The sequence below is a fragment of the Leptodactylus fuscus genome, chromosome 4 (genome assembly GCF_031893055.1).
Source record: "Leptodactylus fuscus isolate aLepFus1 chromosome 4, aLepFus1.hap2, whole genome shotgun sequence".
Classification (NCBI taxonomy): Eukaryota; Metazoa; Chordata; class Amphibia; order Anura; family Leptodactylidae; genus Leptodactylus; species Leptodactylus fuscus.
Genome location: NC_134268.1, coordinates 177,064,499 through 177,206,299, shown reverse-complemented (window position 1 = coordinate 177,206,299; position 141,801 = coordinate 177,064,499). Strand labels below are relative to the sequence as shown.

The 141,801-nt window shown below is 43.8% G+C and overlaps 1 protein-coding gene across 1 annotated transcript; it reads left to right on the top strand.

Annotated features, from left to right (window-relative positions):
• The first annotated feature begins 31,348 nt into the window (after positions 1-31,348).
• On the top strand, positions 31,349-140,067 carry TAX1BP1 (Tax1 binding protein 1). Its single transcript, XM_075271423.1, has 18 exons — positions 31,349-31,514; positions 38,411-38,594; positions 54,293-54,395; positions 63,638-63,825; positions 77,255-77,413; positions 93,911-94,059; positions 96,928-97,018; positions 100,887-101,072; positions 103,669-103,917; positions 105,248-105,397; positions 106,224-106,311; positions 106,694-106,812; positions 107,783-107,908; positions 131,971-132,066; positions 132,489-132,675; positions 133,246-133,397; positions 137,574-137,659; positions 138,350-140,067. Exons 2-18 carry the CDS (start codon positions 38,418-38,420, stop codon positions 138,552-138,554), a joined length of 2,511 nt encoding a protein of 836 aa, XP_075127524.1. The 5' UTR covers positions 31,349-31,514; positions 38,411-38,417; the 3' UTR covers positions 138,555-140,067.
• Positions 140,068-141,801: the final 1,734 nt, after the last annotated feature.

The window sequence follows — 141,801 nt, the reverse complement described above, 5'->3', positions numbered from 1 at the left end:
CACCATAATCTGCCCTCTATTTGCCTGTGTGAACAAGCCCTTGGAGTATGCTTGAAATACTGTATAAGCCCTACTCCAAAAATAAGTCCTAGGTAAAGTTCATTAAAAAAAAGTGTCCAGGCAGCTGCACATGTAAAAAACTAAGTAGAATACAGCAGAACCGATACAGTAGACCCTTCATCAAGGAAAGCAGAGACCCCCAAAAGAAAGCAGACACCCCAAAAGAATTGAAGCCCCAAAAGAATAAGACATTGACTTTAAGTGAGCTAATTGTACAAGAGTCTCACTAGTGAGATAGTTCTTCACAACAATAAGGTTTGACTACCCCAGTGCTGGGCTCTCACAGATCAGCTAGTCCTGCTGGCATCACTCTGTTGTGCCTACTTCTAGTCACTAGGGGCAGCCAACAGCTACACTTGGCTGCTGTGGAACACTGATACAATGGAAAGGGGCCTGACAGTGAGATGCCTTTGACAAGATTGACACAGTGTCATGACCTGATTGTTTGTTGGTGTACTGTTCTGTCGGGGATTTGATCTGGGCTTCTGTGATCGGCTGCTGGGTTCCCTGCCATGGAGCCATCAGTGTGCACATAGTGTTCTGGACTTCTGAACACACTTGAGGTTATACGAGTCTAACCTCAGGTGTTATGGGTCGCCATCATCCTATGGGAGGATCTGGGGGCCTTTATTAGGAAGAGGGCTGGCTCCACCAGTTGCCGGTTTTTGTGGTCCCAACCTAGAATTCTTGGCTTTAGGAGGAAGAGGAGTGATTTGCTTGTGCTTACTGACTAAAAGGAGTTTGAGTGTTGTTTGTGTGTGAGTTGGTTTTCCCTCCACACTTCTACTCTGCCCTTCCCTTCACGTCTGTTTGCTTGGCACTATCCGGTTGTTTGAGGTGGGTTCCAGTTTATTTTACCCCAGTCTCGTGTTTGCCCTTTCCTCACCTCTCCACTGTCCCTCTCCTCATTCCTCTTGTTTTGTACTTTGTTGTGCTGCGTGTCAGTTGTCCAAACACCTCCCGTCCTGTTTGTTTGTCTGCAGCTGCACCTTTATTTCTGTAGGGGTCACCACCCTAGAATCCCCAGTCCCTAGCTTTCTTGCAGCTCTTGCCCTGTCTGTCTGTCTGTCAGGTCTTCGTGCTAGAGAGCCAGGAGTCGTCGGGGCCAAGGTTAGCTTGGAGACAGCTGACCACCACCCGTAGGCAGGGCCTAGCTAGCCACCGTAGTGTCAGGGATAGTCTCCTTCCCCTGTCTCCTTAGTGGTGCTATCTGCAGCCTGGAATCTGTGTCTGGACTCTGACACGAACGTGACAGTAAAACCGGCCCAAAATACCCATCGGTCCGTTGTATCATGGCCTCCCTGGAAGATGTGGTGGCACAGATGCAGAGACTAACTATGAAGGTCGTCGAAATGGACAAGCGTATGGAAGCTATGCCTGTAGCCATTCCTCGGACAACGGACCCTAAGGTGGGCCTGCCGGAACCTTTTACCGGGGACCGGCAGGATTTTTTTCGTTTCGAAAATGCATGTAAATTGTATTTCAGGCTCAGGCCTCAGTCCTCTGGTGATGAATCACAGCAGGTTGGCATTATCATGTCTCTGCTTAGGGGGTCTCCACAGACGTGGGCATTCTCGTTGCCAGCCTCTGCTCCTTGCCTACAGTCTGTGGAGAAATTTTTCAGGGCTCTTGGTCTTTTATATGAGGACCCTGATCGGGAATCTACTGCTGAATCAATGCTGTGGTCCTTGCGTCAGGGAAAAAAAGACGCTGAGACCTACTGTGCGGAGTTCCGTAGGTGGGCAGCAGACACCACTTGGAACTCTTCAGCATTAAAAAGTTTTTTTTCTGACTGGGTTGAATGCTAAGATTAAGGATCTTATGGTCGCTTTCCCCAAGCCTAAATCTCTCGAGGATGCCATGCTGTCGGCGATAAGGGCTGACAGACGTCTCAGGGAGAGGCAGGCTGAGGATACTGACTGGCGCTTCAGGGCGTCTGAGCTTTCCCGCCCAGCTGAATTTTCTGATGAGCCCATGCAGCTGGGTGGTATGGTCAATCGCAATGGAGAGCGAGAGAGGCGTCGTCAGACTGGTCGGTGCTTCTACTGTGGAGAATTGGGCCACTTTATTGAATATTGTGAGAAACGTCCTAATCGCAGACCTGGTGGGGATGTAAAAAGGAGAAAATCTCCCTCTCCCAATGATATTTCTGTATCTAGTCCGGTTAGATTGGGGTTTATAAAATCGTCTGGGGTTCTTTTTCAGGCCAAATCTTCTCTGTACAGTAACAGGGAGGAGATTGATGTCCTTATTGATTGTGGTTCAGCGCTGAACCTTATTGACGCTAAGTTTGCGCAAGACAACTCTTTGAAGTTAAAGGAGTTGTCTCTTCCTATCCCAGTATCCGCAATTGACAATTCTCCATTGGGCCTTAATGCCATTACCCATTCTGTTGCTGATTTTGATTTATGTTTTAAACCTGATCATAAAGAAATGATTGAATTATTTGTTTTGCCTAATTTGCCGGCCAGTATTGTGTTGGGGCTTCCCTGGCTGAGGAAGCACAATCCTGTAATAGATTGGCCCAATAATGTTATTTTGTCCTGGGGCAAAGAATGTGTTAAAAGGTGTGGTGACGCCATGATTGCCACAATAACTGATTGTTCTTTACCTGCGGAAATATCTGATTTTCAGGATGTCTTTAGTGAATCTGAGTCTAAGACCTTACCGCCTCATCGGGAGTATGACTGTGCCATAGAATTTGTCCCGGGGGCGGCGATGCCCAAAAGTCGCCTCTTCAACCTGTCTATACCTGAACGTGAGGCATTAAAAGAATATTTAACCAAGAGTTTGGAGGCTGGTCATATCAGACCCTCGAAATCTCCCGTAGCGGTAGGGTTCTTCTTTGTAAAGAAAAAGGACGGAGGTCTACGTCCTTGTTTGGATTTTCGTGAGATCAATAAGATCACTGTGAGAAACCCTTATCCTTTGCCGTTGATACCGGACCTGTTTAATCAGATAGTGGGGGCCAAATGGTTCTCTAAGATTGACTTGAGAGGGGCCTATAATCTCCTGAGGATTAAAGAAGGTGATGAATGGAAAACTGCCTTTAATACCCCTGAGGGGCATTTTGAGAATCTTGTCATGCCGTTTGGTCTTACTAATGCTCCAGCTTTTTTCCAGAATTTCATTAATGATGTTTTAGGTCCGGTTCTAGGTAGGGGAGTTCTGGTTTATCTGGATGACATTTTGATTTACTCCAAGGATATTTCATCCCATTGGGCAAAAGTAAGAGAGGTCTTACAAATCCTTAGGGAAAATGCCTTATATGCTAAACCAGAGAAATGTTTATTTGCAGTTCAAGAATTGTCATTTTTGGGGTATATTTTATCATCTGAGGGTTTTAAGATGGACCCAGAGAAGGTTAAAGCTGTGTTGGAGTGGCCAAGGCCTGAGACCTTGAAAGCATTACAGAGGTTTCTGGGTTTTGCCAATTATTATAGGAAGTTCATCAAGAATTTCTCTGTGCTTGCTAAACCCATAACTGACTTGACTAAAAAGGGAGCCAATCTTAAGCAGTGGCCCTTGAAAGCAGTGGAGGCTTTTGAAGCTCTGAAAGTTAGGTTTAGCTCTGCTCCAGTGCTTATCCAACCAGATGAGGATCTGCCTTTTACGGTTGAGGTGGATGCTTCGTCTGTAGGAGTGGGTGCAGTATTGTCACAGGAGAAGGAGGGGCGACTGCATCCGTGTGCCTTCTTCTCAAAAAAGTTTTGCCCGGCAGAATCCAATTATGACATTGGCGATCGAGAGCTGTTAGCTATTAAACTGGCCTTACAGCACTGGCGTCATTTTTTGGAGGGTGCTAGACATCCAGTTAAGATTCTTACTGATCATAAAAATTTGGATGCTGCAAAACGTTTAAATGCCAGACAAGCTCGGTGGGCGCTTTTCTTCGCCCGTTTCAACTTTTCAGTGACCTATGTTCCCGGTACTAAGAACGTCAGGGCTGACGCTCTGTCAAGAAGTTTAACCCCCAGTCATGAATCCGACAAACCTGAATTTTTGCTGAAAAGGGGAGTTGTGTTGGCAGCCCTAGATACTCTATTGGAGGCTCAGATTTTGAAGGCTCAGGACAGGGCTCCTAGGGGGACCCCACGGGGTAAGTTGTTCGTACCAAAGGTCCTGCGGGGTCAGTTGTTACAGGAATGTCATGACTCCAGACTGGCAGGGCATCCAGGGGTGGCAGAAACTAAGAGACTAGTTACTAGGAATTTTTGGTGGCCAGGTTGTAGAGCGGAGGTGGCGGTACATGTGGCTAAATGTGCGGTCTGTGCCAGATCTAAAGCCTCTCATGCGCAGACAGCAGGGTTACTACATCCTTTGCCTATTCCTAGTAGTCCTTGGACACATTTGGCCATGGACTTCATTACGGACTTGCCACGATCTGAAGGTAACACGGTTATTTGGGTCATAGTTGACCGGTTTAGTAAGATGTGTCATCTGATTCCTTTTCCTAAGTTATCCTCAGCCAAAATTTTGGCAAAGGAATTTGTTAAAAATGTGGTACGTCTGCATGGAGTTCCGGAGGATATTGTCTCTGACAGGGGTTCTCAGTTTGTAGCTCGTTTCTGGAGGGCATTTTGTGGCAGACTGGGTATAAAATTGTCCTTCTCCTCCGGGTACCATCCTGAGTCCAACGGGCAGACTGAGAGAAAAAATCAAGATATTGAGCAGTTCCTTCGTTGTTTTGTCTCTGATAATCAGGATGATTGGGCAGATTTTTTACCTTTGGCCGAATTTGCTCTTAACAACCATGATTCCTCTGCGGCAGGCTGCTCTCCATTTTTCTGCTGTAATGGTAAACACCCTATTTTTGGGCCCTTTTCGGGAGCTAAGTCTCTGGTGCCAGAGGAGGAGTCCTTCTCTCTTAAGATGGAGGATGTTTGGGTCAGGGTAAAGAGAAATCTGGTGTCTTGTTCACGGAGAAATAAAATGGTGGCGGACAAGAAAAGGAGAAAAGTTGATTTTGTGGTGGGTGACCGGGTGTGGCTACTAGCCAAAAACTTGAAATTGAAGGTCCCCTCTAAGAAGTTGGGTCCTAAGTTTGTGGGTCCTTTTTCTGTGACAGAACTTATTAATGAAGTTTCGGTCAGGTTAGACATTCCCCCTTCATGGAAAATAAACTCTGTGTTCCATGTCTCTCTGTTAAAAAAGGTGAGTTCGGTGGAGACTGCACCTACAGTTGTGCCTCCCCTGGACTCAGACGGAGAGTATGAGGTCTCCCGGATTGTGGATTCCAGATTTTTGAGGGGAACCCTTCAGTATTTGGTGGCTTGGAAAGGGTATGGTGTGGAGGACAACTCATGGGTTCGGGCTTCTGAGGTGTCTGCGCCCAGACTGGTGGCTGCCTTCCACCGGAGATATCCAGATAGGGCTCGGCCCAGGAATCCGGGGGATTCCCGTTGAAGGGGGGGGTACTGTCATGACCTGATTGTTTGTTGGTGTACTGTTCTGTCGGGGATTTGATCTGGGCTTCTGTGATCGGCTGCTGGGTTCCCTACCATTGAGCCATCAGTGTGCACATAGTGTTCTGGACTTCTGAACATACTTGAGGTTATACGAGTCTAACCTCAGGTGTTATGGGTCGCCATCATCCTATGGGAGGATCTGGGGGCCTTTATTAGGAAGAGGGCTGGCTCCACCAGTTGCCGGTTTTTGTGGTCCCAACCTAGAATTCTTGGCCTTAGGAGGAAGAGGAGTGATTTGCTTGTGCTTACTGACTAAAAGGAGTTTGAGTGTTGTTTGTGTGTGAGTTGGTTTTCCCTCCACACTTCTACTCTGCCCTTCCCTTCACGTCTGTTTGCTTGGCACTATCCGGTTGTTTGAGGTGGGTTCCAGTTTATTTTACCCCAGTCTCGTGTTTGCCCTTTCCTCACCTCTCCACTGTCCCTCTCCTCATTCCTCTTGTTTTGTACTTTGTTGTGCTGCGTGTCAGTTGTCCAACACCTCCCGTCCTGTTTGTTTGTCTGCAGCTGCACCTTTATTTCAGTAGGGGTCACCACCCTAGAATCCCCAGTCCCTAGCTTTCTTGCAGCTCTTGCCCTGTCTGTCTGTCAGGTCTTCGTGCTAGAGAGCCAGGAGTCGTCGGGGCCAAGGTTAGCTTGGAGACAGCTGACCACCACCCGTAGGCAGGGCCTAGCTAGCCACCGTAGTGCCAGGGATAGTCTCCTTAGTGGTGCTATCTGCAGCCTGCAATCTGTGTCTGGACTCTGACACGAACGTGACACACAGGTCTTTGTGTGATAGCCCGTCCACCATTGTTACTTGGGGTCTGGTGAGTGGATTGTGGTTCATGGAAAAAAAATAAGATATCTCCTGAAAATAAGCCCTAACCCATCTTTCAGAGCAAAACATAATATAAGGCCCTATCTTATTTTTGGAGAAACACAGTATTTAAGGATAAAAATTATGGGACATCCAGGTTATGTTTTACATAAAAAAAATAGAAAGCCGTACCCGAACCACCAACACCAGAATGGCAACAAGATTGTGAAGAGGCGCTTAGTGGGCTACAAAGTATCATCCATTGGTGTGTTCCCATTTTCTTGCATTTCCTGTTCACACTGTGCTCATAATACCGTTGTTAATATCCATTGCTGACTTCCATCATAGGATGACAGCAATGGATATAGACTATTTCTGTGTCTATTCCCATTGACCCTAATGTAACCAAGATGACGGATGCTATCTTCCATGGTGTTTGTTTACTTTTGTAACTAAAGATAGTCGTGCATGTACCATGGTCAATTGGCGATAAATGTGCAGGCCAAGCCTAGGATGTATTGCAGTCTGGGAGAAATATTTGTTGGAAACCCTTACTGCAAATGGGTGACCATTTTCCTGCTGAAAAAATACTAGTTGGAAGCCCTACTATAAGAGGTAACATGTGCAGGATGTCCTGCAGATACAGCAGGCCAGATTTCTTGTTCATGACAACATTGAAAACAAAAGTAAGGTAGGCTGTCAATGGCAGGACCTGTAATAGGTGCAGTGGTACCAACCTTGCCTTTACCAAGTTTCTGTAAATGGTTTGTATAGAGACAGGGGTGTGTAATGAAGAAACTTGTGTCTAGTTGGTAGGCAACTTAACTGTGAGAGCTTCTATTGGTCGGCAGATCAAATGATCCTCTCTACTGGAGGTCTGCACCATCAAGAAGCTATTTGCCATGTATGTTCCTTCCCATAAGCAATTCTTCCACAACCAAAATACGGGTAGCTGTGACTGGACGCTAGTGCACCGTATCGGCATCCAGTCGTGCACTCCGCTCCAGATTAGGCCCAAATGAATGGGCCTAGTCGGGAGGGAGTGTCTTCAGGCGGATGTCACAAGGCGACCCTACCTGAAAGAATGAGCATGTCACTTCTTTTTTCCGGGAGCCGGAACAATTGGCTTCCGGAAAAAAAGAACTGACCGGCTTGATTTCAGTGGGAGCCGTCTTTTTGGTCAGGATTTTGAGGCGGATACGGCTGTGAACTTACCCTAACAGCTATGCCTAGACCAGGGGTCTCAAACTCGCGGGCCGCATGCGGCCCCCCGAACAATTTTGTGCGGCCCGCACAAGCCTAGGGACGCCGGATCCAAGTTGAATCCGAACGTTTCACCATTTTGCCCACAGGCAGTTCTATATACTGAGTTCAGCACACTGTCGGCTTTCCCGATGTGGGCCCAGTGTGAAGAGCTTACGGTCTGGTACCGTAGCTCTTCTATGGTCAGAATGGCGTTTCTGACACTCAGTCAGAGACGTCCTTCTTCACAGCACAGCCAATCGCGCTGTGCTGTGAGAGCCGGGAGGAACGCCCCCTCCCTCTGCTCGCAGTACTCGTCCATAGACGAGCATTATCAGGGAGGGAGGGGGGCGTTCCTCCCGGCTCTCACAGCACAGCGCGATTGGCTGTGCTGTGAAGAAGGACGTCTCTGACTGTCAGACGCTCTTCTGACCATAGAAGAGCTACGGTACCGGACCGTAAGCTCTTCACACTGGGCCCACATCGGGAAAGCCGACAGTGCGCTGAACTCAGCGCACTGTCAGCTTTCCGGCAGTATATAGAACTGCCTGTGGGCAAAATGGTGGAAGGTCCTCTTTAAACATTGAGGTGGAATGAAGGGGCTCATGACACTGGGGGCAGATGAAGGGAGGGGGGAGAACGGCATGACACTGGGGCAGAAATGGAGGGACATGAATCTGGGGGCAGAGATGGGGGGGGACATGAAACTGGGGGCAGAGATGGGGGGGACATGAATCTGGGGGCAGAGATGGGGGGACATGAATCTGGGGGCAGATGAAGGGTGTATATGTAACTGGGGGAAAGATGGAGGGGACATATAGTTTACGGGTGACTGTAGGAGGATTATACAGTGTGGGGGCACATGAAAAATGAATGGGCGGAGTCAACATAAAAGTGGGTGGAGCTAAATTTGCCGCGGTGCGGCCCGCCGACTGGCTGGGTTCTTGCTCTGCGGCCCACATGCTGAGTTGAGTTTGAGACCCCTGGCCTAGACATTGGACAATGAATTGAAACAACCATCGTGCTTCTATCAGTCCAGTGATGCGCCCCTTTTTAAAGCATGTCAACTTGGCAGAATGTCTTTATGTGTGTCATTGTGGCATCTAGCAGTCAGCAATCTGTCATCAAGAGGTACACTACCCAAAAGCAACCTCTAAGAGCCTTTTTATATGGCAGTGGGAAAATCACTTGTATGCCTTCTTCTGGCAAGACCCAGTGTCTAATCAAACCACACACACGCTGTATGAGTACAGTATCTCATATCTGTAGTGTAGCGGCTACATACTGTATAACTGTAACAGGATTGAATCAGTTCTTATGGGACTGTGATCTCCTGCGCAGGCTGCTCCTACAGTGCACAGTGTACGCTCTCGGTCTCCGGAGTGCTTGTTAGCTTTAAGCTTTATGGTCTTTGTGCACAATATGCTTGTCCTGACTTCCGCTCCTGGAATAGTTAAACCCAAACATTCTCATCAGTCTGAGGAGGGCAATAACATGTGACAGACTTATGAGCAGTTTATGGCCCTAGTTTAACTGGACAAAAAGCAGTACAGAAACATCATTTATTTTCTGGGATTGAAGCAGGTGTCATTCTTATGCTGGAAGCTATTTCTAACAGGTTCCTTCTGTAGACATTGTGAAGCAGAGCCCCATGGCATAGTATAGACTGGTCGCTGCACAAGACCACCTCATTGAGTTTAGAAACATATAGAAAAACAAAAACATTAACCAAAAAAATAATCAATTTTAATGTAATGTATAGTTATTTTAAGAAATGTCATACTTTAGTTCAGATTTTTGTAAGGAAAAATCCAGTATGTATTTGTTGAGGGTTACAATCATGAGTTAAAAAATATGACTGGACCTTGCGGGGCAGCATCCTATCTGATCTGTATATATGGATGTATACATTGTTCTTGTTCAACTGTAGTACATAGAAAATGACTTTTTCCTGTTGTATATGTTGTTTTTATTGCTTAGACTAAATAAAATGAATTAATCATATGAAACTTGTTTGACGTGTCATGGTGCTGCATACGGATTAGGCCACTTCTTGCAGAATCCATGGCAACAAAGTAAAATGTCATTATTTTTTTGAGATGAGGGTATCAAATATGGGAATAAAAGTTTGCAAACGTATCAACCCACACATAGGTTAAGGTCAATTGACCTATCTATCAAACAGTGGTTTTTATTTTTTTCTTACGATATGCAAATTAGCTCTATGGCACAACAAGAGCACTGTCATTTACCTCTTTGGAGCAACGGCAACACCCTCATTGCTCGAAAGGGACCATGGTCCATTTTCATATTGATTAAAAATGCGATATCTCGGCACTGGAGACAGCGGTTCACAAGGGGAAAATACTGCTTTATTCAGGTGACCCGTAGGGGGCATTCACAATGGGAGGCTTTTTATCTCATTGATTTCAATGGGTTCCGCGTGGAAAATGGAACCCATTGAAGTCAATGGGAGTCTTTTTTTTTTTTAGCGCTGATTCTGCTGCGAGTTATCATGCCAGAATCAGCGCTAACTTCCTCCGTGTAAATGCTTCCTAACCTAGCTATATGCAGGGCTGGGTTCTGGTGACAGACTCCTGAATAATCGCAGCTGTTCTGGATTTCTCTGTTTTGTTCTATTACCATTTACATTCACATATAATAATACTCTTGGTGTCATTTTGTTTTTTAGAATAAATAATAATAATAAAACCCTTTGTGAAACTCATTGAAATGCAAATGGAATTTGATAGGACAGGACAGTGTTCCTGCTAGACTGTTCAGTCCTCAGTTTCAGTTTCCAGACATTTCACCTACTTTTCACCAGGAAAAGAGAGTTCATGGGTCTCCAGATTAAGTGGCAGTAAAAGTGTGACAGTCATAAATTAGAGTGGCAAAAATAATGTGTGTGTTATGACACATGATCAAGTGCACTGTGCTCTGTGCTCTTGTTCATTCCTGTATTACGGCTACCTATTAGTTACCAAGTTTCTTTCTAATTCACATGTAATTATAATTCCAGCTCATAGACGCTCATTCACTGCTAGGGATGTGTGAGATACAACCACTCGTTCAAAACCTTGTAAAAATAAATTCTTCTAAGTCGCATGATTCTGTTACAGAAAAAGATACAATTGCAAGCAGTTGATCAAAAACTCATCAGGTATTCTATAAAAACTGCGACCATGTGAATCACAAGATCAAGGTAACTGAGCATTCGAAGCTTAAAGAAACACAAAGTCCGTGTTTCTTAAACTGAGTCCTATGGTAACTGGCCAGGTGTATCACAACCTCATTACTGTGTGATCTGTCACCTAAATATGTTGTATTCTTTACTAGTAGCTGAAAAGACAAAAAATGTGAATGCAGTAGAACCAAAGTCCTGTTCTTATGGAAAGATGGCTTACCTACCTCCCCTTGCCCACTCTCACAGGGACTGACAGTCCAGCAATCACTACTTACAGGGGTGGGATAGTGCGACCATCACATTTGCAGTTGAATTATAACTGTGAATCAGCTGGATTCTTTACAGCAAAAGATCACCATATTTGTTACAGTGGCACATGCTCTTCGATGGATTTGGCATCTTGATAGATATGTTAAAGAGGATCTTTCATGTCCTCGGGCAAATGCAGTTTTATATACCACTAGAAAGCTGACAGTGTGCTGAATTCAGCGCACTGTCTGCTCTCAGGTTATGTGTCTGGGGGCAAGAGATATCGATGCCATTACCGATGTCTCTTCACTGTCAGAAGGGCGTTCCTGACAGTCTAGCTGGGCTGTGAGGAACTCCTCCCCTGACTGTACTGTCAGCTTAGCGTCATGGCTGGGCGGTAAGGAACGCTCCATCTGACAGTACAGGGCTATGGATGAGTACTGTTAGGGAAGCATTCATCACAGACCAACTAGACTGTCAGGAACGCCCTTCTGACCGTGAAGAGATATCAGTAACGGCACCGATATCTCCAGTCCCGGGGCACATAATGGGAAAGCCGATAATATGCTGAATTCAGTGCACTGTTGGCTTCTTAGTAGTATATAAAACAAGATACCTCATATAATTAAAAAAAAAAAAAGTCTCATATACCAAACCAAAAAAATTGAGACAACAACAAAATACTTACAAAAATAATTTATTAAGCATCAATCAATACAAAAACATATATAACACAGAAACAACAAAAGGAGGTGTATCACACAGTGGCAAACAAATACCAGAGCCCTCTCACTGAAGAAAGAGAGCAGAGGATCCCCCCAGGTGATTCCACAATATACAGTCCTATGAAAAAGTTTGGGCACCCCTATTAATCTTAATCATTTTTAGTTCTAAATATTTTGGTGTTTATAACAGCCATTTCAGTTTGATATATCTAATAACTGATGGACACAGTAATATTTCAGGATTGAAATGAGGTTTATTGTACTAACAGAAAATGCGCAATATGCATTAAACCAAAATTTGACCGGTGCAAAAATATGGGCACCTCAACAGAAAAGTGACATTAATATTTAGTACATCCTCCTTTTGCAAAGATAACAGCCTCTAGTCGCTTCCTGTAGCTTTTAATCAGTTCCTGGATCCTGGATGAAGGTATTTTGGACCATTTCTTTCTACAAAACAATTCAAGTTCAGTTAAGTTTGATGGTCGCCGAACATGGACAGCCCGCTCTCAAATGATCTGAAAACAAAGATTGTTCAACATAGTTGTTCAGGGGAAGGATACAAAACGTTGTCTCAGAGATTTAACCTGTCAGTTTCCACTGTGAGGAACATAGTAAGGAAATGGAAGACCACAGGGACAGTTCTTGTTAAGCCCAGAAGTGGCAGGCCAAGAAAAATATCAGAAAGGCAGAGAAGAAGAATGGTGAGAACAGTCAAGGACAATCCACAGACCACCTCCAAAGAGCTGCAGCATCATCTTGCTGCAGATGGTGTCACTGTGCATCGGTCAACTATACCGCGCACTTTGCACAAATAGAAGCTGTATGGGAGAGTGATGAGAAAGAAGCCGTTTCTGCACGTACGCCACAAATAGAGTTGCCTGAGGTATGAAAAAGCACATTTGGACAAGGCAGCTTCATTTTGGAAACAAAAATTGAGTTGTTTGGTTATAAAAAAAGGCGTTATGCATGGCGTCCAAAAAGAAACAGCATTCCAAGAAAAACACATGCTACCCATTGTAAAATTTGGTGGAGGTTCCATCATGCTTTGGGGCTGTGTGGCCAATGCCGGCATCGGGAATCTTGTTAAAGTTGAGAGTCGCATGGATTCCACTCAGTATCAGCAGATTCTTGAGAATAATGTTCAAGAATCAGTGACGAAGTTGAAGTTACGCCGGGGATGGATATTTCAGCAAGACAATGATCCAAAACACCGCTCCAAATCCTCAGGCATTCATGCAGAGGAACAATTACAATGTTCTGGAATGGCCATCCCAGTCCCCAGACCTGAATATCATTGAACATCTGTGGGATGATTTGAAGCGGGCTGTCCATGCTCGGCGACCATCTAACTTAACTGAACTTGAATTGTTTGTCCAAAATACCTTTATCCAGGATCAAGGAAATGATTAAAAGCTACAGGAAGCGACTAGAGGCTGTTATCTTTGCAAAAGGAGGATCTACTAAATATTAATGTCACTTTTCTGTTGAGGTGCCCATACTTTTGCACCGGTCAAATTTTGGTTTAATGCATATTGCGCATTTTCTGTTAGTACAATAAACCTCATTTCAATCCTGAAATATTACTGTCCATCAGTTATTAGGTATATCAAACTGAAATGGCTGTTGCAAATACCAAAATATTTAGAACTAAAAATGATTAAGATTAATAGGGGTGCCCAAACTTTTTCATAGGACTGTAAATAGGGAAGTACCAAACAAAAACCAAAAATACATAAACAATAATGAGTATAATAAAGCATAAATATCAGTATAAATTTAGTAGTACGTACCCACAGACATGTTGAAATATGAATGGTCACCAAAAATTGGGGGGGGGGGGGGACCACCGCACACTAGGAGTTAGACTAGAGTCAGAACGCCTGACGCACGTTTTGCCTAGATGGCTTCACCTCCTGATGAAGCCATCTAGGCAAAACGTGCGTCAGGCATTCTGACTCTAGTCTCACTCCTAATGTGCAGTGTCCCCCCCCCCCCCCCCCCCATTTTTTGGTGACCATATTTCAACATGTCTGTGGGTATGTACTACTAAATTTATACTGATATTTATGCTTTATTATACTTATTATTTTTGATGTATTTTTGGTTTTTGTTTGGTACTTCCCTGTTTATATTGTGGAATCACCTGGGGGATCCCCAGTTATGTAAGCAGCCATTTTCTTGTGGCTTGTGGGCATGCGCAGTCGGCACTGTCCGAGGCCTAGAACATTGAAACCCAGGACGGAAGAAGACACAGGGAGCAGCCATTCCAGAAGAAGACAGAGGCGTCGCTGGAGATTTCTCTCGCAGGATTGGGTATGCCCCCAGTGCTGTTTGAGTCCTGGGGACTGCCCCCAGTGCTGCAAGAGAACTCATTTGCATACCAAAGAAAACCGGGATTTCACCCGAACGGTGGTACGGTGAAGACATCTAAGGGTAGAGGAAGAATAGCCTTTCTTAAGGCTATTCCTACGTGTTAGGGACAAAAAATGTCATTTTAATAATAGAATCCCTTTAAGGGGTTATCTTGCCCCAAATTGATTTTTCACATTGATAACATATCCTCAAGATAAGTTATCAGTGTGTAAACAAGAAAGCTATAGCAGTGAACAGGGAGTATGAGTAGGATCTGCTATTCAAGGTAATAGGACCAGTTCAGTAGCCCACTGCTATAGCTTCCGGTGCCCAGAAGCTGCAAGAACAGCTGATCTATGCAAGGTCTTGGTGTCAGACCTCCACAGATGAAATACTGATCACGTATCTTGTGGCTAGGTCATCATGTATGAAAAATTAATTTGAGGCGGAAAATCCCCTTTAAATGTATGACTATTGTTGTTTGTTGTTGTTTTTAGACCAGTGCTTCCCAAACTTTCTGACCCATTCAGAGTCCTGCCATCCTACTGTTTCTTGCCTCTTTTTTCCTGTATTCTTTCTCTATTTTCCTGTCTCCTATCACATGACCATGGACTGTCCATCACATGACCATAGACTATCTATCACATGGACTGCTTTTTTCCACTGATAGTAAACAATACCATTTATTTGCTGAAACTGGGCAACCCCTTTAACCCCTTAAGGACCAGGCCATTTTTTTGGTTTCGCATTTTCGTTTTTCCCTCCTCACATTTCAAGAGCCATAACTTTTTCATTTTTCAGTTCAGAGTCACATGATAGCTTATTGTTTGCGGGACAAATTGTACTTTGTAATGGCACCATTCAATATGCTGTGCAATGTACTGGGAAGCTGGAAAAAAATTCAGAATGAGGCATAATTGGAGAAAAAATGCATTTGCGCCATTTTCTTATGGGTTTAATTTTTACAGCGTTCACTGTTTGGTACAAATGACATGTTACCTGTGTTCTACGTGTCAGTACAAACGCGGTGATACCAAATTTATATAGTATTTGAAATTTTTTGATACTTTTAAAAAAAATGATAAACTTTGCAAAATAGAAAAAAAAAATTGTGTCATCATGTTCTAACACCTGTAACTTTTTCATATTTCCATGTATGGAGCTGGTTGTGGTGTCTTTTTATGCGGGACAAGATGACGTTTCTATTGATACCATTTGGGGAAAGATCCGATGGTTTGATCACTTTTTATTCAATTTTTTATAGGAGGCAAAGTGTTGAAAAAAACGCTTTTTGGCTGTTTTTATTTTTTTTTGCCGCTACGCCGTTCGCAGTACGGGATAAATGTTTTAATATTCTAATAGTTCGGGCATTTTGGAGCGCAGGGATACCTAATATGTTTATGTTTAATGTTCTTTAATTACTTTTATAGCTGATCTAGGGAAAGGGGGTTGATTTGAACTTTTATATTTTTTTTTATTTTTTTAATACTTTTAAAAACTTTTTTTTTTTTCTTCTGTTACATTTATGATCAGACCCCTTAGATACCTTGAAACCTAGGGAGTCTGATCGCTCATACTATTCACTGCAATACTACAGTACTGCAGTGAATAGCAGAATCCCAGCACTTCTATTAGAGGCTGCCTCTGGCATCGTCTAATAGATCTCATGCAGAGACAAGCCTGGAAGCCTTCAATAGGCTTCCGGCTGTCATAGCAACCGATCACCGCCCTCATGTGACGTTCAGGAGGGCGGCGATCGGGGAAACATGGCGGCGCCCATGCCGCCGGCGCCGTTTACACACCGGTCACGTTTGACCGCAGTGTGTAAAGGGTTAACAGCAGCGATCGGCTCGGGCACCGACCGCTGCTGTTAGTGGCAGGTCCTGGTTGTATTATACAGCCGGCATCTGCCGTGTATGGAGCGAGCTCAGCGTGTGAGCTCGCTCCATACATCCCCATGCGACCCATGACGTACAGTTACGTCAAGGGTCGCTAAGGGGTTAAGCAGGTATCATTTTAATTTTATTTGGGATTCCAAGTTTGTTTTTTTTTCTTTCTGTTAGCATGGGTTTTTTGGGGGGAGTTGGAAACCCCTGCAGAAACCATTATACAATCTACAAGATTTATATATAGCTGTTGATGTCATTCCGAAATGTTTCTGGTTCTCAGATTCTCAAACTTGAAGATATTTACTAAAACATGCAATTCATTTTTTCTGTATTTTTCTTTTTAATTTTAATGTTTCCCTACGATTACCAAGAATTAAAAAGGGATTTACCAGGACTTTCCAGTACAGAAATATAAACCACCTTACAAAAGTGTACAAAGTTGTTTCGCTGTGCCACAATGTGTTTTTGGCAAGGGTCCATTCACACGGAGGAAAATAGCACTTTATTTGGCGCTGAATTTTCCACACTGAAAAAAACGCTTCCCATTGAATTCAATGGATTCTGCTAGCTTTTTTTCCACTAGCGGAATATTCTGCTAGCGGAAAATTCCACTAGTGGAAAAAAAAAGCTAGTGGCACCCATTGAAATCAATGGGAGGCTTTTTTTTCAGCACTGAAGATTCAGCGCTAAATAAAGCACCATTTTCCTCCATATGAATGAACACTAAAGTAGGAGTCAGTCATAAAGGTCTAATTTTTGGTGGAGACAGAGTTGGGGTCAGAATAAAGTTACCAACTCTGACTCCAGCTTCAAAATAAAATTATTACATACGGTATATACATATAGTATTAAGGGCTATAGAGAGGTTTAGTATTCAAAATACCTATCTATTTGTTGTTACTCAGCTTTCCAAAGCCACTGAAAGATAAACATATATAATTTTTCAGGGATATAAGAAAGAGGGGAATTAGACATATGTGCCATTATCCCTGGGTAGCTGTACTGGGTTGTACTGATGTCACTGTGAGTTGGTGAAGTACTGCCTGGTGTCACTGTGTGTAAGCTACTGCGGGCTCCGTTACTGCTGGTACTAATGGTACTGCTGTTCATATCTATTTCATACTTGGGGAAATCAGTTACTTGGGGGATTCCTTCCAACAAAAATTGTGCAGCCCAAACCCTGTCCACTCCCCCTTAACCCTTTCCCAACATCTGCCATAATAGTACGGCAGATGCCGGGTCTTTAAAGATGGTGGCAGCTCTGCTGCTGCGTGGCCTCCCTAGCAGCGGTAGAAAGCTTATGAAGGATCCCAGGCTTGTCATTTCATTATAGCTAATGAGGCTGGTCTATGACCAGATAAGCCCTTTAATATTATTGACTGCTCTTTGACCATTTGAAGGATCAGATATGGATGACAATGGATTGGAGGAACAGCAGTAACCCTGTTTTACATAATTCTGCATTGTGCAGCTGTTCTGAAAAGTGCAATTTTATTCTTAATCACTTGAAATTGTTTCCCAGAAGACATGAAATAAAATAAATGTGGGGCACGATCTGGTCTGGTTTAAACCAAGACTTTTTTTGTTTCAGATTATGACTAAAATTGGTTCCAAAACTAGGAAGAGAATCTTTTTACAGCTGGTAATGTACAGGGGGCTTTCTAAGTTTATAATAGTTTGACTACAGGGACAGCCCGTTCTGCTTATATTCACACATACATGTGGACAGGTAAGCATAAAGTGTCATACTACAATAGTTACAGGAATTTATCAGGGGAATTTTTAGAGCTAGCTTTGCTGGCGAACGTATTGGCTTAAAGGGGTTATCCAGCTTCCAAAAATTATCTACATATACATCCCCAACAGTGCTAAATACTCACTATTCCCATGTGCAGCCTTTGCTTGACTTTATTTTCATCGCTGCTCCTGTTAGTAGGGGATTGTAGGGTTATAGGTTGGACTTGATGGACTGATGTCTTCATCCAACCTCATCTACTATGTAACTATAATTACATGCAGTGAATCTGTTGAGAATCTACATTTCCCATGATTCCTCTGTCTGCTCTTACTCTTTTTGCAATCTTCCCTTCTCCAATCTCCCCTGCAATGAAATCACAGGTAACAAATCACTCCCACATCCAATGTTACATGCTGCTGGGATGTTTCTTGATCCTTGAATTGATCACAGGGACATGGCAAGAATATGCAAATCTGACTTCCATAATGTAATTAGGAAGCCAGTGCCTCAAGGATGCACACCAATAGAGGGCGCTGACTGAGAATGTGCAAGTCTATCTTCCATGATGTAATTAGGAAGACAGAGTCTCAGTCAAGCAAACCAATAGAGGGCGCTCCCTTTAACATCATGCCGACCTTCTCAGAGGCCTTTGTTTGCAATGATGCTGGGATTATACCAGGTACAGTCTTCTCAGCCAAGGACAGCTGTTTCGATGTGTTGCATCTCATCAGCTTGGCGCAGAGACTACTGACCTGGCAGAGGTGAGAGGCTTAAACAGGGTTGCGGGGATATCATCACTCCATAGGGAGAGAACCACCATTTAGGTATGTGGAGTCTTATTAAGTCATGAGTGCTCCTAATTACATCATGGAAGTCAGATTTGCATATTCTTCCCATGTTCCTTTGCACAGTGGAGCGCTCATGGCTTAATAAGCTGATGAGATGCAATACATCGAAACAGCTGTCCTTGGCTGAGAAGACTGTGCCTGGTATAATCCCAACATCATTGCAAACAAAGGCCTCTGAGAAGGTCGGCATGATGTTAAAGGGAGCACCCTCTAATGGTTTTGTAAGGATTGGAGTCAGGGTCAGGCAGTGCAAAGTGACACAGCTGGAAAGCGACACTGTGCAACTAATGACAAAAGGGGTCGCAGGCCCTGCAGCTATAACTATGCTGTAATATCTGAGATGAGGCAGACCAATGCACTTCCTAATTGAAGTGCGCCTACCACGACTCCTTACGCTTCTGTCCCGGCGGCTAGGATAAGGGGAGAGGAGGCCCTGAAAGTCCTAGGGACTGGAGTCACGGGGCCACACCTAAACAGAAAGCAGTGTCAATGCAATGAAAAACAAAAGACTAAACTGCATGGAACCAGGGAGGACCACAAGTCCCAGCAAGACACAGAAGAGAAGGCGAGGTCAGACGAGCAAGAGGTCAAGCCAGGAGATATAATAAAAGGTACCAAATCAAAAGACAAGGGATAGTCAAAAATACAACCCGGGTCTAAAAACCAAGAAACATATGGAAAACAGACAGGGAAACAGACTGAGCAGGGGGACCAGGAAACACAAAGTGAATGGCTGGCAAGGATCCATGCCTGGGTGGGGATTAAATAGCAGCAGAGAACATACCTGATGGCTAATGGCATGGAGACTGAAGGCAAGGAAAAGATTAACCCTTAATGACCTAAGCACACCCAATAGAACTCCTAACACGTCTCCCAGGGAGACGCCGCGCAGCAAGGAGACCGCGGCGACTCCGTATCCTGACAGGTTTGCTTGACTGAGACTCTGTCTTCCTAATTACATCATGGAAGATAGACTTGCACATTCTCGGTCAGCGCCCTCTATTGGTGTGTATACTTGAGGCACTGGCTTCCTAATTACATCATGGAAGTCAGATTTGCATATTCTTCTGTGCATTCATGAGGCTAATACTTCCATTTTGAGTTGTTCCTCCAAGTTCTACACCACCCCTTACTGGAGTGAGATTGTGACAATTTTTGTGACTTTTTAAAAAGTTGTATTTGATAAATCACAGACCAAGCAGGTTAAACACAACCATTGCAAAAGGGGAGCAAGTTGGTACATCTTCATGGCGAAAAAGTCACGAACACTCTACTTTGCACCTTTTTTATGCCGGAATTCTGGTGTGTAGGGCTTGGAAATTACCCCCAATGTATTTCTTCTGATGATAATTTAATAATTTTCCAATATTTTATATGGTGTAGGAAAATAATCCTCAGAATTACATTAATCTTTTTAAAGTTCAGTGACTGCCTTTGTCACTTTCAGTCTTGTAAATTTTTTTAGTAATATGTTCATGTTTTCCCTGCCATAAGGAAGGCTGCATGGGTAATATTTTAAGACCCCGTTCACACAGGGCAAGAGGGGGCAGATTTTAGCGCGGAATCCACGTCATATTCCACCCCCTCACAATAGTGGTCTATGTAGACCGCTAGCGTTCTTTTTTCTGAATCAGCCGCGGTGTCCGCCTCACGACAGCACCCTCCAGACTAGGCTCATCCATTTGGGCCTAATCCGGAGCGGAAAGCCGCAACGGAATATGACAAACGGAATCCCCGTGTGAACGCAGCCTAAGGAGTTTTCTAGCAAAGAAAGCAGTGGCAAATCACTAGGATATTCCATTACTCATTAGCAGTTCCTTGGTCAACAAGTGGCCGGGAGTGTTGCTCTGCAGAACTGCAAAAGGAACGGTTTCTCCAACTCATTAGGGGCCCTGAAAGTCACAACCCCACTAATCATGATATTTTGGTACAATATAGTAATATGCCATAACATCAAGTGATGGCAATAAGTCTGCTTTTTTATATATGTAGTAGAGTTCAATACTTGAGAAAACATTCAATCAGTGTAATATCCTTGTCCATTCAGACTTGATAGAGCATGGTACGGCGCAGGAGGTGTGTCCAATTACGGTCCCCTGCTTCTGGGCCTCTTGTATTCTGTTTTAGCACAGCTGAGAGTTTGTTTCAGTGTATCAGTCTAGCCAGTACTCCCTGAGTTCTCTTTGGTTCGCTAAAAGTTAACAATAGTTGCTCTATGATTGACATACCTTCCAATCTGAGGTGGATACCGGGGTTGCCATATACAGCCCATTAGTCCACACATGGGTGCTTGCTATTAGCCTCTTTAGAGCATGCTAGCGTATTAATTTTTCTCTGATATTCTGTATTCTGACCTTTGCTTTGATCTTGTGACTATTCGGGCCCCTTCACACGGTTTAAGCGCTCGGCTCATTCTGAGCCGTACACGCGAGCGCTTCTAAACACTTCCCATTCACTTCAACATCAGTCAGGGTCAGATGATCCGACATACACAACCATATTATGAGGACCTACTGTAGTTCCTGCAATATCTAGGAAAAGAACCAATGCAGACGGCACATGGCTTGCCACATGTACCAAACTGGTGATACTCAACATCCCTACCGTCATACTTAGTGTGGCAGTGACTGGGAGGAGAGGGTTGCATTGTTGAAACCCATATTAAATATATTCTTCATTACATACACTTAATGGCTACTTTATTAGAGACAATCATCTAGTGGTACATTGGATTTCCTTTGGCCTTCAGACCGGCTGTGTTGTATTGTGGCACACGCAGATATCACCCATAGCTGTCAGGGGACACAACGCCTTTGCTCCTCTTCCACCAGCCTGCTATTTGGTAATACTTGACAAAAAGAGTTCATTGATTCATGCTGCGTACACCGTTATGATAGAACAACATAGTGCAACAAAAATCTGGATTCATCTGACAAGGCTATGTCTTTGCACTGCTCATTGATCTCATTTTGGCGCTCTTTGCTTAGTGGAGTCTTGCCTTTTTTTCTTTTTATACAGTAAATAGTTCTTGAACTGTGTCTGCTAGTATATTTCAGGCGTGCTAAGGAAAGATGAGTTGTGCGATTGGACACATTAGCTGGAGCACCAGTGTTATATTTGGCGGACGGTGACAGTGTGCTGCCAGTTCATCAGAATGATTCCTCTTATGACCCCTTTCGTCAATGAGTTGTTTATATCCCCAGGATTCCCTTTTACTAGATGTATTTCCTCGATCACACCATTCTCAGTACACTCTCCACATCATTACACATGAAAACCCTGCAAAGGTTGCAGTTTCTGAAATCCCAGCCCTGGCTAGTCTAGCCCTGATTGACCATGCTTGCTCAGGTTACATGAGTTTCTAATTCTAATGTGAAATCACACTAAACTTTCTCTTTTGATTTTATGCTGCAGTTAAGGGTCATGTGTCTAACTTTCATATAAAGAAGCCTCAATCATGAACAGGTATGCAAACTACTAAAACTTTTTAGAAAAGGTAACCCTGATATATGGCCTTGGAATCACTGTACTTTTCATATATTATTATAAGGCATCCCATTGATTTCACTTTAAGGGAACCATTCTGGGTGATTTGGGACACTAAACCACCCACTAGTCCTTACGGACTCAGTAGCCTTGTTGTAAAGCTGTCCATGCCAGTACTGTATAAAAAAAAAACAAAAAAAGAACTGCTTAGTTCCTGCGCAGTGGTTCAGTGAAGTTAGGAAAGTCTGAATCGGCTTCATTGCACATGTACCCGAGACCTGACGCATGCACAATGTTGCTGAGATGTGCCTCTAAGTTTGACTAAACCATAGTGCAGGTGCCTGGAGTACAAACCTTAAGTATGAGGGTCCATTCACACGGAGGAAAATGGTGAGGAATTTGGTGTGGAATTTCAGCGCTGCAAAAAAAGCCTCCCATTGAATTCAGTGGGTTCCTTTTTCCGCTAATGCACCCTAAAAAATTTTTTCTTCAATACTGGTAAAGACAGCTTTACACTATGGGACACAAAGATCAGGTATATAAGGACCTATGGATGGTTTAGTGCCACAAATCACTCTGGCAGGTTCCATTTAACTCCAAACACCTATATATGTTTACAGTGTCATATTTATAGGCAACAATAGTTTGCAACGAAAACAAAGGCCCAGGGCACCCTCACATATTAATATTCTTGTTCAGACACCAGATGTTACCATGTATCAGGTCAGTGATCCATATTCAAAGAACAGAAAACTGAAAGTCTCCTTAAAAGCTGCATGTTTTCTTTGTGCCACTGTATAGCGCGCTTGCCAAGTCTAACACCTAGAGAGCGTTGTATGCCTGTGTCTCACACACACACACACACACACACAATGTCTCATCTCACCTATGGCCTGAGACATTCCATTGAAAAGCCTCGAATTCCATCAATCTCCTTCACAGAGGCTTAGAAGACTTGGCAGCTATGTCAGCCACTGAGCAGCTTTCCTCATCATTTATAATTAAGTGTTGCAATTGAGATCCAAAGATCACATACAAAGACATATTTTCTGGTAGGCAATCTTGCAGACATGCTTCCTAACATCATCTTATATGACCCATCAAGAAACTTTATAAAGTGTTGGAAGACTCAGCAGCAATTTCCATCAAAAGTTAAAATTATTATTGTTCAAAATATCCTCAGGATTTTTTTTTTCTGACATTATGCACCCCAACCAGCGCCGCACCTCCCATGAGGCGACCTGAAGTGATCGCTTCAGGCGGCGCTATGCCAGGACCCTGGGGAGGGCAGCATTTTTGCTTACCTAAGCCAGTACAGGACAAGCTTAGGACAATAGTACTCACTCATCTCTAATTGTCAAACACTCTTATTCACTTCTTTCCCATTTTTTAAGAATCATTCACACTACTGATACGCTGCCTGATTCTGAACGTTAAAACACGTTCAGAATCAGCGCGTATAAAGCAGTTCCCATTCATTTCAATGGGAGCCGGCATACGAGTGCTCTCCATTGAAATTAATGGGCTGTTTTTTTCACTACGAGCGCTCCCATTGAAGTGAATGGGAAGTGCTCACATGTACGGCTCGGAATGAGCTGAGCTAGCCGTACATGCGAGCACTTCCCATTCACTTCAATGGGAGCGCTCGTAGTGAAAAAAGCAGCCCATTCATTTCAATGGGGAGCGCTCGTATGCCGGCTCCCATTGAAATGAATGGGAACTGCATTATACGCGCTGATTCTGAACGTGTTTTAACTTTCAAAATCAGGCAGCGTATCCGTAGCGTGAATGCACCCTTAATCTGTATGCAATTAAATAGTTTGAGGCACCTGGGGTGTGGCTGCATCCATCGAGCACCCCTTTTGTCTATAGTCATCACTAGAGATGAGCGAATATACTCGATCAAATACCTCCGCCTCATAGCTCCCGGTGCAAAAACACTTCCAGGGCATCAAATGTTTACTGCCCCTCCCACCTTCCCTGGTGCCGGGAGCTATGCGTCGGAGGTATTTGATCGAGTATATTCGATCATCTCTAGTCATCACACATCCCTCCCTTTCAATGTTCATGTTAGGAGGTGGTGAACACAAGTGCTCTAGGCAGTCACACCCAGGAGCAAAGAACAGCTTATTTGCATACAAACTAAAAGTTTGTTTTCCTGGCAGCAAGACTGTATGTTGTAGGGAATCTGTCATGCTTGGGCCACACGGGACAGAAACTCCGCGATTTGTCATCAGTGTTTCCCCCAGGGGCAAAATTGCATTGTTTTACAGTAAGGCCAAAATGGATGGATTCTAGTGCATCCCATGCCCAACTTGTGGTAAAAACTGGGGTGCAGACACAGTGCAATTGCCAAACCCGGCGTGGTTTTGAAAATCTCAGCATGTCAATTATACCTATGGAAACTCTGGAGGTTTCCCCATAGGTATAATTGTAATAAATAGTCTGCGGAGGAAAACTCTGCAAACTTTTTGTCTAAAGCTCTGTGGGAAGAACTGCGATGTGTTGCCACAGCGCTTTTTTGCTGTGGGACGTCCCATGGGGCCTTAGCCTCGGGGAATCTTTGGTCCACAAGGATCTGTAGTTAGCTTAGTGTCCCAAATCACCTTTTTTCAATGTCATAGGTGTCCTTGTTCACATCAGCCTTTGGATTCCGTCCGGGGGAGTCCCTGAACGGAATACAAATGCAACTGCAAGCGCTGTGCTGTAAAAGCACACAAACCCCATAGACTATAATGGGGTCCATGTGCTTGCCACGTGCTGCCTGCACGAACCATATGGACAGGAATGTAGACTGTTTACTACTTTCCTGTTTGCAAAATCTGTGCGTAGATCTGGCAGTAAGCACACGGACCCCATTATAATCTACTTTTACTGCACCAGCACTTGCACCTGCGTTTGGTATTTCGTTTGGGGGGGTCCTCATGCTGACTCCCCCGGACGGAATCCAAATGCTGATGTGAACGAGGGGTAACATAAAAAAACGTTTATACTTACCCACCTTCCGTACTCCCGATGCTAGCACAGTTCTTCAGTGAACCCAGAGGATTACACTTCGCTTCAATGACGGCACTGATGGCATTGCCAAAGGTTTAGATGAGAAACTAATAAGAACCTGTGGGTGGTTTAGTGTCCCATATTGACTTGACAGATTGCCCTTAACATAAAAAAGGTATGTCACTATCATCTCCTACAACAGTATAAGGCTGAGGCCCCACGTTGCTTTTTTTGTTGTAGATTTTGCTGCATTTTTTTTAGCCAAGGTCAGTACTGGATTGAGCAGAAGGTAGATGTATCTGAGCTTCCTATATAAACTTATTTCCCATTCCTTTTGGCTGAAAAAAACCTGCAAAATCTGCAACAAAAAAAGCTATGTTTCTACAACGTGGGGCCTCAGCCTAAAAGTGGTTTACAAGCAATTTTGGTGGCATCAGACTCCCTTGAAAGTCATTACATACTGTATTACATACATACTTAATAGTGAAAGCGTTAGCAGGGAAGTGGGACGAAAGGAATTGTATAAAGATACTTGGCCGACTGTATTCCCATTGTTATTCAAAAGTAGAATTTATTTGAACGTGTAATAAGAATTAGCCTGAAAATCATCTGCTGTAGTTTAATGTTTTTATGTGCAGGCACTGAAAATAGTTAGCCTCACTAAATGATGAGGGCAGGGGGAAAAAAAGATTTAAAAGGTTGTATTAATAGAATACTGCAGACACATAAGGGGAAAATACATTAAAAGAGCATTAAAAGCTTAGAGCTAGACCGTTATGTTTTATTCTAGAGGATATTGAGCGCCAGTGAAGAGATTTGCAGAGCAGCCCAGCAGATGTGGAGAGGTATGTTAAGTAGGTTACACTAAACCGGGGAATAATGGGTAACAGACAGAAGATAACCCGAGCTGCAGCCCTTACAGTTTGTTTGGTTACTACTGTAAAGTATAAAGACGGCAACATATTTACTAGGCTGTTTGTGAAACATGAAGGTAAAAGGATGGACAATAAGCGCTCCAAAGGAATACAGAGGTTTATTGCTTGTACTTTCTCCAGCTGTTGTAGAAGGCAGAGACAGTAAATGATGTTTTTCTACAAAAGTTATTCCCATTCACACTGCATTTTGGTTATATAGCCGAGACAAATCTGTCATGGTAATTTGGGATACTAAACCACCCACGGGTCCTTATAGACGGCCCAGTTGTAACACCATCTGTGCCCACATTCTTTTATAAGTACCCAGCAGGCTGTACTCCTGGCACTTGCACAGTTCTTCAGTGAAGCCAGAGAAGTGTACCTCAGCGTCATTGCACAAGCAGAAAATACCAGGTGCTCGCGCAGTGGAACCGGTCCATTGAGACTCATCCACAGGTAAGTACAAAATGTGTTTGTTTTTGTTTTTTTAAGTGTGGGTGTAGACATTAGTGCCTGTGTAAGGAAATTGCTAGTTGTACAATTCCCTAGTGCTGCTGCTGGAACAAAGGAATAAGGTAAAGACAGAGACAGTAAGCCCTAAACTCCACCCAGTCCCTGTCCCTACCTAATTGCCACAACTGTCCTAATGACAGGAGCAACTGGGCGACGATCCCTTCTCTAAATAAGTGTACACAGAACAAGACAAGACATAAAACACAGAAGAGGAATCAGCAAGCCAAGGGTCAAAGCCAGAGAGACAAGCAGGACAAAATCGTAATCCGAAAGAGTAGTCACAAGGGAAGCCAAAGGTCAGTAATACAATAGAAAGAGCAAATAGGAAGCTAGCGAAGACAAAGTCATGGGATAGAGTCAAAATAGCCAACAAACCTGATGACCTGTATTGGTAGACAGGCTGTCAATCACACAGGCAAGGCTAAAATTAACTATTTGATGGACAGAGGGAAACAAGGTGCAGGAGACGGGTGTGGTAGAAATTCAATTACAGAGGAGAAGTAATAGAGTAATGTTCAAGGGTGAACCTAGCCTCTCTGCTGCCTGAGGTGGAGGATCAAAAGACGCTCAAAGCCTGCTAGGAGTAAAACCGGATCGAGGCGAAGTGAGCAACACTGTTTATTATGTTCCCTCACCTCCCCTGGGGCTCCGATTATTATACTTTGGGTCTGAAATTGGAAGTTTGCCAATTTTAAACATGCCGGGAAAAAGAAAATCTAATTTGTCGCAAACAACAAGAGCTATATAGCACTGCAGCCTTGCAGCGCTTGAGTCCTGGGTTTGAATCCCCCCAGGAGCAACATCTGCAAGGAGGTTGTATGTTCTCCCCATGTTTGCGTGGATTTCCTCCCATTCTACAAAGACATACTTAAATGAAAAAAAGATTAAGAAAAAAAAAAAAGTACCTATATGGGGCTCACAATCTACATTTAAAAAACCCCAAAAACAACGAGAGCTATGAAGGTAGCCAGAAGTCAACAGAGTTCTCCTCAAGCGGAGCTGAGAGGAATCATCGATGCCAACAACACACTAATTATATGGCGTCCCAGCAAGTTGCTGAGATACCGGAACAATCACGGGCACGGCGCGAGGAACGAGTTCAGTGGCAGGCCAGCTTGAGAGCTGCCAAAATGCCAGAGCATGTGGATCATCAACGCCAACAACACGCTCATTATATGGCTTCTCAGCATGCTTCTGAGATGCCGGAACAATCACGGGCACAGTGTGAGGAACGAGCTCAGCAGCAGGCCAGCTTGACAGTTGTCGAAACACTGGAGCAGGCGAATCATCAACACCAACAACACGCTCATTATATGGCGTCCCTGCATGTTGCTGACATGCCAGAACAATCACAGGCATGGCGTGAGGAACAAGTTCAGCAGCAGAATAGCTTGAGAGCTGCTGAAATGCTGGAGCAGGCAAACCATTGACGGCAGCTGAATATAGGCGGATCATCGACTCCAAACAACCCACAGACGAAGTCGCGGGCAGAGGCTAGTGAGTATATAAATGAACATGATAGGGAGAAAAATATATATATATATATATATATATATATATATATGTATATATATATTTGATGCATAAATAATGCTCGGATGTGTATAAGGTAATAAGATGTCAAAAGACAATACTCAGATGCAAAAAAATGTGAGAAAAAAATTTAAAAGGAAAAAAAATTGATGATAAATACCAAAAATGTGTACAAGTAAGATGTATAAATAATACAAGGGTGTGCATAAAGTGGTAAGATGTCGAAAGAAAATACAAAAAAAAAATACAATATATATATATTTTAAATAAAAAATTGGTGATTCCGGGCCATGACATAGGACGTAGACAAGGACTAAGCAAACCTACAAGTAAAACAAGAATTAGTACCACATCAGGATAAAACAGAAAAACAATGAATAAAATTTGCGCAAAATTTACAAAAAGCAAATGAATGGGTTTTAAAGCTGACCACCAGGAAGTCGTCCTCTGTCCAGTGTCTCGGGGCTGAGGATGGAAACCTGGTGGAGTGGCACAAGGCGGACACTGGGCACAAATGTGAACGCCCCCCGGAGCGGTGTTAGGCTGAAGTGGACATATAGAGACTGCCTACCCGATAATAGATGGCATAATTGTGCTGACTCTAACTGCTGGAATCAGAGGAGTGGCACATAATGAAGGTTACAAAGAGAGCTCATGGACCTCCTGAAAGGTCTTCTTTAACCCCTTCCCTCCAGTGACATTTTGCGATTTTTGTGTTTGACTCCCCGCCTTCAAAACCCAATAACTTTTTTATTTTTCCATTCACATACACAGCCATATGAGGGCTTAAAGTGGTTGTCCCAGCACAAGTATCCTATCTATACTGCTTGTTAATGTGAATGTAAGACTTTTCCTAAATACACTGCTTCAGCAAAACTGCTTTGTTTGTCCACTATCTTACTTTATTCATTTCTTTGTTGACACAGCCCTGACCTAGCTGCTCCTGAGTCAAGTGATGTATCTGCTGCTCTCAGGGGGGAGGGAGGAGGGGCTAAGTGTACGGGAGCGAGCCTGGAGGGGGGGGTGTCGTTTACACTTTGGGGGAAGGGGCCGTCAATACAGACCCGGCATCCGCTGTAATAGAGAGGCGGATGCTGGGGAGGGTTAGACGCCGGCACAGGTGACTGCAACATCGCTATGCTCCTGCCCTGCATGAAGCCAGTAGCGGCAGGAGCGATGCTGCTATTCCGGAGGGGAGGGGGGCGGAAGAGCGGAATAGCAGCATCGCCACTGCCGCTGCTGGCTTCATGCAGGGCAGGAGCATAGCGATGTCGCAGGTTTTATGTTTGTGTAATGACAGTCACCTCTATTACAAAATTGTCTGACCCCTGTATAAGCAATGCCACCCCTGCTACCTCTTGTGTCACCCCCTCTACCTCATAGATTGTAAGCTCTTGCGAGCAGGGCCCTCAGTCCCATTGTGTGAAATGACTTTCTTTGTAATGTATCTTTCTGTCTGTATTCGAACCCTACAAATTGTACAGTGCTGCGGAATATGTTGGCGCTATATAAATAAAATGTTTTTTGGGTTTTTTTAAATGGAGATTGTGAGCCCCATATAGGGAACCACACAATTACGGGGAGAACATACAAATTAATTGCATAGGTTTTTCCTGGCAGGATTCAAACCCAGGACGCCAGCGCTGTAAGGCTGCAGTGCTAACCACTGAGCCACTGTGTTGCTCTGAATTTATTATTATTATATGCCAGACAAGCCTTGGATCCTTCAATAGGCTCCTGGCTGTCATGACAACCCTGCAAGCACTTTTCTTTCCACGTTTCGTGCGGACACTGAGCAGAAGCCACACCGATCGCATTATAGTCTATGGGGTCCACGTCTGAAGGTAACCATTTTTTCATGTATGTATAGGTTTCCATTTGGTGGTCTCCAAGCGGACTCCCCGAAGGCTGATGTGAACTGGGCCTAAGTGCAATGACTTAGCCCCCCTCTGTCTGAGTGCCTGCTTCAGTCAATGTCTTTCACCAAGAGTTAGGGTAAGTTCACAGAGAGTATTTTGGTCCGGAATCTGAGGCGGCCTCAGGTTCCAGGCCAAAATATGGGTAGCTGCGACTAGCCGGGAGGGAGTGTCTTCAGGTGGATGTCGCGAGGCGAATCCGCCTGAAAGAATGAGCATGTCGCTTCTTTTTTCCAGGAGCCGGAACAAACGGCTCCCGAAAAAAAGAACTGACCGGCTCCCATTGATTTCAATCACTCCGTGTCAAGGCCCCCTAAGGCTGAGTTCAGACGGGGTATTTTGGTCCGGAATTTGACGCAGAGGCCGCCTCAGATTCTGAACCAAAAAACAGGTAGCCATGACTACCTGTTTCAATGGGAGACTTTTTTTTAGGTCAGGATTTTGAGGCGGATATGACCTCAGAATCCTGACCAAAATACCCCGTGTGAACTTACCCTTACGCTACCCAAAAGTAGCCTCTGAAAGCCTTTGTGGAGAGCAGAGAGGGAAGTAGTTTTACAACCTCTTGTTCTGTAATTTCCCATCTCCCTGAGATATCACTGAATGTAATCTGGGAGTGAGCTTTCTTTTGTTAATCATAAATGCTGAGCAATACTATATAACATATACAATGCTATATACCACATAACATATACAATGATATATAACACATGACATATACAATGCTATATACCACATGACATATACAATGCTATATAACACATGACATATACAATGCTATATAACACATGACATATACAATGCTATATAACACATGACATATACAATGCTATATAACACATGACATATACAATGCTATATACCACATAACATATACAATGATATATTACATGACATATACAATGCTATATACCACATGACATATACAATGCTATATGACATATACAATGCTATATGACATATACAATGCTATATGACATATACAATGCTATATGACATATACAATGCTATATGACATATACAATGCTATATGACATATACAATGCTATATGACATATACAATGCTATATGACATATACAATGCTATATGACATATACAATGCTATATGACATATGACATATACAATTATATATACCATATATATATATATATATATATATATATATATATATATATATATATATACACACCACCACTGTGCCATATTGTTTATGGCTTTTGATGAGGATTCTGGCGATACCATTAGGATTACTCATACGAGTCTCCATGTGACACCAGTGCCCAGCGCATGACGTCGCCATAACCAGTGTGAGTGGTTGTTGTTCCGTGGCCATGGCAGCCTCTCCCCGCTGAGGTCAGCGCTACAGCCGCCTCTGCCTCACACACATTCCTCAGTCAGCTGACACCCCCCCCCCATCGTCATCATGGGAACCGGAAGTGACGCAGTCTGACGAGAAGGAGAACGAAAACAAGCAGTGGAGCTGACACGCGGAAGCGCCAGGGTCCTGCCTCCTGCACAGCACCCGCTGATCCGGGCTGCGCTCCTCCGGGCTCCCGGTGTCCGCACAGACGTCCCACAAGCCCTCTCCCGGTATAGGTAGGACGCGTCTATCGGTGCGAATGTTTGTTTCATACGGTGTGAACATGGGGTCGGGTGCAGGGGTGGCAGCAGGTAACACACGGACGGGCTCATAGCGCTGGCCGGTAGGTGTACGAGCCGTCGGGCCCGTTATATAGAGGTCGCCGCACATACAGGCCTCTCTGGCGTAGTTAGGACAGTTTGGGGGCGTGGCTATCACTGCGTCACTCTAGGCCCCGCCTCAGTTTTCTGAACTTGCTTTGTGAAGGGGCGGGGTTTATACTGCAGGTGTTTACTGAGGTGATGACCCGAGGACAGGTGAGGGATGGCTGCTGTGACGTCATACTGTGTCTCCCCCCCCCCCCCCTCTAAGTGGTGGACAATGGGATAATCTGCTGACGAGGCATCCTAGCCTTAAAGGGGCAGTACATTTAAAGCCATGTGTATGAGTGGGTGTGGTGACACTGGAGAGGGGTTTCTGTCCAGATCTTATTGTTTTGCTTTTGGATTCCTCTTGTTGCTGGGAGGAGAAGCCCTTTCAGTGGTTTTTGAGTCTGACTGTATATTAGTATTTGGAGGGGATGTCCAGCAGGGAAATAACTTGATAAATCTCTGAGAATAGGTTATAACGGTGACGTTTGTGATATTTACCGCACAATCCCCATTCTGACATTGTCCAGGTTCTCGCTGGGCTGCTTCATGTTCTCCCTTCTAACCTAGAAAATGGCGGGCGTGGGACTGGCAGGACCCTGGACAGTGTCAGGAATAGGAATTGAGGTGAATATTGTAGCCTTGGTATTTTTAACCCATTCTGAGCCCTAGCAAACGTATATGGTCCCCTAACATAAAACATAACCTTTATTTAGACATAAAAATCTGTATAATACTGAAAACCAGTGCACACTTGGATTCTTTCCTAATACGTCTTAATAAAGGTTATGTTTTATATTAGGGGACTATATAAGATTGTCTGTCTGTCATCAGGGTCCTTCCACCATCAGTGACGGCCATTCTGAACCCTGTATCAAAACCCATTTCAAAGGGTTATGTAGGAAAGCAGTACATACAGTAGCTTCAAGGTGGGGGCAATACAGTGGCTCAGTGGATAGCACTGCAGCCTTGCAGCGCTGGAGTCCTGGGTTCGAATCTTGTCAGGAACAACATCTGCAAGGAGTTTGTATGTTCTCCCCGTGTTTGTGTGGATTTCCTCCCATTCTAAAAAGACATACGGATAGGGGGAAAAAAATGTACATTGTGATCTCTATATGGGGCTCACAATCTGCATAAAAAAAAATACAGAGGTTCAAGGCTGTGTTCACATTACCTATATGAACATAACAGAGACTGATGTAGCCACCCTTTGTCGGTTCCCATTGATTCTAATGTAAACAACATGGCAGACACATTCTCCTGTCAGGTTTGTTTACTTTTGAAATATTAGAAAAGGTGCAGCATGCAGGACTTTTTCTTCCATTAGAAAAGTGAAAGCTTCCATCATCTCTTTACATGGTAGTGAATGCAGATGGGTGTCCTGTCACTTAACCCCCTGCGTTCCGGCTGCGTCCACTCATTCCTATGGGTGCGTGCTATTCGAAACTGCTGTTTCGAATTTTACTCGCTCATCTCTAATATTAGTGAATCCACCCTAACATGAGATTTCTGGGCCCCAATGCAAAATCTGTGCCAGGCTCCGCAGCTATAATGTATCATTTATAGTACTGGTCTCCTTATATTGGGAAGAGACATCTTATCTTATCCCCCCCCCCCCCCAAGGCTTGTGGCCCAGCTGTGATTGCATACCATCAGGTTACGCCTCTAAGGGCTAGTTCACACGGGGGCAATGAGGCAGATTTTGACAGCGGATTTTGCCTCAAAATCTGCCTCCATACAATGGTGGTCTATGGAGACCGCTAGCTTTCGTTTTTCTGTAGCAGTTTTTTGCTGCTAGCAGAAATAAGAAGCGACATGACCTTTCTTCAGGCGGATTCCGCCTGAGGAAAGCAATAGAAGTGAACGGGAGGCGAAAGATGCATTGTGTTGCTGCATGTTTGACAAGACATGGTTATAAATTGTTTCTGACGCTGGGTTCACACCAGCATTCGGCAGTCCGTTCTCAGAAGACGGAAACCTGTCATGCCGTGAACGCCGGTTAGCGTTTTATGCTCTCCGTGGTGAAACCAGTTTTTTTAAACCGGACATGGAGTACTGCATGTCCAACTGTGTGTCAGTTTAAAAGTAAAAAAAAAAAACAGTTTTGTTGCGGACAGCATAAAATGCTCACAGGCGCTCATGGCCAGACACCTTTCAAACCCATTCAAATGAATGGGATTGAAAGAGTCCTGCAGCTTTCCGTCTCCTGCTCTGTTTTGTGCCAGAAACGGAAACCTGCAAAACGGACTCCCGGGTGCAGATGTGAACGAGCCCTAAGTGGCAACCTTTCTTGTGTTGTTTTTCCAGGGTCCATTAACAGGCTTCATCCTATTCTGCTACTGCCCTGGAGCCACAGTACAGAGGATAGTGGTGAAGAGTCTGCAGTGCTCATATACACTATATTATGACGGGGATCTTGTCAGGTCACCACAGACAGGGAATTGCCCAGACAGCTGAGATAGGAAAGTGATGAGGTCACTTGTTGGAGCGGTGGCATCCTCTGACCTTCAGTATGACTCCTACATGTTATGGTGTCCATACAGAGTGCTATGTACCCGTGCATGTGTCTGCCTACAGACTTTACATAATGGTTTTCTGGTGTCCCTCAATACATTTACAACGGGGAGTAACACACTGAGCCCCCTTCTTCTGTGTTCATTGACTATAATGTAAAAAAACACGATAGACCCGTTTTTCTGTCAGAAAAGTAAACAACATGACAGAAGAAAGCGTCCATGATGTTTTTTTTTTACATTGGGGCGACTTCATACAGACACCTGACTGCGGGGTGTTTTATAACTTTTTAATTGCTGACCTGTCCTCGGGATAGGTCATCTATTGGATGATCTATGGGTGTCTAATACCTGGGTCCCCTGTGGATTAGCTGTTTGCAGTGGCACTCCCATAGCACCGCTTCTACTTCACAGGCCATATGATGTCACATTCATCGGTCACATGACCTGTTTGCAGCTCAGTCCCATTCAAGTGAATGGGCTGAGCTGCCATACCAAGCACAACTGAAGTGTTTGCAGTATTCAGCTATTTTAGCTATCCACTTTACATGTGGTATGAAGGATGCATACACGTGGGGTGTTAGAGGATGTGTTAACTGTTGTAGAAGTAGGGAGCAGGTTGTTACAGGGATATTCCCATCATACACATTCATGGCTGATAAATGCAGCTTCTTTCTCTAGATCTGTTGACTGTGATCACCGTCCAGGACTAGGATAGTCCAATAGTGTCAGGTCAGCAGGGTCTGACCCCTATCACCTTGTTTGATACATAAGTGTTCAATGAATGTTTGCTGATCTTATTGATTTTGTCAGGAGTGGCCAACTATCTAATGTGTATGGGGTTTATTCAACTCTCCGCTGACAGATTGGATTTCAATAAGCTTGTGAGATAAGCCGGGTCTGGCACCACCTTACAAGAGAGGAATAGCCGTCAGCTGACTGGGGGGACATCTTTAGTAACAGGATTTCATACTGGCCCCCACCTCCTTATTGTGTTCAGACACTATATATCTAGTGTGGTTGGATCTGTATGGGATGGTTGCTGATCTATCTGAATCGCTGATGCAGGGTTGATGTGAGACTCGCTCTGTTCTTGTGAGATAAGTATTTGGGAGAGTTCAGGCACAAAGTTCAAAGTGCACCTCCTGGTTTATCTACACTCTAAATGTATGCAGCCCTCATATAGACAAGAACAGATCAGTAGGTGCCTCAGCCCGCATTTACTGCAGTCAGGGGGATTGGTGTTTTTTTTAAAGAAACATCAGACGCTGTACTTTAAAGAAACTTTTTGTAAGTGAAAAATGACATAAAGATGTTTTGTAGCATTTCATGCCTCATGAATATTGATCACCCAATGATGTTGTACTGATGGTCCAAAACACCTTTCATATCTGCACATACCCTGCATGCCCGTGACTGTCACAACTCAAGCCAGGTAAATTGGGAATATAATGTAGATGGCGATTTGGAGTGGCACATATGATATTTATTTTACGGAAAAGTCAGCATTGCACATAACAGCCAATCAGATTCCAGCAATCATTTTACCTAGAACTTAAAGAAGACCTTTCACCTTCTGGGGTACATGCAGTTTAATACACTGCTAGAAAGCCGACAGAGTGCTGAATTCAGCGCACTATCGGCTTTCCCGTTCTGTGCCCCCGGTGAAGAGCTATCAGTACCGGTACCGTAGCTCTGCACTGTCAGAAGGGCGTTTCTGACAGTCAGTCAGAAATGCCCTTCCTCACAGTAACGTCTATTGCGCTGTACTATGATACCAGGGAGGAACGCCCCCTCCCCTCCTGATAGTACTCGTCCTCACTGCTCAGTGTCATCGCTGGGCGGTAAGCAACGACCCCTCTCACAGTACAGCGCAATAGACACTGCTGTGAGGAAGGGTGTTCCTGACTGACTGTCAGAAACGTCCTTCTGACAGTGAAGAGCTTTGCTATTGGCATGGGCGACACTGACACTTCATAAGGACTCTTCTATTCTACTGGGTGTAGTGTCAAAAGGCTGGACAAGGCCAAACACAGGTAGAAATAGTTGTCACGAGAACACAGCAGTACAGCCGAGATATTTTTTTTTTCAATGAAGAGCCTTTCTATGTATTAATTTTGTTTTCTTCTAAATGCACACTTCAGTTGTAGTAAAATTTTTGGTTGTTCCAAGTCCCCCAGAGTGAGAGTCGCTCTTCACAGCAGCCCAGCACTATGGCTGACAGAAGTACGAGGAGCCCATCTCTGTGACATACACCCACCCTATATAAAAAGGAGTTGGGTGATAGTCATTCATTCTTTTTTTTTTTTTTTTTTTTTTTATAATGAAACTATGAGGGAATACACATGAGCAAAACAAAAAATTATTAAGGGCTCGTTCACATCTGTGTCTGGGGTCTTCGTTATACAGGTTTCTGTTTCCTGCCTGAAAATGGGCAGGAAACAGAAACCTGCAGGCATTTTTCAAATTGTCCGGCTGTGAGCGCCGGTGAGCGTTTTATGCTCTCGGTGGCAAAACCGTTTTTTTTTTTTCAACCGGACACAAAGTCGGACATGCAGGACTTTGTGTCTGGTTTAAAAAACCCGATTTTGCCGCAGAGAGCACAAAACGCTCACTGGCGCTCACGGCTGGACATGGTCTGACAGGTTTCCATCTTCTGCCAGCAGAAGATGGAAACCTGAGTACGGAGACCGGACGCTGGTGTGAACCCAGCGTAAGCAGAATATTTTATTTTTTGGATTCTTCAAAGTAGCCCCCTTTGATGGCAGCTTTGCACACTCTTTCTATTCTTTCAGTTAGCTTTATGAGGTAGTCACCTGTAATGGTTTGTAGTTTATATATGCCTTGTCAAGACTTCATTTGTGGATTTTCATGCCTTCACAATGTGTTTGAGACCATCAGTTGTGTTTGTGCACATGTAGGATTGGCACACAGTTACATACAGTGTTTAGCCTTAGGCCTCACACACAGCAGACTTTGCAGGCCAAGACTCTGTTCTGTCCTATAGAGCAGGTCCTATTCAGAGCTCCCATTGAAGTCATTGGGAGAAGAAAGGCACTCAGATGTCGCCTGAGCACAGACCGTTAGATAATTGTGTGCATGTGGCCTTATTAAAGAGGTTTTTTAGGATATAAAAAAATTAGGTCGGGCAAGATGAAAAAAGTAGAACCCCCCTCCCCCACACACACACATTTCTCCTGTCCCCAGATACCCCGGTGCCTCCCGGCAGGTCAGGTCCTGCTGCTCCGCTGTCTTCTTTTCCTGAAAGTCTTTGCGTCAGTAGCTCAGCGTCTACTTTTGGCTCCCAAATAGTGGTGAAAATGACTGTCTGGAATACTGCTGTCTCAGTGCAGCCTATAGCACACGTACATTCATGGTTCAGCCAAGTAGACATATTAGATGTTAGGGATATATTGGTGATAAACTCGGCATCTCTAAAGTTTGAAGCCTTTTAAAACCTTGTCCGATGTCTGCTGTGCTACCCTGTCAGTCTCCTATGCAGCACAGTATAGAAGGGGATGTGCTGAGACCAAGGATATATAGTTTCAATAAGATAATATACAACGTGTGTCCCTGTGTGCAGCATTTACCTTGTTTATGTTGCTATCACATATAATCGTCCACAAGACCTGACAAGTCTGCCTGGAAAACAGATGATATCTCATGCTTCAAAACAAAAACAAAAAACCCCAAACCCTAGCGTACTATGTAGTCACTGTTTTAGACCCTTTATGTGCTGCCTCCAAAAAGGGGGTGTGGCTTACTGAGACAGGGGCGTGGTTTGACACCATATGACAAAATTATGGCACTTTTTTGGTGTTAACTAAGGCACATTCATAAGATGGCAAAAATCATCAGAGGAAAAAGTCCTGCACGGAAGGTTTTTTACTCCACTGGTTTCCTCCTGACGGACCCAATGTAACTGCTGTTTTATTCGTCCACCTCTCCGTTGTTCAGGTCCCCTGATGGACCCGTACAACGGAGAGGTAACTCTAATGTGAGCCTATAACAAATAAGCGGTGTAAAGTTTGTCTAAAGCTGCACCAGATTTATCATCTTGTCACTTTTCTTAAATCTGGTTTATTGTAATGCTGTCTAGTCTTAAGTTTGCACCATGTAAATATGAGATGTTATTAGTAAATCTGAGTATAAACTGCTTTTAACGTGCAATCCAACCGTATTCTTTGTAGTCTTTATCTCTGCGTGTGTATATATGTATATAATTATTTATCATATGTTCCCCAAATACAGGTTAAATATGTCGGCTTTACAAGACCTCCCGTCTCCATGTGGCACCATGCAGACGTCCAACTTCGCCCATGTGATCTTTCAGAATGTGGCTAAGAGTTACCTTCCAAGCGCTCCTCTGGAATGTCACTACACATTGACTCAGTATATCCATCCACATCCTAAAGACTGGGTTGGCATTTTTAAGGTATGTCTGTGTGATTTCTTGTTGGCTGTATAAATTCCCTATAGAACTTCTGAGAATTTAAAGGGGATGTACTGGGGCTTTTAAGGGGTTTAAAGAAATAAAAGAAAGAACATTTACCTCATTCTTTCTTTACTACTAATGTTTTTTTGCTTCCTAGTATTAGTATTACTTCATTCTGAACCTTTTCTAAAAAGAGCTTAACCTGTTGCACAACCCCCTTAAGGAGTTTCTTGTTCTTTGATATTGGCCTTAGTTTTGGCAATGATATCACTCCTCTATGTCATCACTGGACTGTGAGGAACGCCCCCCCGATAATTGATGTAGGGAAGGTAGCTCGGTAGCAGCAATCGTGCGGTCCCAACCAGTCAGAGGCAGGCTCACAAAATGTGGTGCAAGCAGGTTTATTTAGAAAATACGACAAAATAAAGAAACCTTCATGACAGATAGAAAAATAGGCAAATCTATTCTCCAGGACGTAATTAGGAGAACAGTGCTCTCTGTACGCCGCCCTCTAGAGGGCAGCATCCTTAACATCATGCATGACTCAGTTAAAAAGTCTAATCCTATCCTATTAATATTATAAATTTGAAAGTTTGTGAGTTTGGATGTTTGTGGGTTTGTGTGTTTGGATGTTTGTTCCTCAATCACGCAAAACCCGCTCGACCGATTTGGCTGAAAGTTTCCACAAACATAGTCACTACACTGGATTGCGCAATAGGCTACTTTTCGTCACAATAGCGCACATACGTTTGTGCCAGGACCCTCACAAAACCCAAACTCAAACCACCATCTCTGCAATCTCACACAGTTTGGACCATAGCAAGCCACAAAATTCCTATTGCCCTCTACAGCCTCGCCCCTAACCCCACACAATCTCATATACATAGACTTTACCACTTTGCCCCTCACCTTAACGATACTCCAGGAGGCGCTCTATAACGCTCTGGAGCAGCCATGTTTGCCGACCCCCACTGCTCTGACAATTCGCAACACCGCCCACCCATGTCAATACCCCTAGGAAGTCTAATAAATGCAAAAACAAAAGTTTAAAAAAAAGGAAAAAAAATATAAAAACAAATAAAAAGGATTAAAAATTCAAATCACCCCCCTTTCCCTAGAACACATATAAAAGTAGTTAAAAACTGTGAAATACATACATGTTAGGTATCCCTGTGTCCGAAATCGCCCGCTCTACAAAGCTATACAAATATTTTTCCTGTTCGGTAAACGCCGTAGCGGAAAAAATGGTCAAAAGTGCCAAACCGCCGTTTTTTCACTGTTTTGATTCTGATAAAAATTTGAATAAAAAGTGATCAAAGCAATAACATTTCCCGAAAATGGTAGAACTACAAAGTACACTCGGTCCCGCAAAAAAGACGCCCTATACATCCCCGTACATGGACGTATAAAAAAGTTACGGCTGTCGGAATATGACGACTTTTCCCCAAAAAATTTTTTTAAACACAGTTTTGGATTTTTTTAAGGGGTCAAAATGTAAATAAAACCATATAAATTTGGTATCCCCGGAATCGTAACGAAACACAGAATACAGGGGACAGGTCATTTTGGTTGCACAGTGAACGCCGTAAAACCAAAACACGTAAGAAAGTCGCAGAAATGCATTTTTTCGTCAAATCCACCCCATTCTGATTTTTTTCCCTGCTTCCCAGTACATTATATACAATAAATAATGGTGGCATCATGAAGAAAAATTTGTCCCAGGAAAAATTAAGACCTCATATGGCTCTGGGAGCGGAGAAATAAAAAAGTTCTGGGGTTTAGAAGGAGGGGAGTCAAAAACGAAAATCAAAAAATGCCATCGACGGGAAAGGGTTAACTTCAAATACTTCTGTCCCAAAGTCACTATGTAAAGTTTCTCACAACACCGTATATATAGCAGCTCAAATACAAAGTAACTTCAACACAAAAGTCTCACGTACTCTCTGAATTATAGCGAAAACAAGATACAAAGTTACATTTCATATCCCATACCTTATACACACTACAAAAACCTTACCCGCGCCTGTATATACCCACTTCTACAATCACCGCAGACAAAGTCGCGGGTACCAGCTAGTTAATCATGATGCGGATTTAATTGCCAAATTAGTATTTCTATTCCAAAAGGAACAGATTCCCAGCTAGATAGAAAAATAGGCAAAGTAAAATACATCTTTAACTTCAGGCAAAAGGGAAAACAAAACTCCTGCTTGTCCGAGCTCTAACTAGTACAGAATAAGGGCTCGTTCATATCTGCGCCCGGGAGTCCGTTCTGCAGGTTTCCGTTTCCTGCACAAAACAGGGCAGGAGACGGAAACCTGCCGGCATCTTTTCAAACCCATTCATTCGAATGGGATTGAAAAGTGACCGTCCGTGAGCGCCGTTGAGTGTTTTATGCTCTCCGCGGCGAAACCTTTTTTTTTTTTAAACCGGACACAGAGTTGGACATGCAGTACTCTGTGTCCGGTTAAAAATAAAAACGGTTTCACCGCGGAGAGCATAAAATGCTCACCGGCGCTCACAGCCGGACTCTGCATGACAGGTTTTCATCTTTTGCATGCAGAAGACAGAAACCTGAGAACGGAGTGCCGAATGCTGGTGTGAACCCAGCGTCAGGCTAACTGTACGTGTAGCTTACTTCTGGCCACACAATCAAACAAAACATAACAAGTCCTAGTTTGGTTCCACCCAAACTAAGCTCTCCAGGACAGACCCAGGCACCTTCTTTCACTTCTAGGATCTGCCCTGAAGTGCAGGCTCTGTAGTATTTCATGGCCTAGTAAAGAGCCCAGGACCCACACCTGGGTGGAGATATACCGTGACTCCAGCACTCTGCCTGTCACCTTCTCACATTGGATATACTGTAAATTCATATGACCCTATCATGAGTAAATAAGATAACCCACCTCTCCTAAAGTGTCTGTTTTGGTAAAAAATGAAGTTTCAGGAAGAGCAACAGTGGAATGGCTAGATGTTACAATGCAGTGTGTTTCTACAGCGCTGGCTCCCATATTGAGCATAGGAGGCTATGTACAGTACAGACCAAAAGTTTGGACACACGTCATTCAAAGAGTTTTCTGTATTTTCATGACTATGAAAATTGTAGATTCGCACTGAAGGCATCAAAACTATGAATTACCATATGTGGAATTATATACTTAACAAAAAAGTGTGAAACAATTGAAAATGTGTCTTATATTCTAGGTTCTTCAAAGTAGCCACCTTTTGCTTTGATTACTGCTTTGCACACTCTTGGCGTTCTCTTGATGAGCTTCAAGAGGTAGTCACCGGAAATGGTCTTCCAACAGTCTCGAAGGAGTTCCCAGAGATGCTTAGCACTTGTTGGCCCTTTTGCCTTCACTCTGCGGTCCAGCTCACCCCAAACCATCTGGATTGGGTTCAGGTCTGGTGACTGTGGAGGCCAGGTCATCTGGCGTAGCTCCCCATCACTCTCCTTCTTGGTCTAATAGCCCTTACACAGTCTGGAGATGTGTTTGAGGTCATTGTCCTGTTGAAAAATAAATGATGGTCCAACTAAACGCAAACCGGATGGAATAGCATGCCGCTGCAAGATGTTGTGGTCGCCATGCTGGTTCAGTATGCCTTCAATTTTGAATAAATCCCCAAAAATGTCACCAGCAAAGCACCCCCACACCATCACATCTCCTCCACCATGCATCACGATGGGAACCAGGCATGTAGAGTCCATCTGTTCAACTTTTCTGCGTCTCACAAAGACACAGTGGTTGAAACCAAAGAGCTCAAATTTGGACTCATCAGACCAAAGCACACATTTCCACTGGTCTAATGTCCATTCCTTGTGTTCTTTAGCCCAAACAAGTCTCTTCTGCTTGTTGCTTGTCCTTAGCAGTGGTTTTCTAGCAGCTATTTTACCATGAAGGCCTGCTGCTGCACAAAGTCTCCTCTTAACAGTTGTTGTAGAGATGTGTCTGCGGCTAGAACTCTGTGTGGCATTGACCTGGTCTCTAATCTGAGCTGCTGTTAACCTGCGATTTCTGAGGCTGGTGACTCGGATGAACTTATCCTCCGCAGCAGAGGTGACTCTTGGTCTTCCTTTCCTGGGGCGGTCCTCATGTGAGCCAGTTTCTTTGTAGTGCTTGATGGTTTTTGCAACTGCATTTGGGGACACTTTCAAAGTTTTCCCAATTTTTCAGACGGACTGGCCTTTATTTCTTATAGTAATGATGGCCACTCGTTTTTCTTTACTTAGCTGCTTTTTTCTTGCCATAATACAATTTCTACCAGTCTATTCAGTAGGACTATCAGCTGTGTATCCGCCTGACTTCTGCACAACACAACTGATGGTCCCAACCCCAATTATAAGGCAAGAAATCCCACTTATTAAACCTGACAGGGCACACCTGTGAAGTGAAAACCATTTCAGGTGACTACCTCTTGAAGCTCATCAAGAGAATGCCAAGAGTGTGCAAAGCAGTAATCAAAGAAAAGGTGGCTACTTTGAAGAACCGAGAATATAAGACACATTTTCAGTTGTTTCACGCTTTTTTTGTTAAATATATAATTCCACATGTGTTAATTCATAGTTTTGATGCCTTCAGTGTGAATCTACAATATTCATAGTCATGAAAATACAGAAAACTCTTTGAATGAGAAGGTGTGTCCAAACTTTTGGTCTGTACTGTAGATCCAAAATCTCCTATGTAATTTTTTTCTATATCATTGTTCATACTGAAGTACTGTGCTTATTTTCTGTGCACCGTAATTCGAGGGACTTTGTAATATATAGGTTCATATGAATTGGAACACCATTTCTGAGTGAAAAGCAGAATAAATCCTGACAGGACTCCTAGGGGAGACAGCGAGAGTCCTGCTTACCCTGTCTGCACCCAGTGATTTGACAACCTTCTAAGTACGCACACATTTACTATGAAAGCTGTCAATCACCGTCGTTTTTGTTGTTGTTCTTGTTGTTTTGTCTTTCTCTGGCATGTGAAAGAAGGTTTCTGATCCCTGTTCCCATACATTGCACTGTACATTGTTGTGGACGCCTTGCTGAAATCCACACCATGTAAAAGGGATCTCCGCACTGCCTTAGACTAGTCTGACTGTACATATTAGGAATGTTTTCTAATGTAACTGTAGTAGAGATGCATATGACTATTTTATATGGTGTAGGATCGCCCCTAGTTTAAGTTGCTGTAATATTTTTACCTTATTAAAGCGCTCAGTTTTGTAGACCTGGTTCTTGTGCAGGGTTTCCCATGCCAGAGCGGCAGCCTGGTTTATTGTGATTCTTTTTTTCACTAGTATCGATGGAGTTATATAGCAGGGCCTGCCAAAGAAAGGAGCTATGTGTTCGTTTAGGTGGGAGATGGCCCAAGGGGAACAATAAATTACAGGAAGAAAGGCTACTGTTAGCTTGTACTGTAAGGCAAATGAGTTGCATGGCTGGAAATATCTTGTAATTAGTAGTACGCCGCTCCCTCTGCAGCTCTCGTTTTCGAATATTAATTAAAATGGCTCAGTCCTGGAAAAAATCACCCCAGCTCGGCAGGCCATGTTTTTTCTTCTCTTTGGGGCTGGTGGTTGGTGGTCGTGGCTGTCTGTTCATTGGTGGTACCGAGACGCTGGTTCGTATATAGTCCTAGTTATTGTGCTGTACACTGGGTCGTATATAGTCCTAGTTATTGTGCTGTACGCTGGTTCGTATATAGTCCTAGTTATTGTACTATATGCTGGTTCGTATATAGTCGTAGTTATTGTTCTACACGCTGGTTCGTATATAGTCCTAGTTATTGTGCTATACACTGGTTCGTACAGTCCTATGAAAAAGTTTGGGCACCCCTATTAATCTTAATCATTTTTAGTTCTAAATATTTTGGTGTTTGCAGCAGCCATTTCAGTTTGATATATCTAATAACTGATGGACACAGTAATATTTCAGGATTGAAATGAGGTTTATTGTACTAACAGAAAATGTGCAATATGCATTAAACCAAAATTTGACCGGTGCAAAAGTATGGGCACCTCAATAGAAAAGTGACATTAATATTTAGTAGATCCTCCTTTTGCAAAGATAACAGCCTCTAGTCGCTTCCTGTAGCTTTTAATCAGTTCCTGGATCCTGGATGAAGGTATTTTGGACAAACAATTCAAGTTCAGTTAAGTTAGATGGTCGCCGAGCATGGACAGCCCGCTTCAAATCATCCCACAGATGTTCAATGATATTCAGGTCTGGGGACTGGGATGGCCATTCCAGAACATTGTAATTGTTCCTCTGCATGAATGCCTGAGTCGATTTAGAGCGGTGTTTTGGATCATTGTCTTGCTGAAGTATCCATCCCCGGCGTAACTTCAACTTCGTCACTGATTCTTGAACATTATTCTCAAGAATCTGCTGATACTGAGTGGAATCCATGCGACTCTCAACTTTAACAAGATTCCCGATGCCGGCATTGGCCACACAGCCCCAAAGCATGATGGAACCTCCACCAAATTTTACAGTGGGTAGCATGTGTTTTTCTTGGAATGCTGTTTCTTTTTGGACGCCATGCATAACGCCTTTTTTTATAACCAAACAACTCAATTTTTGTTTCCAAAATGAAGCTGCCTTGTCCAAATGTGCTTTTTCATACCTCAGGCAACTCTATTTGTGGCGTACGTGCAGAAACGGCTTCTTTCTCATCACTCTCCCATACAGCTTCTATTTGTGCAAAGTGCGCTGTATAGTTGACCGATGCACAGTGACACCATCTGCAGCAAGATGATGCTGCAGCTCTTTGGAGGTGGTCTGTGGATTGTCCTTGACTGTTCTGAAATTTCCCCAAGGTGGGACTATTAAAGGATTATCTTATCTTATCTTATCTTATCTCACCATTCTTCTTCTCTGCCTTTCTGATATTTTTCTTGGCCTGCCACTTCTGGGCTTAACAAGAACTGTCCCTGTGGTCTTCCATTTCCTTACTATGTTCCTCACAGTGGAAACTGACAGCTTAAATCTCTGAGACAACTTTTTGTATCCTTCCCCTGAACAACTACAGTCCTATGAAAAAGTTTGGGCACCCCTATTAATCTTAATCATTTTTAGTTCTAAATATTTTGGTGTTTGCAGCAGCCATTTCAGTTTGATATATCTAATAACTGATGGACACAGTAATATTTCAGGATTGAAATGAGGTTTATTGTACTAACAGAAAATGTGCAATATGCATTAAACCAAAATTTGACCGGTGCAAAAGTATGGGCACCTCAACAGAAAAGTGACATTAATATTTAGTAGATCCTCCTTTTGCAAAGATAACAGCCTCTAGTCGCTTCCTGTAGCTTGTAATCAGTTCCTGGATCCTGGATGAAGGTATTTTGGACAAACAATTCAAGTTCAGTTAAGTTAGATGGTCGCCGAGCATGGACAGCCCGCTTCAAATCATCCCACAGATGTTCAATGATATTCAGGTCTGGGGACTGGGATGGCCATTCCAGAACATTGTAATTGTTCCTCTGCATGAATGCCTGAGTCGATTTAGAGCGGTGTTTTGGATCATTGTCTTGCTGAAATATCCATCCCCGGCGTAACTTCAACTTCGTCACTGATTCTTGAACATTATTCTCAAGAATCTGCTGATACTGAGTGGAATCCATGCGACCCTCAACTTTAACAAGATTCCCGATGCCGGCATTGGCCACACAGCCCCAAAGCATGATGGAAAGTGCGCTGTATAGTTGACCGATGCACAGTGACACCATCTGCAGCAAGATGATGCTGCAGCTCTTTGGAGGTGGTCTGTGGATTGTCCTTGACTGTTCTCACCATTCTTCTTCTCTGCCTTTCTGATATTTTTCTTGGCCTGCCACTTCTGGGCTTAACAAGAACTGTCCCTGTGGTCTTCCATTTCCTTACTATGTTCCTCACAGTGGAAACTGACAGCTTAAATCTCTGAGACAACGTTTTGTATCCTTCCCCTGAACAACTATGTTGAACAATCTTTGTTTTCAGATCATTTGAGAGTTGTTTTGAGTAGCCCATGATGCCACTCTTCAGAGGAGATTCAAATAGGAGATCAACTTGCAATTGGCCACCTTAAATACCTTTTCTCATGATTGGATACACCTGGCTATGAAGTTCAAAGCTCACTGAGGTTACAAAACCAATTTTGTGCTTCAGTAAGTCAGTAAAAAGTAGTTAGGGGAATTCAAATCAATAAAATGATAAGGGTGCCCATACTTTTGCACCGGTCAAATTTTGGTTTAATGCATATTGCACATTTTCTGTTAGTACAATAAACCTCATTTCAATCCTGAAATATTACTGTGTCCATCAGTTATTAGATATATCAAACTGAAATGGCTGTTGCAAACACCAAAATATTTAGAACAAAAAATGATTAAGATTAATAGGGGTGCCCAAACTTTTTCATAGGACTGTATATAGTCCTAGTTATTGTGCTATACGCTGCTTCGTATATAGTCCTAGTTATTGCGCTATACGCTGGTTCGTATATAGTCCTAGTTATTGTGCTATACGCTGGTTCGTATATAGTCCTAGTTATTGTGCTATACGCTGGTTCGTATATAGTCCTAGTTATTGTGCTATACGCTGGATCGTGTATAGTCCTAGTTATTGTGCTGTACGCTGGGTCGTATATAGTCCTAGTTATTGTGCTATACGCTGGATCGTATATAGTCCTAGTCATTGTGCTGTACGCTTCTTCGTGTATAGTCCTAGTTATTGTGCTGTACGCTGCTTCGTGTATAGTCCTAGTTATTGTGCTGTACGCTGCTTCGTGTATAGTCCTAGTTATTCTACTATACGCTGGCTCGTATATAGTCGTAGTTATTGTGCTATACGCTGGTTCGTATATATAGTCCTAGTTATTGTACTATACGCTGGCTTGTATATAGTCCTAGTTGTTGTGCTGTACGCTGGTTCGTATATAGTCCTAGTTATTGTGCTATACGCTGGTTCGTATATATAGTCCTAGTTATTGTGCTATACGCTGGTTCGTATATATAGTCCTAGTTATTGTACTATACGCTGGCTTGTATATAGTCCTAGTTATTGTGCTATACGCTGGGTCGTATATAGTCCTAGTTATTGTGCTGTATGCTGGTTCGTATATATTCCTAGTTATTGTGCTATACGCTGGTTCGTATATAGTCCTAGTTATTGTGCTATATGCTGGATCGTGTATAGTCCTAGTTATTGTGCTGTACGCTGGTTCGTATATAGTCCTAGTTATTGTGCTATACGCTGGGTCGTATATAGTCGTAGTTATTGTGCTATACGCTGGTTCGTATATAGTCCTAGTTATTGTACTATACGCTGGCTTGTATATAGTCCTAGTTATTGTGCTATACGCTGGATCGTGTATAGTCCTAGTTATTGTTCTATACTCTGGCTTGTATATAGTCCTAGTTATTGTACTATACGCTGGTTCGTATATAGTCCTAGCTATTGTGCTATACGCTGCTCCGTATATAGTCCTAGTTATTGTGCTATAACAGCATTACAATGTGATATGTATGGGGACTATTATTGGCTGTTGTGAGAGATATGACTTAGTCTGTATATTTCATTATGATTATCTGGTCTGCCACAACCCTTCCCCCTTCCTCCTTTTTTTATTGTTTTTAAATAGATGAACTTTTGGCTCTTTTGATGTTAATAAAGATTTATCTGTTTTATTTTTGTCATAATATTCATTTTATATGTAGGTTGATTTTATGTTTTTTTTCTGTACTTTTACTACTCGATATTCCAAAAGGTTATCTAGGATAGCAAAGCTGATCCTTGAATAAAATAGAGAGTCTCTGGGGCAGATATTCAGTAGGATGTTCCTTCTTTAAGGTCTGGTTCACATCTGCGTTCTGTAATCCGTTTGGGGAGTCTGCATAGGGACTCCTCCGAACGGACTACCAAACACATTGGCAAGCGGTGTACAGTGAAAGCACACGGACCCCATAGACTATAATGGGGTCCGTGTGCTTTTCGCGCGGAACATGCGGACAGAAAAGATCTACTTTTCTGTCCGCACGACTCGTGCAGAGACCGCGTGCCTCCAGCTTCAGAAATAAAATGATTATAGGGCAGGGCATGGCGTTATAATAATTTTCTAAATCACTGTATTAAATCATAACTAAACTTTTGAACAACTTTTTGTTTTTCTGGCAGGATTTGTGACCTTAATACAGGATTTCACAGAAAGGAGGAAAAATATATTAATAAAGTATACTACAAAATGTATTTGTGACACAAAGATTGTGTAATACAAGTGGTGCTGCAGTAACTCAGAAGCACATGTATACAGTGGACGGGGCTTCTTCGCCAATCCTATTACTTTTATAGGAGCAATGCTGAATGTCCTGGCCATCCACTAGCTGCTACAACAGCTGATCTGTGTGGGCTCTGTGTGTTGAACCTCCACAGATTCTATGCTGATGATCAGTATGAAAATTTGATTTGGCTCTGGGAAAACCCCCGTAAGAGTAATAGTTATCCACTGATGGTGCCTATTCGCTCCCTATAGTCCCCTTCTCACATACTGGCGACAGTCCCACACTTCTCATGGTCAGGTCACCTTCCTCACCAGTGGGTATATAGTATTATGAGCGCCTCAATGTTTTAGGTGCACTACTTCATTTGTATAACTTAAGAGAAAAACTAGCACTGAGTGTCACTTTAATAGAGTAAACTAGATAATGATCATAGTGCCGTGTTCTGCTCTAGTGGGTAAGTGTTGTTCATGGGACAGTCCTTTTTAAGGCTGGTCTTACACGGCTGTAATGTAAGTCCGCAATTGAGGGTTTTCAATTGCGGACTATTTGCGGACACATTATATTCAATGCGGCCTCTTACACCACTGGATATTTTATCTGTGATGTGGCTGGGCTGCAACCGTGGTCTGCAATTTATAGCACAGGTCCGTAATGGCCGTGAATTGCGGCACTGCAAGGACTCGCCCATAGAACTCTATGGGCGAGTGCAGCAGGACATGGACATCTGCGGAGTCTATGTTGCTGATCAGCAACTTGCGGACCGTACATTCATTACGGTCGTGTAAGACCAGCCTAAGGTGGCTCTGAAACACTAAAACATCAGGTTTTTTGTTTTTTTTTCTAAATCGGTGTGAAGTTTTGCTAGTGGGTGAATAGTACTGTGTACTTATAGCACATTCTTTTTAGGCTGTTCCCTTATTGATTCTCTAGGGGCCAGCCACTCTCTATTAGACTTATTACCTATATATTCCTAGACCAAAAGGGATTTGTCTTGTGACTGTGCCTGCCCCTTTTCAACACCGTTTTGTTCTTAATATAGATTTGCCACAGACCATTTATATTTATCAGTTTATTCTTGGCAACATATTATAAAACTGCGCAAAAAAACTCCCTTTCAGAATAACCTCTCACACTACTCTGCACGAAAAGTGCGCAACCGTGTACCTTCTTTCTGTTTCTTATCTTGTACTGCTTTGAGCCTTATACCATTTTATTAGCCATTTACACCAAAAGCAAAACTGCTACTGGTTCCATCTTAAAAGGAAACTTTTTCAGGTAGAATATTAAATATGTTTTTTAGCCTTCCCTCTGTTTTATTAAAAAGTGCCAGATTTTCTATAAAAATGTCTGTAAGTAAATTACCTGAGAAGATTCACACCAGACTGTTTTTTGGGGAGACATAATACAAGGCTGAAGGGGGGATTCACCTATAGCCGTGATTCTGGTGTCATTTTAAACCAAAGATTCTTAATTTTAAAATTCACAGGGATCTGTTAGCTACAAAAGCGGAGATGTAGACAGTTAAACAGGACCTTTCACCACCTCCACTTATTGAAGTATTTGTCATCTGTGAATAGTTGTCACTTCATTGACTCCAGAGCAGTTGGAGTATTTTCTCTAGCCCCTATCATTCCCGAGTAACAAGCACAGGTAGTTCTGATGCCTGATATGCTATTGAAGCTTTATAGTGTCAGAAGGGCGGTGTCAGCCAGGGGGTGTGATTCAGAGCTCCAATCAGAAGCAGCTAGTCAGAGCTCAGAGTCATCCCCCTTGGATGACTGGACTGGACTGCGCCCAGTCTCCACTTTATGGGTTTCCGTCTTCTGCCCGTGAGCATCTTCTGTCTCTCTGCGGCGAAACCATTTTTTATTTTAAACTGTACACAAAATCCTGCATGTCCGACTTTGTGTCCGGTTAAAAAAACTGGTTTCGGCGCGGAGAGGCAGATGATGCTCACGGGCATTCAAGTGAATGGGTTTGAAAACTGACTTCCGCATTTCCGTCTCCTGTCCAGTTTCTCGGGCAAAAGACGGAACCCTCAAAGCAGAGACCTGGCGCGTTTGTGAACCCGCCCTTACCTGCTCCTGCTTGACACCACCTTCCTGACCGTGCAGAGCCAGAATATATCAGGCACCAAAGATAAAGGCATTCATTGCTCAGGAAAGGTGGGGAATAGAGAGAAAATACCAACTGTGCCAGAATCAGTGAAGCAGCAGATATTTACAGTGAAGGAAATAATTATTTCATCCTTTCCTGATTTTGTAAGTTTTCCAATTAAAAAAGACATGAACAGTCTATAATTTTAAGGGTAGGTTCATTTTAACAGTGAGAGATAGAATATATCAAAAATAAAATCCAGAAAATCACATTGTATAAATTTTATAAATTTGAAATCTATGGAGAAGGGAATGGGAAGAGGAGAACCGATGTCAACATTGTTATTCAATAGTGATCATCACAGGGGAAAGAATGAGGGAAATAACATGGGAAAGAACCGTTTTTCTTTAATGAAATACTGTATATACTCGAGTATAAGCCTATCCAAATATAAGCCAAGGCCCCTAAATTATCCACAAAAAGCTGGGAAAACTTACTGACTCGAGTATAAGCCATGGAGGGGGGGGGGGGTCCACCATTGCAGATAAAAAGTCTGGTCATGTGCATTGTAGCTTAGTAACACCAAATGCCTCATAGTAATAGCAGTTAACCCCATCATGTTCCTCACATTAACCCCCTATGTGCCTCACATAAGAGTTACTGATATGTGGGACACACAGAGGTAATAATTAGGTATCTTCATAATTAAGGTCCTTTATTAGTCCCCTCATGTGTCTCATATATTAGTAACCCTTATATGGGGCACACAGGGGTTAATATGAGGGACTTGATGGGGTTAACTGTTATTAATGTGAGGCACATGGAGTTACTGAAACTGAATAACCCCAAATGCCTGACAGTAATAGGCAGAGTAATAGGCACAGCAGGTACCTGTGTGTGTTACTGTCACCTTACTGTAGCTTCCTCTCCTCCATATGACAGACATCTTCTATAAGACGCAATGAATCCTGGCCCCTGACTTATCTGCAGATGTTACATTCTAGTAGTTACAGGACCTTTGATGACATCACAGTCACGTGACCTACATGACAAGCCAATCACAGAGCAGTAGCACTAAAGGACCTCCACCTTCGTTTAATTTATGCAGGTCCTTTAAGTTTACTGTGCTCCCTGGACCCTGACTCGAGTATAAGCCGAGGGGGGCTTTTTCGGCATAAAAACTGTGCTGAAAAAGTCGGCTTATACTTGAGTATATACGGTATATCACCGGTATGTCACTAAGTTCTTTTCCTCATCCTCACTACAGAGTTTTGAAATTTAAATCAAGTTTTAAAGGTTTAGCTACCCTGTGTTAAAAAAAACAAAAACAAAAACAAAAAAAGCAAAACACATTGGACAGCCCATTTAACTACTTCTGTGCGTGACCCCACAGAGTCCACATATCGGTCTCTCGTATTATACATGTATTCAGAACCGGCTCTGCTTCCGCACAATAAACCATCTGAGTGATAAAACATTTGCTTCTCATTTTGTCTGGGTCATGCGTCTTCCATCAGCCCATGACAATTCATCACAAAAACGTGATTCCTGTTTCCCGTCATGGATTATCACTTGATCATTCTCCTCGTGTACTCCTTTTATTATAATAGAAGACAGAAGATCCATGTGACATCATTCAGTGTGCTGGGGCCAAGAACTGTCTCTATCAGAGGAAATTACTTCAAGGAAACACTAACACAATGTGGATGAAATGCTGTTATTTTGTAGGTGCGAGTGTCCTGAGTGATGACGCTCGTACTACCCGACTCTGCCAGCACTTATTACACTGCACACAATGTGTCATGCACACTATGGATGAAAGTTAATGTATTTTTCACCCTGTAAAAGGGTTTATTTTACCTGTTAAATAATATTCTTTCTCTGAACTGCTTCAGCATCAGGTGTACAATCCATTTTTCTACCTGGTCTTGTATACAAGGATGCACATCGATATCTGACCAGTCACTGGCCTCAGCAGTGTATCTGCATTGCCCACCTGAATTTAGCACACTGTTTGCTTTCCCGATCTGTGCCCCGGGTGAAGAGCTATCGGTCCCGGTACTGTAGCTGTTTACAGTCAGAAGAGTGTTTCTGACAGTCAGTCAGGTACGTCCTTCTCCACAGCAGCGCCTATCAAGTTGTACAGTGTGAGTGTGGAGGAACGCCCCCTCCCTCTGCTCACAGTGCTCATCCATAGATGAGTATTATCAGGAGGGGAGGGGGCGTTCCTCCCCGCTCACACAGTACTGTCAGAAACACCCTTCTGACTGTAAAGAGCTACAGTACCGGGACCGAAAGCTCTTGGGGCACAGATCGGGAAAGCCGACAGTGCGCTAAACTCAGCACACTGTCAGCTTTCCAGCAGTATATAGAACTGCCTGTGCCCAGATCGGTGAAAGATCCTCTTTAAGCCAAACTCTGTGGCATTAAAAGCAACTCTGTCAGTAGTAAAAGTCTTACTATTATTATTTATTTATAATCTTGGGAAATGGTTCTTTAAGGCATAGGGACATCATGACAAAGAAGTCCCTGCACCGAGACCAAATCATCTAAATGGCTGCCATGTAATGCTTCATTTTCCCATTGGTGGCATAGCTTCAGTATTAAAGGGATTGTTTGTGATGAGATTCCTTTAAATCAACTTTTGTTGCTCTGACACAGGATGAGGTCTGTATGCTTTAGACCAGGGGTCCTCAAACTTTTTAAACAGTGGGCCAGAGGCAGAGCAGGTTGCACAGAGATCGGGAGCGGTGCCCTCCAATAGGTAAAGTGAAGTGCACTCCATGGCCTGGCCCGAGCTCCCCAGGAGCTTCATTATAAATGCACACCTGCCGGCGTTGTCATCGGGGCCAGACAGAAGTGCTTGGCGGGCCGCAGTTTGAGGACCCCTGCTTTAGACTCTTGTCTACACAGCACCTCTTGTTGGATCTATTGGTGCATCCATTCAAAGTGAAGTGCACTCCATGGCCTGGCCCGAGCTCCCCAGGAGCTTCATTATAAATGCACGCTTGTCGGCGGGGCCAGACAGAAGTGCTTGGCAGGCCGCATGTGGCCCACGGGCCGCAGTTTGAGGACCCCTGCTTTAGACTCTTGTCTACACAGGACCTCTTGTTGGATCTATTGGTGCATCCATTCACTCTCATTGTGCTACATGGGACTTGTCACTCCGATAAGATGTCATAGACAATATGCGTGGATGTTACTACCAGAGTCCTTTTTGTCAGTTTTATAAGTTTTAGATCCTCAAACAATTGTAGCTTTACAAATCATATTATGTGTGTATATCAATGTACATATATAATCATGTATTTTTTCCTTCTAATATTTTTCTTCTGTTTATTTTGCAGGTTGGCTGGAGCACTGCACGAGATTATTATACTTTTCTGTGGTCACCGATGCCTGAAAATTATGTTGCAGATTCAACTCGTAACTGTGTGCTGACTTTTCAAGGTAAGACTAGACTTCAAAACCCTTCCAAGTGTTAAATACACCAATAGTATATGGGATATTTGTGTATTGCAAAAGCTGCAGATTTTCTTGTGTCGTCTGAGGACACCCTACATAAAACTGTGAAAAAAAAAAAAGTTTAAAGAAAATATAATAACAAATAAAATAAAAGTTCTAAATCAATCCTTTCCCTAGAATACATATAAGGGCGGGTTCACACCAGCACTCGATCTCCGTTATGCAGGTTTCCATTTTCTGTCAGAAGAAGACGGAAGCCGGCATTCAGTGTCCGCCGGTGAGCGCCCGTAAGTGTCCTCTGCTCTTCGCGGCGAAACCGGTTTTTTCTTTTTTTTACCGTCACAAAGTCCTGCATGTCCGACTTTGTGTCCAGTCTAAAAAACAAACGGTTTCTCTGTGGAGAGCAGGAGATGCTCACTGGCGGACACTTTTCAAACCCATGAATGGGTTTGAAAACTGCCTGCCGGTTTCCATCTCCTGCCCGGTTTCTCTGGCAGGAAACAGAGACCTGCATAACGGAGATCGGGTGCTGGTGTGAACCTGCCCTCAAAGTAGAAAATTACTGTGAAACATACACATTAGGTATCCCTGTGTCTGAAAGTGCCCAGTCTACTGAATATAGGGGATCTGCAGTGCTCCTGTTCCATCGGGAAGGGGTTAATAGGAACATTGCAGATACGCTATATTCAGCCAGGCTGAATTCCAAATGGGGAGAAAAGACCCCAGTCCTCAAGGAAGGAGCAGATAGACAACCAATACACCCCCTCCCCTTTTCCAGCGTCTACTGCACCCACAAATTCCGGGCATTTTAATTTTTGAAATTTTCCAGTAGCTGCTGCATTTCCCCCCCTCGGCTTATAGTCGAGTCAATAAGTTTTCCCAGTTTTTTATGGTAAAATTAGGGGCCTCGGCTTATATTCGGGTCGGCTTATACTCGAGTATATACGGTAAATTTGATTCTGAGCTGCCATATGTTTTATGTTCTTGCTTCCAAATATTTCTTTCATTCGATCTATAGAAGCCCTGTCCAAATGTTTCATCTGTTCCCCCAGTAATAGATTTTCTGCTTTTTGTCTGTTCTCTGACTGGACTTGGCTTGGGATGTCGGTATCTCCCTGGGTAATTCACCTGTTTAGTGAGCAGCTCAGCAAAGTCTTGCGTTGGTGTCCAATAGCAGCTGGGCGCTTCCACCTGTATAAACTAGCCACTAGGCCATAAACTGGGGCCTGGATGGATACACAGTGCACTCCATTTTGCCGCTAGCTGAGTTTTATGAAGTTTTGTGTAAAATGTCCATATGAGAATTCAATGAGCCAAGTTGTGAAGGCATACATTTAATATGGAGCACTAAAACGGTAGCATTCTCTGGATCTCCGACATGCAGCTGACCTATAGTGCTGAACAGTATGGAGACTGCTATTTTTTTAAGAACTGGTTGCATAAAATACACGTCTCTTACCTGTTACTAGACCAGCATGAGTTAGACTGAATGTCCAATACCAGAATGAACACAGGAAATATTCCCTATGGACCCAGCCTATGCAAATGTTTATTTAACTCTGTATATGCTTGTGTAGTCTGAAGTATATGTATTACCACACAGTATATGAGACAGTGGCTGAAGGCGTATAAGTTGAAGGAAAACTAGAGAAAATGTGAACAGAGCCATAGCTTCTGATACTCCTGACGTCAAAATGATTTTAAAGGGGTTGTCCCATCTCAAGGATCCTAGCTATACTGCTAGCTTATGTGGAGTGAAGACTTTTCCTAAATACATTGCTTCATTAAAACTGCTTTGTTTGGCCGCTATCTTAATTTATTCACTTCATTGTTTACACTGCGTTTCCATAACCATGGGCCTGGGGCTGATCTTCTCTCTCCGCCCAGGACAAGTTATGTAGCTCCCTGCTCTCAGGAGGGAGGGGGAGCTGAGTGCTCGGAACAGCTTGTATTTCTGAGCTGTTTATCTCTCTTTGTTATCAGTCTGCTAATTGAATTTTGTTGATAAGGGCTAAGACAGGGAGTCTGTTACCTCTGTATGTAACACAGACCTAAAACTGAGTTTATTGCAAGCTGACTCTTGTTCCTGTAGCATATAAGTTTGGGATTCTCATCACCTATCAAATCCAGCTCTGCTACATCAGCTTCATATTGTTCATCTTCCAGTGATACTGTGCTAATTTATTTACAACCATCCCTCATTACTGACTGCAAACATGTACTGCTATAAAGAGAGATAGCAGAGCAAGTGAAACCCCACCCACCAATGTAGTGAGAAAACCAGGAAGTGTACAGAGCATGCAGGTTGGTGAAACAAGTGAGTTAGGAATACCCCTTTAAGTTATGCTGAATTGCAGTGTCTAAGTTGGAGAACAATTTTGACTTGATATCAATGAAAGAAGTTTTCCAGGATATGCTTAGGATGGGCATCATAATCAGACCTCTGCCCTCCAGAGCAGGTACTAGAACACCATAAAGCATTTCTCAATTTCGTGCCTATGAATAGTACAGCTGTTCTGTATCTATTATTTCTTTTACTTGCATAGTGCCAACATATTCCGCCGAGCTCTATAGACCATGTCATCACTCTCTGTCCCACATCGACATAAGTCACACCACTACCAAAGTTGTGTAACTTACTGCCATATGACTTTATTGGAGCTACAATTAGGCTATAAAAACACAGTCAAGTTGAATACAAGCAACTTCCATTGAAGTCTATGGTAAAAAAAAAAAAAAAGGTCACTTTCAACCGGTGACCAAAATCCATAAGGCGGCATGTCACTTTGTGACTTGTTTGACTTTTTACTGCACAAGTGTCGCGGTGTAACCCCAGCATTGCTGCTTCCAGCAAGTTTTCGTTGGGGCAGGAGTCTGAGCCGAGCTGTGGAAAAATGTTGTAGTCAGGGATTTGGTCTCCCGACTCTGCAGCCCCTTTTTAGACACCTGTGACAATGAGATTGAATAATATATATGATTGTATATGTTACCCCCGTTTATCCAAAAATAAGCCCTACCCTGAAAATAAGCCCTAGCTTGATTTTGCAGAGTTTTTGGAGTAGGCTTGAAATAAAAGCCCCAGATACAGTCATCACCTTCAACGCTAGGTCGTGTCATGAGACATCACATAGATGGATTATGCACACTTTAAAAAGGGCTTGTCCCGAAACACGTCATGTGTTTTATCGACTTGGAACTATGCTTTACGTGTGTTAGCCACCACGTTCCTCAGGCCAGCAGCCGCTCTGTGAGGTCCTACTGGATCCTATCTGATTCTACATGACATAAGTGGTTGTGAACTGATCCCAACCCGCCAAGGTGAGCAGCTTTATACCAGCTATTTGCTTTTACACTATTAGCACTCTGTGTTGTCTTTTTCTCTTCTTTTGTCATCACATAGACGGAGAATAGGCAATACCGTAGCTTCCAACCAACCTGGACAAGTGTCCTGTTACCTTTCGCCACATCAGGGCAAAAACGGCTCACCTTCTCCGGAGCCCTGCTTTCCGAGTGCCGCCTCTTTGGTCGTGCCTCCCCGTGGCTGTATACTGTGGGCTTGGCTACTTACCGGACATCAGGTGTCACCCCTGCTCACTCTCGCAGACGTAGCCACTCCACTACGGCACCTCCCCCTTAGCGTAATGGAGAGGAGATAGTGACGGCACCGGGCCACTGCTACACTAAGGGTATGTTGACACGGCGGAATTGGCATTCCTCATGTGAACATTATGCGTAGCTAGCCATGACAGGATGCCGATGCAGTCAACCAGTATCTCATTGCGGCAGTCCGCTCCGGATAAGGCCCAAATGAATGGGACTAATCAGGAGGGAGCCTCACGCTGCAGACACCACGGCTGATTCAGCTGCAGAATCCGCGGCAATAAGGGTTATCTTACTGCTTTTTTCTGCTACTAGCTAGCGGAAAAAAAGAGGCGAGCGGCTCCCATTGAAGTCAGCATTTTTTGGCTGTAGCTCACTACGTGCGACCTTAGTTTGAGGCTGGGGCCTCAAATTGTAGAATAGCTGTATTTTTTTTATTTTTTTTTGCAGATATTTTTAAGCTAAAGAGTTTCTTCAACAGGAATGGGAGATATATAGGAAGCTTTATAATCCCTTCTGCTAAATTCACCTCTGGGTTTGGCTCAATCGCAGAAAAATCAGCAGCAAGAAAAGCAGCTTTTCTACAACTCTGAGTGATCTTGAGACGGATGGGGAACTGAAAGACAATAGGGAAGGATAACTAATCCTGGCGGATATTCAGGCACTGGAAACGCAGACGAGACAGTCTTAAAAGTGCATCCAATGTATCAGTCTGGCTGATGCTGATGATAAATCTAGTGCGTCTTTAGACCTCACCAATTGGTTGGCTTACACCAGGTTCACACTAGCGCCGCCTTTCTCCATACCTTTGTATGATTTTAGTTAAGATTACCGATCACATATGCTCGTCTCTGTTCGAGTTCTCTCTGCTTCCCTTATGAGTGAAAGGAGGGCCCAGCTGCACTTTTGAGTATAATCTGACAAAGCGCCGCAGTCATTCTGGCAGCACATGGCCAGCGATTGTGATTCTGTGAATGTGGTGTTTTCTGAAATCCAGCAGGCCAAATGCTCACATTCCCAAACCTGATCCACTGTTGATAGAAAAACTGCAGTTTTCTCTGTTTGAATAGCTGCGGCGTAAGTGTCCAGCTCGGCGGGTCTGCGCAGATCGCTTGTGATGTGAAAGCGTCCAAGAGTACGCAGAAAGAAAAATGTGCTAAAGAGCTTTACCGCGTTCCAGAATAAACATTTGTGTTACTACAATCCAAAGTACCTGGTTCCTCAAACAGCAATGTTATTCCAACTTGTAGCAATCCATCAAATTCATTCTTTGTGCAGGAGCGCTGGGATCCTTGCTTGTAGACTCTGCACACACCCTCCTTCCGGATGCTCTCACTAAATCTTTAGAAGACCATTTTATATATGTATTTTTAGCAGAGCGTCCATTAATGCTGCTTACTCGGAAATTGCTTTCTAACTAAAATAATGTTGTGAATTTGCAGACATGGAAAGTCGGTTGTAAAGCGGTCCTCATCTAGGGCTCTTCTGTTTTGTGCACAGAAATTTCTCGAAAAAGGTTCTCTGGGTTTTGTACCGAGCACCCTGTATATTTTTATGGAAAAAATCCATTAATCATGTACATGTTAGTATGGAAACCCCATCAACCAGCATGGGGCAAAAAAAAAAAAATTGCCTATTCCCAGTTGTGGCTAGCCGATGTGCAATAAGGGGGTGGTCACAAGTTTGTTCTTTTAAGTATTCCAGAAATCTTTAGAGAAAATTGACATGGTAGAGATTAAAATGAGAAAAAAGTGTTTTTCTATACCTACAGTACTGTGCAAAAGTTTTAGGTAATAAATGCTGGGTTTAAAGGGCTTTTCCGGCCCCAAAAGGGTTTTTCATACTGATGACCTGTCCACAGGAGAGTTCATCAGAATGTGATTTATTTGGATTTGATGCCCGCACCCCGCACAGGTTAGCTCTTACCACAGCCTTCAGGTGGCAGAAGTCACAGCAGTGGGTGAGGAGCGGGTGCAGTTGCTTCTATTAGAGATGAGCGAGTAGTATTCGATCGAGTAGGTATTCGATTGAATACTACGGTATTTGAAATACTCGTATTCGATCGAATACCGCTCGCTATTCGCAGTAAAAATTTGATTCAGAACCAGCGTTGATTGGCCGAATGCTATACAGTGTGTAGCATTCAGCCAATCAACGCTGGTTCTGCAGGACGAGTAAAAGCAAAGCGGAAGGAGTCCGGGCCCACATACAGAGAAAGAACTGTACAGAGCAGGACACGGCACAGGGAGAATGATAGACCCGCAGGATAGTACCTTTGAGTAGCAATCCCCAGCATCCCTCCTGCAGAACCAGCATTGATTGGCTGAATGCTATACAGGAGGCTCGTCTTTGACAGTCAAAACTTCAGCATCAATGACATCCCTGCAGAAATCCCAGGGCCACAGAAAGGTTAATCCCCCATGTGTAGAGCCCTGCACACCAGAGGTGCCCGCACAGCCGCTTACCTCCTACATGACAGTAGCCAGCCATTGTACATGAAGTGAAGAACTTACCTGAAGCAGGTAGTCAGCTCGCCTGTAGACTTCAGGCAGGGGTACTTGGTGGTGTAAGTCTAAGATCGGACCACAATGTAGACAGTATATTTAACATTAGAGCAGTCTACAATGAGGTCCGATCTTAGACTCCACCTCGTCAAAGACGAGCCTCCTGCAGAACCAGTGTTGATTGACCGAATGCTATACACTGTATAGCATTCAGCCAATCAACGCTACATTGTGGTCCTATCTCAGATCAATGGTCGTTCTGTAGGGAACTCATCTTTGACAAGGTGGAGTCTAAGATCGAACCACAATGAAGACTGCTCTAATGTTAAATATGCAGTCTACATTGTGGTTCAATCTTAGACTCTGCTTTGTCAAAGACGAGCTTCCTACAGAACCAGTACCGCACTCCTGCCCAAGCACTCTCCTTCGCTCCTTATCAACACTCTCCTCCTGCTACTCATGGACTTGGTGAGTCCTATTTGTCGAATAGTGGTTTCCCCTGAAACAAGCATTTGATTCCCATAAACTATAATGGGATTCGATATTCGATCGAGTAGTCGAATATTGAGGACTACTCGAATCCATTATTCGAATCTCGAGTATTTAACTACTCGCTCATCTCTATCTTCTGTTCATGCAATGGGAGCGGCGCCGCAGCCCTGTCCACTGCTGTGACTTAAAGCTAGTTTACACGGAGTTAAATGAACTCTGCGTGTACACATTCTGTTGTGGCATTCCCCGATGGATTAGGCCCAAATGAATGGGCCGCAGCTGAATCAGCTGCGGAGTCCGCGGTAAGATAGGGCAGCTCGCTTCTTTTTTCTGCTACTAGCTTAGGGAAAAAAGAAGCAAGTGGCTCCCATTGAAGTCAATGGGAGCCATTTTTGGTAGCGGATTTTGAGGCGGATTCCGCGTCAAAATCCGCTGACAACTTTCCCCGTGGGAACTAGCCCTTACAATGCCGGGAGGCTGCCAGGACAGATGATCTCCACAATAGGTCATCCGTGTCAAAAATCCTTTGGGGCCTGAGAACCCATTAATAGTTTATTTTTGTCAATTAACAAAATGAAAGAGAACCTGTCACCATCATTTGCCCCAGCAATATACCATAGTATTACCAAACACTACATTATCCCCCTATATGCTATTTGACCGTGTGACATCACGCAGACAGCACTTTTTCATCTGTAACACCACCTCCATGTCCTATGGATTGCACCTCCTCCAGATCCTCTTTTTCTAGTCTGAAAAATCACAGAACAGTCTAATACAAGCCTGTGCAGAGCAGCGCTGAAGAGAGTGGAGGGCTTGTAGTAGTATCCAGCCCATGTGTTTTATTTCATCAGGAGGCTGGCAATGTGCTAGGGGTGCACATTTAAGGTGACAGTTTCCCTTTAAGTGAATAAACAGAAGCAAAATCAGTATTTGGTGTAACCGCTCTTAATGTACTTTTGGAGATCGTTTTTGAAGGAACTTGGCAGGGAGATTGTTCCAAACATCTTGGAGAACTAAGCCCAGATCTTCTGTGGATGTAGGTTTGGTCCAATCCTTCTGTCTCTTCATGTAACCCCAGACAGACTGGTTGAATGTTGTTGCTCTGCATGCACAATATCATCACTTCTAGGACTCCTCCTCCAAAGAGCGAGCACACCAAATATTGATTTTTTTTTTATTATTTATTTATTTTTTGTTCACTTCATTTTGTTGTAGGACAACAATAAACCATTATCACTTCTATTTCTGAAAGCATTCTTATATTGCACCATTTTTCCATACCTGCAACTTTTGTGCAGTACTTTATACTTACACGATTTTATACTAAAACCAGTAGAGAGAAATGTCCAGGACTTTATTTCTGCCAATTTTCAGTGGATTCTGCGTCGGACCTTGCATAGCCTAAAGTTAAGGTCACATCAGCCTTGTTTTGGCCATCATAGAGAAGGGACATGTGAAATGTCAGAAGTAACTGGAAAACCCGAGGTTTGGCATTTAAAGAACCTGGTCAGGAAGTGAGTTAAATAAACAAACAAACCAGATAAAAAATGTATTTTGTGGCAATTCTATGGAAGCCTAGTTCTTTTATTATACATCAATAGTGCACATTTCTGGATTTATGAACATTTTAATCAAATGTCCACCCAGAAGCTCAGAAATTACCTGATATTTGTTTTTCTCAGGTTGGTGGCATTCCAGTTCCTCTCTATGAGGGCAGAGCTGAGATATGTGACTGGTTTAGCTACAGTCTGAGACTCACCTCTGGTCTCTTTATTGGTTTAGGCACTGGTCCCCCCCCTGCCCTTCCATGCCCGGCCCCCCTGCCCTTCCATGCTGGGCCCCCCTGCCCTTCCATGCTGGGCCCCTCTGCCCTCCTATGCGATCCCATGTGATCTTCTGGAACTATAATGGAAACCTGTTATGGTTCTCCAAGTTATAGAATAACTCTACCTGTATGAATTGTCATATACTTCAAAATCGGAGTAACTTTGAAGACCTTTTTACAGATGTTTATTCTTCTTTCATGTTGTCTCTATTTATTTAAGAGCTGCCATTAAAATTTTGCAGGTTGTTTTCTAGACCTCACAGCATTTTTTTTTTTTCTTTTCTTGTTGCTGTCAAACATGTGGCTTTAGCTCTAAGGGCTCGCTCACACGGGGCAAGAGGGGGCGGATTCTGACACTGAATCCAGCTCAATCCGCCCCCTCACAATAGAGATCTATGTAGACCGCTAGCTTTCTTTTTTTATGTAAGTGGTATGTTCCGACTCACAGAAAAAAAAAAAAAAAGCAAGTTGCCCTTTCTTCAGGTAGACTCGGCGGCTGAGTCAGCCCCAGCGTCCTCCTCGCGACAGCACCCTCTGTTCTAGGCCCATCATTTGGGCCTACTCCGGAACGGGAAGCCGCGACTGTCTGAAGCTGCGACAGGCGCATTTTGGTCCTATTCTGACACTGCTTCCTGCATCAGAATCAGGACCAAAATACGCAGTCCTGTGCCCTGTGTGATCGAGGCCTAACTGTCTTTTAAGTTCCCCCAATTCTCTTCGGTACCTTTTTTTTTTAAATTTTGTTTAAAAACTAAGAAATCTTCATTTTCTGGTTTTAAAATCCATCTCTTGTCTGTCTTTAGGTTACTATCTTCCCAATGATGACGGAGAGTTTTACCAGTTCTGCTATGTGACCCATAAAGGAGAAATCCGTGGAGCTAGCACCCCCTTCCAGTTTCGCACTTCATCACCTGTAGATGAACTATTAACCATGGAAGATGAGGGCCATTCGGACATGTTGGTGGTGACAACTAAGGCTGGACTACTTGAGGTATGTTTCTAACACATATAATCATTTATAGAACATGTTAGTTTTACAGCTGTTTGCATGGAATGGGGCATTTTACTGTCTCAATGCAACACTTTTCACCTTACGGTTGCCTGAATTTCATTTGCAAATGATTTCTATTGTTAGAATATTTGTGGTCTGGTGTAATAGCTAGAGTGGAGCTGTGAGTATAATATGCCATCTGACAACGGACGCCCAGACATTTCCAATCTCTTGGTAGCGCACTTATAAGTGCAGATAAGGTGGCAAGGACAGTCCAGGTCTATATGGGCAGCTATGCCCGACTCCTCCCTCTTTGCCTTGATAGACAGTGCCAGCCTGTTCTGGCATCCCATGTATGTTCATTACCACTAAGCAAGTAAAAGGTATGGATATGGTACATTCAGATACACCAAAGCCACATGAGATAATATATAATGACTTGGAGGCAAAAGACATAAGAAATAAAAATTAATGAAATGCACCAATGGGAATAGATTGCAACTCTACAATAGTCACCAAGTTACCTGGCTAGTCCATCCCCAAACTCCCCCCTCTACAATGCCTGATATATAGTACAGCAATAAATCCTAGACCTGGAGGGAGGGGCAGTACCACCCCACATGTATCACCAACAAGCTTCTTGGGGTTTTAAGGGTTATCTTGTATGTTGATTGGAATGTCACAAGTGCACCATTCATTCCCTGCGCATTTGCGGTGCACTCTTTACTATAGAAAAGTACCTCACAATCGTGCTGCACATGCGCCACATCTGTCATCATTACTCCTGGAAAGTCCTGCGGCGTGGTCTCATCCATAGGATATCCTTGAGGCAGACCACATATCCAAAAGGTTTAGAAGTGCCCTACCTAGCACTAAGGGGTTCACACTACTGATGGATGTCCATTCTGATAGTGTCCGTAAAAAAAATCCCAAAAACCTGACGCCTATCATAAATGACACTAATTGATGTTCATGTGTTCAGTTTTTTTTAACTGATCCATTTAGTGGACACATTAGCATCAGATAGTGTCAGTTTTTATACTGTCCTTTTTTTTTTTTTTCTTTATGCTTTCTGAACATATGCAGAAAAGAAAAAGTTTAGCATAATGGACACCCATACGTTACTGTCCATTAGCCATAGCAATTAATGCTAAAACATTACGGATGCTTGTGGTCCGCCATAGGTCCGTTGTTATGAATGGACACAAGTCTTACACAATGAGTTTTATGTCCGCGAAAAAAAAACCGGACATGTTATGACTAGAGATGAGCGAACACTAAAATGTTCGAGGTTCGAAATTCGATTCGAACAGCCGCTCAATGTTCGTGTGTTCGAACGGGTTTCGAACCCCATTATAGTCTATGGGGAACAGATACTCGTTAAGGGGGAAACCCAAATCCGTGTCTGGAGGGTCACCAAGTCCACTATGACACCCCAGGAAATGATGCCAACACCTCTGGAATGACACTGGGACAGCAGGGGAAGCATGCCTGGGGGCATCTAACACACCAAAGACCCTCTATTACCCCAACATCACTGCCTAACAACTACACACTTTCCACATTCAAAAAAACCTCTATCAAAGTGGGAAAATACCTGGAAACCTTCTTTACTCCCCAAATGGATGGACACAAACCCCAATTTAAGCTCAACAAACAGTAACAACCACCCCTTTAAATCACGTTCCCCATGACAACCACAAATGGAATAGGCAATGGGAATTCCAAAAGCCCTCACCCTTAACTGTCATTTTGAGTGTGTGTGTGTGTGTGTGTGTGTGTGTGTGTGTGTGTGTGATGTGGTAAGACCTTCCAAAATTCACTTTTCTAGCCCTTAACATGAGCCCTTCCAAACAAAGTTACATGACCTTAAGCTGAGCTACCAGCAGAGATTGAGGCCCTTGGCATGAGTAGAGCCTTGCACCAGCAGTGTTTTTGGCACTTAGGGTGAGTTGAGCCTTGTACCAGCGTGTGTCCCTTAACATCAGGCGGGCCCTAAGTTCTGCGCTTTGCACAAAAGTTCCACATTAACTAGGCTGAATGGTACAAAGATTAGTAGGCCCGAGAACCAGGAACAGGTCTTGCAATGGCTGTCGGATAACGCTTAAAGCACATTGTCCACCAGCCAGTCAGCCTCTACCTCCTCTTACCCAACAGTCTTGTCCTCCTTCCACCCAAAATTCCCAATCTTCTCAGAACAATAACCCCAACTGTCCCTGCTCCCCAGAGCTGTTCTCCCTTCCTTTGACTGTACCGCAACCTGCCCCTCCATTTCGCGATTCCACGGACCTAACAGACGAGTATCTGTGTCCAGATGCTCAAACACTAGAGTCTCCTCCATTCCATCTCCGGTCGATTTGGTGGCGGATGACCAGCAACCCACCCTCATCGGCGACGATGAGACGCAGTTGCTGTCAGGGCAGCCAGTTGACATGCGCATTGTGCAGGAGGAGGAGGCGAGACAGGAGTTGGAAGAGGAGGTGGTGGACGACGAGGACACCGACCCCACCTGGACAAGGCAGATGTCAAGCTGGGAAAGTAGTGTGGATGTTGAGGCAGGTGCAGCACCAAAAAGGGTAGCTAGAGGCAGAGACATGTCCAGAGGCAGAGGTCAGCTGCTTTGCCGAAGCCAGGCCAGACCCGGAATGTCCGAAGATGTTCCCTTTTGTACCCAGCCCAGAAAAACTCCCCCATCGAGGGCACGTTTCTTGAAGGTGTAGAGTTTTTTCAAGGAATGCGCCGAGGACAGATATAGTGTCGTCTACACAATTTGCCTCTCGAAATCGAGTAGGGGCCCTGAGAAGAGCAACCTGTCCACCACTTCAATGCACCGTCATTTGGAATCCAAGCAATGGAATCAGTGGCAGGCAGCAACGGCAGGACAAACGTCGCCCGCCGTTCATGCCACTGCCTCTGCTCACAGTGCTGGCGATGCACTCCAGAGGACGAGCCAGGACATCACTTCATCTGCCTCCGCCACTTTGTTGACTTCTCCCTCATCCTCCCCTGTTTCTGTCTTATCTCCTTCTCCTGCACCATCAAAGGCACCATCAGGCGCTTCTTTACAACAACCCACCATCTCTCAGACATTGGAGCGCCGGCAGAAATACACTGCTAACCACCCACCCACGCAAGCCTAGAACGCCAACATCGCTAAACTGCTGGCCCAGGAGAGGTTGGCGTTCCGGCTTGTTGAAACTCCCGCCTTCCCGGACCTGATGGCAACTGTGGCACCTCACTATGCCGTCCCTAGCCGTCTCAACTTCTCCCGGTGTGGCGTCCCCGCCTTGCACCAGCACGTGTCACTCAACATCAGGTGGGCCCTTAGTTCCGCGCTTTGCTGCAAGGTCCACTTGACCACCGACACTTGGACAAGCGCCTGTGGTCAGGGATGCTGCAGTGCTTATCTTTAATGACAGGCAGGGTGAATGTGGTGGAGTCTGTTCCCCGGGTGCAAACAGGGGTGGCCTATCTCCTCTCCCAGGCCAAAATTCATGGCAGGAGTAGACTGAAACCCTACGACGCTGCAACCTCCACCACAGCTACTAGCGGCAAACGCTAAAACACTGGTGTGGGGAGACGTCAGCAGGCGGTGCTGAAGCTCATCAGCTTGGGGGACAGACAGCACAGTGCCTCCGAGGTCAGGGATGCCATCCTGGCTGAGATGGCATTTTTTTTTCCCTGCTACACCTGGGGCCTGGCATTTTTACGCCTGTGATAATGGCTGGAACCTGGTAGCGGCTCTGGAGCTTGCCAGCCTCCAACACGTTCCATGTTTGGCCCACGTCTAACCTAGTGGTGCAAAGTTTTTTAAAAACATACCCAAATGTACCGAAGCTACTGTTGAAAATGCGGCGCTTGTGCGCCCACTTTTGCAAGTGCACAGGAGTCGCTGCTAGCCTAAAAACACTCTAGCAAGGCCTACATCTGTCCAAACACAGGCTGTTGTCCGTCATTCACACACGCTGAAACCCTACAATACCATATCTTGAGCAGGGTGTGTGAGCTGCACAGACCTTTGATGGAGTTCCATCTACAAAACCCAAGGGTTCCTCAAAGTCAGCAACCAAAGTTTCTGCACCATGAGTTTCCAGGGGTGGCAGAGTTATGGCTAGGGGAAGAGGCATGGATAGGGATGATGTCTAGGGGCAAAAGCAGTGTGGATGTGGAGGCAAGCTAAGCAGGAAAAACTGGGGGTACAAGCTAAGGCATGGACTGGGGTGATGTCTAGGGGCAAAAGCAGTGTGGATGTGGAGGCAAGCTAAGCAGGAAAAACTGGGGGTACAAGCTAAGGCATGGACTGGGGTGATGTCTAGGGGCAAAAGCAGTGTGGATGTGGAGGCAAGCTAAGCAGGAAAAACTGGGGGTACAAGCTAAGGCATGGACTGGGGTGATGTCTAGGGGCAAAAGCAGTGTGGATGTGGAGGCAAGCAAAGCAGGGAAAATGGTGGCTAGAGGCAAAGGGATGTCCATAGGCAGCAAGGGCAAAGATGCAAAACTCTCCCGTTTCAAGAATTTTCCTGACTTGTTTCCCCACAAAACATTCCTGGGAGGAGGGCTGAAACACCACCCTCCTCCTCCTCCGCTGTTAGATTTACCCCAGCTACGAGCTGAAAACGCTGCAACACTGGTGTGGGGAGACGTCAGCAGGCTGGGCTGAAGCTCATCAGCTTGGGAGACGGACAGCACACTGCCTCTGAGGTCAGGGATGCCATCCTGGATGAGATGGCAATTTGTTTATCCCCGCTGCCCCTGGGGCCAGGTTTTTTAGCTTGTTGGAGGGCTCTGGAGCTTGCCAGCCTCCAACACGTTCCATGCCTGGCCCACATGTTCAATGTAGTGGTGCAATGATTTTTAAAAACATACCCCAAATTAGCTGAGCTAAGGGTGAAAGTGCGGCACTTGGACACCCACTTTCCCAAGTCTACAGTACCTGGAGCTAGCCGCAATACACTCCAGCAAGGCCTACATCTGCCTGAAGCACCTACTGTTGTGCGAGGTCACCACACGCTCTAACCCTAGATACCGTATGTTCAGCAGGGTGTGTGAGCAGCAGAGACCTTTGATGGAGTACCAGCTACAAAACCCAAGGGTTCCTCAGAGTCAGCTCCCTCACTTTCTGCACCATGAGTTTCCATGGGTGGCAGACTTATGGCTAGAGGCACAGGCATGGATAGGGGTGATGTGTAGGGGCAAAAGCAGTGTGGATGTGGAGGCAAGCTAAGCAGCAAAAACTGGGGGTACAAGCAGCCGGTGACATCATCACTGACAAGCACAGCTGTCTGTCAGCTGACAGGCTGACTTTCACCAAAATGAACAGACAATGGATAGACTCATCATATACATGTCAGTTACATGACAAATTTAGTGCAATTTGCAAGTCCAAGATGGTTTGGAGATCTGCGGAGAGGAATCTCACCACCTCTTGCGGGTGCCATCATTTGGAAGGCAAGCCCTGGGCTCAGTGGGTGAGAGCAAGCGCAGGATAATCGTCGTTTGGCCTGGCGGCCACTGCCTCTTACACTGTTGACAGGGCTGGCGCTGCAGTCCAGACCAGGAGCCAGGACACCTCCACATCTGCCTCTGACACTTTGGGGAGTTCACCCTTATCCTCACCTTTTCCTGCCATTTCTCCTTTTGCCCGCGCCATCATGCGCCTCTTCCCAGCAACTCCCCATCTCCCAAGCCTTTCATTTCATGCTAAAGTACAGCGCAACCCACCCACATGCCCAAGGCTTCAACGGCCTCATCTCAAGAAATCTGGCCCAGGAGATGTTGGAATCCCGGCTGGGGGACACTCTGCCCTTTTTGGGCAGAGTGTCTACTGCGCCACCGCACTGTGCCGTCCACACCAGCACTTTCCCCCAAACATGAGGCGGTCCCTAAATTCAGCGCTTAGCCCTAAAGTTCCATGTGACCAGTTACGAATGGACAAGTGCATGCGGACAGGGACGCTACCTTTCAATTTGGGCACAGTGGTTGAATGTAGTTGAGGCGTGGACCGGGTCGCAAAATGTGGTGGCCTGACTTGTCTCCCCACACAACATTCCTGGGAGGAGGGCTGAAACACCACCCTCCTCCGCTGTTAAATTGACCCCAGCTACGAGCTGGAAACGCTGCAACACTGGTGTGGGGAGACGTCAGCGGGCCGTGCTGAAGCTCATCAGCTTGGGGGCCAGACAGCACACTGCCTACAAAGTGAGTCATGCCATCCTCGATGAGACGGCAATGTGGTTTTTGCCACTGCACCTGGGCCCAGGCATGTTGTCATGTGTGATAATGGCCATAACCTGGGATTGGCTCTGTAGCTTGGCAGCCTGCAACATATTCCATGCCTGGGCCACGTTTTTAACTCATTGCTGCTAATCTTTTGAAAAAGGTACCCCAATGTTCCTGAGCTACTGGTGAAAGTGTGGCGCTTGTGCGGATAGTTTTTAAAGTGTATAGTTGCCGCTGCTAGCCTCTATGCACTCCTACAACGCCTGTACCTGCTGGAACAACGGCTGTTGTGCGACGTCTCCACACTGCTGGCACTAAACATATCATGTGTTGAGCAGAGTGTGTGAGCAGCACAGACCTTTGATGTAGTTCCAACTCCAAAACCCTCGGGTTCGTCAAAGTCAACTCCCTCAGTTGCTCAACCATGAGTGGCCATGGGTGGCAGACTTATGTGAAATCCCATCCCATCCATTGCACTGGACACGAAACATTAGCATGCGCTCAGCACAACTTCGGATATGGCAGATGCGTTAAGCAGGGTGCAGGGTACAACACAGACCAGGCCCGAGCACCAGGAACAGGTGTTAGAAATACTGCAGCATCTGCCATTTCCTTCCAATTTTGGGGTTTTGGACCCGCCACCGACTTGTCTGGACCTAAGTGGGGATCATGAGACACAGTTGCCATCAAGGCAAGCTGTGGTCATGTGCGGTTTGCAGTAAGGGGGCAGTGCGCAATTGGAAGAGGAGTTGGTGGATGACGAGGCCACCGACCCCACATGGACAGGGGTGATGTCTAGGGGCTAAAGCAGTGTAGATGTAGAGGGAAGCTAAATCAACAAAAAACCTGGGTAGAAGCAAAGGCATAAACTGGGGTGATGTTTAGGGGTGAAAGCAGAGTAGATGTGGAGGGAAGCTAAGCAGCAAAAACAGTGGGTAGAAGCAAAGGCATGCAAAACTCTACCCTGTTGGAAGACTTATTCCTAGGTCTGGAACACGTTAATGGCCCCCCTGGACAAATTACTGCCACTCAGGGGCCTAGTGTCACCAGGAGGGACAAGTATAGGCGCATGTTGTGGGAATACCTGGCCGACACCAGCTCTGTCCTCTCCGATCCCTCTGTGCTCTACAGCCTAAACTTATTTTCTCATCTTTTTTTCTGAACTGCACATCTCTTGCCTGCTTCCTTTGGGATCTTAGAAATGGTGGTCCACTTCCACAGATGGTAACTTCAATAGACAGTGTAACGGGAGTAGCTGAGGGATCGCTGTCTTAACCACTTTTTGGCACAAAATTAACTTCCAAAGCCAAATATGGTGCAAGTATATGATGCAAGGACACCTACACACCTATCTCTGACACATTGGGGAGTTCACCCTCATGCGCCCTTTTGGCCTGCACCATCATGCGCCTCTTCCCAGCCACTCCACATTTCCCAAGCTTTTCATTGCAGGCAGAAGTACAATACAACCCACCCCCATGCCCAAGCCTGTAACAGCCTCATCGATAAACTGCTGGCCCTGGAGATGTTGGTGTTTGTTTATGCTTCTGGAGACCCAGGCCTTCCGTCAGCAGATGGCAGCTGGGGCACCTCCCTATGCTGGGCCTAGCCGTTACTACTTCTCTTGGTGTGCTGTCTCTGCCTTGCGCCTGCATGTGTCCCATAACATCAATCGGGCCCAGAGCTCTGCGCTTTGCTGCAAGGTCCACTTGACCACCGACACATGGACAAGCGCCTGTGGTCAGGGATGCTGCAGTGCTTATCTTTAATGACAGGCAGGGTGAATGTGGTGGAGTCTGTTCCCCGGGTGCAAACTGGGGTGGCCTATCTCCTCTCCCAGGCCAAAATTCATGGCAGGAGTAGACTGAAACCCTACGAAGCTGCAACCTCCACCCCAGCTACTAGCGGAAAACACTGTAACACTGGCATGGGGAGATGTCAGTAGGCCGTGCTGAAACTGATCAGCTTGGGGGACAGACAGCACAGTGCCTCCGAGGTCAGGGATGCCATCCTGGCTGAGATGGCATTTTTTTTTCCTGCTACACCTGGGGCCTGGCATTTTTGCGCCTGTGATAATGGCTGGAACCTGGTAGCAGATCTGGAGCTTGCCAGACTCAAACACGGTCCACGCATGGCCCACGTTTTCCAACTTGTTGGTGCCATGTTTCTTTGAAACCTACACCATTGTGCCTGATATACAGGTCAAAGTGGGGCCATTTTCGTAAGTGAGAACTAGCCTCTGCTAGGCAGAAAACATTCAGAGCACACTCCTCTCATCTTCGCACCGTTGGCTGGCGGAGGAAGACGAGGGGGTTGGAGTGGCATCTGATGTCCCTATCCCACACGAGGCTAGAGGGTGCACTTCAGTGCATCCCATTGCTTCACCACAAATGGTGTGAAGGGGAGTGGAAAATGGAGGAAATGGAGAGTGACCCTTACAGTTGGGGCCAGCAAAGGCATGCCAAGTAACACACTGGCACACATGGCTGACTTCATCTTGGGTTGCTTTTCAACACATATTTCACATCATGAAGAACAAATAATACTGGATTTTTTCAAGCCTCGAACCCCGGTCTAGGTCTAATGTCTGTTCCTTTCTTATATTAGGGGAGAGGGAAAAAAAATTACTTCAGTGATACGTTTAGCGTACATAGACTGACTATTAATGTGTATCCCACTTAGTGTTGTTAGGGTTACACACCGTCACAACCTGGCTAAAGCTTCTATAGCTGTTAATAAAGTCAACATAACTTTACGGTATCCAAAAAGACAGCTGGTACCGACAGAGAGCAAGACAAATGTCACCCAAAGCTGTGAGCTCTGAACACCCACAGTGACTTTGGCGTCATCATCATTATAAGGGAGCGGGTGGTAATAAATAACTTGGCAGTGCCTAAAACCCAAAAAGCTTATACAACTATATTTACATTAAGATACACAAATGAAACTTTTCAGTAGCATGTCATGAGACAAGCTGATAAGCTCTTCCTTTGTGCAGTGCTATTTGAAAGTTAAACGCTGCCTTTATTTTAATTCTGGAGAAGGTGCAGACATTAGATTTAGAACATGTTGTCTTCATTGTCCAAATCCTCTATATAGGTAACGCGTTTTTCGGGCCGAGCTGTCTGGGAACGAGCTGGTGCAGCACTGACAACCTGGGTGAATATGGCAAGAGCCTGAGATGTAGGGTGAATGAATCCCCAAATTATTTGTGGAATTCCCAGTGAGACAATGGCACTGTATACCAGTATTAAAAATTGTGGGTGCACATAACCCCCATATATTCTTTGAATTCCCAGTCAGACAATGGCACTGTATAGCAGTATTAAAAATTGTGGGTGCACGTAACTCCCATATATTCTTTGAATTCCCAGTCAGACAATGGCACTGTATACCAGTATTAAAAATTGTGGGTGCACATAACCCCCATATATTCTTTGAATTCCCAGTGAGACAATGGAACTGTATAGCAGTAGCAAAAATTGTGGGTGCACGTAACCCCCATATATTCTTTGAATTCCCAGTGAGACAAAGGAACTGTATAGCAGTATTAAAAATTGTGGGTGCACATAACCCCCATATATTTTTTGAATTCCCAGTCAGACAATGGCACTATATACCAGTAGTAAAAATTGTGGGTGCACATAACCCCAATATATTCTTTGAATTCCCAGTCAGACAATGGCACTGTATACCAGTATTAAAAATTGTGGGTGCACATAACCCCCATATATTCTTTGAATTCCCAGTGAGACAATGGAACTGTATACCAGTAGTAAAAATTGTGGGTGCACGTCACCCCAATATATTCTTTGAATTCCCAGTCAGACAATGGCACTGTATACCAGTAGTAAAAATTGTGGGTGCACATAACCCCCATATATTCTTTGAATTCCCAGTCAGACAATGGCACTGTATACCAGTATTAAAAATTGTGGGTGCACATAACCCCCATATATTCTTTGAATTCCCAGTCAGACAATGGCACTGTATAGCAGTATTAAAAATTGTGGGTGCACATAACCCCCATATATTCTTTGAATTCCCAGTCAGACAATGGCACTGTATACCAGTATTAAAAATTGTGGGTGCACGTAACCCCCATATATTCTTTGAATTCCCAGTCAGACAATGGCACTATATACCAGTATTAAAAATTGTGGGTGCACATAACCCCCATATATTCTTTGAATTCCCAGTCAGACAATGGCACTGTATACCAGTATTAAAAATTGTGGGTGCACATAACCCCCATATATTCTTTGAATTCCCAGTGAGACAATGGAACTGTATAGCAGTAGCAAAAATTGTGGGTGCACGTCACCCCAATATATTCTTTGAATTCCCAGTCAGACAATGGCACTGTATACCAGTAGTAAAAATTGTGGGTGCACATAACCCCCATATATTCTTTGAATTCCCAGTCAGACAATGGCACTGTATACCAGTATTAAAAATTGTGGGTGCACATAACCCCAATATATTCTTTGAATTCCCAGTCAGACAATGGCACTGTATACCAGTATTAAAAATTGTGGGTGCACATAACCCCCATATATTCTTTGAATTCCCAGTCAGACAATGGCACTGTATACCAGTATTAAAAATTGTGGGTGCACATAACCCCCATATATTCTTTGAATTCCCAGTGAGACAAAGGAACTGTATAGCAGTATTAAAAATTGTGGGTGCACGTAACCCCCATATATTCTTTGAATTCCCAGTCAGACAATGGCACTGTATAGCAGTATTAAAAATTGTGGGTGCACGTAACCCCCATATATTCTTTGAATTCCCAGTCAGACAATGGCACTGTATACCAGTATTAAAAATTGTGGGTGCACATAACCCCCATATATTCTTTGAATTCCCAGTGAGACAATGGCACTGTATAGCAGTAGCAAAAATTGTGGGTGCACGTCACCCCAATATATTCTTTGAATTCCCAGTCAGACAATGGCACTATATACCAGTAGCAAAAATTGTGGGTGTATATAGCCCCAATTCTATTGCTAGGGGACTTGCAGGGTATTTCTGAGGTGAAGGTGGGGGGGCACACCATTGGAACGGGGATTTGGGGTGTATATATGGGGTATACGGGAATACACTGTCAGTGTGTTCCATTCAGGATCCTGGGAAAGCTGGGTTGCGGCGATTGAGCCCGTCAGTGCCACGTTACACTGACAAGCTTCTCCCTGGAATTGAAGTTATATGTAAGCCCAATATATTCTTTGAATTCCCAGTGAGACAATGGCACTATATGGCAGTAGCAAAAATAGTGGGTGTATATAGCCCCAATCCTATTGCTAGGGGACTTGCAGGGTATTTCTGGGGTGAAGGTGGGGGGGCACACCGTTGGAACGGGTATCGGGGGTATATATCGGGTATACGGGAATACACTGACAGTGTATTCCATTCAGGATCCTGGGAAAGCTGGGTTGCGGCGATTGAGCCCGTCAGTGCCACGTTACACTGACAAGCTTCTCCCTGGAATTTAGCTCTTATAAGAGCTGTTGGTTGTCTTCTCCTTCCTATCCTAGCCTGTCCCTGCCTACCCAGAATCTAAGCCCTAGCTAACTGGACGGAAACCTCCGTCCCCGGTGAATTGCAAGCTCAGAATGACGCGAAGCTGGGCGGCGCTGTTCTTTTAAATTAGAGGTCACATGTTTTCGGCAGCCAATGGGTTTTGCCTACTTTTTTCAACGTCACCGGTGTCGTAGTTCCTGTCCCACCTACCCTGTGCTGTTATTGGAGCAAAAAAGGCGCCAGGGAAGGTGGGAGGGGAATCGAGTAATGGCGCACTTTACCACGCGGTGTTCGATTCGATTCGAACATGCCGAACAGCCTAATATCCGATCGAACATGAGTTCGATAGAACACTGTTCGCTCATCTCTAGTTATGACGCTTTTGGGCTAAACGGACATTAACAGACAGCAGATAAAAATCTCATTGATTTCAATGGGATTTTAACGTATTTATGGCGGATCTGTGAGTGTCCGTTAACATTTTGTAATGGACGCTAGCAGTGGGCACTACTAACTGTAGTATGGACGTCCTCTTACTGCTGACAGACACCCTTTACACATAGTCAATCCACTTTACATGGTATCTGACTGTGTGCTAGACATGTAAAGAAGTAGGAAAATCGAAACTAAAAAAGGAAATTCTTACAATATACCGTAACTATTTTTGTATGTGTAGCCCATGAGGAGGCTACAGAATAACATGGACATGTGTTTGTATGGTGGTAATGCCTCTTTTCTATGTATTCTCCCAGACCCCACTCTAGCTGGGACATACGTGCTGGACACCACATTTGTTAGTTTGTCAGTTTTACACATTTTATCTAATGAGGGCACAACATGGTTTAAGATGCATTGGCATTGCAAGCCAATAAATTCACCCAAATTGTCATATTTTTTGGTGTAAACGAAGCTCCCAGGTAAGTGACTGAACTTGGACTGGACAGTACCCCCAGACTTTTCATCATCAGTCACTTTTCCACTACCCTTTGTCTAAGATCTGAAGATGGGATAAGACTAAGTGAAACCATTCCCAACAAATGCATCTCCCTAAACTTCATCCCATCACTGCACAACATGTCTCTGAAACTGTATCCTAGCACCAGAAGACTAAGTATAGACTGTAAATCTGAAACCAAAGGACTAATGGTATGTTTTCCATTTTATTACATTTCAGAGATCTCCATTTATGGAAATAAATAGACATTCATTGTCCGGGATATTTGTGAAAAGAAATTCCCAATTCACCTTAAAGGGCACGCTTATCCTGTTCTTTCTTCTCGCGTCCCTTTACTTCAGAGTAGTAAACCACTGATCATGCTTCTTCCATTCAGCTTGGCAATATTGCCTGTCCTTAAAGTATGGATTGGGTGTGATAGTTAAAGGGTTGGCCAAGAATATGTGATTGGTGTGGTGGCGCCCAGCAACTCCAACACCGATCAGCCAGTGCCTGTCTTATACACTGCACAGAGCTGGAAGTAGTCAGTTGTGTGCCCTGTAGTGGTCGGGCAGCGGTACTGCAGATCAGCATCCATTGTCTTCAATTGGAGTTGAGCCGTAGCAGCCACCCCAATAAAAAGAAAAAAATACAAATGTGACGACAAAATGAAACCATTTACAGCCTGATTATGAGCCCACCAAGCCTGGCCTTTAAGGGGTTAATGATCATTGCTCTTAATAATTTCAGCTAAAAATAGAAAAAACTATGAAAGAAAAAGAGGAATTGCTGAAGATAACCGCGGTACTGGAGAAAGAAACAACCCAGCTCCGGCAAGAGGTGGAGCGACTGGAAAGTGCCCTGATGTGTGAGAGAGAGCGTTCTGACCAGTATATCGCAGAGCGAGATGTAAGTCTGTCGTAGAGATGTAGAATTACATGATACCCTATCAGGGAGGTCGCCGAAATGTTTGCAGCAAATGTGCCCTTACTTATAGCATTCGTGTTACAATTAAAGGCATCTTTGCCAAATACGTGAGGGCAACGTTCTTTGCTGGAGTTTGACGTCTCCTGAACAAAAATGTTTGTACTTCATTTACGTAACTGGTGCAGGACTTTTGTCTTTCCTTTCTGTGTATAAAATTATACAGCTCATCAAAATATGTTCATGGTATTGTACAGGAGACACTAGTCATTTACTTAAAGGCATGGCCATGTGCTAACTGTTATGTCTCTCATCATATGGTCCTGGCCATAGCAGCTGTGTACTCAAAGGGGTATTCCCACGTTGCATACTCACCAGTATTCACTGCTGTAAAATCTTCTTTCTTCCTGGTTTCTTGCATCATTTGGTGGGTGGGGTTTCACATGCAACTTGTCGTTTAGCTCCACCCGCAAATTAGCATGTAGCTCCGCCCACCCATATTGGACTATGAAGTACAGGCAGCAGCAACTCCATTCTGTGTTACATACAGAGACTGCCTGTCTCTGCCATAATGAACACAATTGAATTAGCTAGCCTGATAACTGGGAGAACAGAAGAAATGAAAGCAGCTCCTCTCCCCTATCTGATAGCAGGAAGGTAGGTCACATGGTGTAGACACAGGATTAGCTAGATACACAGGCTCTCTCCCTGCACTTAGCCCCTCCTCCCTCCCCCTGAGAGCAGCAGATACATCACTTGACTTTTGAGCAGCTAGGTCAGGGCTGTGGCCACAAAGAATTGAATAAAGTAAGATAGTGGACAAACAAAGCAGTTTTACTGAAGCAATGTATTTAGGAAAAGTCTTAAATCCACATTAACAAGCAGTATAGATAGGATCCTTGTGATGGGACAACCCCTTTAAATGAAATGTCTCTAGGCCGGTTATGGCAATAGCTGGTGAGATTGCCACACAGCGCATGTCTCAGCACAGTGACTGGGAGATTGGGCACTATTCAGAGGGTGCATTAGATTCTCTATAAGGAGGACCTTTTACCACCAAGTCTAACCCTTTGCAGTCTTCAGTATAGCTGCGTCACGCATTTCAGCACAGTTGGAACTCTTTCTCTATGAGCAATTGGATCAAACAGCTGAATTCCCATGAATCCGTTGTTTGAAGGCGCTTCACAGGCCATGTGATGTCACATTCATTGGTCACATGCCCTGATCACAGCGCAGTCCCATTCAAGTAATTGGATTGCGCTCGATACCAGATATAGTCGCTGTAGCCTCTTCAAACAGCCAGGGGCCTGGGCGTTGGACCACTACTAAACTTTAATTGGCATTGGTATGTGAAGAGTGGGCATCTAACCCCCCGACCCCGCACCGATCAGCTGACTCTGCGTGCTGAAAGCTGCTGCTGTGAGCTCCTATTAAAGTGATAGTCCTGTCCACTCTGCAGCAGTGGTGCCAGCTACATCAGTGGAGAGGGCAGTATAAAAACACAGTGGGGGCTGAAAAATTCACTGTTTTACTTGCCTTCTATTGCTCATATAATGTTACCATATAGCATTGGGAAATGAATATGCAGATAAGCTATTTCTTTCCCAGAATTCCTAGTAAATTCTACACACTGTAAGGTGGCCTGCACAGACCATGTCCCCCTAAGGAGGACTAGTCCCCCTTTCTGACCAGTGCTGCTCTGTACTGAGATGGGAATCTCTTCTAGTTGTCAGACCCCTGGAAATATACACAGTATATGTAATAAATAACTAAAACATTATATAGATGGATAGATCAGAATAGATGAATGTTATATAATCCTATATTATATATGAATCTAATAAGCAGGTTTTTCCAAGTTCCCGATTTCTATACTGTGCACCAAAACAAATGAGTGTATTTGGTAGGGAAATTTTCATTGACATCAGTGAGATTTGGTTATGGGCCTCCACAGTAAATATTCATGCTTAGATGTCCTCAACACTGCCTGATGTAAGCGATAAGATCAGATAATCCTTTAATAGTCCCACATTGGGGAAATTTCAGCATGTTACAGCAGCATAGTAATACAGATACAGGATAATACACAGTAATATATTACAGATTTAGACACACATATGCTGAGAAGAGAAGATATACTAGGAGTCCATAGAAATAGGTAACATAATAATGTAGAGTCCATAGGCATGAAGTACATTGTACACAAAATCACATTTCCCTTTTATCCCTCTCAGCCCATTGATGCGACTCTGTGCTGGGCTGCTTCAGGGGCTTTCTCGGAAGGTGTGCTGCTTTTCTTTGAAACTCGGACTGGAGCTGAATGAGATGATGACAAGCTATATAGTATAAGGTGCATGAGTTGTGTGTTTACAGAGTACAGGTTAATTCTATTAACCTCCAGCCACTTTGGCTTTTATGTTGTAAAACTATTAGAAAGCTTCAGGATTTTGGTACCAGGCTTGGATCACAACCATTTCCAGATGTACTCCCATGGGGGAAGGGGCTGCTGGCAGGAAGGCTTTGTAGCATTACACCGGAGCTCTGCGGCCTGTGCTTCTCAGTTTGCATTGCTACTCCGGTTCCTACGATGACTACAACATTGTAGGCTGGCAAGACTGCTGGGAGTTTAGTTACCTAACAATGGGTGAGCCACCGGTTGTAGTCCTACATGAAAATTGTGCAACGTAACATGAGAAATCATGCCATGGTGGGCTATCCATAACCTTAGTATACCATTACTTATATAGTGGCAATATATATAATGATGGTCTTTAAGGAGGTGGGAAGAGCTAGAAGGAGCGTTTCCATTAAGATGGTTTAATATGTCCTTGTGCTGTAGACCCAAAACAATGGGGTATTTTTTTTAAGGTCCCATCATTAAAGGGGCTGTCCAACTCCTATTTTTATTATTTAATACTGGGATTAATGGGGCCATTAACGTAACAAACTAGTACTTGCCTTACCCAGAGTCTCAGCCCACAGCAGCTGCATTTGTCTGTATACAGGTCCCTGGGCTATGTGTCAGGAGACGACTGCTACAGCCAGGAACAGGCCTCACGGCCCCACGAGCTGCACTATTTACTTAATAAATGATTCAAAAAAACCTCTTTAAATATATACATTGTATAGATATTGAAAAAAATAGTATATGGCACTGGCCCAGCTTTATAGTGTACAGCAGTATGCACGTCCACCTAATGAGCAGAGTGCCGGTGGACGCACATGCTCAGTCATCCTCCCCACACTCACATACCTCCATAGTGACGCCGTTTTTTGTTCTGTTTGTCAGGGAAAGTTCAGCGCCTTTATAGTAGATGGCAGTATAGCTGAGAAGACTTGTGGGACAGGGAGAGGAAGAAGAAGACCGTTCATCTGGTTCTTTTCAGGCTCCAACCCTGGAAGTAAAAAAAATAAAGAAAACATTTTTGCTAGTAACACTCTCAAACAACATTTAAGGTCCCCTGGTTTAAAAATAATGTTGGGTATCCCCTTCAAGAACTCATTGCAGTGGATCAACTTCAGTGATCTTACTAAAGAACCTCATAACTTATAATCACTTATATGTAAAGAGTCTTCTCCTCTTTATATGGCCTGGTAGTAACCCTGTGATTCACCGCCAGCAGATTATAGCCTCCATTTATGGGAGCCAGTATGGCGTCTAGCCGCTGCTGCACCAACTGTTGTTAGCACATAATAACAATCTTCAGCGGTTTTTAAAGGGGCTCTATCAATAGATTTTCGCCATTTGGATAATTATATGACTGAATACCCTTTAAAAAGGCTAATCAGGTGCTGTTAATCATTTTAGAAAAGACCCCCCCCCCCCATTTTAATAACATACCAGTAAAACAGATTAGCCCCTCCTTGCACCATAGCCATTTTGTACAGCCCCCCCGCGTCATACCTTGCTCACGCCCACGTCTGTTGCTTCTGCTCTAATTTAGTCCTCCTTCTCCCTGCAAGTTACCGCTTCCAGCGGTTTGGAATTGAAATCTCCATACCCGAGCGCCATTTTCTTGTGGAGGTCATACATTGATGATGATTAAAGAATAAACAAAGAAAACCCACTACTTCCTTTTACTCACATGTGACTTTTTTTTCAAGCCTCTTCCAATTGGCATTCAGTGGAAAGTTCTTGCTTAGTCCATCTTACACGAGCCAGACTGAAGCTTGCAGGGGAATCTGATTACAGTTTACAATAGAAGCCTATGGGAATGGGGAGAACTTAGCAGGACCTGGGTGAGAGACACGGGTACAGACAGTTACTGTCTCACCCAATGTACACCACAGGTCAGTATTCTCTGTAATGCAGTAGGACCCTGCAGCTTCTGAGTTGAGATTTAAATAAGCAGCTTCTCCTCTGCTTTCTGTGTGCAGTGTATGCTGACATCAGAGTAGCTTAGTATATACCCACCAGCTCAGGGAAAACTGAAAGCTAGAGATGAAGTCAGCAGAAGGAAACACTGGTAAAATGTACAATATTAGCCAAATAATGGCAGAAATATGTGTCCCTCATGTGCATACAGTGTACTGTGGATGAAAATTTGATATAATGTTAAATATGCTGTAAGTGTATGGCGCTTGATACAAAGCTATGAATAATGAGAGAGCCTAGGTGCACATAAATGGTGTATAGGCAAAGTCAGTGAGATGATGTAGATGTATATGATATATGTGCTGTCTGTGACACCACAGACCCATATGTTTCATAAGGCCTGGTTCATATCTGCGCATGGTTTTCCATGGTCCGCAAGCAGATCCCCGAACAGAAACCTAATCTGCATAAAAAAGCGGTTAACGTAGGAAACCTGCAGACCCCATAGACTATAATGGGGTCCAGGTGGTTTCCGCATGAAAAATGCAGAGAGAAAAGTGCTGCTTGCTTCATGCGGACAGGAGAACGGAATCTCGGAATGCAGATGTGAACTGGGTCTAAGTGAGCTCAATCCCCAAAAGGCACAGGTATATTTATTATTGTTATTTATATAGCCCCATTAATTCCATGATGCTTTACATTTGGGGGTTACATACAATACACAAAATATACAAACAGATACAATACTAACAGTGACCGACTGGCACAATCTATGAGGGAAGAGGGATAGAGACAGAAGGTGAGGGGGAGACAGTTCAGATGGTGGTGTGGTATAGGGCCATGTTTCTGTGCATGGTGTCTAAGGCCGGGTTCACACGATGTATTTTGGTACGTAATGTGCCGCGTAGACGCCGCGGGATCTTTTTTGGGCCGTATATGCTTCCATTGTTTTCAATGGGAGCCAGTACCGTATACGCGGCACTATTTTGCGGCGGCCGCAAAATAGCGCCACGTATACGGTACCGGCTCCCATTGAAAACAATGGGAGCGTACACGGCCCGCAAAAGATCCCGCGGCGTCTACGTGGCACATTACGTGCCAAAATACATCGTGTGAATGCACCCTAACTAGTCCAAAATTCATCATTTAGTTATAGATTTAGTTTTAAAATTGGTCAACACAAAATAAAAAAAACTAATCCTTGTAAAAGATCTTTTCTTCAGTCTTTTCCCCTTTCTTGAAGCCCGGACTGAGTGCGGCTATCAGTACATAAACTATTAGCCCCTTTGGTCCAGTATCTTCTCATACGCCGGCCTAATCTTATATTGCAAAGCAACTCCCAAACGGTTTTTTGGGTCATTTATTAGAGAGTTTTATTTTTAATGTACTATGAGAGCTATAGCTAATGGGAATCGTAATATACCCTGATGTAATAAATGAATGCTGACTTTTATGAGTAGGTGTGAATTTCTCTTTCTACAGCTGTAAAGCTACTTGCACAATATTGTTGTGTACTTTGTGCATGAAACAGTAGCGTGATAATAAAGCTAATGGCACACCCGCGCTACTGTGGGTGAGATGTGACTGCTTTGTGCACACGGTCCACAGGATATAGAGCTGCTAAATATACCCGCTGGCAAACGTCTCTGACAACAGGGAAGCAATAGAAGGCAGAAAGGCTGGCCCGCTGTCCGCCGTCGTGCAATGCGGCCTGGTCATTGGCTGCGCACACTGATAGCTTACCTATACTTGGCAGAACGCCACGCAATTGTCATTACAACTATGGTTTACAGTGGAATAGTGTGCAATAAACTAAGTCATCTGTCAGCTTAGGCCTCTTAAATCTTATTTATGGCAGGGCTGACGTCAGGACTGATAAGGCAGGGGGTGCGTGTAATGGCTTTACCTTTCCTATTGCACCTTTCATATTTAACAACATACAAAGGTGTATTTGCTCTTTATAGAACTGGGACTAGGCATTTTCTTCAACTTATATTGGTGTTTATGTAGGCCCCGGCAGTATTGCCTGAAGAACAGGAATATGCTTTACTGCATCATAGTTTTCTATCTATTTATTGTCCATTTATTTGCTCCATAAAATGCACCATCCAATGCAAAAGGTGAAATTCGTAAGTCATTGCAAATCGGAAACTCAGGTGCGCATTTCGCATGGGAAATGTCTGCAACGTGTAGATGACACTTATTGTGTTCATGCAAATCTGCACAGAAAACCCAGAGCCCTGTATACATTCACCCATAGAGTCTATAGATCAGTGTGCAGTATATGGCGTTCTTATGTAAACAAGCGTCACCGGGATTTTATTTTTTGTCGTGTTGTTACATGTTGCAGACCGTCTCAGTGGACGCTCTTTATGAAATGAATTGTGGGTATGAAATCCTCGTAGTGCTATTTAGATCCTTGGATTTGCAGTAAGCTGTGCTTGGAAGTAGAGATCAGATTTTATTAGGAGGGGGAGGTGGAAATCACTTGGCCAGTTTGTAATGTTCTGTTGCCCTCTAGTGGTGGTACATTGTGAATAACTCTATCACACACCCTCTGGTAAAAAAAAAAGAAAAAAAAAAAGACAAGTTAAATGGGTCAAGTTACAAGTTAAATGGGTCAAGTTCAACAGATTTTATCAAGTTACAGGGAATAATAATTTTTAATGCAGTCTGAGAGCCAAGCGGCCTAAGCGCGATCTGCTTGCTACATGTTCAGATCACTCGTCGTTTCATCCAATCAGTGAAGAATTCCTTGCACTATTCATTCTTTGGGATGTTTGTATTAATAAGACCAAAGTAATTGCTGTTTTGCTGACTTTTTTTTTACAAATATTTGACATACATTTTTTTTAAACCATATATTGAGCACTGTTGTTGTACATGAACTCCACAAATCCTGATAAGATATGTTTCAGTATACCTCATGTCCAGTGTTTTATTCTTTTTCTTTATTTTGTGTGTGAATTGGAATATAAAAATCTTAGTAATACTGTATATCTGCAAATTTTCAAGGGAAATATAAAGAATCGGAATGTATAAATAAAGGTAGGGTCATCATTTATTCACCACGCAATAATTCACCCACAGCCCTTGCGACAACACTCTGCTGTATAGACCGGACGGCAGACATTCGTGAACACAGTTTGCGCATTTTACATCATTTTGACTGGAAGCCATTCTACAAAACTGTTGCTTGCAGTGCTATTTTTTGCCAAAAAAAGAAATCAGGAATACAGTCTGTTAACACAGCTTAGCCTTACCTGTGAGTTTAGCCTTACCTGTGAGCTTAGCCTTACCTGTGAGCAGAGCCTTACCTGTGAGCAGAGCCTTACCTGTGAGCTTAAGCCTTACCTGTGAGCAGAGCCTTACCTGTGAGCTTAGCCTTACCTGTGAGCAGAGCCTTACCTGTGAGCTTAAGCCTTACCTGTGAGCAGAGCCTTACCTGTGAGCTTTGCCTTACCTGTGAGCTTAGCCTTACCTGTGAGCAGAGCCTTACCTGTGAGCTTAGCCTTACCTGTGAGCTTAGCCTTACCTGTGAGCTTAGCCTTACCTGTGAGCTTAAGCCTTACCTGTGAGCTTAGCCTTACCTGTGAGCAAAGCCTTACCTGTGAGCAAAGCCTTACCTGTTAAGCTAGCCTTACTTGTTAAGCTAGCCTTATCCGCTAAGCTAGCCTTACCTGAGAGCAGAGCCTTAGGCCGGGTTCACACGGAGTATTCTGCCTCGTCATTTGGTACATAGACACTGCGGGAGGATTTGCGGGCCGTATACGCTCCCATTGTTGTCAATGGGAGCCGGTACCGTACACGCGGCGCTATTTTGCGGCCGTGATTTTGCGGCGGCCGCAAAATAGCGCCGCGTGTACGGTACTGGCTCCCATTGAAAACAATGGGAGCGTATATGGCTTGCAAATCCTCCCGCGGCATCTACGTACCAAATGACGAGCCAGAATACTCTTTTTGAACCCGGCCTTACTTGTTGTATCTACTCTCAGTATTCTGTCTGCTTTTGAAATTGTGACTATTCTTATGGCTGCTATGTAAGAAAACTGGCGTAGAAGGCACGATAAATCAGCCCTAGCAACATTAAGTGGGAATTCCATGTATTGTGTCAGAGTAATGGAGGTTTATTATATTTGTGCCTTGTCTTAGTTTATATCTATGTAATGGCATTTCCCTTTGTGCGTAAAATATGGCTTGTAAAATCTAAGCGATCCCATGCACCTGCTTTTGTGAATGACCTCTCAAATATTACATGCAGACTTTATTTTATATGGTGTAGTTCTGTTTAGCACATTAGTGACTCTCGGAGGCCAAGCTGCCATCTGTGGGAACCTCCTCAGTTTGTTGTGTGCGTTTTTGTCACATTTTCAGCAGCCATCTTTATTATCCAGGCCCAGAATTGTTGTCCCCAGATCATGTACTTTGGTTGTACAGTGAGTGGAACCTGTCATTTGGGGCTCTTATATTGATGGTACATTATACAGCTTTTGAGTGTTGCCCCTGTGTAGTGTATAGAGCCTTGTTCACATAATTTTTTTTTTTTTTTTTTTACACTCAGCATTTATCCAGAGAATGCTTCTGATGTACAAGCTAAATGTGTCAATAGGGCTCCATTATCAGTCCCAGTACCGTCGTCATCCTCGTTTGTGTAATGTATATGGGCCTGCCATTACTAGACTCCTCTCTGTAATGTGCATCGTCTTTCACTACATATAATTATTACATTTTCCAGCCTTCCATTTTTCCCGTTTTCATGGCGTTTGTGTTGCTTTTTCAATCAGTTGTCACTCGGACTAGCTATTTCAGTCAACTTTTATCCTGTTTATGGGCGTCTTTACAACTCCTCTCCATATAGTCACACGTGAATATTCAAGTCTTTAGCGGAATTTTCTCCCTTCGTTTCGATTATTAAATGTGCCGTCATCTACTTGTAATCCATTGCACTGCACCAGATCTGTATCAAAGGAGTCGTAGGGGATATTGAGATGGGCACGGCCTAGTCTTTGTTGCCACCACACACAACACACACAGGTTTATTTGTTTTCTAGAGTTTCATTGCCGAAGATGCCGTTTCATACCCACGATTAGACCTGCTCTATAAAATTCTGGGTCACTCTTCTTGGGTTTATGAATGGAGGGGGTATATGGATCATTTGGTGCCTGTGTGTCTGAAAATGACGTATAGATATAATGTTGTTTGACATGGTCTTGGACAGAACACAATTGTGTTTGTTCTTGGTTTCTCCCTTGAGGATTGCTTACATTGGCAAAAATCCCTAACTAAGTAAAAGATATGAAAAATACCCCATAAAATGCCAGATTTTTAATGTAGAAGGTTTTGTCTTCAGTGACTTTTTGTTTCTTCTATAGAGATTATCAGCTTAGAATATAAGATTAGGTGCATTTGTTTTCCTGTCCAGCACAGACAATAGAAGTGTGTAAAGGGTTTGCATTTTATGAAAAGAAAAGGTCTTGGAATGGTCTAAAATAATTGTAAAAACCCAATTTACGCACCTCACAAATACAACACGGCGTCTCTTGTGACATTTCCCTGGTCCCCTGCCATCATCTGCTTCCAGAACATGGCTGCTCAGCCAGTCACAGACGGGTCTCTGGTGATTACAGGATAAACATGCATGCTCGGACTGTACTTATGGAACATATTACAGATTTTGTGTAATACATAAAGCCTTGTTCACATATTATTTTTTGTTTGCATTCATCATTTATCCAGGGATTTCTCCGGATGTCGAGCTAAATATGTCTATAGGGCTCCTTATTGACATCTCCCTCCTGACATCAAGAAGTAAAGGGACTGTGAGATGTATTTTATTCTCCGGAGGTTCAATAAGCAAGTGAGCTGTGTGACTAGACTGAAGATGCTCGCCACCTAATGGGAATACTTGGCGTCATTTACATAGGGTTTTTATGATTTTAGGCATTTATGACAGGAAGATTACAGAGGACACCAATGTTGTGAAGATGACGAAACACACGTAGCCTAATTGTAAAACAAGGGGAAGAACTGGCTGGTTTATCGCATATACACGTGCACCATAGAAATGACTGGTTTATTATACCGGTATATAGGGCACCATAGAAACAACTGCTTTATTATATATAGTGCCCATAGAAATAACTGCATCGGTTCATTTTTTAAAATGTGTGTCCCCGGACTGTGTTTTACGTTGTGAAATGGAAACGCACCTCTTGATGGATTTTACAGCAACAAAAGCTGTCGGACATGACTCAGTATTTCTCCAAGAGCTCAGCATGGTAACCATGGCCAGGTTGTTTTGCATCAAACACACTGACAAATGACCTCCGGTCTTAGGACGTCAGAAACCACATAAGCAGAATTGATGCTGTATGTTTAGACAAATCCAGGTAGCCAGTGCCACGAGATATAGGTATATTCACACGTGACACATTTGTGCAGAACCTTCTGCAACTGTCCCATTCACTTGAATAGGGCTTAAAGGGATTCTATTATTAAAATAGTATTTTTTCTGCCTACCACATCGGAATAGCCTTAAGAAGGGCTATTCTTCTCCTACCTTTAGATGTCTTCTCCGCCCCGCCGTTTGGTGGAAATCCCGGTTTTTGACGGTATGCAAATGAGTTCTCTCGCAGCACTGGGGACGTCTGCAATGCTGCGAGAGAACTCTCCAGCGCCACCTCCATCTTCGTCTGGAAGGGTCTCGCTTCGCGTCTTCTTCCGGCGCCGGATTCAAACTGCGCATGCCTGCTGGCCACAAGAAAATGGCCACATACACTTAGTGTTTAAGCGGCCATTTTCTTGTGGTCCACAGGCATGCACAGTCGGCTTTGCCCGAGACCTAGACGTTTGAACTCTGCTCCGGAAGAAGACGCGAAGAGAGGCCTTTCCAGACAAAGATGGAGGCAGCATTGGGGACGCCAAAAGTGCTGTTTGAGCGCTGGGGCCTGCCCCTAGTGCTGCGAGAGAACTCCTTTGCATACAGGATTCGGGATTTCTACCGAACGGCGGCCCGAAGAAGACATCTAAAGGTAGGAGAAGAATAGCCTTTCTTAAGGCTACTACGACATGGTAGGCAGAAAAAATACAATTTTAATGATAGAATCCCTTTAAAGCAATCTATACAAATCTATACACAACCCCATTACGACGTATGGGAGGGATTTTCAGAAACTTCTGCAACAAACCTGCCATATGTACATACAGTATGTCTTTAAAGTTTGATTCCCTGGTTACTATCTGTGTCAGACTGACTGCTGGAGTGGTATATCTTGTATCCCCCATAGTACATAGGTCTCCTACTTTTTGTTCGGTAGTCAACAGCTGCATTCATTAAAAAAAAAAAAAAAAGAAAAAATATGAAATTGTAAAGATTTACAGATATTTGACTGTAATTCATAATAGCGGTATTTTATTACCGGTATATCATGCACATTGGCACTGCTTAAAGGTTTGGATATATATTGAATATTGCCAGTGTTTGTTATATAGTAACCATTGCTTATGGCCATAACTGAGGTCTTCCTTGGTGAACCTCACAGATGGGGGTTGTCTAGCCATCTTTGACTACTGAGCCATTGAGCACCACTGCCTTAGAGCAATCTACATTCTGCTTTACCATACTATAGAGGAGTTCTCTCATGAAAACCGCCCCTCTTCGTATGGCCTACAAGTGTACATAGGCCTCAAAGAGCGGGTTTTCGAACTTGGGACTGCCCTCTACAATCCAGAGACTGAGAAACAATGTCATATAGATTTAGTTAGAGGAAAATAATGGATGACCTGCTTTACTCTTTTAATATGGCCAAGTGATTTTCACATGCCCTTCAACTGACTATATTGAAAACGCTGTCACCTGACGCTAGTTCCTTCTCCTTTAGTTCAGTGATACAATGGGAAGTGACTTTATATCTAATATGGTTGGTTGGGAGGTAGGCGCTCTTCCTTACTCTTCCAGCTATGAGCAGGGAGGCCTAACACTGGAGTAACTTCCCTTCTCAGTTTATTTTCTTATCTCAGTATTTTTTCCTCATTTCACTTTAAATACATTTTAGTGGAAACCCCTCAGTTTACACAGTGCCAAATTACACCCTGAATGTGTCACCCATTCCTATTAACAGGAGGTAGAGATCAAAGACGTAAACTGAATAACTATGCGTCCTGCTTGATCTTGCTGTGGTTGCTTCAGCGGCAGAAGAAGAGGAAATTTGCTGTGCGAACATACCCCTAAGGTTACTTTTTTAGGGAGATGTGATGAGGGAACCACTTTCTTATTCTTGAATAAGACTGAGCTGTTGGGTCTATGTAGATAATATTATGGCAAGTAAATAGTATGCACCAGTAAGCACGCCAGTGGTGGTCACTTGTGAATATTATTTATTTATTTTTATAGCACCATTAATTCCATGGTGCTGTACATTATGATATTAATTCTATGGTGCTGTACATTATTATATTTATTCCATGGTGCTGTACATTATAATATTTATTCCATGGCGCTGTACATTATTATTTTAATTCCATGGTGCTATACATCATTATATTTATTCCATGGTGCTGTACATTATTATATTTATTCCATGGTGCTGTACATTATTATATTTATTCCATGGTGCTGTACATTATTATATTTATTCCATGCATGGTGCTGTACATTATGTTAATTCCATGGTGCTGTACATTATTATATTTATTCCATGGTGCTGTACATTATGATATTAATTCCATGGTGCTTTACATTTGAGGTGTTACATACGGTACACAAAATTTACAAAGCTAATATAATACTAACCGTGACCAGCTGGCACAGCGGGATAGATGGTCCTTCCCACAAAGGTTTACAATCTATGAATATTCTCCTCTTCCTATAATATTCCTGTATTAAAAATGGCGGCCAAGAATTCCCCTTCTTCAGATTAGTGGGGATCTTAACTTGCAGGTTAGTGAAGAAACCTACTGCTATCTCCTTCTCTATGGATAGGGTATAACTTGCTCAGATGGGAACACAGCAACCTCTTGTCCCATCTAACTTATGGCAGAACTGTACGACATCCATACATATGATGTTTGATTTTTTTTATTTTTTAATTCCTGTAGGGGATCCATGATTCACACAAGTTATATGTAATTTCTTAACCGTAATTGGAATGTTCTAGAAAATAAAGTTAGGCGGAGAACCTCTTTAAATAAGTAGAGAAAAAGTGAGCATAGCAAGTTTGGAAAGAAGACTTGTTAGCGGGTACGTCTGTGTGCGAGCCCCCGGCGCTTGTAAAAGTTCTTTTCTTAATTACTGTAGCTTGGAGCATGATTTTACCATTAATGAGTAAACACAGCCCCTCATTATATTTTATAGTACCTGGATAGTTGGGAGCGAACTTGGATACTGTCCAGTGCCATTTCTCAGACTCTTGAAAACTACAAGATATTCAGACTCTTTCATTGCCAGCCGCACTTGTACCATGGGACTCCTTGGCTGTGTGCCATCGATCTGGGTGACCGTACCAGGCACATGTATTCATTGTCAGCGTATTATACTAGGAATTGTATGAATGCTATACAGTAATGAGACAAGCAGCACTTGCCTCTTGTATATGCCCTGCTGCCTCCTGCTGGTACCTGTTTACTGGGCTGCAGGACTAACAGCACATCGGCACACATGACAATCAATGAAGAAGACTCGCCCACTGGACTCCTAAAGCGTAGACCTATTGAAAGGGGCATTCACGTCTGATATTTATAACCACAAGATATGATGTAATGTCCGACCGGTGTGGGCCCTATATCTGGTACTCACACGTATATCGAGAAGAAGTTTTGCTTCCACAGTGAAAAGAGAGATGGCTGCTTTTATTTGCTCTCTCCAATTATTTGTACCAGAGTTCCCAATATACAGAGAGGGGACCTGCATCAGTCAGACGTCGATGGCATATCCTGTGTATATAGCCATAAATGTCCAGATGGGAATACCCATTTAAGTCCATAAGTGACAAGTTACACTGAGTCACGTCCTGAAAACTATAATCCAATCTGCTCAGCTTCTCTTACTCTATAGCAGATAGGCCTACAATGTGACAGCTTCCCTTATAACATTTTATTACTTTATCCGATGCTGGGAAAATTGAATGACTACGAATATGGATGCCATTGCTATAGTGTTTGTAGCGCCACCTTCTGTTGTTAATGGAAGTCCACGTGTCATGTGCTAATATAGATGATAAATCACTATATAAGAGAGGCCCAGGTTTACAGAAAAACTCATAGAAAGAAATGGAGTCTTTGGGATGCCCTTCTTTTCCGTTAAAGGGGTTTTGCCATAAAAGCAAGTTATGATCTATCCAGGGTCCTTCTCCTGGGACCACCACTGATCTCACAAGTGGCAAGTTGGGGGCAACACGGTGGCTCAGTGGTTATCACTGCAGCCTTGTAGCGCTGGAGTCCTGGGCTCGAATCCCACCAGGAACAACATCTGCAAGGAGTTTGTATGTTCTTCGCGTGTTTGCATGGATTTTCTCCCATTCTACAAAGACCTACTGATAGGAAAAAATGTACATTGTGATCCCTATATGGGGGCTCACAGTCTACATTAAAAAAGAGTGGCAAGTTGTATCTGCATTGCTGCTCTATAGAAATAGCTGAGTATTGTTCTTGAGCAAACTAGTCTCTCCAGTTGGTGGCACAGCCATGCTTATATATTATATTCACAATCTAGAATTATGTCCACCTCTGTAGATCTATAATAACATTATATAACATTGTGGCTGTATACTGACACAGAACATAACTGGATTTACAAAACGTCCAATAAAAGCTAGTCTGTTGTGTCCTCCTGCTTAACCCCTTACTATAAATGGGTGTAGCTATACCTCTGTTTTGGTGGTACGTGCAGTAGTGGACTGGAGTTGCCTCTTCCCCATTCTATTCCACCAAAAAGGCGAGAAGTTAATAGACAAAGTCTATGTATCCCAAAATGCAACTTGTCGGGCAAAAAGCAAGCCCTTGGTTTGTTATGTTGTGATGAGGTCAGTTGCTGGGTGGTAAGAAGATGGGAGCGGGTGTAGATTTTATTTTAATTCTTCTCATAGCTTAAAGCCAGTAAAATGTGGTCTCGGCAAAGGTCAATGACTGAACAGCTAAATCCGAATTGTGGAGCTAAACAAACCTATACAAACTAGATTGGGCAAGTTGTTTTATTATCGTCACATGCCAGGTGAGTCAATTCCAAGTGTATTGTCTCCACAGTTTAAAGGAGGTCAGTGACATTTAAAGGCATTTTAATGTACATTATATGAAAAGTTAGAAAAATACTCATTTTACATTATTAGGGAATTCTTAATATTTTGTTTTCCATAGGTTACTGCTGATTGTTGGTTGTCCCAGCAGGAGAAGGGGACACTGTGTGATCTGGGGCTGTGCTGCTACATAGACAGGATAGGGAGTAAGTGTCAGGTGACTGGTAGTCCAAACCCTGTGACCCCCAGTGATTAGGAGAATGGGCTAACTAAAGTCCCCCTGACCCCTCCTTGTCAGTGAAGTACCCAGTCTGCTAGCGTAACTAGTGCTCCATTCACGTCAGTGGGATGGCTGAAGATTGCTGTCCCAGCAGCCTTACTGAAGTGAATGAAGGAGGCTTTCGGGCCCTCCTCAGTATTTGCTTTGGTCCAGAAACCATTGAGGCCACTGATCGCTTTCAGTGGTCACATGAGCCTCATGGCTAGAGCCCCAATACATGTTGGAAAGGGGTCCAGTAGCAGACAACAGAGTACCTATTCTATTCCTATCTCACCCGCCCCAGAGGTTGCTCCAAATCCTAGACTACACCTTTAACTTGTATGAAAATGAACTGTTCATTGGGACAGGAGAAAAAATGACCACTAAATACTGTACTACAGCGAATGTGCAAATGGCTCCCTAATGCCAACAGGCCTCCTTGGAGAAAGGTAAGAGGATTGTGTTCATCATACTGGGACGTTGTTAAAATCTCCTGCAAACTAGCAAATGCTTCTAATCTTTAAAAGTGTTTATTTCATAACATCAGGTTGTGTATAATAAGTATATATCAGTTGTGGTAACACTAAATCTACAAGAATAGAATAGAGTGGTCTCTCTTCATTTTCATGTTTCCCTTGTTCCTAGGTCTATAAATAACAGAGATTTGCTTATATTCTAGGGATTGCTTCAGGCCTCTGACATCCTAAAAGCTGAAAGTGAAGAAGTTAAAAAAGCGTGTAAAGAAATGTCTTCAAAGATCCTTCAGCTTGAAGAAGACCTCATGAGTGTGACTCAGAAAGCCATAGAAAAGGAAACGGAATTAGATAGGTAACGTAGCATGTTCATTGTTTAGACTGTCAGTAATATAATGTGGCGGGATTTATGTTATGTGATGAAATAATATTGTGTGATGGGAACATAAGATTGGTCATACATGTTCAATGTGGACTAGTTTTTGGCTGGCATCTTTTCTTCCCTATACTCCTATACACCTGCACACTCTGCTTGGCTGAGGATGCATATGTTCTTAGTAATTAGGGGGAAGTACACACTGCCAGACATGTCTAGTTTTGGCTTAAGCCAAAATGCTATGAATAAAAGGACTGGGCATGCTGAAGACCAACTTCCTCAATGTTCTTTCCAACACCATCTGGCACCATCTTAGTCACCTGAGAATACAGAAAACCAGTAATTGACCATTTTTGTCACCATGACCACAATAGCAGATATTTATCCGAATTGGTGCAAAGGAACGGTTGAGCGGTTGTCTATGGCAGGCGGTGAGGTTGCATTCCTTTTTTCAGGGTCTGTGAAAAGTGAAAGGCTGATTTAGATTACACCAGATTTAAAGGGGTTGTCTAAGATCATAAAATTAATTGCAGACAGCAGGGGAGGTTTAAGAAATAAATAATAATGAATTCCCACTTTTCTGTATCCTCCCCTCTGTTCTTGCACATATTGAATGAGCCGCTATAGCCAGTCATTACCCTTGGCACTATACAAGTGAGAGCCTTGACTGACTGCAGCAGTTACATAAGTGTGATGTGACTGCAGCTACACTCACCGGCCACTTTATTAGGTACACCATGCTAGTAATGGGTTGGACTCCCTTTTGCCTTCAGAACTGCCTCAATTCATCGTGGCATAGATTCAACAAGGTGCTGGAAGCATTCCTCAGAGATTTTGGTCCATATTGACATGATGGCATCACACAGTTGCCGCAGATTTGTCGGCTGCACATCCATGATGCGAATCTCCTGTTCCACCACATCCCAAAGATGCTCTATTGGATTGAGATCTGGTGACTGTGGAGGCCATTGGAGTACAGTGAACTCATTGTCATGTTCAAGAAACCAGTCTGAGATGATTCCAGCTTTATGACATGGCATTGCATTATCCTGCTGAAAGTAGCCATCAGATGTTGGGTACATTGTGGTCATAAAGGGATGGACATGGTCAGCAACAATACTCAGGTAGGCTTTGGCGTTGCAACGATGCTCAATTGGTACCAAGGGGCCCAAAGAGTGCCAAGAAAATATTCCCCACACCATGACACCACCACCACCAGCCTGAACCGTTGATACAAGGCAGGATGGATCCATGCTTTCATGTTGTTGACGCCAAATTCTGACCCTACCATCCGAATGTCGCAGCAGAAATCGAGACTCATCAGACCAGGCAACGTTTTTCCAATCTTCAATTGTCCAATTTCGATGAGCTTGTGCAAATTGTAGCCTCAGTTTCCTGTTCTTAGCTGAAAGGAGTGGCACCCGGTGTGGTCTTCTGCTCCTGTAGCCCATCTGCCTCAAAGTTCGACGTACTGTGCATTCAGAGATGCTCTTCTGGCTACCTTGGTTGTAACGGGTGGCTATTTGAGTCACTGTTGCCTTTCTATCAGCTCGAACCAGTCTGGCCATTCTCCTCTGACCTCTGGCATCAACAACGCATTTCCGCCCACAGAACTGCCGCTCACTGGATGTTTTTTCTTTTTCGGACCATTCTCTGTAAACCCTAGAGATGGTTGTGCGTGAAAATCCCAGTAGATCAGCAGTTTCTGAAATACTCAGACCAGCCCTTCTGGCACCAACAACCATGCCACGTTCAAAGGCACTCAAATCACCTTTCTTCCCCATACTGATGCTCGGTTTGAACTGCAGGAGATTGTCTTGACCATGTCTACATGCCTAAATGCACTGAGTTGCCGCCATGTGATTGGCTGATTAGAAATTAAGTGTTAACGAGCAGTTGGACAGGTGTACCTAATAAAGTGGCCGGTGAGTGTAGTCTGTATACAAGCAGAACAGCAGCAGTGATGGCCGCCCAACGCATGAGTGATGGGGAGGATACAGGTAAATTGTGTGTTTTAGTTTGTTTTTTTTTTAATAAATTTTCTAGGCCTCCCCTTTTATACACCTATAATAAATGCTATTCAAGCATCATTGACATTGTTGTAGAAATTTCAGTAATGGGGGATATGGCAGTAGATGTAGATATGATGCCAGGACTGGATAACAGCATTCAGCCCTGGTATCTCCTCAGTAAGATCACCCTAGTAACTTTTAGCTGGTCATGTAATCCTAGAGGTAGTCTTAGCAATGTATGCAGGTTTAGTCGCACTATGGACACGGTTAAAAAGGCTACGGAGAGGAATTTGAACAACTCAGTGCAGTGATCCGCCTGCTCTGGCGTTTCGGCAGCTCTCAAGCTGGCCTGCCACTGAACTTGTTCCTAGAACCGTTCCTGTGATTGTTCCGGCATCTCAGCAGCTCGCTGGGATGCCATATAATGAGTGTGTTATTGGTGTTGATGATCTATGCAAATGCTTGTACACAATTGACTCAGTGTTAGCTGTGTGTTTACATAGGGAGATAGCAGACCAGGCTTTATCAGCAACCTGCAATTAGCTGAGATAAGGCTGCTGCCAAGAGCAGTTTAATGTAGTATATGAATATAAATTCATAACAGTCGTGAAGCCATGTTATTTTCTGGGATAAATAGCCTATGTGTTATTCAAGGTAACAAACTATCTATGTGCCAAATTTCATCCAAATCCGTTCAGCTGTTTTTGTGTGATCGAGTAACAAACACACAAACATCCAAGCTTTCACGTTTATAATATTAGTAGGATTTCTATCTTTCCACACACACACACACACACACAATTCAGTAAAACTATTCTCTCACTCTTATTTTCAGCATAAAAGATAAACTGAAGAAAATAAAATTAGAGCGGGAACAACTGGAATTTCAATTAAAGAATGAGAGGGATGAGAAGGAACTGTACAAGGTAAGAAGACCTGAGGCCATAAGCTGAGATTACTGACTGACTGCTGTGTGGTCTGTTCACACTCTGCGGGTAAAAACATCTGAAGAGCATATTAAGCACATGATGTAACTGCTGAGTTTCCCAAAGTTGTGGGAATCCGTTTTAGAAATACTAAATTAAGCCAAGTGATCAGGTGCTGTACCCGTCAGCAGGACTTTGTATAGCACCTTCTTGGCCATGGACTGTAACTCCTGACTGGCTATATTAAAATGGGGGTCAATACCCAATTACAGGTTTCTGTTTTACATTCACATGTACCGTATTTTTCGGACTATAAGACGCACTGGACTATAAGACGCACCTAGGTTTTAGAGGAGGAAAATAGGGAAAAAAAATTTTGAAGCAAAAACTGGTAAAATATTTAATATATGGGAGTTGTAGTTTTGCAACAGCTGCAAGGCCACATTGACAGGTGACCCTGCAGCTGTACGGGGATGTATAGGGCATTTTTTTTTTTTTGCGGGGCCAGATGTACTTTTTAGTTATACCATTTTGGGGAATGTCTATTTCTTAGATCACCTTGTATTGAAAAAAAAAAAACAGGAGGTGATTTAGAACTTTTATTTATTTTATATTTTTATTATATATTTTTAAAGGTGTTTTTTTTTTTTTTTTTACACTATTTTATTCCCCCCCGGGGGCTTGAACCTGCGGTCACTTGATTGCAAGTCCCATAGACGGCAATACAGTTGTATTGCCGTCTATGGGACATTCTGTCTATTAGTATTACGGCTGGTCATAGAGACCAGCCGCAATACTAATATAGCCGTGACAGGCCGGGGAGCCTCATTAGGCTCCCGGCTGTCATCCGAACAGGTTGGCTCCTGCGATATCGCCACGCAGGAGCCGGCCTGCAACGTCACAGGTATGGGGCCGGTGGGGACCGGCCCCGGGGGAGAAAAGGCCACCGATACTGACCCGGCATCCGCTGTACTAGAGAGGCAGATGCCGGGGAGGGATAGACTCCATCACATGTGCCGGGGCCTGAGACATCGCTGCGATCCTCTGCCCTGCATGAAGCCAGCGGCGGGGGGACGGAGGAGCGGAATAGCATCACTCCTCCCGCTGCTGGCTTCATGCAGGACAGAGGAGCGCAGCGATGTCTCAGGCCCCGGCATCTATCACTTGCCGGCTTCCGCCTCTCTATTACAGCGGATGCCAGGCCAGGCACATTCAGACTATAAGGCGCACCCTTCTTTTCCCCCCAAATTTTGGGGAAAAAAAGTGCGTCTTATAGTCCGAAAAATACGGTATATTTAATTGTAATTTTTGCTATAACATGATTCGTGATGATGAAAACCAAAAGCAGTCGTGGCCTAAGCATGGCTGTAATCGGCATGTATTTTATCATTATTGCCATGCGTGATACCAGACACGTTCTCTGCATGTCTCCTAAGTTGTAGAGTAAAGGTGCATTGTGGGAGGCAATTCATTCCGAAATGACCAGATACGTAATGACAATTTATTGAAATATCAGCTTATGAATTGATTAGTTTGTGCGGAGTACCGAATTGTTCCTGGATGGAGGTGAGTACTGACAACTGTGTACGAGTGAATAATACAATGCAGCTCTGTTCACATAAGAGGTTGTCTAGTCTCAGCAAATAAATGTTATTATTTGTATAGTGAAAAATTATACAACTTCCCAATACACCTTGTGTATCAATTCCTCCCAGTTTTCTACATTTCTGCCTTGTTTTCCTCCAATTGATCAAAACCAGTCTATGGTTATGTGATAGACACAGATACACAGCTTATTGCATGATACTGAGTTGTTACTGCAATGAGCTGTGCACCTGTGTGTGTGTATATCTATATGTGTGTGTGTGTGTGTGTGTATATATATATATATATATATATATATATATATATATATATATATATATATATACATACATATCTCTGTCATGACCATGGGCTTCATGTGTATCCACTGGAAGCAAAGAATGACAGAGATCTATAAAACCAAAAGGAATGAATACAGGAAATATATTGGAAAATTGTATACAGAACATAACGTTTATTTGGTGAAACTGGACAACCCCTTTAAGAGCCTGCACGCCCGTATTTCTGGTAGTTTGGTTCAGTGTACATCTCCATTCTTGCCATCAAAACAACAAAATCTTTTGCCGTGTCCTTTGTAAGTCACTGGGGTCCTTATTTCATCTTTGGATCCATTGGATGACTGATCAGTCACAGCGATTATAGCTTTTATTATAAACGGAAGCCATGACACTCCAAGCCTGCCTCTATTTGTATTGTATCCGTATGCTGAAGGGCTGACAGTGTTGTGACAGATTCATCTATAGGGAGGTATTGGGTACACAAATGGCAATGTGATGTAGTGGATTAAAAAAAAAAAAAAATTATATATATGTATCATAAATTGTAAATCCTATTTACATTACTAATTACATAAAAGTGTCATTTTATTGTTATTTTTGCACATGAGACGTATAGTTATAGGACTCTCTATCACACAGCGCACGATGTTCACACTTTCTACTACATCTCTACATTCTCATTACTTATATAATACCAACCCTCTGCCATAATGTCACCTTTGTAAATTTGCCAGCTTACAAATAACACATTTATGCTTTAGTTGCCGTCTACAAGAACAGTGCTTTTAATCCGCAAAATATTTTCTCCAATGGAGACCTATAAAACAATAGGTCATGACCTAAAATTAAGGGGTGAAAGGTTTATATTAACAATAAGATCCTCGCTCTTCACACAGAGTCAGAGGCACATATGGAACAAGTTACCCTTGGAGACAGCGAGCTTTGGATCGTTCCTTGTGTGAATTGAACAATAGCCTTGTTTCTTTTGTTAGAGTTGGAGAGTGTTTTATGCTCTCGGGGTGGAACTTGCTTCCCAAGAGGAATTTCAGTGGAAAACCTCAACAATAATTATGGTCTGGATTTTGTAACCTTGGCCGGAACGTTATTTATCTTTTTGTTGTTGTTTGCTTGTGGGATTATTTTTCCACTTGAGAAAATACATAGATGGTTAGTTAGCCTAACCATAATCTGGACAGCACAGGAGGGGCAGCGATGGAGGGAAAAGGATATGGGAATGTGTATAATTTAGCTTGGAAACAACGTCAAGGATTTTACGATGTGGCTGTTGAGAACATTTTTATAATTTAATAAATGATATGCTTTCCTTTAATTGTATGTATTATTTTAGTACATGACACGTTTTACACATTGTCCATGCATGTCTATAGATAGATGGCTCGTGTTCATGGAGGGCCCATGTACCATAGGATATAATCACACCGGCACCAAAATAGTAGGCATAAATTTAGTGGCGTGAAATGGCATAATTGGCGTATTCCAGGCAATGGTTATACATTTACTCCTCCATACTGACCTAAGTACTACTGGACTACAGCATTGGTATGGTTTTACTTTACATAGAAGGATCGTTCAGCAGATGAAATGCAATTTTGTTAATTGTTTGCCAATATTTTACAAGACAAAATGTACAAGTGTAAAAATTGAACTAGGCGAGGGGTAGAATGTACCAGTTATGCCATTGTATGCCTATAATGTTGTATATACTGAATAAATAAGACCCAAGAGACCTATTAAGCTAGCATAACACAAGTTAGCGGCTGAAGTTGCAAAAAATATTTGCTCTCTATTCTCGCTTGCTTTCACTCCTCTCTCTGCTTGCTCTTCTCTCCATTCTTACTCTTCTTGCATGCATTTTGCTTTCTGCTTGCTTTCTCTGTCTTTCCTGTATTTTAATTGACCATATGCTATGGCCTTTGTGCATTGCAGTTGCATGAATTGATGTCAAATTTTACTTTTTGTCATAGGTGCACCTGAAGAATACTGAAATCGAAAACACAAAGCTGCTGACAGAGGTGCAGACATTGAAAAACCTCGATTCAAGTAAGGAGAATCTTATTACTCATTACAAAGAGGAACTTGGAAAAATGAAGCAGTGTCTGGCCAGCAAAGAGAAGCAGTGCGCAGAACTTCTCCAGAATGCCTCTGAGAAGGTGAGAACCAAGTATAAGGTGGTAGAACACTATGGACATCCATGTTTCCTTATGCATAGGAAAGTATGACAAAGTAATATGCTAGTATGTAATATGGAGTCACGGTATGCCTTTATACAACCTCTTGCTTACAGCTCCGCTGGATGCAGAAGGCCCCATATGATGATTTGATCCTGTGTAAGGATGTGATGTTTTACCGTATTTTTCGGACTATAAGACGCACCGGACCATAAGACGCACTAAGGTTTTAGAGGAGGAAAATAGGGAAAAAAAAAATTTTAAGGAAAAAAAATTGGTGAAATATTTAATAACCTAATAATATAATATTTCACCAATGTAAATAGAACCGGGGGCTTTCGGACACAGGGATACCAAATGTGTATGTGTTTCACAGTAATGTTTTTGTTTTATATGTATTGTAGGGCTATGGGGGTGATTTGAACATATCTATCTATCTAATCTATCCTATCTATCTAATCTATCCTATCTATCTATCTATCTATCTATCTATCTATCTATCTATCTATCTAATCTATCCTATCTATCTAATCTATCCTATCTATCTAATCTATCTATCTATCTCCTATCTATCTATCTGTCTGTCTGTCTGTCTATCTGTCTATCTATCTATTCTATCTAATCTCATCCATGGATGGAAAGAGACACCCTGCAGTGAAGCTATGTAAGAAGAGTAAAAGGGGCGGGCCAGACGGGTGAAGGAGGTGTGGTTTTCTAAGCAAACTTGAAAACACACCTCTTTCACCTGTCTGGCTCGTCCCTCCTTCACTGCCTCTCAGATGTCGCTTCTGCAATGATGCCACACAGGCAGGGAAGTAGGGGCGGGCCAGATGGGTGAAGGAGGCGTGGTTTCAAGCTTGTCGAGAAAACCACGCCTCCTCCTCCCGTCTGGCCCGCCCCTCCTTCCCTGTCTGTGTGGTTTCATTGCCGGAGCCAGATCTGAGAGGCAGTGAAGGAGGGACGAGCCAGACGGGTGAAAGAGGCGTGGTTTTCTCGGCACGCTTGAAACCACGCTTCCTTCACCTGTCTGGCCCGCCCCTACTTCCCTGCCTCTCAGATCTCGCTCCTGCAAACACGCGACACAGACAGGGAAGAAGGGGCAGAGCAGGCAGGCACCGTGCTGCTCTTCTTTTCATTCGCACAGACGGGACACAGACGCTGCGCACGCTGCATTCGGACTATAAGACGCACACACATTTTCCTCCCATATTGGGAGGAAAAAAAGTGCGTCTTATAGTCCGAAAAATACGGTATTTCATATTGTGCTTGGTGACATTGCGCTCTTGCACATTGATGTCAGATTGACAGTGCAAGCCATGAAAAAATGCAATACTATGGAGAAAATAAGATAACATCTCTTTGACTTCAGATGTAACATGTTATTATGATTGGCTTTGAAATCACACAGTCCACTTTTAATTCATGGTTTATGTGTTCTGCTAACGACTTAAAGAAAGTGTAAAAAAAAAATAAATATAGGGTAATAGTCACTGAGGTATGTGACCATGAGATTGTATGCAAACATGTAACTTAATCCCTAACGCTAGGTTCACACCTGCGTTCTTCTTTCCGTTCTGTGCTTTCCGTCTTCTGCATGCCAGAAGACGGAAAGCACAGACCGGGTCCGGCCGTGAGCGGCGGTGAGCGTTTTGCTCTCTCCGCCGCGAAACCGGATTTTTTTTATCCGGACACAGAGTACTGCATGTCCGACTCTGTGTCCGGATTATAAAACCCGGTTTCGCGGTGGAGAGCATAAAACGCTCACCGCCGCTCACAGCCGGACATCTCTCTCACCCATTCAAATGAATGGATGAGAGAGACTCCTGCAGGTTTCCGTCTCCTGCCTCTGTTTTAGGCAGGAAACGGAAACCTCAAGTACGGAGTTCACAACGCTGATGTGAACGAGCCCTAAGTCTTGAGACTTCCCAGGAGGAATGATGATATCCAAATCGTATATGCACTTTTCACCGGAATGGCTGCATTTACTGGTGGCCTCCATTTATTAGCAGTCTCCGGTGTCCCAGGGCGCTGTTCAGTCCCTACGACGACCTGAGGCTTTATAGGCAGAAGTCCATGTCCTTTCCTTAGGCCGCTGATCGGCCTTAGTTGTCACCTGCGGTGGGGATGTCTGCCAGAAAAGCCCTGGAGAGCCTCTGGGATCAGATAACGGACTGGGACACCGGAGCACTCCAGGACAAGCGAGTATGTCATCATTCCCTATCCACAGGATGTGAGATTGCCAAAGGTCGGACAGCTGGGATCTTCAGGGATCAGGAGAAATGGGAACCAAAAGTTCCCCTTGTTGCTCCATTTGAATTAAGCAGTGGTGTGTTAGCCTGACCAATGCTCCATTCACTGCTATGGTGCTGCCAGGATGACTATCTTAAGCAGCCCTACACTAGTGCCTTGTCACAAGGAGCAGACAGGAGCCTTCATTCCCCTTTCTCCATAAGTCAAGCCCCCGGTGATCTGACACTAATCCTGTATCCATTCACTCTCTGTTGGTTGACATTTGTCTTGCTCATACCGATACTTGTGTTACTACTCTTGATTTAATATATTTCTTCTGTACTACCAGGAGGACATTGGCTTTTTGAAACAACAGCTCCGTAAGATTGAGGATGATCAGCAGGCCAGCAGACAGAAGGTTTCCTTAATGTCCAAGGAGCTTAGTGATGCAGTAAATATACGTGATAAAACTATGGCTGACCTTCATACATCTCGCCTTGAGACTGAAAGCGTGAAGAAGCAACTTGCCACCGCTTTGGCTGAGCTAAGTTTACGGGATAAGCAAACCTCCTCTAACAGCGTTGTGAGAAAAGAGCAGGTAATCTAATACATAGTAATCTAAATTAGGGAACATTGGGGGAGATTTATTATCCCCTTATACTAACTGAAAAAAGACACAGACCAGGTTTGTGACATTTTGACCACCATTTGTGCAAAATTCTTTGCACAGATGGGATTTTTACACCTCCCTTGCCACTTTCCAAAAAGAAGGCTTGGCTGAGCCCATTGGGTCCAGCAGATTTATCATCATTTACCCCAGCCTTTGCTCTTTAAGGTGATTGAAATCAAAACCAGCTTGTAGCTGGTGTAGATTTTTCTAGGTGCACAGAATGCCAGACAATAGAATTAAAGGGGTTGTGCCATTAAGGACACTTTTCCCCTATCCTCGTTGTCCAATTACTGGTACCCTAGGTCACCAATGATCAGGAAAATGGGGACCAAAAATTCTCCTAAAACTCCATTTTGAATAGAGCATCAGTCTGCTTACGTCATCAGCACTCCATACACTTCTATGGGGCTGTAAGCGCTGCTGGAGTTTACAGTTTTGGCAGCTGCAAAAAAGTGAATGCAATCTAATTGGTGGTCCATTCATAAGGAGGTGTTTATGAACCCCCTTGTTCTCCTGATTGCTGGGAGATCTGACAGTCAGAACCCCAGGAATCTGACACTTATTCACTGTACTGTGCATAGGGAACAAATGTCCTTAAATCTGCCATATGTGCAAGTCTTATTTGCACTAATCTTGCATGTTATCCTGTATAGTGTAATTCCTGAAAGATTATCTTCTTAAAGACCTTCAATTAAGCAACTTTACATAAGTGAATGGTACAGGTGACTATAAGTAATCTTACAATATGAAATTCCGTTTCTACTTACTAAACCAAGTTACTTTTTACATAGAAGTATATGGAGAGGGAAGGGGGAGGAGAAAATTGCTGGGATAGACACACCAATAAAAGCAGCCACTCTGCTACACTGTGACTCAGGGAGCTCTTTTGACAGTGCTATTCCTCTAGATAAGATTCGATCATCATACAGATTGAGGCACTACGCCAATTACCAGCCCCCTCCCCTCTCTATAGACTTCTGTATCTGAGATAAAGTATGGAGACAGATAAAGGGTCTTGAGTGAAAGGAAGTGGAAAGCGAGCAGCCTAATGGAAGGAAGTCTGTTTGTTTAATGACATATATGACACAGTTTCTTTATGATCTCATGTACTATTCATTTATGAAAACTGGATTATATTTGAAGATAAACTGGAGATTGATCAGTGTCAGGAGAAGCAGCGATTGGACACCATTGTCTTAAATGTGGGAAAACCATTCTGTTTACTCTAAAACCTGATGATTTTTCTTTCTCTGTTTAGGACACTGAGATGTGTAGAGTGGAGCAGGAACTACGTAAAGAGGTTGAAGACCTGAAGCTGAGACTACAGATGGCAGCCGACCACTATAAAGATAAATTTAAAGAATGCCAAAAACTTCAGAAACAAGTAGCAAAACTCACAGACCAGCTCGTACGTTGTCCTGTTAAAACATTTTCATAACTTATATTTGCAGAAGCGCAGTAAGGGATTTACATTACAGGTGGCTGGAGTCACATAATGTCTAGCACACAGGCCTTCTTATCTATAGAGCCCTCCTCCGGTGATGGAGAGGAAATCTCAGGTAGATTGATATGCCGTGGCCTTTCCTTCTTACTTTCCAGCCTGTCCTATGAGGCAGAGCTGCGGGATCTAGTCTCTTCTACAGACCTTCTGTGCTTAGAGGAACATCCACCCATCCAATTTTCTTCTGTAATACTTGACAGGGTTCCATACTTCAAGCAAATAACATGCTTTATTTCCCATAAGGAGATGATAATTGGACATCTATGGATCATTATAATGATGTGGAGTCAGTAAAGCATGTTGGCCCCTTTAGCTATTTTTCCCATTAATGCCAGTCTTGGGCTATACAGCAGAATACTACAAAACTGCAAATCACTTTAATGATCCTAAATCTGAGGTGTGGATGGTCATAGACATAATAATTGTATAAGTGCTGGTGTTTGACCGAGAATGCCACACCCACAAGGGATAACATCCCCTGTTTTATTGGCGCGCTGGTGCATACATGGCCGCCACTCCTTTCACTTCTATGGGCCTGATGGAGCACTGTACTTCGCTGTAACTATCCGATCCACACGTAAATGGAGAGTTTGTTACACATGCACTCAACCGTTCCTACTTACAGCCATTCTTGTGATTGATGGAAGTCGCTTTACTTGTAGTTTGAATGTAAAATGTACTGAGAACATCTAACACAGTTTGTATTTATGTTTTTATTTTTATTGTATATCAGAAAGTTACAGAAAGTCAGCAGAAGGCAGCAGATCTGTATGGGAACTCTGAGGCATCAGCTGCAGATGTTCCCGGCTTTACTCCACCAGGTAAGTTACTCTCAAGGATTCTATTTGCAGATTACCATGCAGATCTTAGGGCTAGTTCACACGGAGTTAAATGAACTCCAAGTGTTGCCGGTGCAGTGCACTGGCATCCCATCGCGGCATTCAGTGATGGATTAGGCCCAAATGAATGGGCCGGAGCCTCGCACCATGGACGCCGCGGCTGATTCAGCTGCGGAATCCGTAGCAAGATCAATGGGAGCCATTTTTGGCAGCGGATTCCGCGTCAAAATCCACTGCCAACTTCCCTCTTGTGTACTAGCCCTTATAGTGAAGCACCACAATAAGCTGTTGATGACTACATAAGCTATGTATGTATTAGCAGAGTCATTTCTGGGATAATCTGACATTTTTCTATATTCCATAGTGAGTCCTTTTTCTTCACATTCTGTACCCGAATTTGTCATCAAAGAACAAGTGGCAGATATGAACAAGGAAATAGCTGAGAAAACAGAGAAGTATCGGAAGTACAAGCAAATGTTAGCAGTAAGTAGTCAGCCATAGGAGATGGGTAATAACCTAACTTGATTTATGATCTATCCAAAGACTTACTCTAGTAACTGTTTCTGTTCTTGTGTGGACAGGTCACTTCAGAATGGCCTAATAAATCTATTTTTTCCTTTATATAAACTATGGTTATCTTAAAGGGAGTCTGCTACCAGGGCCCAGCATATTCACCAAGGCCCCGGAAAAATAGGTTTAGGTTATATCAGACAGTGTTTTCCACTTGTGATCGGCATCTTTGTTGCCAAGAAGTTTGTGTTTTTTATCAGTATGCAAATTGGTTCTGTGGAGCAACTAGGGCATTGTCACTTACTTGTTGGAAGCAACCACAATGTCCTTATTGCTCCAAAGAGCTTATTTGCATGTTGACAAAAAAAGCTATTTTTCTGCAATGGAGGCACCGATTCACAACTTCATTTTCATACTTTCTTAAAGCCTTTTTCCTTAGTAGCCCCTAGGCAATTGTGGTGCACTACATTGACGGAAAGTCATCACTGCTATGTTAAAGTAAAGAGGCAGCATGGTCGATAGATAGATAGATAGATAGATAGATAGATAGATAGATAGATACTGCTAGTTCACATTACACTTAGCATTCCTTAGTTTCCTTGACACTTCTCATACTACAGAGACTATTTGCTCGGAGAAGTGCAGAGGCTGCTGTAATCACAGGACTTTAGCTAGACCGTTTACTTAAGGCCCCATGTCTTACATGGACGAAATTCTCTTTTACATACTTAATCTCTGGAGATGAACTTCAGGTAAAATGTTTGATCATGAGTATTCACTATTGGATTATCCATTGTCTAGCCCTCCTAGAATACATAATTTAGTAGCTTCCTCTATATGCTGACAGCTGATTAGACTGTAATGAGACCGACCTCGCTGCATCCGTGAAACCAGTCTTTGGTTGACTGACTCAGTATCCACTTAAATTTTTTTGTTCTCCTAGGAAGAAAAGGCGAGGTGTAGTGCGTACGCTGATGATGTGGCAAAGATGGAGTTAAAGTGGAAGGAGCAACTGAAAATTAATGAAAGTATCAAACTTCAGCTAGCTGCTCTTGAGGACCAATATAAGGTAAGCCCATGTCGTCAAAAAGGAAGGTATTTCCGTTTCCCGGACATGTTTTGCAGCTTTTACCTTGTAATGTGATATTTCAAGTGGCATTTGCCATGTTTATGAATATGTGTGCCAGCTTGCTTCACAACATGTACGAGCAAATTCAAGAGAAGATGCGTGGCTAGACAACTCAGAATTGTTACCAAATTTATTATGGGCTTTTAATGAATTAATATTTATTTATTTATTTTACCAAAATGCTTGTGTTTGTGAATGACTACTGTGAGATGGTGTAAGGAGGGAAGTGTACCCAATATACCTGGAGTTGCTCCAAATGTATTTTGTAGCATGTGTGCTCCCTTTGTATACAGTACAGATACAGATAAATGTGCCATATTGTGCACTCCTACTGTGGAGCCAGCCAGTTATTAGCTTATTGCTGAGCCCAGTCATAAAAGGCAGCATCTGTGATACACCGTATGTACCCAGCGAAGTACTGGTATTAAGGAAAGTTAATTTGGCTGATCTGGAGAAGGCAAATAAGTTAAGCTTGTTGGAGCACAATGTAATGTAGCACTGGGGAGATATTATGTGCCTTTATGGTTCTGAAAATCTACTTGCCTACTTATGAGGCTGCTCAGTGAAAGGTGAGGAATGTTTCACATGATCACAAGCACCTCTTAAGACCTGTGAAATCCAAGCCTTTTTCCAGGAGAGAGAATGCCCTCCACCGCTTATTCTGGGGGACTTGTACACATTGCTCAATCCTCATCCTGTAATTTGTCTTTAAATATATTTCTCTGCAATGGAAAACTTTACTAAGCTCTCATGTAGCCGTGAAAAAAGAAATGGAGTCCACTGTAAGTACAAACTACAGCCATGCACACCATGTGGACATACATAAATATTTAACTAGCTTTGGGACCACATTTTGACATAATGACGGTATTTTTGGGTTATCGTTTACCGAACACAAAGGGGGAGATTTATAAAGACCAGTGTTTTCCATGCCAGTCTTCATATCTCCTGCACTGGAGGGAGAGACACCTGATTTAGGAGGAGGTGCACACGTTTCAGTACCCATCAGGCGTAGGCTTCACCAGTCTTTGCGCCTGTTCATAGCTGGCATAGATTTCAGTCACAAAACTAGTGTAAATGACCATAAGGGTGGAGGGGCTACACACGCCACGTCTGTTGTCATGCAGTTTTTCACTAAAGTGATGAGTGTGGCATAAAAGTGCAAATTTCAGCACTTTTTGTTGCAAGTGGTGTATAGAAGCAGGTTTGGTACTTTTTTATGGTATGAATGTGGCATACATCAATAATAAATGTGCCACACAGTGTGTTATATCTGTAAAACTGTTGGGCCTTTTTATTGTTTGTACAGTTTCATTTTATTGATTAGTTGAAGGGAGTCTATCAGCAGTATCAGCTCAGCCCACAGAGAGATAGGTTAGGGCCATCTGAATGAATATGACGGTCTGCGGGGCACGTTGATATAATGTACTTAAGTGAGAAATCTAGCCTGAATACATGAAATAATGCCATGTTTTTAAATCCTCTCCAAAACCTTTTCCAACATGTATAAATGTGTTAGAAAAAGTCAGGGGTAGCCTCAGGACTGTCCCGGCATGAGTCACGTACTAACTTATAAAAGTGTGAAAAATGATGCCAGGTCCAGTCTGAGGCGTGAGTGATTTTTCTTAGTTACAGCCTATAATGGTATAAAATAACAAGAGTAATGCGCACCTTAATAGGCCAGGATCATATGGCGGAAAATGAAGAGGGTTTGAGGCGGACATCTTCTTGTATTGGCTCTTTCACTTTCCGCCATTGATTAGATCTAGAGATGAGCGAACACTAAAATGTTCGAGGTTCGAAATTCGATTCGAACAGCCGCTCAATGTTCGTGTGTTCGAACGGGTTTCGAACCCCATTATAGTCTATGGGGAACAGATACTCGTTAAGGGGGAAACCCAAATCCGTGTCTGGAGGGTCACCAAGTCCACTATGACACCCCAGGAAATGATGCCAACACCTCTGGAATCACACTGGGACAGCAGGGGAAGCATGTCTGGGGGCATCTAACACACCAAAGACCCTCTATTACCCCAACATCACAGCCTAACAACTACACACTTTACACACTCAATACCACCTCTCTGACAGTAGGAAAACACCTTGAAACATGTGTATTTGGCACTTGCAGTGAGGAGAGCTTGTCACCAGCAGTGAATTTGGCCCTTGTAGTAAGTTGAGGTTGGCACCAACATTTGTTTTGAAAATCAGGGTGGATTGAGCCTCTAACCAGCAGAGTTTGGGCAAATTCATGGTGGAGGGAGCCTCTAAAAACCCCAGTTTGGACCAATTCATGGTGGAGGGAGACTCTAAAAACCCCAGTTTGGACCAATTCATGGTGGAGGGAGCCTCTAAAAACCCCAGTTTGGACCAATTCATGGTGGAGGGAGCCTCTAACCAGCCCAGTTTGGGCAAATTCATGGTGGAGGGAGCCTCTAACCAGCCCAGTTTGGACCAATTAATGGTGGAGGGAGCCTCTAACCAGCCCAGTTTGGACCAATTAATGGTGGAGGGAGCCTCTAACCACCCCAGTTTGGACCAATTCATGGTGGAGGGAGCCTCTAACCAGCCCAGTTTGGACCAATTCATGGTGGAGGGAGCCTCTAAAAAACCCAGTTTGGACCAATTCATGGTGGAGGGAGCCTCTAAACAGCCCAGTTTGGGCAAATTCATGGTGGAGGGAGCCTCTAACCACCCCAGTTTGGACCAATTCATGGTGGAGGGAGCCTCTAAACAGCCAAGTTTGGACCAATTCATGGTGAAGGGAGCCTCTAAAAACCCGTTTGGACCAATTCATGGTGGAGGGAGCCTCTAACCAGCCCAGTTTGGGCAAATTCATGGTGGAGGGAGCCTCTAAACAGCCCAGTTTGGGCAAATTCATGGTGGAGGGAGCCTCTAACCAGCCCAGTTTGGACCAATTCATGGTGGAGGGAGCCTCTAACCAGCCCAGTTTGGGCAAATTCATGGTGGAGGGAGCCTCTAAACAGCCCAGTTTGGGCAAATTCATGGTGGAGGGAGCCTCTAACCAGCCCAGTTTGGACCAATTCATGGTGGAGGGAGCCTCTAACCAGCCCAGTTTGGGCAAATTCATGGTGGAGGGAGCCTCTAAACAGCCCAGTTTGGGCAAATTCATGGTGGAGGGAGCCTCTAACCAGCCCAGTTTGGACCAATTAATGGTGGAGGGAGCCTCTAAACAGCCAAGTTTTGGGAAATTCATGGTGGAGGGAGCCTCTAACCAGCCCAGTTTGGACCAATTCATGGTGGAGGGAGCCTCTAACCAGCCCAGTTTGGACCAATTCATGGTGGAGGGAGCCTCTAAACAGCCCAGTTTGGGCAAATTCATGGTGGAGGGAGCCTCTAAAAAACCCAGTTTGGACCAATTCATGGTGGAGGGAGCCTCTAATTAGCCCAGTTTGGACCAATTAATTGTGGAGGGAGCCTCTAACCAGCCCAGTTTGGACCAATTAATGGTGGAGGGAGCCTCTAACCACCCCAGTTTGGGCAAATTCATGGTGGAGGGAGCCTCTAACCAGCCCAGTTTGGACCAATTAATGGTGGAGGGAGCCTCTAAACAGCCAAGTTTTGGGAAATTCATGGTGGAGGGAGCCTCTAACCAGCCCAGTTTGGACCAATTCATGGTGGAGGGAGCCTCTAAACAGCCCAGTTTGGGCAAATTCATGGTGGAGGGAGCCTCTAACCAGCCAAGTTTGGACCAATTCATGGTGAAGGGAGCCTCTAAAAACCCGTTTGGACCAATTCATGGTGGAGGGAGCCTCTAACCAGCCCAGTTTGGGCAAATTCATGGTGGAGGGAGCCTCTAAACAGCCCAGTTTGGGCAAATTCATGGTGGAGGGAGCCTCTAACCAGCCCAGTTTGGACCAATTCATGGTGGAGGGAGCCTCTAACCAGCCCAGTTTGGGCAAATTCATGGTGGAGGGAGCCTCTAAACAGCCCAGTTTGGGCAAATTCATGGTGGAGGGAGCCTCTAACCAGCCCAGTTTGGACCAATTAATGGTGGAGGGAGCCTCTAACCAGCCCAGTTTGGGCAAATTCATGGTGGAGGGAGCCTCTAAACAGCCCAGTTTGGGCAAATTCATGGTGGAGGGAGCCTCTAACCAGCCCAGTTTGGACCAATTCATGGTGGAGGGAGCCTCTAACCAGCCCAGTTTGGGCAAATTCATGGTGGAGGGAGCCTCTAAACAGCCCAGTTTGGGCAAATTCATGGTGGAGGGAGCCTCTAACCAGCCCAGTTTGGACCAATTAATGGTGGAGGGAGCCTCTAAACAGCCAAGTTTTGGGAAATTCATGGTGGAGGGAGCCTCTAACCAGCCCAGTTTGGACCAATTCATGGTGGAGGGAGCCTCTAAACAGCCCAGTTTGGGCAAATTCATGGTGGAGGGAGCCTCTAAACAGCCAAGTTTGGACCAATTCATGGTGAAGGGAGCCTCTAAAAACCCGTTTGGACCAATTCATGGTGGAGGGAGCCTCTAACCAGCCCAGTTTGGGCAAATTCATGGTGGAGGGAGCCTCTAAACAGCCCAGTTTGGGCAAATTCATGGTGGAGGGAGCCTCTAACCAGCCCAGTTTGGACCAATTCATGGTGGAGGGAGCCTCTAACCAGCCCAGTTTGGGCAAATTCATGGTGGAGGGAGCCTCTAAACAGCCCAGTTTGGGCAAATTCATGGTGGAGGGAGCCTCTAACCAGCCCAGTTTGGACCAATTAATGGTGGAGGGAGCCTCTAAACAGCCAAGTTTTGGGAAATTCATGGTGGAGGGAGCCTCTAACCAGCCCAGTTTGGACCAATTCATGGTGGAGGGAGCCTCTAACCAGCCCAGTTTGGACCAATTCATGGTGGAGGGAGCCTCTAAACAGCCCAGTTTGGGCAAATTCATGGTGGAGGGAGCCTCTAAAAAACCCAGTTTGGACCAATTCATGGTGGAGGGAGCCTCTAATTAGCCCAGTTTGGACCAATTAATTGTGGAGGGAGCCTCTAACCAGCCCAGTTTGGACCAATTAATGGTGGAGGGAGCCTCTAACCACCCCAGTTTGGGCAAATTCATGGTGGAGGGAGCCTCTAACCAGCCCAGTTTGGACCAATTAATGGTGGAGGGAGCCTCTAAACAGCCAAGTTTTGGGAAATTCATGGTGGAGGGAGCCTCTAACCAGCCCAGTTTGGACCAATTCATGGTGGAGGGAGCCTCTAAACAGCCCAGTTTGGGCAAATTCATGGTGGAGGGAGCCTCTAAAAAACCCAGTTTGGACCAATTCATGGTGGAGGGAGCCTCTAATTAGCCCAGTTTGGACCAATTAATTGTGGAGGGAGCCTCTAACCAGCCCAGTTTGGACCAATTCATGGTGGAGGGAGCCTCTAACCAGCCCAGTTTGGGCAAATTCATGGTGGAGGGAGCCTCTAAACAGCCCAGTTTGGGCAAATTCATGGTGGAGGGAGCCTCTAACCAGCCCAGTTTGGACCAATTAATGGTGGAGGGAGCCTCTAAACAGCCAAGTTTTGGGAAATTCATGGTGGAGGGAGCCTCTAACCAGCCCAGTTTGGACCAATTCATGGTGGAGGGAGCCTCTAACCAGCCCAGTTTGGACCAATTCATGGTGGAGGGAGCCTCTAAACAGCCCAGTTTGGGCAAATTCATGGTGGAGGGAGCCTCTAAAAAACCCAGTTTGGACCAATTCATGGTGGAGGGAGCCTCTAATTAGCCCAGTTTGGACCAATTAATTGTGGAGGGAGCCTCTAACCAGCCCAGTTTGGACCAATTAATGGTGGAGGGAGCCTCTAACCACCCCAGTTTGGGCAAATTCATGGTGGAGGGAGCCTCTAACCAGCCCAGTTTGGACCAATTAATGGTGGAGGGAGCCTCTAAACAGCCAAGTTTTGGGAAATTCATGGTGGAGGGAGCCTCTAACCAGCCCAGTTTGGACCAATTCATGGTGGAGGGAGCCTCTAAACAGCCCAGTTTGGGCAAATTCATGGTGGAGGGAGCCTCTAAAAAACCCAGTTTGGACCAATTCATGGTGGAGGGAGCCTCTAATTAGCCCAGTTTGGACCAATTAATTGTGGAGGGAGCCTCTAACCAGCCCAGTTTGGGCAAATTCATGGTGGAGGGAGCCTCTAACCAGCCCAGTTTGGACCAATTCATGGTGGAGGGAGCCTCTAACCAGCCCAGTTTGGACCAATTCATGGTGGAGGGAGCCTCTAAAAAACCCAGTTTGGACCAATTCATGGTGGAGGGAGCCTCTAAACAGCCCAGTTTGGGCAAATTCATGGTGGAAGGAGCCTCTAACCAGCAGAGTTGTGGGAAAGCAGGGTGGAGGGAGCCTCTAACCAGCAGAGTTGGTGGAAATCAGGGTGGAGGGAGCCTCTAACCAGCAGAGTTGGGGGAAATCATGTTGGAGGGAGCCTAGTATTAGCAGAATTGTGCAACGCTTATGGTGGATGAGTATGAGGATGCGGAGGAATTGGAGAGGTTGAGTACAGACATGGAGTTTCATGTTGGGGTGCTTTACACAGGTGGGCACAAAAATGAAGGCTCTATCCAGTGGTGGTTCATTTTTATCAAAGTGAGCCGGTCGGCACTCTCAGCTGACAGACGGGTGCGCTTGTCAGTGATGATGCCACCGGCTGCACTGAACACCCTCTCAGATAGGACGCTGGCGGCAGGACAGGACAGCACCTCCAAGGCATATAGGGCAAGTTCAAGCCACAGGTCCAACTTCGACACCCAATACGTGTAGGGCGCAGAGGGGTCGGAGAGGACAGGGCTGTGGTCGGAAAGGTATTCCCGCAACATGCGCCTATACTTCTCACGCCTGGTGACACTAGGACCCTCCGTGGCGGCACTTTGGCGAGGGGGTGCCATCAAGGTGTCCCAGACCTTAGACAGTGTGCCCCTCGTTTGTGTGGACCGGTGAGAACTTGGTTGCCTACTGGAGGAACTGCCCTCCCTGCCGCCAACGTCACATGCTGGAAACATCTCCATCATATTCTGCACCAATTGCCTGTGGCAAGCATTGATGCGATTGGCCCTCCCCTCTACCGGAATAAAAGACGAGATGTTGTTTTTATACCGGGGGTCAAGGATAGCAAAGATCCAGTACTGGTTGTCCTCCATGATTTTGACAATACGCTTGTCGGTTGTAAAGCACCCCAACATGAACTCAGCCATGTCTGCCACAGTGTTAGTTGGCATGACTCCTCTGGCCCCACCGGAAAGTTCAATCTCCATTTCCTCCTCATCCTCCATGTCTACCCATCCGCGCTGCAACAATGGGACGATTCGAAGTTGCCCGGAAGCCTCCTGTATCACCATCACATCATCGGACAACTCTTCTTCCTCCTCCTCCTCCTCCTCCTCCTCCTCCATTAAACGCAGTGAAGCGGACAGATGTGTGGACCTACTCTCCAGCTGTGACGGATCGGATGCTATCCCTAACTCCTCTGTGTGATCTGAGTTATCCCTGATGTCAATCAGGGATTCTCTCAGAACACACAAGAGCGGGATTGTAAGGCTCACCATCGCATCCTCAGAGCTCACCCTCCTTGTGGACTCCTCAAAGACCCGTAGGATGTCACAAAGGTCTCTCATCCATGGCCACTCATGGATGTGAAACTGAGGCAGCTGACTTTGTGGCACCCTAGGGTTTTGTAGCTGGTATTCCATCAAAGGTCTCTGCTGCTCAACCACTCTATTCAACATCTGAAACGTTGAGTTCCAGCGTGTGGGGACGTCGCACAAAAGCCGGTGTTGTGGCACATGCAGGCGTTGCTGGAGAGATTTTAAGCTAGCAGCGGCTACTGTCGACTTGCGAAAGTGGGCGCACATGCGCCGCACTTTCACCAGTAGCTCTGGAACATTGGGGTAGCTCTTTAGGAAACGTTGCACCACTAGGTTGAAGACGTGGGCCAGGCATGGAACATGTTGGAGTCCGGCAAGCTCCAGAGCTGCTACCAGGTTCCGGCCGTTATCACAAACGACCATGCCTGGGCCCAGGTGCAGCGGCTCAAACCATATTGCCGTCTCATCGAGGAGGGCATCCCTCACCTCGGAGGCAGTGTGCTGTCTGTCCCCCAAGCTGATCAGCTTCAGCACAGCCTGCTGACGTCTACCAACGCCAGTGCTGCAACGTTTCCAACTCGTAGCTGGGGTCAATCTAACAGCGGAGGAGGAGGCGGTGGCGGAGGAGGAGGCGGTGGCGGAGGAGGAGGCGGTAGAGGAGGAGGAGGAGGGGGGTGTTCTTCTCGTGTCCCTGCCAGGAATGTTAGGCGGGGAGACGAGGTACACCGGGCCAGTTTGGGAAGCAGTCCCAGCCTCAACTACATTCACCCAGTGTGCCGTCAGTGAAATGTAGCGTCCCTGTCCGCATGCACTTGTCCACGCGTCGGTGGTCAAGTGGACCTTTGTGCAAAGCGCGGAACTAAGGGCCCGCCTGATGTTGAGTGACACGTGCTGGTGCAAGGCGGGGACGGCACACCGGGAGAAGTAGTGACGGCTAGGGACGGCATAGCGAGGTGCCGCAGTTGCCATCAGGTCCAGGAAGGCGGGAGTTTCAACAAGCCGGAACGCCAACATCTCCTGGGCCAGCAGTTTAGCGATGTTGGCGTTCAAGGCTTGCGCGTGTGGGTGGTTAGCAGTGTATTTCTGCCGCCGCTCCAATGTCTGAGAGATGGTGGGTTGTTGTAAAGAAACGCCTGATGGTGCCTTTGATGGTGCAGGAGAAGGAGATAAGACAGGACCAGGGGAGGATGAGGTAGAAGTCAACAAAGTGGCGGAGGCAGATGAAGTGGTGTCCTGGCTCGTCCTCTGGAGTGCATCGCCAGCACAGTCAGCAGTGGCAGTGGCAGAGGCAGAGGCAGTGGCAGTGGCGTGAACGGCAGGCGGCCTTTGTCCTGCCGTTGCTGCCTGCCACTGATTCCAGTGCTTGGATTCCAAATGACGGCGCATTGAAGTGGTGGACAGGTTGCTCTTCTCAGAGCCCCTAATCAATTTCGAGAGGCAAATTGTGCAGACAACACTATATCTGTCCTCGGCGCATTCCTTGAAAAAACTCCACACCTTCGAGAAACGTGCCCTCGAGGTGGGAGTTTTTCGGGGCTGGGTACGAACTGGAACATCTTGGGAGATTCCGGGTGTGGCCTGGCTTCGCCTAAGCTGCTGACCTCTGCCTCTGCCTCTAGCTACCCTTTTTGGTGCTGCACCTGCCTCAACATCCACACTACTTTCCCCGCTTGACATCCCCCCTGTCCAGGTCGGGTCAGTGTCCTCATCATCCACCACTTCCTCTTCCAACTCCTGTCTCATCTCCTCCTCCCGCACAATGCGCCGGTCAACTGGATGCCCTGACGGCAACTGCGTCACATCATCGTCGATGAGGGTGGGTTGCTGGTCATCCACCACCAAATCGAACGGAGATGGAGGAGACTCTAGTGTTTGAGCATCTGGACACAGATGCTCCTCTGTTAGGTTCGTGGAATCGTGACGTGGAGAGGCAGGTTGAGGGACAATGAAAGGAGCGGAGAACAGCTCTGGGGAGCAGGGACAGTTTGGGTTATTGTTCTGTAAAGCTTCGGAATTTTGGGAGGAAGGAAGACAAGACTGTTGGGTAATAGGAGGAGAGGAGGCAGAGTCTGACTGGCTGCTGGACAATGTGCTGTAAGCGTTCTCTGACAGCCATTGCAAGACCTGTTCCTGGTTCTCGGGCCTACTAAGGTTTGTACCCTGCAGTTTAGTTAATGTGGCAAGCAACCCTGGCACTGTGGAGTGGCGCAATGCTTGCTGCCCCACAGGAGTAGGCACGGGACGCCCTGTGGCTTCACTGCTACCTTGCTCCCCAGAACCATTCCCCCGACCTCGCCCACGGCCTCGTCCACGTCCCTTTCCGGGAGCCTTGCGCATTTTGAATTCCTAGTTAGAAATTGGCACTGTATACCAGTAGTAAAAATTGTGGGTGCACGTAACCCCAATATATTCTTTGAATTCCCAGTCAGAAACTGGCACTATATGGCAGTAGCAAGAAATGAGGGTATTTGTATTCCCAATATACTCTTTGAATTCCCAGTCAGACAATGGCACTGTATACCAGTAGTAAAAATTGTGGGTGCACGTAACCCCAATATATTCTTTGAATTCCCAGTCAGAAACTGGCACTATATGGCAGTAGCAAGAAATGAGGGTATTTGTATTCCCAATATACTCTTTGAATTCCCAGTCAGACAATGGCACTGTATACCAGTAGTAAAAATTGTGGGTGCACGTAACCCCAATATATTCTTTGAATTCCCAGTCAGAAACTGGCACTATATGGCAGTAGCAAGAAATGAGGGTATTTGTATTCCCAATATACTCTTTGAATTCCCAGTCAGACAATGGCACTGTATACCAGTAGTAAAAATTGTGGGTGCACGTAACCCCAATATATTCTTTGAATTCCCAGTCAGAAACTGGCACTATATGGCAGTAGCAAGAAATGAGGGTATTTGTATTCCCAATATACTCTTTGAATTCCCAGTCAGACAATGGCACTGTATACCAGTAGTAAAAATTGTGGGTGCACGTAACCCCAATATATTCTTTGAATTCCCAGTCAGAAACTGGCACTATATGGCAGTAGCAAGAAATGAGGGTATTTGTATTCCCAATATACTCTTTGAATTCCCAGTCAGACAATGGCACTGTATACCAGTAGTAAAAATTGTGGGTGCACGTAACCCCAATATATTCTTTGAATTCCCAGTCAGAAACTGGCACTATATGGCAGTAGCAAGAAATGAGGGTATTTGTATTCCCAATATACTCTTTGAATTCCCAGTCAGACAATGGCACTGTATACCAGTAGTAAAAATTGTGGGTGCACGTAACCCCAATATATTCTTTGAATTCCCAGTCAGAAACTGGCACTATATGGCAGTAGCAAGAAATGAGGGTATTTGTATTCCCAATATACTCTTTGAATTCCCAGTCAGACAATGGCACTGTATACCAGTAGTAAAAATTGTGGGTGCACGTAACCCCAATATATTCTTTGAATTCCCAGTCAGAAACTGGCACTATATGGCAGTAGCAAGAAATGAGGGTATTTGTATTCCCAATATACTCTTTGAATTCCCAGTCAGACAATGGCACTGTATACCAGTAGTAAAAATTGTGGGTGCACGTAACCCCAATATATTCTTTGAATTCCCAGTCAGAAACTGGCACTATATGGCAGTAGCAAGAAATGAGGGTATTTGTATTCCCAATATACTCTTTGAATTCCCAGTCAGACAATGGCACTGTATACCAGTAGTAAAAATTGTGGGTGCACGTAACCCCAATATATTCTTTGAATTCCCAGTCAGAAACTGGCACTATATGGCAGTAGCAAGAAATGAGGGTATTTGTATTCCCAATATACTCTTTGAATTCCCAGTCAGACAATGGCACTGTATACCAGTAGTAAAAATTGTGGGTGCACGTAACCCCAATATATTCTTTGAATTCCCAGTCAGAAACTGGCACTATATGGCAGTAGCAAGAAATGAGGGTATTTGTATTCCCAATATACTCTTTGAATTCCCAGTCAGACAATGGCACTGTATACCAGTAGTAAAAATTGTGGGTGCACGTAACCCCAATATATTCTTTGAATTCCCAGTCAGAAACTGGCACTATATGGCAGTAGCAAGAAATGAGGGTATTTGTATTCCCAATATACTCTTTGAATTCCCAGTCAGACAATGGCACTGTATACCAGTAGTAAAAATTGTGGGTGCACGTAACCCCAATATATTCTTTGAATTCCCAGTCAGAAACTGGCACTATATGGCAGTAGCAAGAAATGAGGGTATTTGTATTCCCAATATACTCTTTGAATTCCCAGTCAGACAATGGCACTGTATACCAGTAGTAAAAATTGTGGGTGCACGTAACCCCAATATATTCTTTGAATTCCCAGTCAGAAACTGGCACTATATGGCAGTAGCAAGAAATGAGGGTATTTGTATTCCCAATATACTCTTTGAATTCCCAGTCAGACAATGGCACTGTATACCAGTAGTAAAAATTGTGGGTGCACGTAACCCCAATATATTCTTTGAATTCCCAGTCAGAAACTGGCACTATATGGCAGTAGCAAGAAATGAGGGTATTTGTATTCCCAATATACTCTTTGAATTCCCAGTCAGACAATGGCACTGTATACCAGTAGTAAAAATTGTGGGTGCACGTAACCCCAATATATTCTTTGAATTCCCAGTCAGAAACTGGCACTATATGGCAGTAGCAAGAAATGAGGGTATTTGTATTCCCAATATACTCTTTGAATTCCCAGTCAGACAATGGCACTGTATACCAGTAGTAAAAATTGTGGGTGCACGTAACCCCAATATATTCTTTGAATTCCCAGTCAGAAACTGGCACTATATGGCAGTAGCAAGAAATGAGGGTATTTGTATTCCCAATATACTCTTTGAATTCCCAGTCAGACAATGGCACTGTATACCAGTAGTAAAAATTGTGGGTGCACGTAACCCCAATATATTCTTTGAATTACCAGTCAGAAACTGGCACTATATGGCAGTAGCAAGAAATGAGGGTATTTGTATTCCCAATATATTCTTTGAATTCCCAGTCAGACAATGGCACTGTATACCAGTAGCAAAAATTGTGGGTGTATATAGCCCCAATTCTATTGCTAGGGGACTTGCAGGGTATTTCTGGGGTGAAGGTGGGGGGGCACACCGTTGGAACGGGTATCGGGGTATATATCGGGTATACGGGAATACACTGACAGTGTATTCCATTCAGGATCCTGGGAAAGCTGGGTTGCGGCGATTGAGCCCGTCAGTGCCACGTTACACTGACAAGCTTCTCCCTGGAATTTAGCTCTTACAAGAGCTGTTGGTTGTCTTCTCCTTCCTATCCTAGCCTGTCCCTGCCTACCCAGAATCTAAGCCCTAGCTAGCTGGACGGAAACCTCCGTCCTCGGTGAATTGCAAGCTCAGAATGACGCGAAGCTGGGCGTCGCTGTTCTTTTAAATTAGAGGTCACATGTTTTCGGCAGCCAATGGGTTTTGCCTACTTTTTTCAACGTCACCGGTGTCGTAGTTCCTGTCCCACCTACCCTGCGCTGTTATTGGAGCAAAAAAGGCGCCAGGGAAGGTGGGAGGGGAATCGAGTAATGGCGCACTTTACCACGCGGTGTTCGATTCGATTCGAACATGCCGAACAGCCTAATATCCGATCGAACATGAGTTCGATAGAACACTGTTCGCTCATCTCTAATTAGATCTAGATGAATGGGAATAATTATTGGGTTATCTCGCACTGCGGACTCTGTGACTGTATAACCAGTGGAACCTACAATAAGGGCAAGCAGGACACTTAGTTTTCCAGCCCCCTGCTTCAGTCTCTGCCTCCCATTGTTTTCAGTGGGAGATAATCAGAGCAGAATCCACCTCAAAATCTGCACCAGGTTCTGCCGTGTGAATATACCTTTAAAGAGGACCTTTCACGTCCTCTTTAAAGGTATAAAAGCTGACAGTGTGGCTTTTTTTGTTCTGTGCCCCCGCTGAAGAGCTATCGGTGCTGTTACCTTAGCTCTTCAGTGTCAGAAGGGCGATTAGTCTGAAAGGAACGCCCGTCCTCACAGTAGTGTCTATTGCGCTGTCCTGTGAGAGGGGGCGTTCCTTACCGCCCAGCATCACTGTCGGCTTTCTAGCAGTGTATTACACCACATGTGCCCGAGGACGTGAAAGGTCCTCTTTAATTCCATGCAGCTCCTCTGCAAAGTGTTTTTGGTCCATACAGTCTCTGTTACTTATTCTCCAGCAATAATTTGATGTGTGACCACTCTATCCATTGAGCTGGGTGTAGTATTGATATTTCGACACTACTGAAGTCTCCATTACAGCCAGTGATAGCAGAGATGGCATTGGATCACCAAAGCTGAACAAAAGCCATCAAGTTCCAAGGAATTTTTGGGAGGAACATTACTCCTTTTTGTTATTTTATACAATTGTCAGCTGTTTGGAAAACCTCTTTGAAAGGAGAGTTTTTTGCTTTGCCTTGTTGGTGACAAAAATGAGAAACTACAGGGACTAACCTATGGTCATGGTTTTAATAAAATGATATTATAAAACCTGACTTCAATCTGATTTGTCTAAAAAAAAAAATCAGGGGGACAATCCCCATCAGTTGATCGGGCTCCACAGGCCTGGTGACAGGTCCTCTTTACAAGGAATGCATCACCAATGTTTTATTTATTAATACCAGATAGTGAAATGTGTCATTTTTTTCTAAGTTGTTTTTATTTTTAAATTGTAGATTTTTTTCCCCTGTATATGATTATAGGGGTGGTCGTCATGTCTGAGCTTCTCATCAGTGCTGTAAACAGTGTTTACTTATATACTTTACAGCATAGTCATGGCCATAGGGAGCAATAGTCTGGAATTTACTTCTTGAGTTCTATGGGAATGTTTTCTAGACATGCTCTGGAACAAGAGGGCAAATAGTTATCTATTATCATTAGTACATGATGCCATCTACAGAGGTGCAAACTTCTGTTGACACTCTGTTTGTCTTTTGGGATGTAAATAAGGTGACTTCTGCATTGAAAACACCTACAGAAATTGCATGTGTCAGTCTATTACTAGGCTTAGTGGCCAGAGTGAAGATTAATGATTTAGGACTTCTGTTTGGTGATCGATTCCCTTTAAGTAGATTTAGTGTTTGTACCAGTCAGAAGGGATAATGTCTCTCATTGGGGAGAAACTATTACAGGGTTTATTAGACCATGTATGTCATGCTGAGAACTCTGGGTAAGGAACATATATAAGACCTTATTGATGAAAAAGAGGATTTGCACCAGTAAAAACATGAGTGATCTATGCATTGGTATTGTATAGTACCATTCTTGTAGCTCTCTTGCTATTTAGTACATAACATAGTAAATCCTCATTGAAGGGTCTTGGTAGAGTAAAGCTCAACATTGAAATCCTATTCCAGTGACTGGCAGGTACAAGTATTTGTTCTTCAGTGAAGTCCGATCATAAGATATATATGTAGTGATCCCCCACATCTAAACAGCAAGGTTTCCTCAATACGTACGACACGGATAAGACGCTCAGTCCAGGGAAGGCAGCCATGCATCCTAAATCTGCCTGTGCATGAAATATGGCTGCTGGGACACGTTTTAACCCCTGACTTCAGGGTTATATTTTATAGCATGTCAGAACTAAGAAATAAAGTCACCCATTGCTGTATAGAACCTCAAACACATGACATTCTTCTCTGAAAGTGGAGCCAAATGAAATGTGTCACGTCATGAAAAATTGTGGCCATTTAGGGTGATGTTATTAATGTTCTTACTCTCTGCCTTAGAGTGTATGGTGGTTTATGAGCAGCGCGGTGACCTCCTAATCGCTGTTATACCCACCACCTACATGTATGTAGTCAGGGATCACACATGGGTGCAAGTCTAGACTCAAAGGCACAGAGTAACAGACAGGGGGTGAGGAGGACAGAGGTGTAATTGGATAAAGTGCAGAGGAAATGTAGCAGACTAGGGAAGGTTATCCTGTGAAATCTAATGGTGGCTATAGCAAGGCTTGGCTCAGTAACCTGGAAGAATAATATATTGATGATGGGGAATGAGGGACAGGGTGGGTGGCAGAGTAAAATGGAGATAACTGAGAAAATTTGTCTAGGGCTATAAAGCATGTGCAGGGGTGGGGAGTGGGAGAATTCAGACACCTTAATATAATATAGAATATACCGTATGTAAAATATAGGCGTCACTCATCCCATTTACTGTGCTTATGTTACAGACACAGTTTATTCTGGGTAGGTAGGTGTGAATATAGTAGCAAATGCATTTAGCCATAGGGGCTTTTTACTTCCGGTGAGGTCTTTGGAGAAGAGGTGGATGAGTTTTTTGTTTTGTTTTTTTTTGTACTCCCTGTGAAAGTTCTAGATGGCAGGCTCTTGCAAAATTGCTGTCATAGTTGTAGGGGAGGGAACCCATTTTATTCTGAGGCTAAGTATACTTTGTGCATAGTGTTATAATGTGTATCCAGCATAGTCTATGTGTACTTAATGCACGTAACCCCAATATATTCTTTGAATTACCAGTCAGAAACTGGCACTATATGGCAGTAGCAAGAAATGAGGGTATTTATAACCCCAATATATTCTTTGAATTCCCAGTCAGACAATGGCACTGTATACCAGTAGTAAAAATTGTGGGTGCACGTAACCCCAATATATTCTTTGAATTCCCAGTCAGAAACTGGCACTATATGGCAGTAGCAAGAAATGAGGGTATTTGTATTCCCAATATACTCTTTGAATTCCCAGTCAGACAATGGCACTGTATACCAGTAGTAAAAATTGTGGGTGCACGTAACCCCAATATATTCTTTGAATTCCCAGTCAGAAACTGGCACTATATGGCAGTAGCAAGAAATGAGGGTATTTGTATTCCCAATATACTCTTTGAATTCCCAGTCAGACAATGGCACTGTATACCAGTAGTAAAAATTGTGGGTGCACGTAACCCCAATATATTCTTTGAATTCCCAGTCAGAAACTGGCACTATATGGCAGTAGCAAGAAATGAGGGTATTTGTATTCCCAATATACTCTTTGAATTCCCAGTCAGACAATGGCACTGTATACCAGTAGTAAAAATTGTGGGTGCACGTAACCCCAATATATTCTTTGAATTCCCAGTCAGAAACTGGCACTATATGGCAGTAGCAAGAAATGAGGGTATTTGTATTCCCAATATACTCTTTGAATTCCCAGTCAGACAATGGCACTGTATACCAGTAGTAAAAATTGTGGGTGCACGTAACCCCAATATATTCTTTGAATTCCCAGTCAGAAACTGGCACTATATGGCAGTAGCAAGAAATGAGGGTATTTGTATTCCCAATATACTCTTTGAATTCCCAGTCAGACAATGGCACTGTATACCAGTAGTAAAAATTGTGGGTGCACGTAACCCCAATATATTCTTTGAATTCCCAGTCAGAAACTGGCACTATATGGCAGTAGCAAGAAATGAGGGTATTTGTATTCCCAATATACTCTTTGAATTCCCAGTCAGACAATGGCACTGTATACCAGTAGTAAAAATTGTGGGTGCACGTAACCCCAATATATTCTTTGAATTCCCAGTCAGAAACTGGCACTATATGGCAGTAGCAAGAAATGAGGGTATTTGTATTCCCAATATACTCTTTGAATTCCCAGTCAGACAATGGCACTGTATACCAGTAGTAAAAATTGTGGGTGCACGTAACCCCAATATATTCTTTGAATTCCCAGTCAGAAACTGGCACTATATGGCAGTAGCAAGAAATGAGGGTATTTGTATTCCCAATATACTCTTTGAATTCCCAGTCAGACAATGGCACTGTATACCAGTAGTAAAAATTGTGGGTGCACGTAACCCCAATATATTCTTTGAATTCCCAGTCAGAAACTGGCACTATATGGCAGTAGCAAGAAATGAGGGTATTTGTATTCCCAATATACTCTTTGAATTCCCAGTCAGACAATGGCACTGTATACCAGTAGTAAAAATTGTGGGTGCACGTAACCCCAATATATTCTTTGAATTCCCAGTCAGAAACTGGCACTATATGGCAGTAGCAAGAAATGAGGGTATTTGTATTCCCAATATACTCTTTGAATTCCCAGTCAGACAATGGCACTGTATACCAGTAGTAAAAATTGTGGGTGCACGTAACCCCAATATATTCTTTGAATTCCCAGTCAGAAACTGGCACTATATGGCAGTAGCAAGAAATGAGGGTATTTATAACCCCAATATATTCTTTGAATTCCCAGTCAGACAATGGCACTGTATACCAGTAGTAAAAATTGTGGGTGCACGTAACCCCAATATATTCTTTGAATTCCCAGTCAGAAACTGGCACTATATGGCAGTAGCAAGAAATGAGGGTATTTGTATTCCCAATATACTCTTTGAATTCCCAGTCAGACAATGGCACTGTATACCAGTAGTAAAAATTGTGGGTGCACGTAACCCCAATATATTCTTTGAATTCCCAGTCAGAAACTGGCACTATATGGCAGTAGCAAGAAATGAGGGTATTTGTATTCCCAATATACTCTTTGAATTCCCAGTCAGACAATGGCACTGTATACCAGTAGTAAAAATTGTGGGTGCACGTAACCCCAATATATTCTTTGAATTCCCAGTCAGAAACTGGCACTATATGGCAGTAGCAAGAAATGAGGGTATTTGTATTCCCAATATACTCTTTGAATTCCCAGTCAGACAATGGCACTGTATACCAGTAGTAAAAATTGTGGGTGCACGTAACCCCAATATATTCTTTGAATTCCCAGTCAGAAACTGGCACTATATGGCAGTAGCAAGAAATGAGGGTATTTGTATTCCCAATATACTCTTTGAATTCCCAGTCAGACAATGGCACTGTATACCAGTAGTAAAAATTGTGGGTGCACGTAACCCCAATATATTCTTTGAATTACCAGTCAGAAACTGGCACTATATGGCAGTAGCAAGAAATGAGGGTATTTATAACCCCAATATATTCTTTGAATTCCCAGTCAGACAATGGCACTGTATACCAGTAGTAAAAATTGTGGGTGCACGTAACCCCAATATATTCTTTGAATTCCCAGTCAGAAACTGGCACTATATGGCAGTAGCAAGAAATGAGGGTATTTGTATTCCCAATATACTCTTTGAATTCCCAGTCAGACAATGGCACTGTATACCAGTAGTAAAAATTGTGGGTGCACGTAACCCCAATATATTCTTTGAATTCCCAGTCAGAAACTGGCACTATATGGCAGTAGCAAGAAATGAGGGTATTTGTATTCCCAATATACTCTTTGAATTCCCAGTCAGACAATGGCACTGTATACCAGTAGTAAAAATTGTGGGTGCACGTAACCCCAATATATTCTTTGAATTACCAGTCAGAAACTGGCACTATATGGCAGTAGCAAGAAATGAGGGTATTTGTATTCCCAATATACTCTTTGAATTCCCAGTCAGACAATGGCACTGTATACCAGTAGTAAAAATTGTGGGTGCACGTAACCCCAATATATTCTTTGAATTCCCAGTCAGAAACTGGCACTATATGGCAGTAGCAAGAAATGAGGGTATTTGTATTCCCAATATACTCTTTGAATTCCCAGTCAGACAATGGCACTGTATACCAGTAGTAAAAATTGTGGGTGCACGTAACCCCAATATATTCTTTGAATTCCCAGTCAGAAACTGGCACTATATGGCAGTAGCAAGAAATGAGGGTATTTGTATTCCCAATATACTCTTTGAATTCCCAGTCAGACAATGGCACTGTATACCAGTAGTAAAAATTGTGGGTGCACGTAACCCCAATATATTCTTTGAATTCCCAGTCAGAAACTGGCACTATATGGCAGTAGCAAGAAATGAGGGTATTTGTATTCCCAATATACTCTTTGAATTCCCAGTCAGACAATGGCACTGTATACCAGTAGTAAAAATTGTGGGTGCACGTAACCCCAATATATTCTTTGAATTCCCAGTCAGACACTGGCACTATATGGCAGTAGCAAGAAATGAGGGTATTTGTATTCCCAATATATTCTTTGAATTCCCAGTCAGACAATGGCACTGTATACCAGTAGTAAAAATTGTGGGTGCACGTAACCCCAATATATTCTTTGAATTACCAGTCAGAAACTGGCACTATATGGCAGTAGCAAGAAATGAGGGTATTTGTATTCCCAATATATTCTTTGAATTCCCAGTCAGACAATGGCACTGTATACCAGTAGCAAAAATTGTGGGTGTATATAGCCCCAATTCTATTGCTAGGGGACTTGCAGGGTATTTCTGGGGTGAAGGTGGGGGGGCACACCGTTGGAACGGGTATCGGGGTATATATCGGGTATACGGGAATACACTGACAGTGTATTCCATTCAGGATCCTGGGAAAGCTGGGTTGCGGCGATTGAGCCCGTCAGTGCCACGTTACACTGACAAGCTTCTCCCTGGAATTTAGCTCTTACAAGAGCTGTTGGTTGTCTTCTCCTTCCTATCCTAGCCTGTCCCTGCCTACCCAGAATCTAAGCCCTAGCTAGCTGGACGGAAACCTCCGTCCTCGGTGAATTGCAAGCTCAGAATGACGCGAAGCTGGGCGTCGCTGTTCTTTTAAATTAGAGGTCACATGTTTTCGGCAGCCAATGGGTTTTGCCTACTTTTTTCAACGTCACCGGTGTCGTAGTTCCTGTCCCACCTACCCTGCGCTGTTATTGGAGCAAAAAAGGCGCCAGGGAAGGTGGGAGGGGAATCGAGTAATGGCGCACTTTACCACGCGGTGTTCGATTCGATTCGAACATGCCGAACAGCCTAATATCCGATCGAACATGAGTTCGATAGAACACTGTTCGCTCATCTCTAATTAGATCTAGATGAATGGGAATAATTATTGGGTTATCTCGCACTGCGGACTCTGTGACTGTATAACCAGTGGAACCTACAATAAGGGCAAGCAGGACACTTAGTTTTCCAGCCCCCTGCTTCAGTCTCTGCCTCCCATTGTTTTCAGTGGGAGATAATCAGAGCAGAATCCACCTCAAAATCTGCACCAGGTTCTGCCGTGTGAATATACCTTTAAAGAGGACCTTTCACGTCCTCTTTAAAGGTATAAAAGCTGACAGTGTGGCTTTTTTTGTTCTGTGCCCCCGCTGAAGAGCTATCGGTGCTGTTACCTTAGCTCTTCAGTGTCAGAAGGGCGATTAGTCTGAAAGGAACGCCCGTCCTCACAGTAGTGTCTATTGCGCTGTCCTGTGAGAGGGGGCGTTCCTTACCGCCCAGCATCACTGTCGGCTTTCTAGCAGTGTATTACACCACATGTGCCCGAGGACGTGAAAGGTCCTCTTTAATTCCATGCAGCTCCTCTGCAAAGTGTTTTTGGTCCATACAGTCTCTGTTACTTATTCTCCAGCAATAATTTGATGTGTGACCACTCTATCCATTGAGCTGGGTGTAGTATTGATATTTCGACACTACTGAAGTCTCCATTACAGCCAGTGATAGCAGAGATGGCATTGGATCACCAAAGCTGAACAAAAGCCATCAAGTTCCAAGGAATTTTTGGGAGGAACATTACTCCTTTTTGTTATTTTATACAATTGTCAGCTGTTTGGAAAACCTCTTTGAAAGGAGAGTTTTTTGCTTTGCCTTGTTGGTGACAAAAATGAGAAACTACAGGGACTAACCTATGGTCATGGTTTTAATAAAATGATATTATAAAACCTGACTTCAATCTGATTTGTCTAAAAAAAAAAATCAGGGGGACAATCCCCATCAGTTGATCGGGCTCCACAGGCCTGGTGACAGGTCCTCTTTACAAGGAATGCATCACCAATGTTTTATTTATTAATACCAGATAGTGAAATGTGTCATTTTTTTCTAAGTTGTTTTTATTTTTAAATTGTAGATTTTTTTCCCCTGTATATGATTATAGGGGTGGTCGTCATGTCTGAGCTTCTCATCAGTGCTGTAAACAGTGTTTACTTATATACTTTACAGCATAGTCATGGCCATAGGGAGCAATAGTCTGGAATTTACTTCTTGAGTTCTATGGGAATGTTTTCTAGACATGCTCTGGAACAAGAGGGCAAATAGTTATCTATTATCATTAGTACATGATGCCATCTACAGAGGTGCAAACTTCTGTTGACACTCTGTTTGTCTTTTGGGATGTAAATAAGGTGACTTCTGCATTGAAAACACCTACAGAAATTGCATGTGTCAGTCTATTACTAGGCTTAGTGGCCAGAGTGAAGATTAATGATTTAGGACTTCTGTTTGGTGATCGATTCCCTTTAAGTAGATTTAGTGTTTGTACCAGTCAGAAGGGATAATGTCTCTCATTGGGGAGAAACTATTACAGGGTTTATTAGACCATGTATGTCATGCTGAGAACTCTGGGTAAGGAACATATATAAGACCTTATTGATGAAAAAGAGGATTTGCACCAGTAAAAACATGAGTGATCTATGCATTGGTATTGTATAGTACCATTCTTGTAGCTCTCTTGCTATTTAGTACATAACATAGTAAATCCTCATTGAAGGGTCTTGGTAGAGTAAAGCTCAACATTGAAATCCTATTCCAGTGACTGGCAGGTACAAGTATTTGTTCTTCAGTGAAGTCCGATCATAAGATATATATGTAGTGATCCCCCACATCTAAACAGCAAGGTTTCCTCAATACGTACGACACGGATAAGACGCTCAGTCCAGGGAAGGCAGCCATGCATCCTAAATCTGCCTGTGCATGAAATATGGCTGCTGGGACACGTTTTAACCCCTGACTTCAGGGTTATATTTTATAGCATGTCAGAACTAAGAAATAAAGTCACCCATTGCTGTATAGAACCTCAAACACATGACATTCTTCTCTGAAAGTGGAGCCAAATGAAATGTGTCACGTCATGAAAAATTGTGGCCATTTAGGGTGATGTTATTAATGTTCTTACTCTCTGCCTTAGAGTGTATGGTGGTTTATGAGCAGCGCGGTGACCTCCTAATCGCTGTTATACCCACCACCTACATGTATGTAGTCAGGGATCACACATGGGTGCAAGTCTAGACTCAAAGGCACAGAGTAACAGACAGGGGGTGAGGAGGACAGAGGTGTAATTGGATAAAGTGCAGAGGAAATGTAGCAGACTAGGGAAGGTTATCCTGTGAAATCTAATGGTGGCTATAGCAAGGCTTGGCTCAGTAACCTGGAAGAATAATATATTGATGATGGGGAATGAGGGACAGGGTGGGTGGCAGAGTAAAATGGAGATAACTGAGAAAATTTGTCTAGGGCTATAAAGCATGTGCAGGGGTGGGGAGTGGGAGAATTCAGACACCTTAATATAATATAGAATATACCGTATGTAAAATATAGGCGTCACTCATCCCATTTACTGTGCTTATGTTACAGACACAGTTTATTCTGGGTAGGTAGGTGTGAATATAGTAGCAAATGCATTTAGCCATAGGGGCTTTTTACTTCCGGTGAGGTCTTTGGAGAAGAGGTGGATGAGTTTTTTGTTTTGTTTTTTTTTGTACTCCCTGTGAAAGTTCTAGATGGCAGGCTCTTGCAAAATTGCTGTCATAGTTGTAGGGGAGGGAACCCATTTTATTCTGAGGCTAAGTATACTTTGTGCATAGTGTTATAATGTGTATCCAGCATAGTCTATGTGTACTTAATGCACAAATTATTGGATATATGATGAAGGCTGTAAACAAGGGGGTCGTTTCATGGTAAAAAATACCCCCTGCTGAACCTGGACAATCACTGTTGTCCTAAATGAAGAGATGCTGATCACCATAAGGAGAGCGGCGGCTCATTGACTACCTCACCCAGTTGGTTAGTGTACGGTGAGCATACCTCTTGGTACTCGGCTCTTAGAACTTCCCACTTTTTCTCTGTGTCGGGTTCTGATATTCCCCTGACATAGTGCGTGCCAGTGCCAGGAGTGGAGAAGGAGCAGCGAGTCCTTAGATCTGTGTACTGAGGAGCCTACTCACCGCTCACTTCTTAAGCCACATGCTATGTGAAGGCTGGAGGCATTATACTGTGTGGGGAATCATAATGTGTAGGGAAACGGGGGACAATATACTAAGTACACAAAGGAAACCATTATACCACCTGGGTACCATAACAGGGCATTATACTGTATGTGGGGAGCTCCATCACACTCTTCTGGAAAATTCTGTGTATGGCTCGGTTTGTAAATAATTGTGAGATATGTTTAAGTAAAGGATCATATGTTATACCTAGTGGTACTTGGCCTAGATATTGTCGCTGAGCTTTATACATGAGTCATCCTGTTACTGTTAATATTAACTACTATTATTATACTCCCAGCCAGGAGATATTCATTTTTATTATTAATATCAAATAATTTCCCCTTTTTTAAACACATGACACCATCTTGATGTCTTTACAGATCCAGTCAGCGGAAAGGGACCGAGAAATATCAGAGCTGAATTGCCATGTTGAAGTTTTGCTGAGTGAGAAGAATAAACTAGAGAATGACATAAAGGTAAGAACCTGATGCACAACACAATGGAAGATAACAGGGTGTCTTGGTATAGGAGTGTCCAGTAATAAGAGTAATGTCCTCGTATACCTCTAATATGACACCAGAACCCCAGGGGACTGGCAGCTACCAGCTATACAATGTCTGTACTATGGATTAGGCCATATAACACACCTAGTAAAAATGCATTTAGATGTAGAGATTCCTTCAAATAAAAATGTAGCTTATTAAAGAAACTCTAAACCAAGAATTAAAAGATGCAAGTAAACAAAAGAAAACCTTGCCTCCACCATTTGTAAGTATACACCATCTCCTGCAGATCTGGCCCATCCATCTACATCTGGGCAGAGGGTGTGAATGCAAGGCGCTTACCATTTTATCCTATTGCAGCTAATGCTCAGTTTTGTTGACACCTCTCTTTCTAGGAACTTGAAGTCAATTTGGAAAGATTGTCGGCAAGGGCAGCGACTGAGCATGTATTACCGGGCACCAGCTCACAGGGATTGCAGTTCTTTAATCCTTATTGTGAAGAGCACAGAGAAGTCCCTGTAATCCCAATACAGCCTCCAGTACTGCAGTTTGGAAATCCTTATGCATCACAGGCAACCAGAGGTAATTGATGGCTATTGTAGTCCAATAGGAGGAGTTATGGCAGAAGGTACATGCAAAGGGAGTATTAAAGCGATTCTATCATTGGGAAAACAAATTTTTAACTAAGCATGTACTTGCATAGCCTTTAGACAGGCTATTCCACACCTACCTTTTGTATATTAATCCCCTCAGTGGTTTTTGAATGAGCTGGCTTTTATTGATATACTAATTAGCTAGAAACAAGCACCGGAAGTCTCAGCGAGCGCTGTCTGCTGTGTCTGAGAGGGAGGCAGATGCGTCATCAGCATCAGCAGCCCTCTGCTCTCACACACACAGCAGACGGTGCTCGCTGAGACTTCCGGTGCTTCCATTAATACCCATTAATAGTCGTAATACTCCATTCTGTTCTCCAGGACTGTACAGGCACAAAACTCATTGGTGAGAGATATTTTGGCTGATGTGCTGGGAGAACAATAAAGTACATCTCTGATTATGAAGGATTCTGTATTTTGGCCACTAGAATAAATGAGGCTTCTGACTTTTTATTTTGTTCCGCCTGTGAAGGAAATGTCTTGTCTTGTCATTTATTAGATGGTGCAGATGGAGCTTTCAATCCAGATGAAGTGCAGGGTCCACCAGCAAGGCCACCATCATGGGGCCTGGTAAACAAAGTGGTCTGCAGTCAGCCCGCTAGGAATCTCAGCCGGCCAGATGGTTTGGAGGATCCTGATGAGAACAATCAGGTAGGTTTAGCGGGTTTTCTTTCTTTTTTTCTTTTAGTTGGTTTTATGCAAGTATCATTTAAGTGCTGTGCACATTTTTTAGTAACCTGTAAGATTTTGTTCTATAACCTACTTTTAACTTAGGGCAGGTTCACACCAGCGCCCGAACTCCGTTCTGCAGGTTTTCGTTTCCTGTCCGAGAAACTGGGAGGAGATAGAAACCGGCAGGCACTTTTCAAACCCATAAAAAAAAGTATCGCGCCGATGAGCGTTTTGTGCTCTCCGTGGCAAAACTGTTTTTTTTTTTTTTAACCGGACGCAAAGTCTGACATGCAGGACTTTGTGTCCAATTAAAAAAAAAAAAAAAAAAAAAAAAAACGGTGTCGCCGCGGAGAGCACAAAACACAGGCGCTCACCGGCAGGCAGTGAATGCCGGCAGAAAACGAAAATCTGCATAACGGAGTTCGGGCGCAGGTGTGAACCCACCCTCATTCTTTACCATTACATAAATCTTACTGAAATATCAGGATTGATCTTTAAGGAGGAGGTGAAATGACTGGACTTATGATTTGGCACACGTGGAAGACCCCAAAGTAGCAGTGTGGTTGTATTGCTTTTACTACTAAACCTTACAAGAAGATGCTTGGTGTCGTCCTCCTTATGTCCCCGGCTCAGGCAGTGGTGTAGGGGGTGAAGGACACGACATTCTGCTGTCGCCGTGTTACGGCTATTTATGACTATTTTGAGTCTTTAAGGCCCTTAACACATTAGTGGTTTTAATCCTTCATTATGAATGTGGCTGATGTCAGTGACTTTTTTTGTCATTTGGATACTATCATGGATTGGATTAGTCTCTTCAGCATTTTGATGACTTTTAACAAGTCCCACCACTGACTGAGCCCTATGACAATTGTATTAGCAGCATAACCCCTCTTGTGACAGAGAGCGGCAACTGATCGTGCTGGTGGCCTGGCTGTGCCGTACATGTTACATCATGGTACATCAGGATCTCTTCTTGATTTCGTAAATTAAATAGAAATGTCAGTGTGTTCTAGATTTGCTCTTTTACATTTAGACTGAAGGCCCTTCTGATCTTAGCAAAACGCATGTGATGAGAAATACTTATGCGCTGAGTACTGTGCTCTTTGCAGTACAGTGGTACCATGACCTGTTCCTCATTTACTCTAGTTTGCTGTGTTTAATTGCTATTAACCTTTGCAGAAACTGATAAGTGCTTAGACAGGTAAGATAATAGCCTCGGCCTTCAGCACCCGTGATAGCGGAAAGCAGAGTTTCCTCCTCCGGCCTTCAGGTTCTCGCTGCCTGTGATTGAAGATAATTAGGAAGCCTGTCCTCGTTCCTTCCTGTCAGTTTTAAGGTCCAAAATGTTTGCCCGCAGATGTCACCCACCTTCACCTCACATTCTGCATAGCGTCTCGTACCATTCCCGCCAGAGACATTATGCTTGACAAGAGATTCTTACTTCTAGTCAGCCGGGGCACTTTAATTAACACTGCCTTCTAGTCAACCTGTGCTTAGCATATCCAATGGAAGCTGCTGTGCTTACATATATAGATAGAAACACATACGGTATATATGTATATGGGTGTGTATGAATGTGCGTGTGTGTCTGTCTATCTCTCTCTGTATATGCATAAATGCATAAACACATAAACCTATATAATTTATCTATAATATAATTTTGTATTATTATTTTGACTTTTAATGGTCATTTTGCTGGTGTCTGTTGCTACTAAGGAATGTATAGATTTTTTTTTTATAGTCTTGCAAAATATACTTTTTAGCAAATAATGATATTCAATGGCAATGTTGTATTTTAGCCATTTTCACAGGTCAGTATTTTCTTTCAAAAGCCGGAGCTGAGGCTTATGGCAGTGAAGTTTGAGGAAAATGAAGGCTTAAGGCCGGGGCCCCACATTTAGTGATTCCCCTTCACACACTGCAGAAAAATCCCTGCAGCGGAAATGCTGCCATTTCCAAAACCATTGGAACCATACCGTATACGCGGCGCTATTTTGCGGCCGCCGCAAAATCACGGCCGCAAAATAGCGCCGCGTATACGGTACCGGCTCCCATTGAAAACAATGGGAGCGTATACGACCCGCAAAAGCTCCCGCAGCGTCTACATGGCACATTACGTGCCAAAAGACATCGTGTGAATGCACCCTTAGCCTAAAAGGGTTTTCTGGGGTCAGCAAGAATGAACTGGAACAGGGATGTATGAGGGGATGGCCTAAAATAATAAAAGCAACCTCACTCTCCTATAGAGCTGGCACCCTTTTACCTTCTTTTGGTCTATAGTTACAGTGCTGCAGCCATGACATGCATCAGAGAAGTCACGGTTTCTTTTTTGTGTTCCTGTATTCTCCATGTTGTATTCATTCTTTATTGCTGCAGAAAATTGCAGGGACAGGTTCAGACACATCAGCAGGATTCGGTAACCGGACTACCCCACAAGAGAATAAACGTACAGGGTTATTTTTCAACAACAGTCATGGGTGGAGTATGGAGGGTGTGCCTCCTCATAAGGCCGGTGCACCCTTCCTTGAGCCATGCGTGCACCTGCACATGGGAAAGCTGATGTAGATTTCAGGGATCATTTGCGCCATTAACTTGCATAAATGATCATAAATCTGGTGGCCAGATCCACACCTCTTTCCAGAGTAGTAGCAAAGGTGCCGCAAAACAGAAGAAAAAATTGCTAATTTTTGTGCAAAAAATTTGCAGCTTTTTTTTATGCTTTGCTCATTTGAAAACTGGTGTACGAGGTGTAACGAATCTGCCCCATTGTGTGAAAACAATTCCTGGCTATAAGACTGTGTTCATACTGTGTACTTTCTTTGTTGTTACCTAAACCTGTAATCATAAATTTTTATTATAAATAAATAAATATATATATTAGTTTATTTTTTGTTCTGTCTTCACACAGCACATGGCGTTCATGTTAACCCTTAGAGTTGATCTGTTAGCGTATTATTGACCCTTTACTTCCCTGATGTGAGTGTTTCTATGAAGGAGACCTTGCAGGCGTGTGGCGCGGTGTTTCCTGTGATGGGCACGACACTCTTGAGTGCACTGCGGATAGATTTGTGTTGTTAGTGCTGGTGAAACAAAAGCGCGGCTGCCAGAGCTGATGATGTGATGTAGCCTCAGCCTGACAGGGCAATTTAAGTGATGCGGCTGAGTGCGGGGAGACACCGGTGACATGCTTGGCTGCCTAGATCTCCATGTACACATCACTCAGCTCTGTGACTCCCTTGTCAGCTTCTCTAGTCGAGGTGTTGGAAGTGCTCGCCTCTTATTTCTATACAAATTACAGGGAGATGTGATAGAAGATTATTTAGCACTTTGCTTCTTTTAATACAGATCCCACAGGGATACCGCCATGTCTCCTGACATGGATTGATTTGCTCTGCCTTGCATTCTGCATTCTTCACATTTCTGGCCAGTGTCGCCCTGTCCCTGGCTGATGACATGCGACTATTACAATCATTTGTGTTGGTATTTTTTTATTTGCTGTTTTTATTGGGACACAAAATTCCACCCATGAGTGAAGGACTATGTGATGACAGACTAAGCTCCTAAGATTATGATATTCTCATGGTTTCCAGGGGCAGCCTCACTGCAGAGGTATCAAAAGATCTATTGCAATTTTTACTATGTAAACATCACGGCCCTTATTTCTGAAGCTGGACCATAGCACTGAGCAGACAGGATATTGACTGATGTAGATTTATAGGAGATGAGGAATGCCTAAAGCCGTGTGTCCTCTCAGAGATATATAAATAGAGGCTCGTGGCCCTGATACGAAAGCTCTGCCTGAGCCATCCTGTTTAACTTCTCCTCAGAAAAGTCGTTCATCTCCCATTTATACTTTTTAGCAGCAATTTAATTTCCCTTTCTATGTCTATCTGGGTCCAGACCGCCATGAAGACTTGTTAACAAGTCTGTGCACACAAGCTTCCCATCCCCTGCCAGTGTCCCCTTTTGTGTCTCAACTTCTCCTTTCTGACAGTGGAAGGCTGTGTATCATAAATCTTCAACGCGCTCATTTTGCGTATGGATAAAAAGCAATACTTTGGCAATGAGACCACCTTTAAATACTTTTTTTTTTATCTTTGTCATTTTATAGTTTACGTCATTCACCAACTTTAATCATTATATTTTGCTTTGCAGGACAATGACACTGTGGCTTTAACACTGGACCAAGATCCTTCAAACTTTCTTGGACAAGACCAGTCTGGGTTTTGCTTTGATCCAAGGTATTTTCTAATCATTCCTATATACCATGACACAGACTCTATCACACTTGCACGTGCACACAGTTCTATATATCCTGTCAGTATGACGAGCTATGGAGTACGTCATGCCACATATCCGGCAGTGCGATGTGGCTTACATTAAGACAAGAAGCTTATAGTACTGAATGCGTGTGATATCAGAAATAACAAAAGACCTCTGCATTCAGCACACATCTGTAGCCAAATGGCATCTGCTTGCTTGTCTAAAGTTTACCTGTTGATCTTCACTATAAAAATCCATTTTCTGTTGATTTTGACTTGTAGAATTGCATATACTTTTCTCCTGGTATGTCAACAGAGCTAACAACACCCGCATGCCTAACAGCTTAAAGGAGTTATGTGCTTTCTAATATTAGTGGCTTTAGGATAGGCCATCAGTATTCGATCTGAGAGGAAGAGACACCCAGGACCCCCCACTAATGTGTACGTTGCCCACTTCTGATAGCCGGTGGTCCTAGTGGTGGGATCCTCAGCGTTCTGTCACTTCTTCTATACCCTGTCTTTAGGGGATAGGATCCTTGATGGCACAACTCCTTTACATATTGTGACAACCATTGAAATAGGTTTCAGTGTATGAAATGTTACCAACTAGTTAGGTTAGTACTACGTGGCACTACCCATTCTTATGGTTTTTTTCTGACTTTCTTCCAGATACACAATACATAAGAGGTGTCCCCTGTGCACCATGGTATTTCCACCCAACTACAACCAGAGCCAGTTTGAAGAGCATGTGGAGAGTCACTGGAAGGTGTGCCCAATGTGCAATGAGCAGTTTCCCCTGGAGTGTGACCAGCAGGCATTCGAGCGGCATGTCCAGACCCATTTTGATGGCAATGTCCTGAATTTTGAGAACTAAGTAGCTTTAGCTTTGCGATGTTTGAACCGTAGCGGTGAGAAGTTCACTTTAAAAAAAAACTAGAAGAAGCCGCTTAAAGCAACAGCTATATAAAATAAGCAGTGCAATGTAACTAGAGCTGAAATAAACCGCTCACCCCCTGATGTCATTGTCTGGTAGAGGGGTTTCACCTGTATGTTATCAGACCTCTCTATTGAGAGATCACATTCTGACTCTGGTCTTTTAGTTATTTGAAGGGGTTGCCCAAAATGAAATAAACATCGCTGCGTTCTTCCATAAACCGCACCACGCCTGGTCACAGGTGATGTTTGGTATTGCAGTTCAGCCGGTTTCACTTTAATGGAGCTGAGCTGTAATATCAGACATAGCCTGTGGACAGGTGTGGCGCTGTTTTTAGAAGAAAGCAGCCTTGTTTATTTAATCTTTCATAAAAGGTCACTTCTTGCCCTCGTGTCAAGGTGTGAAGAAGGTCCCTGGTGGTCGGTCACTGCATGTCTTCTTCTATTTCATTTTGTGTTAAGTGTTTTAGTAGTAATAGAGTTTGCTTGACATTACAGATGTACTTTTAACTGGTCATATGGTCCATGTAACATTGTCCTGGATAGCCGGAGTCCGCTGCAGTAATCTCACAGACATTCAGAATATTACATTGCTGTCTTATCCTTTCCTTGCAGCCCCTGGCTCTTCCTCTTAGTGTATCCCCCAGGCTGTGATACTTCAGGTCACCCTTGAGTTCCTGTGGGTTGATAAACTCTATTTAATGGGTAGTTGACTTGTACAAAGTAGTCACGTAGTGTCCCAGATGTGAACATAGGAAAACAATTGCCGCTCTGTCACTTACAAACCTTAGGCACTCAGCGGCTTGAGACAATTGCACAAACGCAGCTTCATGATACAGCATGCAAAACTGTCGCATAGGAATATGTGGTGTAGGCAGCCATCTTGTGGACTCAAAGTTCTCCCCACCCACTTACTTCTCATGAGTATCATTTCATGTTACAAAATGGCTGCATCCTGGTGTGTAGTTCATGTGACTGGTTTACTTTAACCACTTACGACAGATGGAACTCTAAGCTGTGACCGATGGCGGAGCAGGTCACACCTCTGTACACTACATACTCATTGTGAGGGTATATGGCTCAGAAGACATCGTTCAGTTCCCAACAACCAATCCGATTCTTGCTTCTATGTTTCCAGAGCACATTATGGAAATCCAGGCATGGGATTAGTTGCAGAGGTCGTCGGCTGTTTCCCTTTGCACTGTTCGGTATAAATGTCCTTAAATTACTATTCTGTAAATGTGAAACTATTCAGCTACTAAAATATCCTAGAATATCAGCCATAGGAAGCGTCTGAGCGCCTTTGTGTGGATGTCCCTTCCAGTGTCTCATTACAGATACTAAATCCTTCTCGTCATTGTATTTTATTTACATTTATCATTAATAAATTATCAAAGTTTTAACTTGTTTTGACTTTTCTCCAATCTTATTTTAAATAAACCTAAATCCTTCAATGACTTTGGTTTTATTGTCTTTTTTTTTGTCCTGTAAATCTGGATTTTCTTGGCCAATTGAACGAGTTTACAAGAGAATACGGGAGAGATTACCGTGCCTTACTGACCTACTAAGCCGTGTCCTCGCCATCACATGGCTTCCTGAAAACCGCTCATGTCAAGGGGCTTATTCACCTAACAGTCTATTATAACGGACATGCCTGTCAGACTTCGACAAAGGAACTAATCCGAAACGCGTCAGTCTGACGCCCATGCTCCTGTTGAGATGTGTGCTGTCATACATGTTATGTTATTTTAAATAATAAAGAAGAATTTTTCAATTTTCCACGAAACCTGGCTGGAATCAACTTCTATTTTGGATTTCCTCATTGTCAAGCTCCGAGCCGAGGGAGTGTATTCCGAGCTGAGCTTCTGAATTGGGTGGAAAAAACTACATGTTGGAGATTGATTTGATGCTGCAAGTTGGCTGAGTATAAATTCCGTTTCCCCCATTTCCTCTATGCATGCCTGTCTTTTACCTGTTTTCACAGATCTATGAATACACTCTGCTCTATGAAGGATCCCCTTGGATGAAAAATGGTTGAGAAATGTTCCTTGTGAATCTAGGTAGCCTTAGCACTCTGTGTCCTATATCAGCCCCGATGCTTGTAGTCATGATGGAGGAGGAAACTTGCAAGCAATGTGACCATGGCTTTGCTTTGGGTGAGTCACTCCACTAAAGGCAGTGGTTACAGTAACATGCGTTCATATATTCCAGATTTCTTCATTTTGTTTTATTGCAGTGAATGGGAATTTTTAAAGAAAGTGATGAATTCAGAGCAGTATTTTTTGGCTGCATGCGACGTATCCCAATTATTTTAATAGGGCATAAGAAAAGGCCTGTGTAAGTATTTATGTAGTTTTTAAATTGGTTTGACTTAAAGGAACTCTAAGCCCAGAAATACATCATAAAAGTAAACAAGAAATCGAGTTGACCTTTCTATATGTTCTGGACAATCTTGTGGAAATTCTGCACAGGACACAGGTTACTCTCTCTCTATCAGTTACGTCTTAAAGAGGATCTTTCACCAACTACACCAATGTAAGTTCTTAGCATCTGTTAATAGTTGCTGCTCTACTGACTCCTACAGTGTATACGGTATATCGGGCACCAAAACTAACAGCATTGATTGTACAGGAAAGGTGGGGGCTAGAGAAAAAAAATTCCAACTGTTCCATAATCAGTTAATAAAAAGAGCTGGACTTGTTGGAGGTGAAAGGTCCTCTTTAAGCTGGTGGGTAAAGAATGATGGAACATAATATTTTGTCCTACTGCAGACAATGGGAGGGGGGGGCTGATGTTGATCCAGAGGATGGCAAAAAAGAAAACCTCATGAGGTTTATGCCGATTGCCCCATGTTAGAGGGACAATATTTCTTCCCAACTACAAATTTGGCAATCTGTATAAAACCCCGGATCACCAAAAAACTTAAAATCATACCCTCTAATACTTTTCTGTTTGAGAAGTTTTTTTGCACAATAAATCCACCATCCCCACATCCTGTGGCATCGGGCTCCATAACCAAACTGCTCTTACAGTAAAGAATCTCTGTCTCCGGTGCTGGTGAAATGTTCTCTACCCTAGACGTAGAGGATGTCCTGTCTCCTTGTCACTGTCCTAGGAGTAAAAAGATCCTTAGTTCTTTGTGTTGTCCCTTCATATATTTGTACATTGCGATTAGATCTCCCCGTAAC

Bases quoted from the DNA above. Each gene is read 5' to 3' on its own strand.
- TAX1BP1 (XM_075271423.1), top strand. From the start codon at position 38,418: ATGTCGGCTTTACAAGACCTCCCGTCTCCATGTGGCACCATGCAGACG. The intron at 103,918-105,247 runs GTAATCTAATAC...TTCTCTGTTTAG, and splicing joins GCGTTGTGAGAAAAGAGCAG to GACACTGAGATGTGTAGAGT. The intron at 132,676-133,245 runs GTAATTGATGGC...GTCATTTATTAG, and splicing joins TGCATCACAGGCAACCAGAG to ATGGTGCAGATGGAGCTTTC.